This window comes from Acinonyx jubatus, chromosome B1, assembly GCF_027475565.1.
Source record: "Acinonyx jubatus isolate Ajub_Pintada_27869175 chromosome B1, VMU_Ajub_asm_v1.0, whole genome shotgun sequence".
NCBI lineage: Eukaryota > Metazoa > Chordata > Mammalia > Carnivora > Felidae > Acinonyx > Acinonyx jubatus.
The window spans coordinates 189,375,389-189,503,452 of NC_069382.1; the positions used below are offsets into that span (position 1 = coordinate 189,375,389).

The 128,064-nt window shown below is 43.0% G+C and overlaps 1 protein-coding gene across 1 annotated transcript; it reads left to right on the forward strand.

Moving 5' to 3' along the window:
• Window positions 1-51,310: 51,310 nt before the first annotated feature.
• TAPT1 (transmembrane anterior posterior transformation 1) lies at window positions 51,311-120,242 on the forward strand. Its single transcript, XM_027041227.2, has 14 exons — window positions 51,311-52,422; window positions 63,848-63,978; window positions 78,850-78,968; window positions 89,991-90,153; window positions 92,838-92,973; window positions 94,276-94,373; window positions 94,553-94,622; window positions 95,873-95,953; window positions 104,268-104,377; window positions 105,755-105,814; window positions 106,188-106,256; window positions 111,377-111,453; window positions 114,960-115,120; window positions 118,106-120,242. The coding sequence occupies exons 1-14, from the start codon at window positions 51,612-51,614 to the stop codon at window positions 118,321-118,323; spliced, it is 2,304 nt and encodes a 767-aa protein (XP_026897028.2). The 5' UTR covers window positions 51,311-51,611; the 3' UTR covers window positions 118,324-120,242.
• Window positions 120,243-128,064: the final 7,822 nt, after the last annotated feature.

The window sequence follows — 128,064 nt, forward strand, 5'->3', positions numbered from 1 at the left end:
AATCTAGAACTCACTGCTTATGCCAAGAACTTTCCAACAGTCAAGACCACTATAATCATAACTCATATTTGTATAACTTTTTACCAAAACATTTTCATATTCATTATGAAATTTACTCAATAAGACAACTCCATGAGGTGGGAATAGTTTTACCAATTTGGAGATAAGGAAACTGAGGCTCAGAGTAGTTATTCAAGATACAAGTAGAGAGAGTCAATCCTGACACCAGTTCTAGAACTCACTCCATTATTATTTGATAGCTGTCTCATGAAAATCACAGAATGAAGGGAATTTAGAGACAAGTGATGGAGGAAAACATGGCAACTTAAACAGATAGAGTTGAAGTGCATTTATGCATCCTACAAGAATGAGCTGGAAGCCTACTATGTTCCATTGTTGATCAGTGTTGGGATAAAAATGGTGAACAACACAAATGTGGTCTCTGCCCTCTATGAGCTTACTCTCTAGCAAAGAAGAGATGTAAATAAATCAGTATCGGGAATCACAAAGAGCATCTGAGATCTCCTCTTGCAATTCATTCAATTCGCAGGTAAAGAAAATGAGGTCCTGAGAGGTGACAAGACTTGTCCAAAATCTCACAGGCAGATTGCCAGAAATCCAGGACAGGAAGCCAAGGTTCTAAATTTCCAGTGTTATGGCTTCCCAATATATAAAAATCATTTTCGACATTATTATTGAATAATAGGCCAAAGAAAACAGGGAGATTTAGAATCAGAATTCTTATTTCATTTTTAACGTAGGTAAGGATCACCACGCACTCATTTCCATATTATTGTGGCTGCGGTCACTACAACAGCAGACTTGAGTAGCTGTGACAGAAAATATTGAGGCCTGCAACACCTAAAATACTTACCCTCTTGAACTTGAAAGAAACATTTGCCCATTCTTGTGGCAGTAGAAAGAACTCCAACCTGGAGTCAGAACATATTGAACTTAACGCCGTTTTTACTCTTTGCTAACAGTGTCCAGGAGATGGTCTAACTTTTCACCTGCCCACCATCTATCCCCTCCTTCTTCCAGTAAATCACCGAGGTAAAGTGTCCCCCTGACAAAGTTCTGTGACATGATAGCTGCATCACTTAGAAGGTGTTTAGCATCAAGGAGCTGAGAACTTCTTTAAATAATTAGGAAATATAGAACTAAACAGAACTGTGTTAAGTAAGAAGGAAATATACACAGAAACCCACAGACAGCCAAAGGTCTCTGCAATAGTACACTTGGAGACTCAGTGACATCATTCAGGGTCAGGGATCTTGGCACCTCTCCACTTTATAGATTTCAACCAATTCTTCATCCTAATGCTTATTCCCTTTGTGCTTAAAAGATGCAAACAATTTTTCCTGCAAGAGTCACATCCTCTGACTGAAACAGATTATCCAGAAGTGTTGAAAACAGTAAAGTGCCGTACACATAGTAGGTGTTATGTTGCTATGCTGCTATTTTGCGAACTCCCTAAAAAAAAAAATAAGAAATAATGGGAAAAAAAACAAAAGCAATGTCTTGATTTTTGAGTACTTGAGATATTCACTAATTTAGTCACTCATTAAGAAAATATTGTTGAGCACATGCTCTAGGTCAGATGCTGTGCTAAATGCTGGGATACAAGATTAAGACAAGGAGATTCTACAACAATTCATTAATAAAGTCACAGTCTGTGACTTTTGTATAAAGAGTTATTAGTTGGTCTCAAAGTTCCTCTAAAAATGTTTATAGCAGTGGTTGAAATTTGGAAACCCAAAGGTTACTTCTTGGGTTGTCCAGACAGTATTTTAAATTACTGGAGAATTCTACATTATAATCCAGATTTCTGCCTTTCACATGGGACATTTTTTTGGATTTGAGCAATGGTTCTTCCCTTAGGTGTGGAAGGGGCATGAGTCTTCCAGTTTCCAAATACTGTCATCGGTGCCTTTTGCTTTATATTTTGCCTGCTTTGCTTATTTACATTCCTTGTCTGGCTGTGAAGGGAGGTCACAGGCACTGGTGTGGACTCCGAGGTGCAGGAAAAAAAAAAAATTATTATGTCTAATGCCGGTCTTCTGCATCCAAATGGATACAAAACCTCACCCAAGTAGGATGAAGTTAAGTTCCCTAAATTTCTTCCAGTTTAAAGCAATGCCATTCCAGGTAAATAGCCCAAATTTCATAAGCCTGAACACTTGTGATTCATTCTGCTCATCACTAAAATTTAGCCATGAGGCTAGCTTAAGAAGAAAGAGAACAAGATGTAGGAAGATTAAAGGATCCGTACCTGCCATGTCTGGATTGGACATGAGAAAGGATGTCCCAAGAGACAGGAAGAGAGAGGAATAAAATATCCCCTCCCCATTCTGGTCCCAGCCAGTAAACAGCAGCCAAAGACACAGATGTGCCCTCACTTACCCTCCCTGGGCTCTGGCTGGGAGAGGAGAGGGTGCAGCCAAGAAATGAGAGAATAAGAAAAGAACACGGTGCACGCCACACTTACACTTGGGGCTCTGGAAAGCAATCACCTCCCGGAATGTCCCAGCAACACCGCTGAGAAAATATTCCCTGGGTACGTTTGGCACATGAGACACTGACCCAATACATCAGGAACAAAATCACATTCCCTCCTCTCATAAGGCTTATGTTCCAGTGGAGAGAGACAAATAGTAAATGTGATTCCTAAGTGAATTATATAGAACTGTCTTTAGTCGGGGTTTTGAAATATGACTCTGGCTGCTATGGGAGGAATGGACTCTAAGGGGGCCTAAGTGTTGACAACTACCATGGTAATTAAGGCAAAAGATGCCAGTGGCTCCAACAGAGTGTTGCAGTAATGTGGGGAGAAGTCATTGAATTTGGGAAACATTTCAAGATGGAGCCGGCATGAGTTCCTGTCCCACTGGACTTGGACATGGGAGAAAAATAGGAGAGTCATAGATGGCACCAGTGTCCTTGGCCATAGGCAACTGGAAGGTGGAGCTGACAGTGCCTGAGGTGGAAAAGATGCAAACAGAGACTATCTGGGTGGGGGGTGGGGGGGCAGATCAGGTGTCCATGTTAAGGACCGAAATGTTTGGTAGTCATCAAAGTCGAGATATCGAGGAGGAGCACAGGGGTAGATTTGATGCTACTGAGACAGAGAGGCCCTCAGTTTCCACGTGGAAAGAATGGGGTAAGAAGACACAGCAGGGAGCTGGGTTGAGAACTAATTGCCTGCCATGGATCCCCCGTGGCCAAAGGCTACATATGGACGTGACAGGGGCCCAAGAGTTCTATAGTGCAAATGAAAACTGAGACGAGGCCAAGTGGGCTGAGAAAAAGCGGTGGCCCCTGACCAGGCCACAGAGGAGAAGGCCAGGGGCCATAAGGACTGCAGACCTCACAGGCCCTGCATGCATGGCTACTCCCAGCAGCACAACACCCAGGGCAGAAACACCAATCCAAGGAGCATCCCCAACTTATTCCTCAGCGGAGCCCCTTGAGGATCCAGATGTGTTTGAGAGCCATGTTTCTTCCCAACTGCCCCCAAGATCGAATTCCTCCGTAAGATGAGAATTCTGAAGGAGAGAAGAGGCCTCATCTCGAACCTAGAGTGGAAGGTCTCCGGGTGCCTGGGCAACAGCTCTTTCCTATGGTACCCTAGGTTGGAGGTAGTATTTTACTTCCTTTTTTAAGGCAGAAAACTGAGGTTCAAAGAAACCAAGTGATACGTTTAAAGGCCACTAAGAAGCTCCAGATATACACTACAAGTACCAACTGAAATATCATGGAGAAGATGATTAGGTGTTAGAGCTGACCGCTGGGACATCTGGGATCTGGGCTTTCAGTCATCATCTAAGTGCTGCTCCATGGAGGTTCAAGCCGCATGCACTCTGGACTCAGCACGGGCTGGCCCTAGGAGCCCAAGGGCAGTGCTCAGAAAAGAGTCCCAAGCATAGGCGTTGGGAATAAAATGGTCTGAAATCAGGAGAGGGGCTCCCAGATGCAGTAAAATGGACCCAAGGGGATCTGGGCGGGACACAGTGTCCAGCGGGATTTATCTCTTGCCGATTTGTTTCTTTTAAATTGTGGTCAAAAACACATAACATAAAATTTGGCATCATACCCATTTTTAAGTGTATAACTCAGAGGTTCTGAGGCCCTTCGCACTGTCGTGCAAGCATCTCCATCATCCACCTGCAGACTTGCAAAATTAAAATTCTGTCCCCATTAAGCAGTAGCTGACTCCCCATTCACCTTCCCCCGGCACCCAAAACCCACCATTCTATGTTCTTCTGCCTCTGCGACTTTGGCTCCTCGACATGCCTCGCACAAGTGGAATCATATTCTAGTTGTCTTTTTGTGACTGGCTTACTTTGCTTGGCATTCTGTCCTAAATATTCCTTCCCGTTGCAGCCTGTGTCAGAAGGTCCTTCCGTCTTAAGGCTGAATGAGTCCCTCTTATGTACCTATCACATTCTGTTTGTCCATTCACCCACCGATGGACATTTGGGTTACTCTCACCTGTTGGCTATTGAGAATAGTGCTGTGATGAATATAGGTGTGCAAAGGGACTTATTTTGAACATAGGCTGTGCCAGGTATCATTATCTCATTTAGTTCTCCCAACCATCATGCACCATGGGGTGGCAGACTGCTAAGCATCCCCCAGCGTCCATTTCCCCCTTCTTCCTTAGTAGTAGAACCCTCTCTAGCTTTTTTAAAATTTTTATCATTTTTAAGGAGGTTCCACACCCAGCATAGAGCCCAATGCAGGGCTCGAACTCACAGCCTGGAGATCAAGACCTGAGCTGACATCAAGAGTCGATGCCAACCGACCAAGCCATCCAGGGGCCTCTAGTTTTAAATCAGCACAAAGCAAATGAGCAGAAAGTAAACGAGAGACAACAAAGGAAAGCTGCTGATGCTAAGCTCCCCTTGCAGCCGGAGGTAACTACCTCACCAAGTTCTCTCCAACGGCTGTGAAGAGAAGTGGTCCGTGCAGTTTCCAGGCAGGCTGTTCACAGCCGGGGGTGCACCCTTACCTTCTCTTTCCTACAGGCTGGAATGTGGATGTGGTGGCGGCCTATCTTGGATCTTGTGAACAAGAATACCCTCCTGCCCCCACCCAGAGACAGGGAATAAGGTAGAGAGAGTGTGAGCTTCTGACTTAGGCTGCTTGTGTGGGGCGTGGCATCCCTCTGTTTTACCTAAGACACAATTTTTTGAGGTCTTCGCTACAAGTGTCAAACCGTATGCCAACTAATACTGATAGATTGATTATTATTCTTGCCATTGCACAGATGAGGAAACTCGTGCTCAGACAGACAGAATGCCTTACATGCACTCATGGCCATGGATGGACCAGCCCTGCCTGGCTCCACGCCTGTGTTCTTCCCATCACGCCATCTTGCCTCAGATCATGTTTATGGGAGGTATATGCATAGGGGAGAGTGTGTGCCGTATAGGCGTGTATAAGAACATATACGAATTTAGATTGCGTTATTAAATTCCTATTTCTAAAAAAAAAATGAAAAGTTACAAATTAAATAATATTTTAATTGCACCAAAGGCACTTAGGATTCAAAGGTATTTTTTTTCAAAGATATTTTTTAAAAGAATTCTTTTATGAAGTGAAGGCCACATCCCCAGTTTTGTTCTGTTATTCAAGGTTGGGTTTTCCTATACTACATTTAGCTTACTTAACACAGATCACATGCACACACACACACACATGCACAAATGGATAAATATGTCTCAATTGCCTTAATAGCCTATGATATTTGCTTTCAGGCTTCATTTGTCATATTGGAGGAGGGAGAAATCTGGAAGAGGGGAGGAACAAGATGGGTAATTCACAAACTTTTAAATAAAATTTCCTTAGACGTATCATATTTGCAGTTTAAATTGTTTTTCTGTTGCATGAGTGGTTTAACCACCCCCCTCCAAAAAAAAAAAAAAAAAAAACATGAGAGGGAAGACAATGAAGCAAACTGAATCATTGGTTTACAACCTACAATGACCATGACTTTAGCTGGGAGTGTATGAGAGTACTTCCTTAATTCTGCCATCTGGCAAGGTTTTCCATGTGATTAATGAGAGACCATTGCACAACATTACCAGGAGGGAAACAATTCCAATTATGCATAAAGTGAAACCACAATTACTATGCAAATGATTTCAGTAATGTAATAGAATGGGATATCTGGTCATTACAGGGCAGACAATTCACAATGCTAATTGGGGTTAGTGTGTTTTGAGAAGGTAAATAATATTAACAGTAAAATAAATCCAAACTAATATTAGGTTTGATTTTGCCTATAATCAAGGGGCATGGTCTGGCTTCTGAAATTACATGTCTATTAAAAAGATAAACCACACTTGCTGTAGGCATTTTACTTCTCTCAGAAGTAAAATGACTTTGGGTTGAGACACTGGGAACAAGATGATACCGAGATGAGATTTAGCATTTGAGAGGGGGGTCAGCTGTTGAGGGTCTTTGGGCCAGAAGATCTGAATGGGAATAGACAAGCTTTCATTCTCAGAGTTGCCCAAATAGACCTGGGGCAAGAGGTGATGCTCAATCTGAAGAATGGGAAACTGCTGATGAGTCATCCACTTGAAACCTTTTTTCCCCCAGGCTCTTTTCTGTTACCCAAGTATAAGTCCTGCATCACCACCCACTTGTTCTGTTATGATCACTTTCAAATCAGTTTCTTCTGAGTCCCTCCTCCTCCCCATTCATGCTCACCTCTCCACCAAGCCATGCTATGGCAGCTCATGAGGTCCTTCCCTTCCACTGCTGAGTCCCACACATTTTACCTCTGGGGGAAGTACCCAAAGCCTCCTTCATCAAACTTTTCTCTCCCCATTCTGCACAGCCACCAGAAGGGCACAGAACCTGAGCTTGGATGATCAGAGTCATTCCCCCAAGACTCTTGCAAAATGGAGCCCGTTATCGCAGCCACAGTGCCCAAATTTTGAGCCCGTCCAGCAGCTTCCCCCGACCCTGCCTCCACAGCAAACACGCCATCTGTTTGTGGCTCCTCTCATCCTATTTTTGGGCCAGGTGTTTTAGCTTCACTCCCATTCCCTGATCCACATAGCGTCCTGCTAACAAATTCCCCTTCTAGATGACCCTAACCAGCCCTCGTTTCTGTGGATTTCCAAAAAGGAACCATAACTCATACGCTTCTCCTGAGAAATTTAAGCTAGATCTACTTGGCATTCAGTGGATGGGCATGAGAAGAAGGTCATGATCATCTTGTAAATTGGTGCTGTTTCTAGAGATTGCTTGTGGTCATTTGACATTTGGAAACATCCTGTGAGTACATGATATCATCAGAAGCAGTGGAAGCAGTGGTTGAGAACCAAGCTCTCAGCATAGACCATGTGGGTTTGAACCTCACTTCCTCCAGGAAGTGGAGCTTGTGTGGCCTTGGGCAAGTTGCTTACAAGGAAAATGGAGAGAGCAAGAATACATTCCTCCTAGGATTCCTGGGAGAATGAATGAGTTATACATGCGGATTTCCTAGAGCCGAGCCTGATACTGGCAAGCATTGGAAGCATGTAAAATGTGATTATTAAGATTTCCGAAAAATAGCCTATGAGGGCAGGCAAAATAAGATTTAAAGCATAATGACTCAATACACTTACTTGACATCTGTGTACAAGGATTTATGCCGCTTCCAAAGTAGTTCCCCTGGGGCTACTGATATCCCATGATACTGCCATTATTCAAGTTTGGGAGGAGTTGGAGGGGGGGGTTGGTTTTTGGTTTTATTTGCCGGTTCCAAAATTTCTTTTTTAGAACTTTGTTTACAGCTGCTGTACATAGATTGTAGTGCACTTTTTCCAGTTGGAAGGGGATTCAGTTACTAAATACCAGGAGAAAGTTACTATTAGAGCAGGTAGGCGGTGTGTGACCACTACTCCCAAGGTCGCCCAAGCCCTGCCAAAAACCGAAATTGTGAAAGTGAGGATACACACCTCTTTGCTCCCATGGGCCCTACTGGCTCAGGGAACCCAAGTCTTCTGGTAAAACTGCAAGCACTTGCTCGTCTGACAGTAAAGTCACTAATCCAGAACCTTAAGTGTCCTCGCTGCCCCTTATGGGGTCTCAGATGACCAGCAAGGAAGCCCGGGCCTGGGACATACTCCTGCCTCCCCTGCTCCTAGAAGGCACCAATCAGTACCTGCTTCTGCTGCTGCTACCTCTTGGTCCTTCACTCCTAGCCCTGTCCAAAACACTTATCAGGCTCTCCAGAGGTAGCCAGAGTTTGATGCATGTTAACTTGAACACTTCCCAAGAGTCAGATCCATGGGTCTAAAATTTGAGAGCTCACTGGCATCTTGGGAAATTTAATCCTCTACCCAGTTCTCAATTTGAAGATAATGCCCCTCTCAGTACTCCGAGTGAGACACTTGAGCTCCCAGCTGCCAAAAACAGCAGGAAATGAGTCCCCAGGTCTCCCCCCTGGACTCCAACACACACAGTGCTTCGCATTCAGGACTCCCCGGTGCCCACAGGTGTCTTGGGTCAGGTGTGGTAGTGGAGGATATAGTCAAGGCACTGGCGTCTTTCAATGCATGTTTGATTCAGAGAAACAGTGGTGGCCGACCGGAAGCTCACCCAGTCATGTTCTGATCCCAAGTGGTGGTCTAGTCGCCAAGTCCTGCAGAGGACACAAGCGGTTGGTATCATCTTCTAGGATAACTCATCTTGGTGGTGAGCAGCTGGCTCACCAGCGCTGCAGTCCCTGGGAAGGTTCCCCTGGCCAGTCTCTTAGAAGAACGCTCGCCTGGTTCCCTACAGCCTCAGGCACAAGTTGTCTCTGACAATAGCTGCCATCAGTGACAAGTATGGCTCACTGAATGAGAAGAGGCTTGGGAACAGAGTCATGGTTAAACCTCTCCGTGAAAGCCAGAGCCACTCAGAAGCGGGGCTATGGTTGGGGCTCTCCTATAGAAAGCACCTAACACCAGGCTAGTAAAAGGTGCCAAGTAGCTGCCATTCTGAGTTCTAAGTTGGGAGCCAGATGTTGGGAGCAATTATCTTTATCTCCATAAAGTACTTACTGAGGGAGGGTCACTTCAGCAGAATGAGCACCAACACCACCTCCAACCACACATTGATGTGAAAATAGGGTAAGGATGGGACAGAGCTTAATTTGGGGCTGCAGTAGGAGAACATTTAGATGTTGCAAAGTGCCAACCTACCATCCTTTCCTTTTAAGACAAGAGCAATGTCTCTAAGTAAGCATATTAGCTCCGGCACCCAAGGCAGTGTCTCTCATCCAGTAAGAGCTGAATAAATATTTGTTCAGGACCAATCCCTCTCCGTAAAAACAATTTCCAGGCCTTCAGTGAGAGATTCTAAGACATAGAAAGACATCTTCTTTCAGTCCTGCTAGTCCCAATCTACTTCTGAATTGAAACAGTGACAGTCATGATCCCTTTTCTCCTTCATTTTTTCCCCTAATTTTTTTCTAATCTTTTCAAGGAGATAAAATGTAGTTTAAAAACTAACAACACCAAATAGAACATAATTAAATGTCCAGTGAGCTCCGTGGAACACAAACGTGGCTGTGCCCAGAGGTAAACAAGAATATGTGGCCAGGGTGGTTCTCCATCCATTTTCACTGTACCCAACCTAAAAAGGCCCATCTCAAACAAGACCAATGCCAAGCCTTTCCCTACACCTCTTCATCCCCAAATCTACCTCTTATCTGTCTCATCAAATCTCCATGGTACAGTTTGGTTTAGTTGTTTTGGGTTTGTTTGTTTGTTTGTTTGTTTGTTTTCTGCTTTAGCTTTGGGTTTTTTAAACAACATAAAAAAATAAAAGCAGTATAGAAATGTATAGAGTAAAAACTAAAAATTCCCTCAGCCCTCAAGGACTGTTTGTGTTTCTCTTATAGGATTTCTTTGCTTTCCCTTTTTACTGTAATTTTTTTAAAAATTTGACTTCCCTCCCACAAGTTCATGGAAGGAAATTAATGCATCTTATTCACTTTTGATCTACTTCAGAACTGGTAAAATTTGAGATTGAGTAGAACCTTAAAGCATGGATAGGTTTTAACAGGTAGGGAGGATAGGGAAAGCTATTTGAAACTGGCATGCTATCTGACACTTAGGAGAAAAGGTATGTTTGTGAAATGAATGAATGAATGAATGAATGAGAGATTTATCCTCTGTGGTAACCAAGTAATGGATTGAGATAAATTCAGGATCAATAAAATTTATGAATAAAAATTTTCCTAAACAATGTAAGAGGAGAGGGGTGCCTGGGTGGCTCAGTTGGTTGAGATTCCGACTTTGGCTCAGGTCATGATCTCACGGTCCGTGAGTCTGAGCCCCACGCCGGGCTCTGGGCTGACGGCTCAGAGCCTGGAGCCTGCTTCAGATTCTGTGTCTCCCTCTCTCTCTGACCCTCCCCTGTTCATGCTCTGTCTCTCTCTGTCTCAAAAATAAATAAACATTAAAAAAATTTTTTTTAATGTAAGAAGAGAGGAAGGAAAAGAAAAAAATAAAACAAATAGTCTTAGTGATCATGTTTTCAGCAATGTTGCTAAATTTAAGCTGGTATAAATTAACAATTTTTGTTTCCCAGTTTTTGACACTTTCTCCTTCCTTAATTCCTAAATACATGCTGAATTACATGTATTAAAATTTTATTTCAAAATTTTAAAGTATATATTCTTATAGAAGTTTGGAATTTCTCTTTTTCTCCTTGTTTTGGTTTTGAAGGGATACCAGCCTCGTAAAATGAATTTAAGAGCTTTCTTTCTTTCTCTATTACTGGAACAGTCTGTATAGGTAAAACTTCCTTCATGATGTGATAGACTGAGTCTTGAAAATTGTCTGATCCATGGGAGTGAGGGAGCATGCGTGTGTGTGTGTGTGTGTGTGTTTATTTTTGAAACTTGATTCAATTTCTTTGATGTTAATAGGACTCTGCAGATTTTCTATGTCCTCTTGGGTCATTTCTCAAGCTTAAAGAACTTTATTGGCATGAAGCTGTTCATGATATTCTCCTATACTCTCTTTGTATCTTTGTTTGTAATCCCTTCTGTATCTGCAGTCATGATTCCTTTTTCCTCTTAACAGCAATTATCATTTACCACTGATATTAATGCCAATCAATATTGCTGGAAGTTTATTCTGTTAGTTTTTTCAAAGAAGTTGTTTTAGTTAATGTTTATTGGTTGTCTATAATTTTTTGTTTCATATTTAATTATTTTCTGTTCTTATCTTTAATATTACCCTTTTCTCTTGTTTTGGGTTTATTCTGCCACTTGTTTTCTAGCTTTATTTGTAATTTTTAAATCTTTTTTTTGTCAAATAAATGTATTAACTCCATAAATGTAAAGTATTACAATCACTAAACCCCATTATCCCTTATTTGTACTGTTTTTCTAAATATTTTGTAATATTTATTACAATTTGGTCTTGTGATATACATTATTAGTTGATTACTGTGGTGTTTTTTTTCATTTTTAAAACTATGGGGACTGTCTATAGTATTGATTGCTAGTTTGATTGCCTTTTAGTAGAACAACATAGTCTATAGTGTATTTGTTTTCAGGTGTTTGCTAAGACTTTTTGTGGATTTATACATGTTTATTCTTTAATTAATCGGATCAGGGTGGTTTTATTATGCCTATTTTATTATATTGTCCAAACCTCCTAAATCCTTTAAAGATGCTGTCTGTCTTATTTATCAGATTCTAAAAAAGATATGTTAGACTCTCCAGGATTGGTAAGAATATTCCCATTTCTCCCTGAAATTCTCTCAGTGTTGGTTTAAATATTTTGAAAATAAAGCTGGTAGATGCAGACGAGTTCAGACCTATTTTAGTTTCCCAGAGAATTGCTTAATTTATTGTTCGGTGATGACTTTATCTCTTACAATGATTTTATTGCCGTGAAAAAGCTAATATTAATTATTAATGTATTTTAAGACAATATTAATAATTCAGAATTACTAATGACTAGGCTCATATTGATATTGCTATGACTACTTTTTAAAAAAAATTTTAGCTTGTATAGAAGAGTGTTACAGGAGCCAAGGAGGGTGGTTTGGGCTCACCCCCGTTCAAGCCAGCTGCCAGCCCATGAGCTCAGCATCCCCCTGCTTAGGCCACCCACTCTGGTGAGGGACAGTGGATGCATGCCCTATAATTGCAGTCATTTCTCTTCTTCCCTGCATGCCCAGGTGGAGACAAGGGCAGGGCCCACAGGCTGGGTGGATAAGACATTGCTAATAAACACACCTTCATTGGCTAAAGACCATTCCAGACACTGCAAGAGCCGAGGGTCCTTCTTCTGACCAGGGTCAGCATTCCATCTCTTCCCCATCCCAGCTCAGCCTTATCAAGGACAAGGAGCACGTCCTAGTGTCCAGGATGCTTGATGGCCATCAAGGCACTTCAACCTCAGCTCAGCTCAGTCTGGAAGAAAGCCTGAGACCAGGGGAAACCACGGCACCCATTTGGGTGTATATTTACGCTATAAAGTGAGGGAGGTACATTTTTTAAAAGTCTGAGGTCATTTCTAGTTGAGGAAAATGCTTATTGCAATAGGTGACCTGCTCTTCGTACGGGGAATTTCAAATCCGAATTATGCTGAGAAATTAACTTATAATTATGCTGAGAAATTAAACAAACAAATCCTCAGAACTGAACACAAGAAGGTTGCAGTGAAGGGAAATGATGGCAGGGGGATGGATATTAGGAAATTCTAAGGTGGAGCTTGGCAGAGCAGGAACACTTTTCTTCAAACACTCAAAGCAATGACGACATTTTTTTCCCCAGAAAATTCCCCTTTTTTCTGAACTTCCACCTCTCTGGCAAATGAAACATAGCAATTTTCAAGACAAAGCAAGCTCTGTGTAAGTATAAAACATTTTAAAATATACAACATGCTTTCGAATTTTATTTTAGTCCTCCAAAAATCTAACAAAGTAACTCTTCATCTGTTTAAAAAAAAGACTGAAAGATATGTGTTATATAGACCCTCTATTTGTAGGAAATCTTTCCTATACCAGCTTTATAAAACTTAGGAGAATCCTAATACTTAACCAGAATTCAGGTGCAGAAAACACAAAATCTGAAATCACCAGCGCAGCCCCCTGGCTATTCCACTAGGGGGCAGCATATAATAACGAATAATGGTACTACAAGGGCATGAAGCGAAAAGCTACTTTCATAACAAATGTCAGTTCCACAAAGACTCTGAAAGAATATAAAAGAACTTGAGTAACTTTCAGCTTAACTTTAGAGTACTGTGGATCTATTAGAGGCGTTATTTTACTCCACACATTCACACTTTCTACTTTAAGTACAAACTCTTGAGACTGAAGTATGATATGGGTAGAAGGGTTGGATTCTCTGACACATCTTTTCTTCATTTACATTTAAACTAAAGGAAATGAAAACTGATCTCCTAGCCAAGACAGCTTTCAACAGATACCAAGAATCAGTTGGGGTGCCTGAGTGGCTCAGTCGGTTAAGCGTCCGACTTCAGCTCAGGTCATGATCTCCCCGTCCGTGAGTTTGAGCCCTGCGTGGGGCTCTGTGCTGACAGCTCGGAGCCTGGAGCCTGTTTCCGATTCTGTGTCTCCCTCTCTCTCTGCCCCATCCCCGTTCATGCTCTGTCTCTCTCTGTCTCAAAAATAAATAAAAACGTTAAAAGAAGAATTTAAAGACTCAGCTATAATAAAGCCTTTCTCAAAGTCAGATCTTGAATTTTATTTGGCAATTAATGATCTAGAAAAGGAACTCAAGATTTCAGGGAAACATACCAATCCAACTGAGAAGTTTAAGGCCAAGGGTCATTCTACAAATTCAGGGCATGAACATGTTTTGCTCGGCCTGAAGTGTGTGTGTGTGTGTGTGTGTGTGTGTGTTTTAAGAACAGTCCGTATTCAAATTCACACTCTTTCATACAAAACTCCAGATCCCTGGGTTATCTGGAGCATACAGAAGATCCGCCAACACTGAATCCATATTTTCACACGCAACAAGAGGCTGGAATCAAACGGTGGCTGCTCCTTTTTGACCAAGCAAGAGCCCTTAAGTTTTTCTCATTTCCTCTGGCTCTATTATCTATTTCCTAGCTATATTTTTTTAATGTTTATTTATTTTTGAGAGAGACGGAGAGAGACAGAGTGCAGGTGCAGGAAGAGTAGAGAGAGAGGGAGACACAGAGTCTGAGGCAGGCTCCAAGCTCTGAGCTGTCAGCACAGAGCTCAGCGTGGGGCTCGAACTCGTGAACTGCAAGATTCGTGACCTGAGCTGAAGTCGGAAGCTTAACCGACTGAGCCGCCCGGGTGCCCCAGCTATATTTGCTTTCTATTGTTATGTAACAAATCGCCACAAACTTAGAAGCTTAAAACAACACCCACGCGTTAGCTCACAGTCCCGTGGATCAGAAATCCAGGCCTGCATTTTCTGCCCAGGGGCTTGCAAAGCCAACATCGGTGTGTTGGCCAGACTGCAACCCCATCTGGAACTTAGAATCCTCTTCCAAGCCTATGGTTGTGGCAGAATTCGGTTCTTTGTGGTTGTGGGCCTGAGCTCCCCATTTCCTTCCTGGTTCTCAGCAATTCCTATCAGCTGCCTGCGTCCCTCACCATGTGATCGCCTCCCTCTTCAAAGCCAGCAAGGGAGAACCTACCACGCACTAAATCCCATTCAGGCCTCCAATCTCTCTGCAGAAGTAGCCCGGTCCCCTTTAAGAACTCAGCTAGTTAGTTCAGGCCCACCCAGTTTACTCTCCCTTTCCGAAAGTCAGTGTGCTAGAGGACATAACCTAGTCATAAGAGTGATGTCCTCCCTCAATCACAGTTCCAGAGATTGTACAGAGATTATAATGGAACATGCCACTGTGGCATCAGGCAGATCTCAGAATCCAATTTACTGCACTTGGCTAAGAGTCAGTTTGTCATTTATTGTGAAACATACACTCTTCCTTTTAGAATGGAATAGAATTCTAATGGAATAGAATTAGAATGGAACTAATTCTATGCAAACATTTCTATTAAATGATAAGAAAGAGAAAATGATGAGTGGAAAGGCCACATAGTTCCACAAAAAAACCAAGGAAAAGATTCTTACGTGTTTCTAATGAAAATAAAAAGGACAATTTGTAGACTGAGGCCTCGTGTTTCTTTTACGGTACCATCTGGTTGCTTTGGGGGTTTCCGTCTGGGACCTCTAATTTAAAGCATCTCCTGACATCCATCGCCACTAAAACCCTCTGAGTCCCTCTCAAAACACACCCCATGGGACTCTTGGCCCCTCACTCCTACTTCTCCCTTTCCTCTTGACGTTGGTGTCTTAAATCTCCCGGGTTCGCCAAGACGGAGAGTTTCCCTATTCCAGTGCTTCTCAAACCATCTTCCGGCAAAGGAACTTTCTTCCCCCAACCCACCACAGACTGATGCTTTTGTAAATCGAAATAATGCAGTGAAAACAGAATGCGCTTACTGCTTATGTTCTTGGATGTTCGAGCAATAGTAGATTGATATTAAAGTTTCTAAACTTTATCTCACTAAAGGCTGGTAAGCCACGGCTCATGGACAGCTACCACTCCACTGACCACACAAAGCTCACGATGAACTTTCATCAAAGAAATTTTCAGTGCAAATCCTGTGTGGTATCTAATTACATATATTGCTATGGCTGTGATAACTAACTTTTCTTGTGGAATTATTATGTGCCTCTGTCAAGTATTTTTCTAGTACTTTATTCACATTATCTCCTTTGATCCTCAAAATCTGCTGATGAGTGAATTCTGTTATTTTATAGGTATGCAAACCAGGCACAGATAATGTAAATGACTTGGCCGCATTCGCACAGTCTGTTCTCAAATACCATGCTCTGTGGCCACTCAAGTAGCCACAAGGGTTGTTAGAAATTGTACCAGAAACTAGGGCTCAAACTACAACTCCTCTGTCTCCTAGATACATGCCATGGGTCAAATTATTTAACTTCTCTAAGGTCCAATGTCTTCATTGAAATGCAGTATTATAATCTGCGGCTCACTGGGAGAAAATAGGGAGAGATGGTTACACGATATAATTTGTATTAGTACTTTACAAATTGTAAAATTCTCTTCCAGCATTAATTATACACACACATCAATTTTTTTTAAGGTGATATTGGCATAGTCTCTAACCAACGTCCTTCAAAAAGCCTCTTTCAAATATGCTGTACTGGTGAGGGGAAGAAAACCCACTCTTCCATACAGAAACAATTGAATACTGGGAACAGAGTTGATGGAAATATTATATTTATATTATATTTATATATATTATATAATATATTATATATGCATATATACATAATATATATATACACATACATGTACGAGAGACATAAGAATATTTTGTATCTATAAATATATATAATTATAAATATATTTTTACATGTAAGTAAATATAATATACATAATAAATATGAATATATAATAAATAAAATATATATGACATATGGATTCAACACAAATAGCAAAGAATCGTCAGTCCCTCCACCTTACAAATGCTTCACATTTTAATCTTTTGTTCTCAGTTTTGTTCATCTGTTTATCTTCCTGACACCCTCATGGCTGCACTAGTCCAAACGTACCAATATAGCTTTCATAAATACATAGATACCAATCATCTGATTTACATAAAAATGCTGTCAGGCATAAGCTTAGCATAGCAGACACTGGGACTTAAAAGCCGATTGCCATAAAATACTAAGTGCAGGGAACATCTCCTATTTATTTTCACCAGATGAACAAGGACCTGGAGAAGGTGGAAAGCATAGGGCCAAGCGTGGAAGCGGGGAAACTGGCCTTGGGAAAAATCCAGGAAACCAATTCACAGAAATAGGGAGGAAGAAGGGCTAAAAAGAGAGGTGTTTTGAAGGGGGTGCTGCAGAACTGGCCTATTGTCCCTGCAGAGCAGGAGGTCAAAGGGACAGGGCGGGGTTGGGGCTTAAGGGGAGAGAAAAAACTTTGCAGTGGGCCATGGTGAGGGATTGGAAACTAGCTCACCGTGGAATGGCAGTCAGTCCTGAGTCGGCTCAGGGCCAGCTGTGGGGAGAAGTCATCAGTTCCTGATGTTTCCAATGAGTCTTGAGGCAAGACCTGTCTCCTCTGAGAGTCTTGGTTCTGCTCTCCACCTTTCATATGCAGGCATACTTGCATTGGGAAGATGTGTATCTTACACACACATTATAGATCTGCAGGTGGTGAGGATTAGGAATTGTTACTTTGTGTTACTCTGTGCCTCTAACTCTTCTCCTCTCTAGTTTAGCATCTCAACCTGCAGCTGCTCCTCAACTAACACTCATTCTGCCATCTTGGCAGCTTTCTCTTGGAAATAAGATAACTCACGACGAGAACTGGTACATCTTCATGTTACCTTGTGGGATGGTTAAGTTTATGTCATCTTGGCTGGGCTACAGTGCCCAGATATTTGGTCAAACATTATTCTTGATGTTTCTGGGAGGTGTTTTGGGGGGAAAGTTTAACATTTACATCAGCGGACTCTGGGTAAAGCAGTTTGCTCTCCATAATGTGGGTGGGCCGCATCCAAGCAGTTGAAGGCCTGAATAGAAAAGGACTGACTTCACCCATGCAAGAAGGAATTCTGTCAGAAGAATGCCCTTGGATTCTAACTGCAACTCTTCACTGGGTCTTCGGACTGCTGGCCCACCCCATCAGACTTGGGGCTTGCCAAGCCTCCGTAATTACATGAGCCAATCCTTAAAATATATCTATAGATACATGATTAGATAGACATGCAGTTAGATATGAAGATTAGAGACATACAAATGATAGAGATAGAGACAGACACATCATGTCGGTCCTATTTCTTCAGAGAATCCTGGCTAATACACTTTATGAAAAGTGTTTTCACATAAGCTACCCAGCAGGTGCATTATGAAAGTTATTTGTGCCAATCAGCTTATACGGGCTTTTCAAAATTCTTTCACGTGAAAAGGGATACAAACTTTTGTGATCCCTTCTCCATTTCTCTTTGCTAATTTTCAAATGCCAAAGCCCACAGCAGCTACTGAATGCTCATATCTGGTATGAGTTACACAGAGGTAGGCTAAGCCTCAATTCATTAGTAGCACTTGTAAAAAAAGAAACAAACACACCATAATTAACGACCACGAGCTTGTTTACTCCCCAACTTCCCCTCTGATCTTCGAATAAGCTGCTTTTCTTCAAATAATGCAGGGTTTCTAACCTATCAGTTATAAATATTATTACAAAGTGGATTTGAAATTCAGCAGCACATCTAGAGAGAATGATGAGGATTCTGTTGGAATAAAGATGACTAATGATGTATTATCAAGAGCAGCAGCAGCTAAGGCTCGTGCAATTGGCAACTCACCCACGTAGTTCCAAAAACAGACCGCCTCGTTGAGATCCATGATGTAATACTAGCAGCCTTCTGATGGAGAACTCTCTGGGTCTTCTCTTTGACCCAATTCACTGACAAAGCTTTACTTTCAGGCAAACAATCCTGAGTTAGGATGAGAAGTAAATGGAGAACAGCATAGCTAAGCTGTATTCTCTCTCCTTTCGAATCTACTTTATGGAGGGCTTAGTTTGGGGGACAGAGCTGCCTCAGATCATAGGCACCAACACAGTCAACCCAGATTCTGAAACCACAAAATTGCTTGTCCTTGCTGGAAAACACCTGCTACCCTATGCAACCCCCCCCAGCCCCATACCATCTCTTCCTCTCCCCTAGTCCCTGCTTGGGACTGCGCCAAGACCTTCCCACAGTTTCTAAGCCAAAAGATCATGCTTGGCAGAGTGGAGGTCCTCGGAAGCCCATTTTGGAGCCATCGCTGGCATGTCTTCTGATTGGCCAGTATCCATGCGGTACTGATCTGTAAACATGTGGCGTATCATACCTGGCTGGTAGGGAATGTTTTGAACATTCTTTTTATTTTTTTTCCCCCATACAAAGGTTTTTAACTAACGTATATTGGCTCCTGTTATTCCAAGCACCACGATCAATCTTCTCTCTCTCTCTCTCTCTCTCACACACACACACACACACACACACATCCTTTACTCCTCATGACAACCTTGTGATGTAGGTGGTACCATAATAATCCCCCCACCCCCCTCAAAATCATATTAATATTAGCTAACATTCTTTGTGCTGGATGACAGGCCCTATGCTGGGCACTTTACATGGATTCGCTAATTTAATCTATAACGATGTCATGAGATACAGGCTTTTCTTTTTTATCCCCAATATCTAGATGAGTCAACTAGCACCAAAAAAATTAAGTAACATCCTCAACACTAAAGAGCCGCTAGGAACTGAGCAAGAGCACTCACCAAGGTTTTCCCACCCACTGCATTCTCCGTTCTTGCCTTACAAGTTGATATTGGCAGAAGCATTGAGTAACAGGGCTACCGCAATTTCTAAATGGCTTAAAAGCAGATTAAGCTCTCGCTTTCAGCTTTAGCATCGGCAACTTCTACATTTCACAGCAGAAAGGTTAGCATTCCAACAGCTAACTGATCTCTAGGTGAAACTGTGCTCCTGTTGCTCATTGGCAATTCTAATCTCCAAAGGATGGGCATTTTACCATAGTGACTCTTTCTGTGTTTTTATTATACGTCGTATTTAAGGTGAAAAAAAAACTGTGGCTTTGACTTCCTGGGGCTATCGCAGAGCAGAGGAGTTGCTGGAGATTTTCTCTGATTCCTGCCCCCACCCCACTTTTCCCTACTCCTATCCAGAGGGGAATGCTTCACCACAAGCTCTGGGACAGGGCCTATGCCTATTTCATTGGATCCCCAGCCACGAATCTAGTGCCTAGAACATGAGAAAATAGAAAACGTTGTTTTAATACAGGAATAAGTACGGATGATAGGGATGCCTGGGTGGCTCCGTGGGTTAAGTGTCTGAATTTTGATTTTGGCTTAGGTCACGATCTCACAGTTCATGAGGTTGAGCCCTGTGTTGGGCTTTGTGCTAGCAGCACAGAGATTCTCTCTAATCTCTGGTGCTTGAGATTCTCTCTCTCTCTCCCTCTCTCTCTCTCTCTCCCCCTCCCCCTGCCCTCTCTCTCTCTCTCAAAATAAATAAACTTAAAACATTTTAAATAACATCAATGTCTCCAAAAGAGGGTGTGCCTTCAGTCATGACAATTATCGTACTTCCCACAATATATTTTCTAAGTCCCTTGGGTTAAAAAGTCACCATATCCAGTACACGACATCTGACACCTGGTTCTCTCTTCATTCTTTCATTTCAACAAGCATTTACTGAAATAATCATTCATTTATCTAACAAGTGTTTGTTGAGCACCTGTTATACACTAGGCAACGTGCTCAATTCTGGGAATACAGTGACACATGAGAAGGTAAGCAAGGTCAATTACTCAGGCAGCATATGTTCTAGTTGGGGGAAGGAGGTGGAAATGAATGCATTCAGAAAACAACTCCGAAAGTAATACGCAATATACTTATCAATTGTATGAAGGGCTATGAAAAATAAAATAAATGAGGGGAAGAGATGGAGAAACTAGGAGTAGCAATGAGAAGATGGCCTTGGGCTATCTAAAGGATGAAGATTATGTCACCATGCAAAATGGTGGGAAAGAGCATTGTGGGCAGAGAGAAGCGTATGTACAGGTGCTTGGGCTCTTGAGAAACAGAAAGGAGGCTGATACTGCTCCAGTACAGTGAGAAATGGGGAGGGGCAGGAAGGAGAAGGCAGACCTTGCAAGATTTCATGGTACTGAGTTTGCCTTTTATTCTCAGAGAAATGAAAGGCCAATGGAGGGGAATGAAAAGAATTTTATGTCTACTGCAGAGAGGACTGAAGAGGGAAAAATAAAGAGAGGGAAGTGAAGGTGCCTTAGCAGTAGAAATGGAAAGAGGTTGATGGGTTCAAGGCCAGCATGAACTGGGTGTATTGGATAAGGACAATCTGGCCTAAGCAACTGAGATAGGAAAGAGTGGAATAGGAACAGGTTACAATCAAGAAGTTTTGCTTTGTACATATGAGCTTTCCTTTGCCTATTAAAGACCCAGATGGGGCTATCAAGTAAGGAGTTGGATATACAAGACTTGAGTTCCAGGGAGAGACAGAGATTAAAGCTGGAAGTAATAAATTTGGGTATCGCCAATAGATAGATGGTATTGAAACCAAAGTGATATGTACAAGGATTTGGCTCTTTAAACACCAGTTACAAACTATGCTAATCCCATGATCCTGAGCAAACACACGACTTCTTCATGCCTCCATTTCTCATCTGTAAAACAGAAATGAAAGTGCCACTCTTAGGGGCATTGTGAAGATGAATAAAATAATCCATGTTCCCTCCTTAGTCCTGGATAAGCACTCCATGAGTGTTGATGTAATTTTTCTCCCACAACTGACTTCACACTTGCTCTTGGTATGACTGCGTTAGGAAAACTCAAGTCTGAGTGCCTTCAATGGGGTCACTTGGACATGCTTGCTCTACCAAATTCTAGTAGTCTTGGTCAGTGCCCTTGCTGCCCTTAATCTTCATCTGCAATCTCAGGCAGCTTTGCCCACCCCCACATGTTCATAATTCTTTAGGCAATAAGAAGGCATCAGTCTCGGGGGTGAGGTGTCCATATTCCCTCCTGGCAGACATTCCCCTTGTTTAGGTTTGCTTTGAGGACCATCCTAACTTGGCTTTAGGAATAAGCCCTCCTCTCTTCCCCCAGAGTTGGGAAGATCAGAGAAATGCCATGATGCTCTTACATCCGTGAATCCCATTTAAAGCATCTTCTCAAGCTTTTCCCTACATAGTTGAAGGTGGTTAACAGAACTGATAGTCAGAGGACCCGTTTGTTCATTTCAAAGTCCCCCACAAATGTGTCCAACGTTGCTCTTTATAATGAATTTGTCATACAGTGTAACTAGTTTTGGTCATCAGCCAAAATTCCAACAGAAAACATCCCATTTCTCATCATTTATACTTTATTTTTAGTTTTTTCTTAGTATCGGATTTATTAGCTCATTATGACCTCCAGGCAAATAAATACTGGCCTGAAAGTCCAAGAAAGATTTAGGAAGAATAACAGTATATATATTATTGTCTCTTCTTTTCTTACGCTTGTGATACTGGTTACAAATCTGCATAAGACATTATAAATATCTGTACTACAGAGCAGTTCATAGAAAGGGTCATCTGGGTGATGTTTGATTTTAAAGAAGGGTGGTAATTAGTTGCTCCTTCTCCTCAGAGTTCAGAACTAATTAAGAAATGGAGTCCTATGCATGGAGACCCAAACATAAGCCTTATCATTCAGAAAGAATGGCTCCCCAACTCCCCCCCCCACCCCACCCAATTCGGCAAGGCAAGATGACAGCCTGTCTTCAGAACCCTACCATATGCAGTCAGGGGCCAGAACTGCACTCCTGTCATTGGCCAGCAGAGCCCTGAGAGGCAAACACGTGGCCTCTTTTGAAGGCAGGGACACACAATCACAGATGCTTGTACAAGCAGACATCGGACTCCCCTGCCTTCCGAATCAGGATGGTAAGAGAGGAGAGAGATACCACAGCGTTCCTTGTGTCTTTTCCTTTCCTTCCTTCCTTTTTCCTTTCGTGAAGGAAAGGTAGGATGAGGGATAAGAAGGGCCCTTCAGTAGGCAAATGAAAGAGCTAAATGCTGTGCACATGCAGAGAGTAGAGAAAGATCACCTGGAAGTGGAGACACCCAAGGAGGACGTCATGATGTTCGTTTGCTCTGGGGCCACAAGGTGTGCATTTTTCAGGGGAAGGGGTACAGGCAGCGTTCCCGTCAGAGGCAGAGCATGAGTGAAGACAGGGGGGCACAGGCAGGGGTGCTTAGGGAAAGTAGGTGGCCTAGACTGACATGAAAACCAAGGCTTCGATGGGGACCGGAGGCAGCCAGTGAAGAGGCCATCTGGAGCCAGGTTGGAGAGGATCTTGGTTACAGGCCAAGGAGTTTGTATTTTATTTGGTCAGGAATTGGAAAGCAGTCAAAGTTTTTGAGTAAGAGAGGAACATAATTATAGCAATGCTTTAAGAAGATTAAGTGGGCAGCAGGGTTCAGAATGTATTATCTAGAGAGCATTTGGAAGCAGGAAGATCAGTCAGAGGCTCCTGTATAGGTTGGAAGTGGAAGGAACGCTAATTCGTATCATCACAGTGTGATGGGAAGGCAAATGGCTTGCGTCGTGCTTTAGAGTTTACAGTTCTTGTTGCATTAATTACCTCATGTGATGTGGTAGCTGCGAAAAGTAAGTAACTCAAGGATAGACATACCCTGAGTTATCAATAACTGTTAATTGAATAAGAGCAAGGGACACTCGAAAGGACTCGGTGACTATAAACAGGAAGGAAGGCAAGTGGGCATTCAAGATGACCCACAGCCCTCAAGAACTAGGATAAGTGAATTGATTGTCAAATATTTATTGAGCTTCTACTACAATGCCAGGAATCGTTCCAGATGCTGGGCTATAACAAAGAGCCTGATAGACAAATCGTTTATCCTCAGGGAGCTTATGTACTAGGGGAAAGAAATCATCAATAGATATGTAAAGAAACATAAAATTAAAATACCTGGGAGGAAAGGGATGAACATCAGAGTAAGTGAATTCAGGGTAAGGCAGGTGCTTTTTAAGATAATGCTATCAGAGAAGTCCTTTTTCTGGAAGCGACTTCTGAGCAAAGACCAGACGGGAGGGAGTCAGAGATCCACACAAAGTTCTGAGGGAAGAGTATTTGAGGCAGTGAGAATGGCAAAGGGAAATCCTCAAAGCAGGCAATGGTCTGGCATGTTCAAGAAGCACCCAGGAGGCCTGTGCAGGCAAAGCAGAGTCCACAAGGTGGGGGTGGTAGGAAATGAGTCTATCATAATAGAGTGATAAATGACAAATGAGGGGTAGGTCAAATCCTAAAGGGTTTTGTAAGCCAGGCTAAGGACCTCTGGCCATGGTGGAGAGTCATTTGTAGAGGGGCAAGTGTGAACATGCCGATGATTGACGATCATCGGACTAATGTGATATTGTTAGAGAAGATGAAAAACAGCCAGAATCTGTTTACGGTAGGTAAGACAAGGCTTATAAGATTCTTTATTGGATTTGATCTGGAGTGGAAGAAAAAAAAAATTAAGAATGCTTCCAAGGTTTTTGCCTTGAGCAGTTTGATAAATAGCTGTGTCCCTACTGAGATAGGGAATCATGGACAAAGGAAACAGGAGCTTTGCTTAGAGCCTTTGTCTGTGATAAACCCAGAGACGTTGCAAAGATATAATTCTGGAGTTAGGAGGAGGGGTCAGGGTTAGAGATATACATTTGAGAGGGCTTTGCCGTCATCAAAAATACAAAAGCCAGGAGGGAGAAACTGGTTCTTACGCTTACCCAGTACTTACTAAGTACTTAGTATGTGTGAAGCACTTTTTCGGGCCCTAATGGGTGCGGATACCAAAGTCATCGTTCTCCTCTTCAGAGGGCTTACCATTTACAAGCAAGGAAACAACCAAATACACCGTGGTGGGAAGAGTTCTATAGCAGCAGCTTCCAGGGGGTACTGTGGGAGATTGGTGGTGGGCCACTGGATCCAACAATTCAAGCAAGTTTTCCTAAAGAAGGTGACACTCAGAGAAGTTTTGAGGGTTGCAGAAGGGTTGTCTGGGGAGAAAAAATCAGACTGGGGGAGAAGGGCATCTCAGGTGGGTGGAGCATAGTTGATAGCATAGAGATGTGTGGGAGCACAACACGTCTGTGCAACAACATTTATGTAGGTAGGACCAGAAAAGAGGGGGCTTGTGGGAGAGTGGCAGGAGATGAGACTGGAAAGGTAGGCAGGGACAGGTCTTGAAGACCCCTTTAGGCCATGTTAAGGGGGCTGTTTAGATGAGAAGAGGACAAGTTCTGTTTTGGAGATGCCAAGCTTGAAATGCTAATGGTGTGTGTCTAGAGGGTAACAGAAAACAGAAGATGGGAACTCCAGGGAAGGTCAGGGCCAGATTCATATTCTTATGTCTATTTATGTAAAACAGAGATATGGATATAGATAGATATAGGCACAGATATGGATATAGATACCTACAAAATCTCAGAGTCTCCTTCATGGGGGTTATCATTGAAGCCATAAATGCAGATTCAATAGTCATGAAATAGAAAATGCAGAGAAAGAGGGGTGTCTGGGTGGCTCAGTTGGTTGAGCATCCAACTCAGCTCAGGTCATGATTTCACAGTTTCTGAGCTCGAAGCCCACATGGGAGTCTCTGCTCTCAGGGCAGAGCCCACTTTGGATCCTCCGTTCCCCTCTCTCGCTCTCTGCATCTCACTGCTCATGCTCCCTCTCTCTCAAAAATAAATATTTTTTTTTTAAATGAAGAAAAAGGAAAAGCAGGAGAAGAAAAGTTGTAGGTAAAACCCACAGTTTGAGGACTGGAAGAGGAGGAGGTGTGAGGATGGAAGTTAGGACAAGAAAGGTCAGGGACGTTTCAGAACTGGAAGAACACATTGTCATGGTAGCCAAGGAAAGGGGGAAGGTTCCTGAAGGTTCCCTGCGGTTCGCAGTGTCACACGCGGAGCAAGGTTAAGGAGGGTGAAATTGGAGGGAAGGTCTTCAAACGAGGTGGCCAAATGGTCCCTTGGTGACCTTTGGGAGAATACATAGAAGGCTGGGGGTAAAACTTGGCAGCAGGGGTTTAGGGTGACTAGGATCCCAGCAAGAATGAAGGCAGAAAAGGCGGACTTGCAAACCGCTGTTCCCAAGCTTGTCCTATTTTTATGCCTGGCATCTGCCTTTTGTACTCAACCTTCACTTGACCCTTTTCTCCTGGCTCTCTGTCCTGTCTCTGTTATTCTCACTGTCAACTGTCCCAATGTGACGGCACCTCTTGCCAGAGGCAGTTCTAGCGTTCGGCCATCCGGCAAGCCATGACCTGAATCATCAAATATACTTTATCAGGTAAGGAAATGGGTCAAAGGTTACCTTGATGAAAGACATGCTGTCATAGATTCTGTAAAACCAACAGAATTTCTCTTCCCTTTTTGTTTGCTTGTTTGTTCTGAGCGGGTGATGGATGTTGTCCACTGATTTTTCTGAATCTATTGGAATGACTGTGTGATTTTTTCCCTTTATTTGCTCAATTTAAATTTTTGATTTTTATTTACTTAAAAAATTTTAAATTGAGGTAGAATTAACCTATAACCTTATATTAATGTCAGGTGTACAACACAATGGTTCCATATTTGTGTATATTGTGAAATGAGTACAAAAAGTCTACTTAAGGGGAGCATGGGTAGTTGAGTCGGTTAAGCGTCAGACTTGGGCTCAGGTCATGATCTCGCAGTCCGTGAGTTCAAGCCCCATGTCAGGCTCTGTGCTGACAACTGCGAGCCTGGTGCCTTCTTCAGATTCTCTCTCTCTCTCTCTCTCTCTCTCTCTCTCTCTCTGTCCCCCTCCTGCTCCCGCTCTGTCTCTCTCTCTCTCTCTCAAAAACAATACACATTAAAAACTATTTTAAGTCTAGCTGGCATTCATCACTATATATAGTTACCAATATATTTTTTTCTTGTAATGAAGACTTTTAAGATCTACTCTTTTAGCAATTTTCAAATACGAACAGTATTATTAACTATAGTCACCATGCTGAACTAGAAATCTGTACCTTTTGACCCCTTTTTCCCACCCCCTACTCCGGCCTCTAGCAACCACACCATGCTCTCTGTATCTATGAGCTTGGGTTTTTGTTGGTGTTGTTTATTTCTGCCTATAAATGAGATCATACTGTATTTGTCTTTCTCTGTCTTCCTCATTTTACTCAGTATAATGCCCTTAAGGTCTGTTCATGTTTTTGCAAATGGCAAGATTTCATTCTTTTTTATGATTGGATATATTCCAGTGTGTGTGTGTGTGTGTGTGTGTGTGTGCATGTGTGCGTGCATATCGCCCCATTTTTTATCCATTTATCCACTGATAGACATGTAGGTTGTTTCCATATCTTGGCTATTGTAAATAATGCTAACATGAACATGAAGTGAGTTTATCTTTTCAAATTAGTGTTTTCATTTTCTTTGGATAAATACTCACAAGTGGAATTGCTGGAACATATCACAGTTCTATTTTTAATTCTTTGAGAAACCTCCATACCATTTTCCACAAGTACATGGCTGCACAAATTTACATAGCCACAGCCATGCATAAGGCTGCCCTGTCTCCACATCCTCAACAGCTCTTGTGATCTCTTCTCTTCTTGATAGCCATTTCGCATGCGTGAGGTGACATCTCATGGTTTTGATTTGCATTTCCCTGATGATGAGTGATGTTGAGCATCTTATCATGTACCTGTTGGTCATCTGTATGCCTTCTTTGAAAAAAATGTCCATTCAGATCCTCTTCCCATTTTTCAATTGAATTGTTTGGTTTTTGCTATTGAATTGTATGATTTTTTTAAAAAATATATTTTTGATATTGACCCCTTATCATATATATGATATTTGCAAATATTTTCTTCCATTCAGTAGGTTACCTTTTCATTTTGTTGATGACCTCCTTTGTTGTGCAGAAGCTTTTTAGTTGGATGTTTATTTTTGCTTTCATTGCCTTTGTTTTTGGAGTCAGAGCCAAAAAATCGTCACCAAGACTGATGGCAAGGAGCTTACCACCTGTGTGTTCTTCTAAGTTTTATGGTTTCAGGACTTAATTCATGTCTTTAAGCCACTTTGAGTTTTTGTGTGTAGTATAGGACCGTAGTCTAGTTTCATTCCTTTGCATGTGTTTGTTCACTTTTCCCAACGCCATTTATTAAAGAGATTGTTCTTTCTCCATTGTATATTCTTGGCTCCAGAATCTCTTTAAGGACACTTTCTACTAGGAAGAATGCCACCTATCTATTAACAATAGTTACCCACCCAAGTCCTGGCCAGTAGGAAGCTGTGGGAGAGGATGCTTTTGAATTTTTGTGATATACACCATTATATTATTTTAGGTTATTATCGTTGTCGTTTTCCAACAAAGTTTGTTGGTTTTCTAATTTAAACATTTTTTTTTAAAGACATACCCTTCATTCTTCTAATCTGCAGAGGTACTACTTGGCTAAGATCATCTATACTTTCTTTATGTTTTCCTCCCAACAATCTTTGGCAGCCAGCATTAACTGAATGGAAATGTTGGCAAACTCTCGAGTCAGACATTTGTTCCCTTTAATGTCACGACCATATCTAGATAATTGTTCTCCTACATCAATTGATACCTAGCTTTTAACGTAATTGGATTTTTGCATATCCAAACGCCACTTATGCAAATTAAAACAATGACTCCATTCAATAAACTGGAAATGATAACCATAGTCATTATGAAAGTAAGTGGAGCTAATCAAAGCCCCATCTTCATCATTTTCTTTTTAGAGACCGACAACTGAAACAAATGATCAGGAAGGGAATAATTGGCCATTTATTCCAATCCATGCTTTTCCTAATAATAATAAAGAGCATAAATAGCAAACAAATTAGGCACTGGTCCCCCTGAGCCAATCAATTACCAAGTCATGATAGCTTTACCTCTTCTGGCTGGAATCTTTTCCTTTTATCACTGGTTCACCCAGGCCCTGTTCTTTTGCTCTGAAACATGTCAACAGCCTCCCAAACTCTATTCTTGCTTTTCTTAAGTATGTCCTCCACATCGGTCACTGAAATGAGCTCTCTCATACAAAAACCAAGCCATTGTCTTGCTTAAAACTCTTCGGTGGCCCTTAGAGCAACATGGAATGTTTCAGCTCATTGTCACAGCACGCAAGATCAGTGGTTTCTACCTGTGGATGTTCCGAATTCAGTTTCGCAGTATGCCAGATTGAGCTTTTTTGCTTTTGACTTGGGGTTATTGTGTGGAACTCAGATCACTGCCAGACCCCACTTTCTCTGTGACGCATTCCCCTTTGGGAAAACTTAGTGTCCTCTTTTGTCACTGTACCCGGGTGAGGATGACCACAGTCCACTGTGGCAGGTTTACCTAATTTTAACCCCGGTTGAAGAGGTTGTTGACTTCCTTTCTTCCCATCCAGTGGGCTTTTAGGATCCTATGCAGATACATCCGTTCTCTTCCCAAACCTCTATGAACTAAGAAGGGTTTTGCAGCATTTTTTGTTAAAGTTTATTGTATACCATTTTCCAAAGTCAAGACATGCCTCAGCCCTTATATTTGTATGATGGGATGCAGCTCCATATGGCTTTCAACGTTCACTCTTAAATAAAAAGTTCTACCACACCAGGCACCCTATCACACGCATATAATCGGATTTGTGTACAACTCAACTCACTATAGATAGAAGCACACGCATATGTATGTTAAGTATATCTCTGCTCAAAATAATATTTTTCTGGAAATACTTTCAAATAATATTATTACTGTGTTCTGGGTGGCCTAACAGATCATTTCCTAACTAACATTAGAGCCTTCTATGACTTTAGCCGGAACCCAAATGACTGAACCCCTACAAGTGACTGTCCATTATTTCTTCTGCACCAGACTTCTAAAAGAAAAAAGGAGAGAAGCTGCTAATTACAGACTTGTCGGAGACTATTTTAAGGAGCTGTTGAAACAGCTTCTGAATCTATAGGCCTCAACCACACATGCACACATAAAAATACAATATCTAGTTCTTGAGGTCTAAAGACTCCACTTGGCTCATGTAGGCCCTTTCACCAGGTGTAACCCTCCTCTTGCAAGATCTTACTCAGGCATCTAGAAAATGGTGACTGCGGAGATAGGAATTTCCACTGAAGACCAGATGAAGAACACCTTAGAAACATAATGCTGGCCCTTCTGATGGCTGTAAAAATATCTATAGGACCCACAGATATCCAGTCAACTAACAAGCTAGGGTCTTTGAAAAACTCTTAAATATATAAAATTACAAAGTTGGGGGGGCGCCTGGGTGGCTCAGTCTGTTAAGCGTCCAACTTCAGCTCAGGTCACGATCTCGCAGTCCGTGAGTTCGAGCCCCGCGTCAGGCTCTGGGCTGATGGCTCAGAGCCTGGAGCCTGCTTCCAATTCTGTGTCTCCCTCTCTCTCTGCCCCTCCCCCATTCATGCTCTGTCTTTCTCTGTCTCAAAAATAAATAAACATTAAAAAATAAAATAATAATAAAATAAAAGTACAAAGTTGGTACATGTATGTCTTCAAGTCCCCCAGCTTTCTAGGGCCATTCATTCTTAAAAGGAACTTACTTAAGGACGTTAGGCAGCTCTAGAACCTCTAGGAGGACCAAAGAGTCACGTTTGGAGCCATCTAAGGACAATGCTCCCCGTTACACAAGGAGTCCCGCCCATTTGGCTTGAGATTACTGGGAGGGATTATTAAAGCCTTGTGTCTTTCTTCACATTATAGTTCTTTTTTTTTCTTTTTCAAATAATAAGAACTTTATAGCCCAACACTCACCCCATTGTTGTCTAGCTTTCAGGGAGGGCAGAGCTCAAGTCAGAGCTTCCTGTAGTAACTCCCCACTCCCCTTTTGGAATAGCCTTATTTATGTGGAGTAAACTTTACAAAACCAGGTGGAAATCCCAAGTAAGGTGGACAAATGAGGCAGAAAGCGTAACACGCAGCCTCAGTCAATTGCTGCCAGGTCAAGGTACAAACATAGAATAGGTCTGGCCTTTTAAATAGTCCCTGGATTATCAAAAGTGAATGTCTGCTGCTTTACTTGTGTCTTCTGAGGTCATCGTTTCCTTAAATATCCTAATAACATTGTCTGGGCCCCAGTACCATATACTTTAGGAAACTCTGCGGCCATCTTCCCCTGACACAGGCACACACATACAGGCACCACGTGCACACGCTTTTCCCATCCCTGCGTCACTCTCCCCAAGGTACCCCAGGGAGCTTGCTTCTAGTGCTCAGCGCAACCTCTGACTTACCCCTTTCCCCGCTCCTCTGCTCTAAGATTGTTGGTGTTATGGATGCTATGGGTGCTCAATCAAAAGGGAGATACTTCATCCAGGAGATTAAGTTTCTCCCATCCCCCCTTCAGAGAAGGGGACAATGACTCACAGACACAAGTTTTAGAAAACCACAACTCTTGCCTCAAGTGGGGACCGGCTCTATGGTGCAATTCACGCTCCGGAGCATCCCTGTGGAATCGGCCCCAAGTTAGTCCTTGATGAAGCCATACCCCTGCCAGGCTTTCTTCTCTCATCCCTCTCTCCTGAGGACTCAATACCTCCATACATTCCCTACATCACGTTCATGGCAATTCCTGTCTCAGGTTCTGCTTCTGGGCAACCCGGCCTGACACAGTTGTGTTCAGTAGATTTTTTCCTGAAGGTGGATGATGATCCAACATAAAACAGCAATGTTTAGATTTGAATTCAGTACCACGTTGGTAAAACAAGGACTACCAGAGTGGACAACCATAGGGCATGCCCCCCTCTTCTCTGTGTAGGACAATAGGATGATATCATATCTCTTTTGTAGTTTGAGGGGCTTTTATTCTGTCCTCTCTTAACTGCTTCCTGGGGAAGGAAATGAGCACTCAACGAAAGGGACAGAAAATCGTTGGTGCAGGGCCCTCCCAGAGTTTGACAGTTGCATTATTTTAAATGTTTCTAAAAGCTTTTTTTTTTTTATTTTTTTTAACATGTATTCATTTTTGAGAGAGAGAGAGAGAGAGACAGAGCATGAGCAAGACAGGGGTAGGGAGAGAGGGAGACATGGAATCTGAAGTAGGCTCCAGGCTCTGAGCTGTCAGCACAGAGCCCAGTGTGGGGTTCGAACTCTCATAAACAGTGAGATCATGACCTGCGCCAAAGTCAGATGCTTAACTGACTGAGCCACCCAGGCGCCACTCTAAAAGCTCTTGAAGTAAAGACAAAACACAGGAATGAGATCATCAGACCCTTGAAAATCTGCCCTTCCCCAAACTCATTTCTCCCATTTTCTTTCCCAGCCACTTCTATCCACAAAGTAAAGAACCTTTCCCTCAATTCGTTTAGGGACCATGGCAAGTGTTGCAAAGTGGAATGTGTGAAGCTGTGAGGGAAGGCATGTTAAAAACAACAACAACGACGACGACAGCAAAATGCTGAGTGAATTTGAAGATCAAATTGGCTTTATTCAACAATTCACAAATCACGCAGCATCCCCTCTAGCAAATAAAAAGGAACTCTGAGGAAGTGTACAAAATGGAAAGCTTTTATAGGTAGATGGGGGTAGAAAAGGAAGTTTTAGTAGAGTGGACTATTTCGGCCAGGCTTCTTTTGGGGGAAGGGCGGGGGTCTATCATACAGATCACCTCACTAGGGCTGACCAGATAATTCCAGGTTGACTGGGTAAACATCACATTCCCGGGAGAAGCTGAAACTGCAAATTGGGGAGGTATTAAGTCTTGGTTTGTTGACGTTGGGCTTAGCCTAAGTAACTCCTTTTGGGGCCTGTTGTCTCTTTTTCTTTCTTTCTTTCTTTTTTAAGTTTATTTATTTATTTTTGAGAGACAGACAGGGAGAGAGAGAGAGAGAGAGGGAGAGAGAAAGGATCCCAAGTAGGCTCCACACTGTCAGCACAGAGCCCAACGTGGGGCTGGATCCCTTGAACCATGAGATCATGACCTGAGTGGAAATCAAGAGTCAGAGGCTGAACCGACTGAGTCATCACGTGCCCCTGTCTCTTTCTTTAATGGGTATACAGGGATCTGGTCATGAGGAAATCCTGTGAGAACTGAGATACACAGGATGGGGTGATTTCCTCCTTCATGGGGCACCGGTGGTGTGGTGTGAACACGCACATTTCGAGGGCAGCTGGGTTAAGTTGGTGGGATGTATAAATTGCCCCGGGGCCCATAGACAAGGAAGCAACCAACATTACTTGAAGAGGAGGAGGGAGAGGTCAGAAGCATTTTTACAGAGTATATGACATCTGCTCTGTGCCTGGAAGGATGAGGTGGATTACCAAGGAGGAAAGGAGCAAGAGGGAAATCCCAGCAAGAGAGCCCACAAGGTACAGAGATGTGAACGCAGATGGCGGTGCTGGGACCGGCTGAGCACAGAGTCCTGCAGAGACATGGCAGGAGACGACCCTGGGCAGAACCAGCTTGCGAGGGTCCAAAGCATCCTGGAAATTGTTCCCTGGAAATTGTGGGTGGTGCCTTGCTCATATATGTTATAGAGGCCAATCTGCCTAGCATGTTGGAGATAGAGAGAAATTGAGAAAGAGAAATGAGAAGGTAGTGAAACCAGTTAGGAGGCTTTTGAAATGTCTCTAGAGCTTATTGGGTATTTATGACATGCTAGGCACTGTTCCAAGCATTTTCCACATTTGATTTCACTTAATCCTCGCCATGACTGAATGTGACAAATGCTGTTGTGCACAAATAACAGGGGGAAAGTGAAGCACAGGGGGGTTAAGTGAGTTGCCAGGGGGTTAACGCTAGTGAATACAGAGCGATGAATTAAACCCAAGGAGTCTGACTCCAGAGTCCAAAGACCTTTCTGCTCCACTCGGCTGAAATTGTCCAGGCAAGACCCATGGAAAAACTGTCCTAGAGCAACAGAGGATGGAAGAGCTGGGGACAGAACAAGAATGTCTGCAGGGTGAATACAGGTGAGGCAAAGAAGTAAATACAAATAACTGACGTTTCTAGTTTTCAGTGAACCAAGGAAAGGGGATCGGAATTCACACGAGAAGGAGCAACAGCTTCGGGGGTGAAAATACTATCATTGCATGAGGCGTGCTACATTTGAAAAGCTTGGGAGACATTGCGGTGAACCCCTGGGAAATGTGTGATATACTCCCAGTCTCTCCTTCCTCTGTCCGAAGATACCCTCTCCATCTTCCACGACTGGACATCATCACACTTGCTCTGTCCTCTGCTCTGTCAAAATGTCTTCGAAAGGAAGTGCCCGCTAGAGGTGTGCAATATTGTGATTGTATAAGAAAAAATGTATTTGTTCTTCATCCTGGTTCCTGGCGGAGTTCCCAAAACCCTTGGAATTTCCTAAGGGTTGGGAATATTAAAGGTGCCTTTATATGTAAAAGAGGTGTCTTTGGAAAGTAGCTAAGGATGGGAGCTGGCTGGGAGGGGAACAGACCATATAATTAGAGGGTTGGAACTTACAGTCCCATCCTCTGACTTCCAGGGAGGGGAGAGGGGCTAAAGGTTGAGTCAGTCGCGAATGGCCAATGGTTTAATCAACAATGTCTATGTAACTAAGCCTCCATAAAAACCCGAAGGGACAGGGTTCAGAGAGCTTTGAGGTTGGGGAGCTAGAAGGCTTCCATGTGTCACTGTACCAGGCCCCAAACTCTACAGGAACAGACGCTCCTTTGTTAATGACTTTGTCCTACGTATCCCTTCATCTGGCTATTGATTTGAAACCTTTAATAGCCTTTTCATAAATTGGTAGATTAGTGAATAAACTGCTTTCCTAGGCTCTGTGAACTGCCTAGCAATTTAGTCAAACCCAAAGAGGAAGTCTTGGGAACCTCTGATTTATAGCCAGTCAGCCAGAAGCACAGGTGACAGCCCGGACTTACAACTGGCATCTGAAGTGGGGACAGCCCTGTGGGACTGAGTCCTTAACCTATGGAATCTGATTCCATCTCTGGGTAGACAGCGTCAGAATTGAGGTGATTTGTAGAACACCCAGCTGGTGTCAGAAGTTTGCTTGATATGCGGTGGGGGGGAGCCCACACATTGGAATTGACACCCCCAAATCCTAAGATGCCATTTACACACTGAGGTCAGCACGTGCTCTCCTACGGGTGGCTCTGAATGAAAGGCTTACCTCCGTCAAAGGAATCAGGAACAATCAAGAGAATATGCTGGAGAGAAGGCTTCCTGGTATCTTGAGACTCTACCCTGCTTACGTGGACAAGTCAACCCTACCTACCAAGACAAACCTAAATGGCCACACAGATCAGGGTCTCCCATTAAGTAAGCCAATGGCTGTAGACCAACAGGGGTATTTCTTGGAGACCTCTCATGGGGCACAAAAGCATAAGGAATAGGGAACACTTTGGAATGTCAGTTAACTCCCTAAAGGACATCCAGGACTTCTTTCAAAAATATTCTTGGAGCTCCTGGGTGGCTCAGTTGCTTAAGCGTCCGACTTCGGCTCAGGTCATGATCTCAGGGTTTGTGAGTTGGAGCCCCACATCGGGCTCTCTGCTGTCATGCAGAGTCTCCTTCAATCTTCTGCCTCTCTCTCTCTCTCTGCCCCTCTTCTTCTCTCTCTCTCTCTTTCACTCTCTCTCAAAAACAAACATTTAAAAACATATTCTTATTCAGGGGACTATCTTTTTAAAAACTCAAGCATCTCTTTCCCTCTCTTTTCATGTCTCCCTCTCACCTCCTCCTGCCTTCCACCTCTACTCCTATTTTTCTTTTTTATTAAGAGAAAGTTAGTGACAGATACAGAAGACTATGCATTGTGCCATTATTTATCATAGCAGGTTAGAAATAATCCAAACGTTCATCAATAGAGGACTTAAAAACTATGACATGTTCCCACGATTCTGTATATTGAGCCTTAAAGAAAAATGAAGTTCCCTATCTACCTATCTGTGGATAGAAAGATAAATTGTTATGCACAAAAAGCAAGGTCCAAACTGCTAAGTCATATGCCACCTTTCATATATATATTCTTACATTCACAAAAAGAGACGCTGGAAGAATAAAGCAGAAGCAAAATTAATTCCCTGTAGACAGCTGAAGCAAACAGGGTGGAGGGTATAAGGCGGAAACTAGAGTGCCCTGTGTCTAACTACACGATTTTGACTTTGGAGTCACATAAATGTGACAAATACTCAAAAGGCAAAATTAAATGTAAAGGAAAAAAAAGCAATGAAAATACTTCATGCAGAAATTAGGACTATTTTACAGAAGCGATTCCCATGGAGAAGTCAAACCGTGGCGTTGGGCCCCCTGAATAGATTCCCAAAGTAGGGGAACCCATGAGTGCCTGGTCAGGCCTCTGCCTGGCTTTCCTAGCATCGGTGTCGGACGAGAGTGAAGGACTGTGGCAGAAAGACGATGGGGAATGGACAGAGAAAGACAGTATGGCTCAGGAAGAGAACGGCCAAGACGAAGGGACAAGAGGACAGGAAGGGAGGAACAGCAGAGACAAGATAGCACTTCCCCAAACCATCTCTCCACCAGTTTGCAAACTCTCCCTCAGTCTTGCCTGAAATCTTTCTCACTCACCGCTACTTTTTTTTAAGTTAAAAATACTTTTTTCTAAATATTTAGAGAAGACTCTCTATTAGCAGTTACCCTGTGGGCCAGGGTGCTGTTTTATGACACTAATAGGTGACTTTCCTCTCCCGGTGAGTTCCTCCTTCTCTCCCAGCTCCCTGCTGGACTGAAGCAGGAGGCAGCTGTGGGTTCACTGCCTCGGGGAGCAGATGTGGAGGGTAGAAGATAAGGGCCTGCCTGGCTAACGTTCACTGCCCCACCCCCCACCCTAGGAACCCGTGAGGAAGAAGGGGGAAATGACATCTGGGGTTCTGAGAACACGATCTATGATTCCAGGCAGGGAGGGAAACACTCGCGCCAGAAATGGTTACATGGGGCACCTCCGCGGTTCAGTCGGTTAAGCGTCTGGCTTTGGCTCAGGTTGCAATCTCACAGTTTGTGAGTTGGAGCCCTACATCAGACTGTCAGCGCAGAGAGCCCACTGCGGATCCTCTGTCCCCCTCTCTCTCTGCCCCTCCCCCACTCATGCTCTCTCTCTTTCAAAAGTAAACATTAGAAAAAAAAAGAAGAAATGGTTATAGGCCCAGAAGCCTCTGGGCAGAGGGCTCCAGGGGCAGCCGAGCCAGAGTCCTGTGCTCCAGGCAAGACAGGGAAACACGGCGAGACCCATTAGATATAAAGTATTGTGCACAGGGAACTTTGGGGACTGGAAACAAAGATTAAATGGGTCCCCACCCATTGTTTGGTAGGCCGCAAGATCCAGGAACTGTGACATGTGTCAGAGAGAAAGTGCAGAAAAACCCCGGACGGAGTGAGGGTTTCCTCCCCTTTTCTTTCTCCAACGCTCTGTTCTAATGTGAGTGTAAAGTTCGTATTAAATTGGTTTAGAGATGATTTTACTGTAGTGTTCATTACACATCTCCATCCGGGGGATGAAATGTGTGCCCAAGACCTCTGATTTTTTTCTCCACCTCATCAGACATGCTTAGACCCCCAGGGGAATAGCAGCTTGGTGCACAGAAACCAAAGCAGGGTGTCTCTGGCTTTCTCAGGGCTCCCCCAGCCCCTTGCTGTCCTGCCTCGGTGTCCCATCCACATGCAGAGTGCCAAGTGCTCGGACCCGGAGGCAGTGGCATGTCAGTTGGGGTCAGGAAACGGCAAAGTACGCAAAGGCAGAAGCTTGGAGAACTTGTCAGGGAGAGATGCAGATTGATCCCTCAGTCCACCTTTATTTTATTCATGTGCCCACAACTAAATTCCACAGAGGTCAAACACACTTCACTCTGGAACAGCCAACAGGATTGTCCTGCACTTTATCCCGAAGGTTAACATCGACAATAACGGGAGAACAGGGACAGGGTGAAAGGGGATACTAGCTAAAAATATTCAAAGAGAATGCCCTTTCTTTGGAGTCCTGCAAGTTCAAGAGCGGATCTTGGTCATGACCTATGGAGACAGGTTTTCTTTATGGGAATCACCATCTTGGAACCTATCCACCTTCATAAATAAAGTTAACCTTTGGAACTGTGTGAACTGGCACATGAAATAATTACATTGGGATTAGAAGCCCACACTTCATATGTTCAATTGACCTCATAAAATTGTTATAGACTTAAAAAAAAAATAAAGTTAAGGCAACCTCCCAGTCGCTGCTTACCTAGATGAACTGGTTCTTTCCCTTGCCCGTCTGTCACACGATATTGCAACAAAGATTTGCTCACCTGTCAGGACATGAGCTCTGAGAGCACAGAGACATTGTCCCTTCATGGTTTAACTGCCACGGCTTACCACCGTGCCTGGTGCTGTTAAGTGCCCAACAATTATGAAGTGAAGAGACAGATGAATGGCTAGGTGGGCGCTCCTAGATGGACAGATGGCATGTGCCTTGGCAACTGCCCCATTATGTGGGAGGCAACCCAGGTTTTGCCGTAACTTGTGCAGTCCCACGACAAATGGAAGGAGCAGGGAACGGACGGGGTCATGGCAAAGTGGTGTTGTTTTCTGTTTTATCTGCCCTGTGAGTGGTGGATCTGAGTAGATGTGGTAAAATGCCCAGCTCACAACTGTCTAGCGAGGATATTGCAGCATTATCTGATGCCGTGGGCAGGATGTGGCGAGAGGGCATTTTCAAAGCGGTAACTTTCAAGGGTCAGGGCAGGTGGTAGTATCGTGGGTTTAAGGACAATACTTAAGATCCCCTCGACTGAGGTGTGTGAGTGCCGAGCAAATGGTAATAGTTCAGGGTAGAGTTCTGAGTCCAGTCAGGATTCAGGATTATTTGGGAGACACCAAACTAGGAGCCCAGTTGGATGGGCTGATTTATGATGGTTATGTCTTCTGGGGCACATGGCTGCTGATGCCTCACTGGATATGGAGCTTTAAGGCAGCAAGACTGATGTCAGATCCCACCCCCAGACAGCAGGACAGTTCCAATGCACTCTTTTGGGGATCCCGTTCCAATTCTCATGTACGTTCATCCTCTCCCTCCAACAATCAGTGCATAACCATGTTCAAGGCTCTCTCCTACTAAAAGGAAATAAATAAACTAGTTAATGAATAAACATACTTACCTTCTTACAGCCAACAATGGCTGTACAATGGTCTCCGTTCTTCAGTTCCTTTTCACTCCTCTGACGAATATATCCAGCTGGGTATTTCTTTCTCCACTCCTGAGATGGCTCTCACTGAGCACAGTGATGATGCTGCTAAATCCGAAGGACGCGTTTCAGTACGGGTCCTACATGACCTCTGCAGCATCCATCATCACCCACCATTCCGTTCCTTGACCTGGCTTCCGTGATAATGCCTCCTGCGGGCTTCTTCCTACCTCCTGCCCCTCCCTCATTTTCTCCTCTTCTAGCCATTTCTTCCCCAAATGTTGGTGCTCCTCTTAATGTTCCCGGGTGCTCTTCTCTCACGGGCTACACACACTCTTGTGAGGTATCACCTCTTCCCTTGGCCTCAACACCCAGACGAAAATGACTCTCAAATTTATTTTTGATCCCAGGTTTCTCTCCACACTCCCCCTAGCTGTCCAGAAATATCCTGTGCCCTGGATACCTCCCCTTGGCTATCCACGGGCTGAAGCGTGCCATTTCTATTCTGTCATTTTGAGTCAATTTGATCTTAAGCCCCAAAATGAAACTGACAAGGGCCAAAATGATACACAGTAAAATTGGTTATAGATAAAAAGCTTACCTGAGAATCACATATTGCTGGTAAATCTGAAAACCGCAAAATTTACTTCGGGAAAATACTGGACTTGCTAAAAAAAAAAAAAAAAGTAAACTATAGCCGAGAAGAGCAAACCCAGCAAATGGTAAAAATTATTATTGCTCACAAATTAATGAACAATTATAAATATTTTATAAAAGCTTACGTGTGTAAAAAAGAAAAGGAAAAACATTCCATGCACCTGGATAGGAAGAACAAATATTGTTAAAATGTCGATACTACCCAAAGCAATCTACATATTCAATGCAATCCCTATCAAAATAACACCAGCATTGTTCACAGAGCTAGAACAAATAATCCTAAAATTTGTATGGAACCAGAAAAGACCCCGAATAGCCAAAGCAGTCTTGAAAAAGAAAACCAAAGCAAGAGGCCTCACAATCCCAGACTTCAAGCTGTGCTACAAAGCTGTAATCATCAAGACAGTATGGCACAAGAACAGACACTCAGATCAATGGAACAGAATAGAGCACCCATAAGTGGACCCACAAACGTATGGCCAACTAATCTCTGACAAAGCAGGAAAGAATATCCAATGGAATAAAGACAGTCTCTTCAGCAAGTGGTGCTGGGAAAACTGGACAGCGACATGCAGAAGAATGAACCTGGACCACTTTCTTACACCATACACAAAAAATCAAAATGGATGAAAGACCTAAATGTAAGACAGGAAACCATCAAGAGCCTCGAGGAGAGAGCAGGCAAAAACCTCTTTGACCTTGGCTGCAGCAGCTTCTTACTCAACACGTCTCCAGAGGCAAGGGAAACAAGAGCAAAAATGAAATATTGGGACCTCCTCAAAATAAAAACCTTCTGCACAGCGAAGGAAACAATTAGCAAAACTAAAAGGCAATCGATGGAATGGGAGAAGATACTTGCATACGATATATCAGATAAAGGGTTAGTATCCAAAAATCTGTAAAGAACTTATCAAACTCAACACCCAAAAAACAAAGAATCCAGTGAAGAAATGGGAAACAGACATGGATAGACACTTCTCCAAAGAAGACTCCAGATGGCCAACCGACACATGAAAAGATGCTCAACATCGCTCATCGTCAGGGAAATACAAATCAAAACCACAATGAGATACCACCTGACACCTGTCAGAATGGCTGACATTAACAACTCAGGCAACAACAGATGTTGGCGAGAATGTAGAGAAAGAGGATCTCTTTTGCACTGCTGGTGGGAATGCAAACTGGTACAGCCACACTAGAAAACAGTATGGAGGTTCCTCAAAAAACTAAAACTAGAACTATCCTACGACCCAGCAATTGCACTACTAGGTAATTCATCCAAGGGATACAGGTATGCTGTTTCAAAGGGGCACATGCACCCCAATGTTTATAGCAGCACTATCAACAATAGCCAAAGTATGAAAAGAGCCCAAATGTCCATCAATGGATGGATGAATGGATAAAGAAGATACACACACACACATACACACACACACACAATGGCGTATTACTCGGCAATCAAAATGAATGAAATCTTGCCATTTGCAACTATGTGGATGGAACTAGAGGGTATTATGCTAAGCGAAATTAGTCAGAGAAAGACAAATATCATATGACCTCACTTGTATGAGGACTTAAGATACAAAACAGATGAACATGAGGGAAGGAAGCAAAAATAATATAAAAACAGGGAGGGGGACAAAACGTAAGAGACTCTTAAAATGGAGAACAGACAGAGGGTTACTGGAGGGGTTGTGGGAGGGGGGGTGAGCTAAATGGGCAAGGGGCATTAAGGAATCTACTTCGAAAATCATTGTGGCACTATATGCTAACTAATTTGGATGTAAATTTAAAAAATAAATTTAAAAAAGCTTGCATGTGTAAAATTTGACACGGTAAAAATACTAGAAATAAAAGAAAACCTATCACGGAAAAGCTATAATCTGTACAAATTTCACAAAGAGCAAGAAAAAGAAGGTGAAAAATCAATAAACTTCCTTGTAAAATGTACACAAGTAAGATTTTACCCTCATGGTAAAATAAAAATCAAAGTGGAAAAAAATGGGAACAGTTTAAATATGATATAATGGACCAAGGAATTAAATTGCCTTAATGGAATTCACTCTGGAATAAATCTTTGCCACAAAATTCATCAGTGTTGATATCATCCTAACATAGATGTTTATGCTCAAGAATAAAAAACCAGCAGCGTCAGAAATAGATAGGAGCTCATAATGATGAAGTCAAAATGGGTACTCAAAGTCCAATTTCCAGACTGGAGTCGCTTTCCCTTCCCCATACGCCCCCCATCAGTTCTCTTGTTTTCTCTCCCTTTCTTACCACCTGTCTCCCACCACATCTGACCACATCCTGCCTCTTCTGGCTCCTAAACGTCTCCCAACATACTCTCACCTCCCTATCCCCCCTCTAATTCCTGCAGTGGAGGCCATCTTCACAGCTAGGCAACAGCCTCTTAAGGGGTCATGTCAATTGCCTTGACCATCTCAAACCTCACCACACACTACCAAGGAAGGAGGTCTTTCTGGAAGGCAAATCTGATTAGACGTTCTTTGCAGTTTCTCTGCCAGGTGCCTGGCTTGCAAGGCTCCTCATGGTATTTATGTCTCCAGCCTCAACCCCTCAGCCACTACTATATTGCACCACTCTCTGGCGCAGACCCAACACGCCTGTTTCCCCTTTCGCCCCCAATCTTGCTACCTTCACCACAACCCCTAGAACCCCTGTGCTAGTGAATTTCTATTCATCCTTTAAGAATTAAATTTCAATCGTCTGTTTTCGTGTCTGTCTCTCCCACTAAATTATAAAGTTCTCAGGGCAGGATCATGCCTTATTCATCACTATATTCTTAGTACCAAGTACAGTGGCTCACGTCTGATAGGATCTCTCTATGCATCTGCTAGAGTGATGGATGGATCTTATTTAATCTTCACGACAATCCTGCATGGCAGGCATTACTCTCCTTATTTAAAGAAGCTCAAAGTTAAATAGCTTGTCCAAGTTCCTATAGCAAGAAAGAAGCAGTCAAGATTTAACCTAGGGCTTTAGCTATCAAGTGCATGTTCTTTTTATTCCACAATGCAGTGCTTTTTAATTGTATGCAACCAAAATAGAGATATGGGGACACAGTTCCTACACACACAGCATTGAGTCAATAGGAGAGAATAATGCATTGAAAAGATCACTGGAACACAGCGTGTCCATGCCATTTTAGACACATGGGCTTTTTATGTATATAAAGAAAAAGAGAATGGCCGTGGGGAAGGGGAGACTAGGAAAGACTGTGAGAGGGCATCAGAACCAGGGTTTAAAGGATGAGTCAGAGCTTAACTGGCAAAGCTGGGAAGTGATTTCTCGGCAGACGTAGAAAATGAGTTCAGTTTTCTTCTACATCAGTTGCTGCATCGAATAAGCTTAAGAAATTAATATTCTCTCTGCGTGTAGTGTAGATGACAAAGCTGTTAATGCCAATATTTCAACGTTTCAAAACACACTGAAGTGATTGAATGTATAAGAGTCTCAGTGCCAGTGAGGTGATTTCTCAGAAGTACCGAGCAGGATGCTGTGTCTCTTCTGGGCTCTGCCAGAGTCCTCAGGCAGGCCATTATGAACGTATTTCTCCATGTCTTATACCTCATCAACCTATTCTGCTGTGTTCCAAGTGCTAATTAAAATTGTACGCTGCCTGCCAAAGTAAAAGCGCTTACATTAAAATAATAAATGTCTAAATTAAATGGCTCAAAACAGAGTCTGATTCCAAGTTGACATACAGTTCTTACTCCATAATAGTTGGGGAAGGGAGGAGAAGAATTAGACTCAAGACATAAGATTTAATGAAGAGTGCATTCTTTGTGACCTTTATAATTATTCAAACAACCTACAATTTAAAGTCTATGAAAAGTAGCTTCCAAGCCCTCATCCCATTTTATCCCTTCAATACACTGAAATGACTTAATCTGGAATTTTGAGGTGAAATGTGATAGTCTCTATGGGAAGAATACATTCCTTATCATTATAATGTATCTGTAATTCTTTGTAAAAAGAAAATAGGTTCCTTTGCCTGATAGCCAAATATTTATTTATTTACTTACTTATTTATAGCAAGCGGGGGGAGGAGCAGAGAGAGGGAGAGAGAGAGAGAGAATCTTAAGCAGGTTCCATGCCCATCATGGAGCTTGACACGGGGCTCAATCTCACGACCGTGAGATCGTGACCTGAGCCGAAATCAAGAGCCAGACGCTTAATCGAATGAGCTACCCAGGTGCCCCAGCCAAACAAATTTTTAAAAAATGTTTGCTCTACAAGTATCACACAAAGATAAATTTTCAGGACAAAAAAGTTGTTTGTGGTATTTCTTAACTAGATGTTGGAGTTGGGACTTGGAGAAGAAGACTTAATGCATGGTAAATGCTCCCCAGGCTCGGACTAACATTCCGACAACAATTATGAGTAGCACAAGCAAATCTCAGTACATCTGAGGCTCCAAAAAGATTTGAGTTAATCTTCAACTTGGGAAGAAGGCCCAGAGGTGTTGTTATCAACCTGCTAATCCCCTATCGCCTCATTCCCCTTCAACCATCCTTGCCTGTTCTTTTGTCTATTCAGTGCCCTGCCTCCCCCACCATTTGTTCCCCAGGATTTAGCCCCGGAAATTGAATCAACCTAGAAGTTCCATTCAAACACTAGGCCTCCCTCTTCCCTCTGTATATGCTCTTCCATTGGTCTGTAAGGCCCTTTTGTTACCTCCCTCAGCCCCATCTCCCACTTGGCAAACACATCTTCCAAGACCCATTTGTTGCCACTGCTTTCTAAGCTCTCCCGGCTCTCCGCAAAGCAGGATGACTCGGTCGCTTCTTTGGACTACCATGGCATTTCAATCGTCTACTGTGGTCCTTATTACCCTACAACATCATTACTTGTGCACAGGAAACACATCTCATTTATCTTTGCTACTCTAGGGCTTTGCACATCCCTGGCCCATAAAAAATATTCAACAAATGTTGGTTGGATAAGCAATAATCAAGTGTGTTGATTAAAGGTTAAGCGATTTAGGGTGAACATTACAATTTAGCACGGGTGCTTGAGTTCCTCAGAAGAAAAATATTACAAATTAAGCCAACATTTAACTTCAGCTTAAAATAACGAGGTACCTAAAATCTTATCATCTTAGACCTGAAAGGGAACTTCGACACCATCTAGCCCACCCTCTGCTATATGGATCAAAAGACTGAGACCTGGATCTCATCCCAGGTTTCATGCTAGTGAGCAGCAGCACAGAATCCTAACTCAGGGCTCTGGACTCCCAAGTTAGTAGTTTTCTCCTGTTTACTCTGCTGTTTCCATTGAAAGACCTTTGCGAGTCTTTAGTTGAGAATTTAGTTGAGACTAAATTCTAGGGCCTAGTCTCAAACAAAAGTTTTACCTACTTTGGTACAGACACACACACACACACACACACACACACACACACACACACACACACCAGATTATTTTGAGAAAACCATCCGTTAGCTAGAAACAAATGTTTGCATGGGTGAATCCACCTGTGTGTTTCTATAGGCCCCTGAAGGATTAACGGACACTGCCTATCTGAAAATTCGGTTTAAAAAATTTTAGGCTCCAAAGAAAAATCCTTGTTGATATGTCACTTTAAAAACTATACCTTTAATACAAAGAAATTTATTTGCTTTGCTGGGTGAAGCCACTTATACTCTATATATAAAACAGAACACTGTCTATAAAACATCAGTGAAAAGATCATATCATACCAATCAGACTTTCTCTGTAAAACATTATTAAAATGTTAGAGGTAAACAAAAGTAGAATATTTACAGTGAACATTAAGTTGCCCAAAGTCAATGGCATCGGTTTATTTTTGTACCTTTAATTACTTAATACGAGATTGATTTTATTGTCTGCATTAGGATAAACCAGAAACTGTGAAAGAGCCTACAAACCTTGTAAAAACAAAATCAAATTGCATGAAACTCAATATTGTTTAGAAAAAGGGTATCTAACCACATCGTATCATAAATTCCAGCATCATGAACATTAAAATTGATTATTTCAAAATGGTTCACAGCACCAGAAGTGAATTTTTATTTATACAATTGGTATTACGACATACTTAAGTATATGGATGAAAGATCAGAGTGAAAATAAAGAGATGACAAATAATGATCAGTTTTCTTAGCAATCAAATATTTATGTATGAATTATACATGCCAGATTTTTAACTGCAGCATATATATCTGTCATCAGCGGGCATATGCTTACGAGAATGTGAATTAATGTTAGTGTCAGCTTAGGCAAAAGATAATTAGGAAGACAGACCTGTCCCAAGAAAATAATCGTTGCTAAGGCCACAATACATGTTTTCTTTTTATTGCTATTTTGAAAAATTAGCCACATAACTGCTCTCCTTCATGAAACTGTACACTAAGTTATAAGAGGTAAAAGTTGTTCATTATTTGAAATTGATGCCTAATTAGAAAATGTGAGAAACAACAGAAGGATTTTACCCATAAACATAAACTCAGAACATTGAAAATCCAAGGCCTTGAACTCAGATAAACACATTTCTAAAATTTGGAAAACAGAAACCCTAAAAGGAGACTTTTCTGAGAGTCTGAAAATCTACTATGCATTTGTAATACATTTTGGTAACAAAGACAAAAAAGAAGGATAAATACTTAGGTTTGTGTACGAAGAGACAAAATAGATGTTTATAAAACCCAGAAAGTCCATTTACTTTTAACTATCTTAGAAACAAAAATAAGGGAATAGAAAAAAAAATATTAAGATGGAAACAGTGATGAATGAGCAGAATGAGAGCAAATCGCAAGGGTGGGATCACAGCCTAAAAGAACTTAATGGGCATGGAAGTAAAGAGAAAAATTACTCTGTTATCTTGATCCATGAGAATTAAAAATGTATCCTAAACATCTTGTAAAATCCTCTGATTACCAATGACTATTTGATAAGTGGCCAAAAGAAGCAATAAATAACTCACCACCAGGGAACAATGAAAACAAGACCTTAAAAATTCTGAAAGGCAAAATCCAAAAGGGCTAGCCAACATGAACTCAATGCTAAAATCCCCTGTGTTGGGTGAATTCTGAAGTTAAAGGCTTTGCTAGATGGAATTATAAAGAAGGATTTTGACAGTTATCAAAAAATTTACTGGAAAGTCTGAGTTCACTCTGCAGATTCTCGTTAATTAGCTAACTGAATGATTAAAACCATTCTAACATGGCATGTCTGTTTTTTTATGGGTATAATGAAAAGTGAACAATGTTCTTTCTCTTCAAAGAGAGAAATCTGGAATGGAAAGCTTGCTAAGTCATCACCGTGGTCCCTTTCACTAGTACTTTGCAATTTTCCAGAAATTTAAAATCTAAACCTTTTATCTAATCATGAACAAAATGCCCTATTGCCTAATAAATACGGATTTGTGTTCATATGCTTTGATTACATAAACATAACCTACTTTAGGTTGTCAGAACAGAGCATTTTTAATGGCATATCCCTTTTAACAAAATACACTTTTCAGTAGGGTCTGAAACAAATGGTTTCAGTCCTATATTCTCGTGCCACAGAAATGCTTTGAGAAATAAGATTTGGCTCATGACTATTCTGGTTAACTTGTAACAGGTACATTGGAATCAGAGGTACATTATTCAATTTGTGCTATATCTACCAGAAACAAACTGCACTGGTATCCTTTAGAAATGCATGGAATAAAGCCCAGACAGGATAAAACTTAACGAGTATCAGTCCAAAAGTGACTGCCGAAGATAGAAAATATTAGTACTCAAACTCGGAGATACAATAAACTCACATTAGTTTGCTGCAAGGTTTGCTCTGGGCCCAGCACTATATTTTATTTCTTTAGAACATCAGTTGCAAAGCTGTCCCAATTTTTAAAAAAAATACCAACTCTTACTTTTCCCTTTGAAGACAAAATGATGAATTAAATTCAGCAACACATTTTACAAATTCGACAGGTGGCATTTATGGTTTAGAAAAAGCCACGCATTACTGAAGTAAATTTTTGACTAAGAAATACAGAATTAAAACTGCAGATCTGTCCAGTGCTTGAAGCTATATTCCCAAAAGTAACTGTACAACAGTAATCATCTCAAATACCATTTCAGTTGCTCTTAAATGCCACCTTAGAGCAGTGTTCTCAGACTTAGGTATGCCTGGGTACAATATGGGAAAGTTGTTTAAAATGCATAAACCCTGGGGCTCCTGGGTGGCTCAGTCGGTTGAGCGACTGGCTTCGGCTTAGGTCATGATCTCGCGGTCTGTGGGTTCGAGCCCCAAGTCGGGCTCTGTGCTCCCAGCACAGAGCCTGGAGCCTGCTTCGGATTCTGTGTCTCCCTCTCTCCCTGCTCCTCCCCCACTCATGTTCTGTCTCTCTCTGTCTCAGAAATAAAATAGAATAGAATAGAATAGAATAAAATAAAATAAAATAAAATAAAATAAAATAAAATAAAATAAAATAAAATAAAATTAAATTAAATGCATAAACCCTGAGGCCTATGGTGAGGCCTGGAAAGGTCACCAAGGGCCCATCAGTTCTCATAAAGGGATGAAGAACCAACGCATAGATCAGAAAGGAGGTACTTTAAAGACTTACATGTCTTTGATGCTTTGGCAATAAAGTTACCACATTTTAATACCCTGCATGCAGACTTTAGACCAAATTACAAAGTCATTCTGTAAATAAGGATTTCATACTTTTCTACACATCTTCATCACATAGGCATAGCGAGCTATTTTTAACCTGAGTCCGAGAATCTGAAAAAGGGTTTGCAAGGATTTTATCCCCAAATTTTGGAAGAGGCCATGAGGGTAATCTAGTCCAATGTGTTATAGGGAGAAAAGGAAAATGAAGCATAGAGTGGTCACATGTGTTACCTTAGGTCAAAAGACTCTTTAACTGGAGTCAGAGAGCGTCCAGGCCTTCTCTTGATTTAGAGTCCTCACAGGTCATTAAAGTATTTGAAGTTTGGGCGCCTGGGTGGCTCAGTCAGTTGAGTGTCCAACTTCAGCTCAGGTCATGATCTCACAGTCTGTGAGTTCAAGCCCCACGTTGGGCTCTGTGCTGACAGCTCAGAGCCTGGAGCCTGCTTCGGATTCTGTGTCTACCTTTCTCTCTGCCCCTCCCCTGCTCATGCTCTGTCTCTGTCTCCCTCAAAAATAAATAAACATTAAAAAAATTAAAAAAAATAAAGTATTTGATGTTTTTGTTACTCAGGAAAAGTATACAGAACGAATTTCAAACATATTTTAGCAGCACATATATAAAGTGCCATTGAGATAAAATGCTTTGTAGTTGAAAAGTAAAACCTACTATAAGTTTAAATGAAAGGAAACATTCAAAATTATCTGTAAAGGAGAAAGAAAAGTAGAAATAGTATTTTTTTTCAGCTTCTATTGTAGAATAGGTATTGCCCATTTACCAATGAAAAGGCACAGAGAACCAGTTTATAGACTTCATGGCAGTTTTCAGGAGCTTGAATCCATGATTCATGCACAATGAATTCAATTTATTTTGTTTAGCCATAAAATCACAACTGTTAAATCTTTAATTACTAAAATATGAAGTTATGCAATTTATTTTTTTAAACTGTGTATACTTCTTTCCAAATTTCCATTATTTTAAAAAATGATATTTTGTGCTTTGCTATTTTCAAAATACAATAGCCACATGATAGACATTACAATTAGAAGGTACAAGAATACACAATTAAAAATACATGCAACAATTTTACAAACTCTTAATTAAATTTATATCATCAAAGTTGTTACACATGTATATTAAAATGTAACTTTGAATATAGGATTCCCTTTCTTAAGAAAGGTTTTTCAGCTTGAGTTTTTCTCTCTTCTGCTGTTTACATATAAGATTCTTCCCAACTTCTTGTTCTTACTCTTCACTTTCCTCTATTAAAACTATTTCCCATCAATAATGTTATTTCTTACATCAGCAGCTAGGACAGTGACATACTAATAGCACACCAGCTCACTCTTCGTTGAACTAAGTTAAATTGCTGTAGCTGACTGTCATCCAAATCGTTTTTCTTTTAAAATTTTTTTTAATGTTTAATTAATTTTGTAAGAGAGAGAGAGAAAGAGAGAGAGAGAGACTGTGAGCAGGAGAGGGGCAGAGAGAGAGGGAGACACAGAATCCGAAGCAGGTTTCAGGCTCCGTGCTTTCAGCACAGAGCCGGACACGGGGCTCGAACTCACAAACCGTGAGATCATGACCTGAGCCGAAGTCGGACCCTCAACCGACTGAGCCACCCAGGCACCCCAAAATCGTTTTTCTCTTACAGTTTAACTCAGAATGCCATCTGACGTCTCTTTAATGGTGAGAGTTGTCATGTTTTTGAAACATTCCTATTGTTTCCTAATGGTGCTATTATAAATCTAGGCCTGTATCTTTTTACACCTGATATAAAAAACGTTGTTTCTGAACTCCTAATTATTTTCCAGAGACCTGGTGCTTCAATGCTGTGTAACTATTTCTTACCAAGACTTAGAATATGTATTTGAAAACACCCTTTCCTGGATTCTGAATCAGTTGCAGTAAGTTGAATTAACCCAAAGAAAACGAGTTTTTGTATGCAATAAGGTATTTGATTGTCTAATGACCAAAACCTATACAAGGGAAGAATAGTGTGAAATGAAAGTTTTATACTGTTTAAAAATGTTTTTCTAGTATGACTTCATAACGGGTTTGAAATTGGGCAGTTTCACAAAGCATTAAATAAAATAACCAGCTCCAGGGAAGACCCAGCTGATGAGAAGCTGCAAGTCTCTGTTTTCCCGTCTTCACTTTGCTCCTCAGCATGTGTCACCTTCATACCTAGTCTGGACACAGCGCTCCTTTCCTCCTTGCTGACTATTTTAAATGATAGGCACAGACTTTGGAACAGTGTTTTTCCTCCGGCCTGATACAGAAAATGAGAGAAATCCATCCCTACAACTGGCTGCCTTAGAAAACAGGAGTTCAGATTCCTTCCCTTCCAGCTCCTGTTGAGTTAAAGGCAGGGGCAATACGCCACTAATTGTGGTGAGGTGATAAATGAGAGCTGACACAAACAAGCAATACAAGTCTACCTCCTTCTTGACGATCAGTAAACAATGGAATAGGGATGGTCTTACACTATGAAAGATCAGAGAATGATAGAATTTAAGCTATAAGGAATCTTAGAGGGCGTAACATTTTCGTTACCTTTTGATTTTCAAAATGACTCTGAAGTTTTGACCAGACCGTTTGTTTTTGATTAAGGCTCAGCCTTGACGAAGTGTAACACAACAGAATTTCATGAAAATGGTCACAGCAATATTTAGAATTGTGTACCTGTGAACTGTTCTATGAAAAAGGGTAAGGATGTTCCAAAGGCATTGGTTCCTCCTTTTCCGAGGCCAAGCAGGGTCAGGTGCCAGCTCGGAGCCTTTTTAGTCCATCTTGTTCCCTCATCTGGGCTCTTACCCTGCTGTCAGACTGACAGGTGGCTGCTCTCGGCATGCTGCCCCAGACCGTACACTGTTAAATTTGCTCAGAGTCCGGAACCAGGTCCTCGCTAGTGACAACAGGACCCTCAAGGTTCTCTGATGAATCAACATGAGCCCGATTTTGCTCTATTCATACCTGTTTATAGCTGGCTGTCAAGTTTAGATCTAGGGAAAATTCCAGACAGCTTAATGTTAGGGGAAGAATCACAGTTTTCCTTGTGCTAATCAAAAGGGCAACAGACACAGGTCAGTTCTGAAGTTGGCAAATCGACTCGCCACAGTCACCCTAAATGGAGCACGCAGCAACCACGTGGGAGGCAGGTGGCAAAGGCCCTCCCTAGGTCCCTTCACGGAGCATCTTCACTTGCACCATTCCTGAGCCTGGTGGTCTTGACGCCGCGCTCGGTGCGGAGTCACACCCCAGAGCGGCAAAGGACGGTGCGTTTAAGCAAAGTGGACGCCCAGGTGACGGAGCAAGGGCACCGCGGCGGCCAAAAGCCGTACCCCAACCCTCATCCCGAAAAACAGTGCAGTACGCCCGCGGGCGCTTGAAACGCACCGGGCTCCTCGGGCTTCCCCTCCGCGCCCCCACCTGTAGGTCAGCAACCCCGAGCTCCTTCTTGCTCGAGTGTTTTGGAAAGTGTCAACAGAAACCCAGAGGCCAGACAATGTGACGGGAGATCATAAATACGCAGAGGAGCTGGAGCCCAAAGAGCGGACGTATGGAGCCAGGGCTCGCGGGGGTCGGGGATCTGGAGCCGGGCCCTCGCTGCCGCGGCCGCGCAGGCGGTGCCAAGACCGGGCAGGCGGCGCCGGCGCACTCCGGTCACCGAGGCTGCAAAAGGGGCCCCGGGCGGGCGGCCGCACACCTCGCAGACGGCGGGCAGCAGTCGCAGAGACCGCCGCCCCGGGGCTCCTCCGCCGACCCTCCGTCCGCCGCCGCGCTCGGCCCGCTGCCGCCGGGCGCCCGACCCGAGCCTCGGAGGCGGCCGCTGTCCCCGGCCGCGCGGCCCGGCTGCATGGAGCCTGGCGCGGGGTCCCGGACGGCCGAGCCCACCGCGGCGCGAGAAGCCACCGCGCGCCACGCCGAGGGCAGGAAGAAGATGGCGGCGGCGGTGGCGGCGGCGACGGCGGCGGCGGCCTCCCACGCGCCGCTGACGCCAATGGCGCGCGCCGGCCGGCGAGCCGCGGATGGCGGCGGCGGTGGCGGCGGCGGCGGCGGCGGCCCGGGCTCCGGCGAGGGGCGGGGCGAGGCCGGGAGGGGGCCGGCCGGAGGCGGAGGCCGGACCGGAGGCTGGAGGGAAGCGGCGGGGACAGTTTGTTGTGCTCGGAACATGGCGGGCGTCGGCGATGCGGCCGCCCCGGGAGAAGGCGGCGGTGGCGGCGCGGACGGCCCGCAGCGGGACGGCCGCGGCGAGGCGGAGCAGCCCGGAGGCGGCGGCGGCCACGGGCCCCCGCCGGCGCCTCAGCACACGGAGACGCTGGGCTTCTACGAGAGCGACCGGCGGCGGGAGCGGCGCCGCAGCCGCGCAGGTGAGGCGGCCGGGCGGGCGGCGCTAGGCCGCGGCTAGGGCTCCGAGGGCGGCGCGGGGGTGGGGGTGGGGGTGTCGTGCGACCCCGGGTCCTTGTCCCGCGGCCGCCGCTGCCTCCGGGGCCGCCCGGGCTGCGGGCGCGCGAGCCGCAGCGGCTGCCGGGGCTCCGGGGCTCCGCGGCCGCTGACAGCTCGTCGGGCGGGGTCCGCGCGCGCGGCACCGGGGTCTCCGCGGCACACGCCCGGCCAGGTGTGGCCGAGAGACCGCGCTGCGGCCCGGGAAGTTCTGTCCCGGGGGCCTTGGCCGCTTTTGCAAGGTCTTTCAGAAAGACCCCCGGGGTATCCTCACGCCCAGTTCTCGTTGGAGAGCGTCTCCCACGTCTCAGGGAGCTCAAAACTGAGAAGCTCAAGGCTGATTTCTTCATCATTTTCCTGCCAAGGTGACTTTTTCGTTGTGTATTTTAAGCGAACTTGAGCCATAGAAACCTGTTAACTTGCCCTCCAAATATGAGTTCCTCAGCCACAGCTAGCAATGTGGTAGTGACCAATGACCGTGAAGTTCAGCACTTTTCCCCGGAACAGAAATATTTAGCTGTCTTCAAAATGTTACCTGTGAACTTTTCCCAAATCGAAACTTAAGCCTCTTAAAAAAAAAAAAAAAAAAATGACTCTATAGGAAAAGATGCCCTTGTAAATCCTACTTTGAACGACCAGTTTCAAGCATATTGTTATAATATTTTGTAAGCTGTAGGATTCTTTTTTTTAATTTTAAATTGCATTTGTATTCATATCGTAGTTGTATATTAGGCTTAAAACAAAAAGATTTTGAGGTATATGTTTCACTGAATACAGTGATCACAACATTTAAATTTTTTTGTAGTTTTTAAGTTTTGAACAGCAACTGAATCATAACTCCATTGAATTTCTTCCCCCCAAATTGCTTCTCATGGGCAGTAGGGGCTGCATTAGCCATCATTTCCTGCAATTCCTGCAAATAAATGTTCAGTCTTCAGGCTTACTGCATCACTGACTGTATTTGGATATTGAAAATGTAGGAATACTCAAATATCAGAAGGCTGATCAGGTGAGATCCTGTTTGATTTGTTAATTCTCTGAACTAGACGTAGGTTAGGTTTTGAAGAGATCCGTGTCTTTGAAAAATGAAGTACGGACTGTGCCTTGTTCAGTCTTTTTTAATTAACCACTTAAAAATTCTCCACTGTGTTTGGTTTAGTTGTCAGTTAAATACTTGCTTTCAAGAGTATTTGCTTTCTGAATTGGCAGGCTCTAAGTAAGACAAAGTATTAAGTCTCAGCTATCTGTTTACTGACTTAGACTTGAACCTTAAAGACACTCTGGTGCCAATGGCAGCGAGTGTGGCCAGGTTTCACTACAATGTCTTTGAAATATTTCGGAGTTTCAGGCAAGCCAATATTATGAAAGCCTTTTTTGGTATTGTTTGCATACACGGAAAATGAAGTAGTCGGGAGCCTTTTGATGAGCACAGATGTATTAGGCTCTTGGAATAACCCCTAACATCCCTTCCTTAGCCCTTCCCAAGACGGGTCTGAATACCTGGTACCATGAACTTCCAGAGACTTCACACCCGACACATGTATTCTTCATCGGCATGAGTTTCTGAGCATGGCTTACTTAACACGTTGGAAGCTGGACTTTTAACCCATAGTTGCAGAAAGTCTATCTGAGAGACACATCCAGCTTTAGCTGTGGGGGTAGTCCTCCTTGTCCCCCTAATTCCATCAGTCTTGTTGTGAAGGGAGATAGACAGTGGAAACCCGTGGGGATCAAGACTTAGTTAAGAATCCCAGGAATATTTCAACAGGGGTCACCAGCTAGCGTTGTACCCTGTGGACCCCTTATTTTTTCCCCCAGGTGTCTGTCCCTTCTCTGCCAGTCATACAGCTCTTGCCCTGCTGGTGTCCACCCTCTGAGTCGGATGCCCCTTTGTTTGGAGCCACTCTCTGGACATTAGCACACTTACAGCCATTCTTAAACAGCCAGGCTGCGAAGTGGCTTCTGCTTCACCTGGCTTTTCTAGCATCGCCCTTTTCTGCTGCTCTGTAACCTTTCCCTGTGTCTCCTCTAGAACTTAGAGAACTGTTCCCCAGGGGCTGGTCTGGGCCAGAGGGCCTTTGAGCGGCACCACTTGGTGTCATGTGGGAAACGTTTCTCCCTGAATCAAATGTCTTCGATGTCTTGCTGCTTGCCCTTAAGGTGTTCCTCATCCATTGGAAAAAAATTGTTGAGTGTAGTTGACACACAAGGTTGCATTCGTTTCAGGTGGACGGCATAGTGATTCAAAATCTATAGGTTATGCTGTGCTGGCCGCAAGTATAGCTGCTGTCTGTCACCATATCCTTTTTTGTTTTGTGTTTTTGTTTTTGTTTTTTAATTCTGATTCTGCCTCTGATCCTCTAGTCCTCCTCCCCAGTGGAGGGCAATCTTTGTTTTGCCTTTTGAAAGGCACAATCTTAGTGTCCTGGTGGCCCAACCGTCAGTCCCAAAATTCTTTTTATTATTTTCCCAAGGAATTTAGAGCCCTTACAATGTTTGTTGGCCTGTCCTAACAGCCTAGGATTTCCTGAATGAATACAGACGAGGTGCTTATCCACACTCTCCCCGTCCAAGTAAAATAATTCCAAACCTAGTGTTTGAGGTTAATATTTTTGCTTTATACCTGTCTTGGTTCACATATCTTTAGAAAATATATACGAATATTAGTTTGTGTATGAGCAATTATTTGTACCACATACAGGTATCTACATCAAGTGTAAGCTTTTTTTTTTTTTTCCCTCATTTCAAACTCTTCGAATCACTTGATTTTCTGAATGCCTTCATTGACTTATACGTGGTGTGGCAGTGGGTTGAAACTTTTCTTTGGTCCTAGAACTTCTACCTTAATGTAGCGTGCAAGGGATATGCCACTCACCATACCTGTTCTCTGTCTGTCTCTCAAACGTGCATCGTATGTTCCCCTATTGCCTTATGTGGTCACTGTTCTTAGACTCCGGGTATAGTGTGGAGCTGCAGATTCATCTCTTTTGTCTTTTGTTCCTACTCTTAAAAATACTACCAACTTCTATTGTCCTTTCTGATATAAGCTCAGATAATAAGTACATGTTACCATAGTTTTGTACTCATTCCCCACTTGACTCATCCGTAAAAGTTTTTTTTTTTTAAGTTTATTTACTTTGAGAGAGAGAGGAGAGAGAGAATCCCAAGCAGGCTCCCCATTATCAGCACAGAGCCCAATGTGGAGTTCAATCTTACGAACTGCGAGATCATGACCTGAGCCAAAACCAAGGGTCGGATGCTTAGCCGACAGAGCCACCCAGGTGCTCTCATCTGTAAAAGTTCTAAGCGGGAGAGTTTGTGTATAAGCCATGTTCCCATTTAGGAATCTAGGTCCAGCAAGTCAACTTTGGACTAAGAATTAGGCAATCTGTTCTTGGCTGGCTTCGGCTGTTGAATTGCTTTGTAGACTCTGTGCTTGCTTAGACCGTTTGCCTAATTCTTTGGCTCTGTGTCATGACTCCACTACTAAATAGTTTAGTATCTGCAGTACCTAAGTTGGCTCTAGTGCCCGTGGAGACTTAACAGTAGAAGACTTGATGTAAAATAAGCCTCACCTACTGGTGAGGAGGAAACAGTACCTATATAGTGCAGGTGCTGGAATATGCACAGGGATGGGTGTTGTCTGGAAAACAGAAGAGCTTCAAGCAAGGTTATGGTTGAATAGTATCGTGTCTGATTTCAACAGTGCCATGGGGCCCATGTTTGTCCTTTTGTTCAAATGGTGACTCTCCACTTCTAGAGCTCACACTTGTTATCCATCTGTTTTGCTGTTTTTCTCTTTCTTTTGCCCATTTTAGACCTCTTGCTTTCCCTCCATGAGGGAATGAGCAGAGGCAGGAAGAAAGCCTAAACCCAGAAAGGCCAGCTGAACTCCTTTTCACAGTTCCCACAGAGGCCTTCGAGTGGGACAAAGGTTTTAACTGTTCATATTTTTTACGCCCTATTATTTGTGTAAATTATTACAAATAATTTATTTTTATTAAAATATCTTTTCATGGGATGCCCGAGTGGCTTAGTGGGTTAAGTGTCAGACTCTTGATTCCGGCTCGGGTCATGATCTCACAGTTGTGATACTGAGTCCCACACTGGGCTCCCAGCTGAGCGTGGGGCCTGCTTGGGATTCTCTCCCTCCCTCCCTCTCGGCCCCTCCCCTCCCCCACTCTCGTGTGTGCACACTCACACTCTCTCTCAAAATAAAGAAACATTAAAAAAATACATAAATACCTTTTCATTTAACCGGACCTCATCTTCCACGGATGATTAAAGGCGGTTATTCTGATATTATACTCTAGGCAATTAATTTCTCATTTACAAAAGGAAGTATTAATAACTGTAAAACTGGGAAGTAACTTGGAGTAACCACAACCCTGAGATAGGTAAGATAAAATTAGCTTCTTCACTCTGGCAAGCTACTCCTCTGCTTTTAAAACTCTCACTTGCTTTATTTAACTAGTACGTGTCAACTAAACAAGCAGTGAAAAATTACTCATTTTGGTCTTTGACCAGTTCAGTATCCTCACTTTTTAAACTGTTTAATTTCATCCTAGTTTACCCTCCAAAATGCAGCCCTGGCTGCTTATTTGTGGCCGGGTTTGAGGAATGTTTGCATGAAACAGGTCTTTGGAAAGACAGTAGTATTGACTGTCAGATTAATGACATTCCGATCCCATTTTTAGTCCTTAACCCTGTAACCTTGTGACCTTTTTTCTCTGTGTCCCTATTTTCCATCTATAAATGTATAAATTTATGAGAATTCTACCTATTCTTAACGTTCCTAAATGAGACTATTTATAAGTAGTATGAGGGCCTTAAAAACTGGAATGATACTTTTACTACTATTTGACTTAGGAAGACAGAATTGCTGTTGTATTGATTTCTAGTTGGCCTTGTACAAAGATGTACCTCTGTATTTGTGTAATAAAATTACCTATAATGTTTTCACATAACCTTGGAAAAGTTTATTACGGTTTTACATTATTTAAGACTGTGGAGATTTGTATGTTTTGTAGTATTTTCCTAACAGTTAACCAATATTACTTTCCAATTTTTTAGGGGTCAGTGCTATTTTAAGAAAGATATATTTGGACATATTACTTAACATATAAATATATTTATGATTACTCATTACTTTTAATTAATACTTTTGTATCTTGGGTTCTTATTTCTAAAACAAGCTATCTCAGAAAATAATTAAACATAGTCATCTTTGAGGGATGAGGAGAGCAATTTATACTATACTTTTCCTCAATTTAAGATAACTGGATGGGGGTGCCTGGGTGGCTCAGTCAATTAAGCGTCTGACTTCTGCTCAGGTCATGAGCTCACGGTCTGTGAGTTCGAGCCCTGCATTGGGCTCTGTGCTGACAGTTCAGAGCCTGGAGCCTGCTTCGGATTCTGTGTCTCCCTCTCTCTCTGCCCCTCCCCAGCTCGCTCAAAAATAAACATTAATTTTTTTTTTTTTTTTTTTTTAAGTACTGGATCACAGGGGCACCTGGGTGTCTCAGTCGGTTAAGCTCAGGTCATGATCTTGAGGTTTGCAGTTCCTGAGTTCAAGCCCCACCTCGAACTCTGTGCTGACAGCTCAAAGCCTGGAGCTTGCTTCACATTCTGTGTCTCCCTCTCTCTCTGCCCCTCCCCAACTCACACTCTGTCTGTCTCTGCCTTTCAAAAGTAAATAAACGCAATAAAAAAAAAAATACTGATCACAGAACATTTCTGTGGTGAAAGATGAATATTGATTAAAAATACTCTGGAGGAACTGATTTGCATTTATGATGGGTATTATTCTCCTTATATGAAATATTCATATATTTCAAGTGGCAAAACTTAGTTTTCCAATGTAGAAGCGGTTGTTTATATTATATGCTGACATGTCTTCTTGGTGAGAACTGGGTAAATGAACTAAAATTGGTTGCCATCTAAAAAGTTAAGTCACTGTTCAGAAAATAAACATTTGGATTATTTTATTTTGGAAAATAATTTGCTCTTAAACTATAAAGACAGATGTTTGGCATAACGAACGAGAGCGACGTTGGCTAAGAAGGAATGAAATGCCACCACAGTATGGAAAAAGTTAAGGTATACTTAGAATTCTTGAGGGGTGGCACCCACAGGTGAAACAAGAGGCTTCTTAAGGAATTAGCCAGGCAGCTCTGCCCACTCGAACGGGACAAGTAAGCTCAGGCAAATCTGTAGAATGCTAGAGAACAATATTTAAAAGAGCAAGAAGAAAAACAGCGAAACGCAGCTATACTTGGGAACAGAAGACTAGGGAGCATCCTGCTGAGTATGTCTATGGCTACGGAAAGGCGGGAGCAGACTCACAAAACCAGGAGCCTAACGTAATTGCCCAGCTGCAGGCCAGCATAAGCCTCTTCTCCTTCAGTAGGAATCAAAGGGCTCTTTCTGGCCAGCTGAAGCCAGGTTAGGGTGAGGTTATCTTGTGTGATTGTCAGGTGGATGCTAATTGTGCTGTAAGGGAGAGAGCACGTTGGACTTGGAGGTCAGAGATCTAGATTCTATTCCCTATTTGCCTCTTACCCTTTCAGTGACTTTGGACAAGTCTCTTAACTTCCGCGACCCTCCGTTTCTTCATTTGTAAAACATGAACATTATCTGCTCTCTGTAGCTCTCAGGCTTGTTGTGAGAATTTTATGAAGTACCGTGTGCAAGACCTTTGCAAACTGCCTCTTGGCAGATCGGAAGGATCCTAATCCCTTAAGCCGAGCCAGTTTATGAGCAGTGAGGGAGAAGGTAAGACAAAGCTTCCAGAATATTTCACCCCATGAAGCTTGGTTCCTTTGTTAATATTGCTTTAACGCATCTTTAAAAACCATTCCCTAGGCCATCAGTAATTGTAAGCGGACACTTCCTTTAGATTCAGGACTCACTAGGGGCTAGACATCGGGAAGATCAGGGTACACGGTGCCTGCTTCCAAACAGCTCGTGAGCTGGTTAGGGAGCCGACCAGTTAACAGTGTAACATCGTAGAGGTGAACCCAGGGTGCTGTATGTGCAGACAGAAAAAGGAGAGAATGGACGGCTCCCAGTTTTCCAGAAACTACATACACACTTGAGACAATGATAGGCAGAATAATCTAGTGCCCCAAAGCCCACGCTGTGGCGATAGACTGCTTGATTTTGAATTCTGGCTTCCTGTGTGATCTTGGAGACCTCCTTACCCTCTCTGTCCCTTGGTTTCTTCATCTGCAAAATGGATGCAACAGTAGACTATGCTCCATAGTTTTGAGAGCTGTGCACTAAAAACATGTTTTTATCATTTGATTTTTTTTAAGTGCATTGTGGAATTTAAATTAGTGTTTAAAATTCCTGCATTTCTAGAAGTAGAATCCTGACACACCACTGTTTTATATTTAGAATATAGTTAAGACACTTTTGGGTTTATATTATATGACTTGTTTACAAAAAATTAGTTATTAGGTTATATAGTTCATTGAATATGTTTATTTGCCGCATTGCCCTTTATCCATGAAAACAAGCTTGCAGAAGTAGCATCAGTAAACGCTAGGGAACCCCAAACCAGAACTGAGTAATACCTCTCAGGTCTTTCAGTAAGAAGGAGCTCGAGACCTCGTGTCCTGCTTCGCACTGTCACGTGCTTTCATGCAAACCCTGACTGGACCCCTTGGCCGTCCTGTGTGGACGACGCAGGTAGCAGATGTTGTAAAACTGCTGCAGGCCTCGGTTTTCTCTTCTGTGAAACTACATCTATGACTTGAGCAGGGTCACAGGACTAACATGTGATAGAGAGGATGCTGGAACCCCCTTCTTCTGATCGCCAATCCCTGCTTTTCTCACGGATCCGAACAAAACTCTTATTATGGTAAAACTCGGTCATCTGCAGTCATCAGGGAAGACGCCACTGCGGAGGATAATTTTCTCAGTAAACAGGGTACAGCTGTCTCAATCTTTTAATTTGCTGTTTTAAATGTAAGATTCTGTAATGACCTGTTTCTGTATTTCCTTACCACGGCCGACATGCCGGCAGGCTGCCCAGCTGCCCTCCCTGCCCCTGCTGTGGATGATGCGAGATCCTTGCCAGACCCCAGACCCCAGGGCACATGCTGGCTGTGCCCGCCGCCATGGCACCCCGTCCTTTGGGGTAGAGGTTCCGATACCTGGTGGGTGACCTTTGACAGTCACTTAGACACGCACACGGCATAGAGGCTCCTTATCTTTGGTTCTGCTGCGTCCAGCGGGGTACTGGGGCCTGTCACCCTTCTTCTGCTCACCCTCCCAGTCTCAGAAAATTCTTTCCAGTCATGGGCTGTTTTCTTGAGAATCTGGTGTTCTCTGCCTTTGCCACTTCTGTTTCTGATTCTGTTTTTGTCCTCTCTCTGCCACCCTCCTTTGCGTGATTTTGCCCCCTCCTCCTCCGATCCACGCCTGCTGAGCACCTCTCGTGTGTGTCCAGTCCGGCACGGGGGATGCAAGGTGAGGGAGGGACCTGGGCAAGAAAGTGCACAGTGTGGCACGGGAAGCGCAGGAAAGGGTGCGAACTGAGGGGGGAGAGGCTGCCTTGTGTTCAGGTACCTGGAGCCGTCCCCACGGAGAGGGCGTCTGTGCCTCTGTGCACTTGCCTGTGGGACACTGGAAGGGAATCTTCGCCAGCCCACCTCTCATTTTCGAGAAAGGAGAAGCAGCCTAGTAACTAGGGACCCAGAGATTCAGGGGAGGTGGGTGTGAGGCACAACTGAAAACAGCTGGGGGCCACATCCTAAGGGAGCTGTGTCACCACTCCTCAGGTGTAGGACGCGACCCACAGGGCCTGGCTGCCAGGGGTTAGGACCCAAGGGAGCCAAGACTGGAGGGAGGGCGCCAGTCAGGAAGCTTGTGCGGGAACTGGAGGGGGAGAGGAGGACCAGAGGAAGGTGACACAGAGAGAGGGGAAAGTTCGTAAATGTTCCAGGGGAGGAATCAGTGGGACCTGGAGGGGGGACGGCTGGCCCCCAGCTTGTAACGTACGAGTGTGTCACTGGTGGTGCGGGAACTAGAGTCAGGGCTGCAGGGGAGGGCGGGCTGAGCTGAGCGGGGAGATCCTGAGCTCTGTTTGCAGATTAAAGTGGTGGGGGTGGGCGGAGAGTGGTTCCAGGTGCAGTTGACCGGGAGGCAGCTGGGAATCAGATGTGGTGACTTTAGGACTCAGGTGGTGGTTTTAACCTTGGACTGTGCAAGGAGAGTATATATAGGGAATAAAGGAGCGAAGAGAGGGTGATTGAGGGCATGTCAGGGAATACAGCCTTGTATTACTGTTACTGTAGCTGGTGCTTTGTTAGGACACAGGGACTAGAACGCGGAACGGCAGACCTGTACGGGTCAGGAGGAGGACCAGCTGCCAAAGATGCCCAGGTCAGAAGAGTCGGGCGATCATAGAGAGGAGAACCTGTGTGGAGGGTGGCAGGTGGAATGGGGACAGGGATCCTGGGGCAGTGACCTCTGGGGCTCGCTGGTGTCAGAGGAAAGTCGTGTTAAGTTCAGTCTCTCCTGCCTTCCGAGAGGCCTGCTGCTTCTCAGTGTTTACACAAAAAGATTGATAGTTATGGTATGTTTATTGATAAGTATCAGCTAATCAAAACATCCTCTGCTCTCTCATTGGGAAACTGAACTGAGTAAGAGTATAAATTTTGTCTTTCACTGGTTTGACTGTTCTTGTGTGCGCTTCAGAAGGCTTTCTTTTTCTCCCCTTCAAACAGCCGATCTTGTTCTGGATGTACCCAGCCTACAACATATTGGAAAGTCCCTAATCAAAAGTTGTGCTCTACATGGATTTGGTGATACTAAGGCCTTCTGATCTGAACACCTGTTCATGTGTGAACAGTACTGTTCACCTCCGGTGTCCGTGGCTCATTGTACATGTACTGAAAGCATGAGGCTCGCAGCGCGTTTGATGACTTGGCCTGCCCTGCATGGGGCTGGAGTGGGTGGAAGTCTGCTTTTCTCTCCGTCTGTTTCAGTCCCCAGATACCTCGCATGGTATCACCACCTCTCCAGAGAGATGACGAATCTGGAATTTACAGAAGTGTGTGCACGCATGTGTATATCTTTGTGTGTAATATAACTTCTTTACGTGAACAGGCCATTGACCTGATGCTGAGAACTAGCCATCCATTCAGTCCTGGAGGAAGTAAGTTGTTTTAGGCCCACTGGGAAGACCCACTGCTTCTGGGTTTTCTCAGGGCTTTGCAGCGGTGTTTTTTGACTATATACTCTTCCCCATACCTCCAGACTTTGAATCCTAGCCCTCACAAAAGATGCATTTCCATAAGTCAGTACTCATAAATGAAATGCACATTCCCTCTCCATTGTTTTTTGGAGGGAACACCAATACTGTGGTAAAAGGACCACAAGGGCCAGTTCAGAGCAAAGAGGACAATTTGAAATCTTTGTTATCCTGACTTCCGGCAGAGGGCTTGGCCTCCTGGTGAGTAAGAATAGGAAGGTGATGTGAGTTGGGGTACTGAAAAGTCATTGAGGTGATGGGCTGTCAGGGAAGCGTAACATGTTGGAAGTGGTTGGAACCTTAGCTTCTCATCTCAAAGTCTCCAGGCACAGCCAAGAGGAAAGACTCCACCTCCTTTGGCCTTACTTTCACGTGAGACGGGATGACTCTGGGTGAATCTGTTCTGGAGGAACAGAGGGAACAGGTGGACCAATCAAAGAAAGGGAAGTCGTTCTGATCTGCTTGAGGTTCTACTTTGTATGACTTGCTGTGATTATTATCCTGTTAGTAAGCCTTCACCTAGGGGGAAACGGCATTATTTAGATACTTTTGCAGGATCTCCAGGGCTGAAGAAGAAGGAAGAAGGTGCACTGATATCAGTGTAGTTCCCCCGGGGATGGTTTTTGCACTGGATCAATGCCTGTTTAGGTGACTTGACTCCCTTATAGCATATGTAGAGTCATATATGTGTGTATGTGTGTGTATACATACATACATACGTATATATATGTATATAGTATTCATTTTATATATACTTGCTCTCGATTCATTTTACCTCCCTTCTGTCCATCAGTCCAGGTCCTATATCACCTATAAGACCCAGGACTGGGCTCTTACAGACACTTTTCTAACTATTCTGATTAACAGTAATCATATGTCTGTGGCGTTTTCTCTTTGTACCACACAGAGTAGCAATTGTCAACAATTTTTACTGATCGTTTGTATGTAGCTGTTCAGTTCTGGGCACAGAATTATAGATTTTTTTTATTCTCTTTTTGTTTTATATATGTGTTATCTGTGACCCCAGCTAGCATATAAGTTTCTTGATAAATACTGTTCTTTTTATTTTGTGTCATTTTCTTTTCCTGTAGAGCTTTCATTGTTGAGGTTCCTCAGTGCTGAACTAACAAGAGGGTACTTCCTTGAACATAATGAGGCCAAGTATACAGAAAGAAGAGAAAGAGTATACACTTGTATGCGAATACCAAGAGAATTGGAAAAGGTACTATTTTTTTTTTCTTTTACTAGACATCATTTTGAAAGTTATGTCAACTTGTTAATTATATGAAAATAAACCGTGAATACCTTGAGTTGAGTTTTTTAAATATCGGGAATAATGCGATCATAGGTAATTAAATATATTGGGGAGTAGGAATTCCCATGTAGGAAGAGGCTTTAAAACTTACATTTTTAGTGTAAGTAAGATTCAGTGTTTCTTTACTTTGCTACATATTAAACTTAACCATATTTCCACTTGTGTCCCATCCAGATCACTTCTGGGGAATTCATTTCCACCCACTCCTTAGCTCCCATCAGTTTTATTGTAGTAGGAGCAGCATTTTTCCCATTGGGCATGGGAAATTACTTAATTTCAGCCCTTTTAAAGGTTTCAGTTTCTCAGAAAGCCCTCATATTTAAAAACACATATGCCAGTCTCTTCAAAGAAAAAGACGATTCATTTCATCATTGCCACACAAAACCTCACATCCTGGGGTGGGCACAGCCACAACAGCACTGAATGCGTGCACACCGCCTTCCCTTGGTTGTGTCTCGAGTCCGTGAAGACCAGTCAGATGTGACAGGAAGGCCTCTCTTTTTCCTCTGTGTTGCTTCAGTTGGTAAGTCTGGGCACTTCCAAGATTTCTTGCTAGAAAGAAAGGATTAAGAAATAATTCAGCTTCAGCTTTATTGGAATACAGTTTCGTACTTTCATGGTAACGTAGAACTTACCAATGGTCTGATCACTTCCTTAGAATCATATTTTCTGGCGGAGTGGCTTTCAGAAGAGTTTTGTTGGTTAGCTTGACCAGAGTGTTCTATAATGGGGTGCGGTCGACGGTGAGAAGTGAGGACCCCGCTGGCTTGGCTGATGGTCTTTTATTTCTGACAGTCCATCAGTGTGGTAGAGGGAAGGGAGTCAGATGTCACGTGACAGTTTGAGAAGCGTTGCTTCACCTGGGTTCTTGGTGGCGCATGGCAGGCTGACGTTTTAGGGGGTTCTGTGTTCGGGCGGGGAGCAGTGGGAGCGAGCGCAGACCAGAGAGAGAGCAGTCGAGACAGTGAGACGGTTGTTGCCTGTGGTCGGGATCCTGATGCCCAGTTATGATAGTGTGGCTGCTTTTCCAGGGACTCATAGGGCCCGGTGGGTGAGACAGAGGAGGGTGGGGTGTGCTGTGCACCACTGCGTCCCCAGGGCAACGGCACCTTGATTTTGCACATTGGAATTTGTTTAAGATTTTGGCCAGGGATGGGGGGTAACGTTTCTTCTGCTTGCCAGTAATAATACTAGTAATTATTATTATTAAATGTAAACATATAAATATTATATTTATAATAATTATAATTGTAGGCATTATCATTATGTCTTTGTTTTCTGAGCTCACTTTTTCCTTCCAACGATAAGCCAAGGCAGGGGAGTGTGAGGACACCGCAGAGGCAGTTGGAGAGATGGTCAGCCTGTGCCTGTTTCCTCGTCCAGGACAGTGCGGCCGTGGTCAAGGTTTATCTACCTGGTCTCTTCGAGGGAAAGTTCTTCTTCCACCTGTCTGAATGGTTGTGAATTCCCATTTTTCTCTGGGGAGAGATTTGCCTGCAATCCGCAGCCAAACTGTAGACACGCCCAGGGGGTCGCTTCAAAGCAAGAAGTGTGTGTCTGACCCCTTTTATTACCTCTCCTGTAGAAGAAACGGTGAGCAGCAGTAACAGCCCTCATGATTATTAGTTCATCAGAGGCAGGTTCAATGCACACGTCCTTCTCTCTCCTTTACCAGCCCTGTTGAGATGCCAAGCAGTTTCTCAGTAGATTTCTCGTAGAAACTTGCAAGCATTTCACATTTCTTATTGTGACTGTTGTCTTCCAGGGCAAATGCCCGCAGGTCTTGGTAGGACTTCAGTATAAACCAGTGTTTTACACACCATGGTGCATGAAGGGACCACTGACGGGTTGGCTAACCCACGTGGTAGGTTGCAATCAATTAGGACTTGTTTCTAAAGAAAAGAATAGAAAAGCATCAGTGTCTGTTGCCTATAGGAGGGTATTTTCTCATGAAACTTTGGTTTTATTTGTGTGCACATAAGATGTGTAACGTCTGGAAAGTTGAATTAACACTGCTCATGCACGACTGTAGAAATTTTCTAGCCCTGTTTCCCATCACAGAGACTTTTGCTTGAGGCCTATTTAGGAAAATTTGATTTAGTCTCTTAGAACAACACTTCAGAAGCTTTATTGCCTCAGATGTACAAAAGGATGTGCGTTTTTCGGTTTAGAGAAGTTTCTTCTTAACATCTCAGAGTAAGTGAAACGTAGAGGGAAGCAGAATTCGATTTCAGTTTAATCATCGGCATAAATATCTCTTGTAACAGTGCGAGTTCCCTCTGGTGTCTCAGAGGCCTTTATTTTATGGGTAGGGTTTCACTTCAGGCTTTTATTACAAGAGTTGGGGGGGCTTTCTAGACATTCATGTCAATAAATTCATTGTCTGATATGTACTACCTAATATGTAATACCTTTCCCTAATACAGAACACTTCTGATAGTTAACACTTTATACATTTTTTTTTCTTGTGTTCTGGTAAATGCTGTGATATTTTCACCAACCTTTTCAGGATGAGAAACTTGATAATTAAAGAGCATTTTGCTTCTACAAGGGTTGCACATGCTATAAAACAATTAATGTTTATACTTTCAAGTCAAGAGAAAGGTCAACTCAATATCTCTTACTGAACCTTTTTACTTAACATAAAAAGAAAAATCCCAGAATTTTTGTGTAATCTTATCAGTGGATAAACCCATTACACTTGATATTCAGAAAAGGTGAATCGCTTATATATGTAAAATCGTATTTCTAGTGGTTGGCACTTTTTTCACATTTGAACTTCTCATTCTGATGTAAGGGGATAAAATTTTAGAGTGTTTCGTTCGCTTTGGGGAGCATTTCTTTTTTTTCTGCCACAAACTCCTTCCCCCTGTGCCCACACACCCCTTGGGTTCTTGTCCTGGTTCTGTTACCATAGGCACGTCTGTGTGGGGGCTGCGTTTTTCTCTTTATACAGTGGGGGACACTGAACTACACTTCGTCTGCATTCTGAACTGAGAGGCAGGATAGTGCAGTGGTCAAGGGCACGAACTCTAAAGCCAGCCTCCCTGGATTTGCATCTTGACTCCACCATTTATTAGCTGTGAGGCCAATTTACTTCTGTCCATTTGCCTCATTTTTCTCATCTGTATATTAATTGTGTGGTATCCCCTATGTAAGTGTTTTAAACTGGTTTACAGCCCTCACTTCAGCAAGTTGGGGAATGCCCTGCCTTAGGAGAACAAGAGACATTTTGAAAGTTTTCTTATCTTCAGGTTGCATTCCAACGGATGTCGCCTCACAGTAGGGGTTGCTGGTCTACTTGGGCCCCCTGTACGGTAGGGTGTATATAGATACCGGGAGATGTCTGGTGTCCATGGTTTCCCCATGTCCCACTCTGATCTTATATGATACTTTTAATCTTCCTACTTCATTTGCTGCTAAATTTGACTTTTCTGACCCAGCAAAGGGCATGATTTTCTGACTCTCTGCCTTCTTGGATTGCTGACCACAGGCAGAAGGAGCCTGTGGGAGAGAACTGTTTCCTTCCCTCTGTCTTTGTAACCAGGCTGTCTTAGAGTAAAGCATGTCTTTTTCATGAGGGATTTAGCTGATGGCCAAAAGAGGTAACACATCCCATCACCCTGACATTTTCTGTCAGGCCCTCTAGAGTCTGGCCTCAGCAGGCACATGACTGGAGTTTATGGTTAGGTCGGACCACACGGCTTTAACCAGAAGCCTTGTGAAATCAGGGCAGGGTCACCAGTTTCTTAGAAAATTCCTAGTGGGTAAGTGCTCACTGCTCCATAGCCCCCCCTTGACTTGGCCACTTACATCCCACCTCTGGCAGCTGTTTCTGTGTTAATAATAAAGCAGATAGGGGTGCCTGGGTGGCTCGGTCAGTTAAGCGTCCGACTTCGGCTCAGGTCATGATCTTGCTGTCCGTGAGTTCGAGCCCTGCATCGGGCTCTGTGCTGACAGCTCAGAGCCTGGAGCCTGTTTCAGATTCTGTGTCTCCCTCTCTCTGCCCCTCCCCTGTTCATGCTCTGTCTCTCTCTGTCTCAAAAATAAATAAATGTTAAAAAAAATTTTTTATAAAAATAATAAAGCAGATAGTGGATATCAAATAAGAATTGGGTGCCAGGCACTGTCCTAGGCACTTTAAGTGAATTAGCATTAAATCTCCCCCACAGCCACATGTGATACATGTTCTCATAAAGTCCCATTTTCTTCGTGTGGCCTGACATGGCGATCTTGGCTGGTGTCTGTGCTGCACTTGGACCCCCTGGGAGCAATTTATCCTGTACCACATACAAAATTAGCCCTGGGACAAGGATTCATCTGTGTGAATCCCAAACTGCAGGAACTAATAAGGAAATGCTCACGAAAGTATTCTTTAAGATTCCTTAATAATATTTAAATGCTAATTTAAAGAGATACAGGTCACTTGTTCACTGATTTATCGGTTTTCTCAGTGTGTTTTGAGTGCTGTGTTCAGGCACACTGACGGCAGAAGCACAGCCCTCCACCCCAGACCTGTGAAGGTAATGGCAAGGTGATGAGAAAAGGGGGTGGATTTTGCACGTGCATTTTAGGGCTGGGGGGTATGGGTGGGTATGTAGGAAGATCCAGAGGTGGGAAGTCATTAGGGACAGGAGGGATACTGGGAGGGTAGGCCGGACCCAGGAAACTGTGAGTGGGCAGACTCAGCAGTGGAAGCTAGCTTTGGGAGGGTTTCTCAGGAATACTTTTACCTATATGTGTGGTAGACCACCTAACAGAGGCTTGGACACATTTCAAAAAAACTTTTGAGGAGTCTGGAGGAAAGATCTCAAGGGCTCCAGCCGACTCATGAAGCCAGCCCGGGTCCTTTCTGTGTCTCCATTCTGCCATCGTTGGCAAATTGGCTTCTGGTCCTCGTGCTTGTTGCCTTTTAATAGACAGATGGCAGCCGCAGCCTCAGGCGTTGCCTCTGTATTACCCTCCGAAAGGAGAGGGGGGCGACAGGGCTTCCAAGGAAGGGAGAGGCGGATGGAGAACGGAGGCTGGGTTGGCCACCGGCCAGAGCTCTGCGGCTGAAAACCAGAGCGGTGTTCAACGTGGATTGGCAATGAGAGAAGCAAAAGGAGCCCCAGATCCACGTACATCATCTTCCTTCAGAGCCAAATAGATTGATTATTTGTGTTCCCTCTTAAGGAATGTAGTCCTTGTGTTGAATGCACGTCAGGTGTAGGTTGTGACGATTACAAAGTCTTTTACCAAAATTACTTCCTCCTGTGGCTACATACGTTTATGTGACTTTGCCTGTCATGAAAAGTAGAAGTAAAATAAAAGTGTATTTTTGACCATTCTTTGGTAATTCTATGCTTTTTGGAAGTCCTTTATTTCATTGTTACCATCCTTTGTACATTATAGTTATTTAATAACATTTTTTAAAAAAAAAATAGACCTCAACTGCTTGGTCTTGAATGGAACTACTTAGCTGTCTTAAAAATCTAGTCAATTCTTCTAGGCTTTAAATTTGTCAGCTGTGGGTACAGAATATTGTTGTTTTTCCACATAGGCTATTGCTGTGATTGAAAGTGAGAAAGAGTAGTGTCACGCAGGATAATTTGGGGTCAGAATTCAGTAATGTTAACTTTTCTTCTCAGATCTGCAGGTGACAGCCGAGTGGCCTGATCAAGGTGTTGAACCTCCTCTGACTTTGACTTTCTTTGTCAAAGATCAGGCGGTTGGACTAGGGCGTCCCGAGAGTCCGTGACTCTGAATGGGTTTGCATATGAGGAACAGAGGAAACAGGAGCGAAGGGAAAGATTCACAGAAAAGGAAATTTTACTAATCTAATGGAGGAACTTAGTTCTGCTTTTTGGAGGGTCCAGGGGTGTAACATTTAGAAAAAATAACACGTTGTTTTCAAAACTACGAACTTACTCAAAATATCACATAAAGCCTTTTCGTTGTTTCTCAGTGTGAGTGTTCAGAAACATTAAGAAAATGTCACAGCCATTTGTGTGATCTTTATGTCAACAGAATAGTCCTGGGGTTTCATGGTGAAACGAATAGAGAGTACTTACCCAGACCCATGTTTATGGCAGCGATTTCTTGGACATCCTGCTCAGTTTCTAATTTCATGGAAGTGTGTTTGGGGAATCACCCCACTAAGTTCTCCTCGTGATGCAGCTCTCGTTTGTGACACGACCTGACTCAGACGCCCCACCACGAGACTGCTAAGAAGCAGGAAAGCCGCGGGATCCACAGTTGTCAGAATCCAGCACCTCGGCAGCCTAGGCTGGTGCCCCTCTGGTTCAGTCTGAGGCTTGTTGCCCCTGATTGGGGTGGTGGTGACGGCAGTCCCTCACTCCTTCTGCAACGGTCTTACCTTTTTTGACTCTCTTTGAAGACAGCCAGCAGCCCCTCCAGAAGTGGGGCTCGGAGGCAGTGGGGGAGCACCAGGCATCCAGGGCCTCTCAGGCCCTGCTACCTATTGGGCATAGGGGACGCATCCGAGTGTTCTAGATAACCAGCCAAAGACTTCCCGCTTCTGCCCGGTTCACTGATGTAGTTAAAAGACAACTTGTGAAGTTGGCAGTGTGGGGCTCTGTTGATCTTTTCGAAACAGTAACTTATTTCTTCACATTGGCTTTAGAAACAATTTTAAATCTCTCCCTTCCTGTCTCTTTCCATTGGGTTGGATCAGGCCTTGTGATCTCTCATTGAGACTGTCATTCTCCTTACCTGTCCCCTCGGCTTCTCTCAGCCTGCTGCAACGCTGCTGATCCCTCCCTAAGAAAGTAGATTGGAGCCAGGATGTGGTACGGTGTTAGGACCAGCCGGCAGCAGCTGCTAAGACCTGTTCCTTAGCATGACTCTCCCTTGTGCGTTGCAGCCTTGTTTGTTTTTGCAGATGCCAAGTCATGGTCCCTGCCTCAAGGGCTGTTGTGAGGAGTAAACAAGTTAATGTGGGTCGAGGGCTTAGAATGTAACAATATTCAACGTGACTTAAAGAGGGGCAAGAAAATCCAAGACCTTTCCACGTATAGAGTCTTTTTACAAATGAAAACCTTCAGTTCATTTACCTCTTAAGAAATGTATTCCTCGTGTTAAAATATATGTCAGGTGTAGATTCTGATTATTATGAAGGCTTTCATCAAAATTACTTTGTTTTCCATGGTTACATATGTATATGTAATGCTGCTTGACATGAAGGTCCCAGGTGCACGGTGGTAATCCCATTGTCGGCCTTCCCCTGGAGTGCAGACTTCCCGGGGGGTGTGAATTTTTTAATTCAGGTGAATAAAAGTTATTATAGGGATGACCTTGAAGCAGTAATTGCTTTCAAAGTCAGTCATTTGTAAACTTTTTCAATTGACAACTCATTCTCCTAAGAATGATAATCCATTCTTCTCATCATGGATCCCTGCATGTGGGTTCGTTGAGAACTTCTGGAATGTAGGATAAAGGTATGTGCTCCTTAGTGATTACTGGAGATGGGTTCTGTCCCTCTTGTAGAGTGATTACATCCTGGCCATGCAGGCTCCTGCTCACACTGCACCCGGGCGTGCCCTTCTCTTTCTCCAAAATTCTGTTCCTTCCTGCCCTGCCTGCCAAAATCTAGTGCCCATCATGTCTCCCCTGTGGGAGATCCTTGCTGACTCTGTTCCTCCCTCCCCTGGGTGTACTTCCCCAACGCCACTCCCACACGTGCCCACCCTGCACAGACCTAATCTCTTTGCAGTGTTCCCAGAGCACATCATTCACCAGCACTTCCTACCTGGCCTGCGTCCGGCTCACTCGATTGTGAACTCCCTGAGGAGCGTGTCCTTCCTAATGACCTTCTATCCCCAGTGTAGAATTAAGCCAGATACGGTCTCCGCTCTTGCAGGAGGAGACCCAGAGCTCTATAAATTGTGAGACCAGGGAAGAAAAGGGAAACACCGCTTCCCATTTTCCTCGTTTCCAGCTAACAGTCCAGGCCCGCCACCCTCCACCTGCGGGTGCGGGTGCCGTGCGGTGGTCGTGGTGGAGGAGATGGTGTTCCGAATTGCCACAAGGTGGTTTGTGTCATTCAGAGAGGCGTATTCCAGAATGTGCTATTTTAGTGTTAGCCATAGAAGTTTATTTACTTCGCAATTTAAAAAGGAAGGCAGGAGAGTTTTGTCAAAAGGGGACAGATTCTAAAAAGGTTAAGAAACCGTGCTCCATTCTCCATGGAGATTGGCACTTCTATTTACTTCTTTTGAGGTGAGTATTTTTCAAACGATGAAGGGCAACAGTAGTAGGTTGAAAACGAACGTGGGAAGAGCTGGTTGTATAAGTTTTCACTAGCATGTGGCGGTGTGTTGACCAATACATAGTGTTACAGAATCTCTGCCATTTTGTAGTTTTCTTAACACTCAAGTTGAGATCTTAAAAACTCTGTTAAATCTTTTTTTTTTTTTTTTTTTTTTTTTAGGAAAATTTGTATAAGGCCAAATCCAGTAGCAAGGTTGAGTCTGGAAGGATGAGTAACAGGGGTCATTAATAGAAACAGTGCTTCCGTTTTCAAAGTTCCGTGTTCTGCAGATGGACTGAAGTCTGGCCCTGCCTCTCCTCACAGACCAGGCCAGCTCCCGAGTCTCAGCACAGAGCAGGGGGTGAGGGTGGTGGTTCTCGCCTCTCAGAACAGAGCGGGGCATGGACTGAGGCCCCGTGCATAGAACCCAGATGCACCGCACAGTACCGGGAGAAGGCTTCCGAAGTCCTTCCAGACAGGAGCTCCTGCAAGACAGAAAGGCCAGCTAACATTTCTGTCCATTGATTATGTCTACTTACAGGTTTTTTATGCTACAGATTTGTAAGAGCTACCTCATTAATCCAGCAGATTATTTCAAAATCTATTTCCATGTAAATTTTAATAAGTCTTTACTTTGAGAATGAATTTTAAGAGGTATTTTCAAATTGGGGCACCTGGGTGGCTCAGTCGGTTCAGTGTCTGACTCTTGGTTTCAGCTCAGGTCATGATCTCACGGTTCGTGAGTTCTAGCCCCACGTTGGGCTCCGCGCCGACAGCACGGAGCCTGCTTGGGATTCTCTCCTTCTCTCTCTCTGTCCTTCCCCTGCTTGCTCTGTCTGTCTGCCTCTCTCAAATTTAAGTAAGCTTTTTAAAAAAAAGATCTTTTCAAAGTGAATATCTGCAATTTGTCTCAGTGCTTTTCATTTATTTTTGTACAAAGAGCTTCCCAGCTTTCCCCAAAACTCTCTGCCAAACTACCTGTAGCCACTTTGAACTGTCTTCACTGCCCCTGTGTCTGTCCATGAAGGGAACTGAGTTCCAACCAGCCTATCCCTATAGGTACTTGTGTTTCAGAGAGTGCATTACCATCCTTCAGCGGGTTGGGAATTCAGGGAGACCAGTACTGCGTTATAAAAGGGAAGTAGAGGATATCAACCTGTATCTTATGGAATAAAAGTGAATCTTACTTTGGCAAAACTTTTCTTTTGGGCTTTTGCATTATATGAATACGTGTGTAGTGAATCATAACAGTGTTTCTACTGGTGGATCCTGGTCACAGTTTGGTTGCTCCTCTTTGAGCAATTTGCTCCCTTACAAGACTTGACTTTTTTTTTAAGACCGACCTTAAAATAGTGGTCATATATTTGATTCAGCTATCACAGTCTCTGCCACATGAGAGCTGTTCAATATTTGTTTGATTAAGAGGAAAGGAGGAATAACTCAAAGAATGTTAGCCCTGAGAATGTTTCACACAAGACCATGTATAGCGTTTTGTCTTCTTTCCCTGGGCAAATGCACAGAATGGAAAAGCAAAAGCCAAAAAAAAAACCAAAAAACAAAAAAATTCCAGTGTCTGATTTCTTCTCGGAATATTGTCATCATGCTTTGGTTCTTTGCCGTATTTTCATTTTCTGCTCTTTGTTATTTATGTAGTGGTCAGTATGAAGAGGTGATGTATTCATTCTAAGGGCTGCCCTGTAAAGGTGAGATGGGTATGAAATGAGATCCAAATCCACAAGACGGTAAAGCGTGCTGAGCCTGGGGTGGCGGTGCTGCAGAGGGTGAGGACGACGGAGAAATGGGTGAGCCCAGCGAGGGTCCAGTGCACAAGGCATAACTGCTAGCTGGTGGGACAGATTTGCACCCGGGCTGTAAAAAGAGGCACAGTCAGAAAGCCTTGTGCTGTTTAATTTCAGTTAGAACCTAGTGGGGTTTTTTTTTGTTGTTTTGTTTTGTTTTGAGTCTGCAAGTGGCATTTAAAGGAGGGCAGGAGGCTTTTGTGTTTCTCAAAAGGGAAACAGAGCGTGGTATATGGCACCGATTCCACTACAGTCATACCTTGGATATTTCGGAGGGATTTTCGTTAGGCGTTGCTTCAGACTGCTTGATCACTCTGGGTCCAAAGAGAGAGGAAATCGGAAGGGCCTATTTTACCAAGATGCCATGCAAAGTAACTGAAGGTGTGAAAGTACACATCATTCCCTTCCTAATATATACCACACCCACTGCTTTTAATTCTTAGTAACGTGTTTTCAAAGTTAGCTATAAATCTCAATACGTGAAATTTATTTGCCTTTTATAAGTTCGAGTCATTAAATGTCTTATTTGCATTTTTTAATGACACTAGGTAAGTTAGCAGAAGAAAAGTTAGCACCAAGAAAACCGTGTTAATCCGTAGGTCTAGTGAAAACAGGGTGTAAGTTCTTTTGGCTCTGCTCAAACTGCTTCGACCAGAGCGTGTAGGGCCTTGGGTCAGGACGACTCGGGCTTGAACGCCAGTTCTTTTACTCTGACCCGCAGCCTTGGGCGAGCATTCAGCTTCCAGAAGTGGGGTTTCCTCAAGTGGCCAGTAGGGATGGTAATAACTACCTCAAAGAGCTGTCAGGAGGATGAAGTAGCAGGCTCTTACCACTGTGGCTGGCCGGTGTGAGCACGGGTGACGTTGCTGTCCAGCCCCCTCAAACTCCGGAGTGGCCGCGTGAATTAGCTGAGAAATACCCATGCGGTGAGTGTCCCGCGGGGCTCCAGGCTCACGCTGCACCTCGCATGCTGGCTTTACCTCCTTCGAGGATGAATGGTTTTAGGATCACATCCTGTTTATTAGGAAGTTTTCTCGTAAGGAATTTAAAAGAATCTTTGCTCTCTGAGAAAGTGCAACCTCCAAACAGCAGGGACAGTAGTTGAGTCCACTCTCCCACATTTCCAAACCCTGAAAGGCATTTGTGTTGCTTTTCTTGTGCATTGTGTGTTCTCACTACAGGAGTACTTTCTCCCCACCCAGCTGAAATTTCCTTAGACCACAGCCACTTGCCCTCCTTCCATTTTTCTGTTGCAGTCTGTTCATGTCGACAGCTCCAGACAGTCCACGGTTAGCATGCTGTGTGACATTATTGCTTGCCCGCTTGGTTTGCTGGGCTGGTTTAAAATGCAAAGAGAGGGGCACCTGGGTGGCTCAGCCGGCTAAAGGTCCGACTTCAGCTCAGGTCACGATCTCGCAGTTCCTGGGTTCAAGCCCCACGTCAGGCTCTGTGCTGACAGCTCAGAGCCTGGACCCTGCTTCAGATTCTGTGTTCCCTCTCTGTCTGCCCCTCTTCTGCTTGTGCTCTCTCTCTCAAAAATAAATAAACATTAAAATATATAAACAAACAAAACAAAATAAAATCCAAAGAGAAAGGCCAGTAGACCTCTGATACTCTTGCTCACTGTGAACAATTGTGAATACTAATTCCTCTAAGCCAGAGAGAGGTGGCTGCACTTTTTTTATTTTTTAATTAGTTTTCTTTATTTTTGAGAGGCTGAGAGAGAGAGACAGAGTGCATGTGGGGGAGGGGCAGAGAGAGAGGGAGACATAGAATCTGAAGCAGGCTCCAGGCCCTGAGCTGTCAGCACAGACAGAGCCCGAGGCGGGGCCCGAGCTCACAGACCGTGAGATCAAGACCTGAGCCACCCAGGCGCCCCTAGGTGACTGCACTTTTATTCTTTAAGAGAAAGTTACAGTCTTCATAATTTCTTTCCTCCTCTGTGCCCTTGCTCTGCTTCCTCCCTCTGGAAACTTCTTCCCCCTCCCCTCGCCGCCCTGACTTCTGCCCAGTGTATCCTCTCCATGTGGCAGTAGCCCTCATCTTCTCACACGTCTTTAAGGGTCTCCCCTGGAGTGTTTCCTGCATCTCCCCAAGTTTGTTCCGCCATTCTCTCTCCAGGGCTCCCCTGTTCCTAGTAAACTTGGTTCTGTTGTAGCAGCAGTCTCTGTGGGTGTCTGTGTGCTAAAATTGAGTAAGTGTAGTGAGGGCAGAAATCGTATCCTGGTGTCACGCCTGGCGGGCTGAGCTCGTTATGTGGCCCATATTCACAGCTTAGTGGGTGTTGGATGAATGAGTAACGTGCTCCCCCCAGTGTAAGGTCACGAGAAAGACGACCACTTAGTCTCCTGCCCAGCGTGCCGTCTCCTGAGTTGCATGCACACCGAAATTACCTTCTGGGATATGCAGGCTTCTAGTAGTTTCTGCCTTTGGAGGGCAACCAACGGTCCACCAGGAAACAGAGAAAGGCTTCTTTGCGACGAGAGAGCAGTAAATAAGGGCCACGAGCTTTACGTGGACCGTGCTCAGTCTCCTACAACACTCCTTTGCACAAGGGGTGAAACAAGGAAGCAGATGCAGGTCAGTGCTGGCAGACAGGACACCTGATGGACCAGCTGCCACGGAGGGAACCCTGGAACGTGGTTCGCAGCACATGACTCGGTCCTCCCCTTGGTGTTCGTAGTGAGCCTACATTGTTTTAAAAAAACAGAACAGCTGTTAGGGTGTCTGTATTCTGATTAAGAAACCTTGTCCGTATATGTATATATTCTTTTGAGACATTTTGCAAAACATTAATGTGTCCTTTCTTCTTTTAAAGGTTTGCTAGGGCTTCTTTACGAGAGCACCACAGACCTGGGGGGGGGGGGGGGGCTTAAACAACAGGAATTTTATTTCCCCACAGTTCTAGAGGCTAGAAGTCGAGATCAGGGTGTGTGTCCGCAGGGTGCGTTTCTTCTGAGGCCTCTGTCCTTGGCTTACAAAATGATGTCTTCTCCCTGTGTATTTGTATCATCTTTCCTCTGTCTGTGTCTGTGTCCAGATTTCCGCATCTAATAAGGACACCAGTCATACCGGATCAGGACTCACTGTAATGACTTTATGTTAACTGAATTACCTCTTTAAATATAAAGAACCTACCTCCAAACATGGTCACCCTCTGAGGTCCTGGGCATTAGGCTTCAACATAGGCATTTGGGGAGGACACAGTTCTGCCCATAACATTGTGAATTTTAAACTACTTAATGTATTTACATAGGATAGTTCATTACCTCAGGTTTCATGGAGTGTTAACGTGTGAGGACATTGGGATCTCACCGTGCTTGTGTGTCAGACCCAGAAAGTCACCGCTCCTACAAGAGCAGAGTTTGGTCTCCTAGGTGTGGCTACTTCTCCAAGCCATCAAAAAACTCCACCTTCCTACAAAATATGTCATGCATTTAACAGGACAAATGCATAACATTACTAAAAAATAGGAAGGATGTGGCAAGGGAACAAGAAAGAGGAAGAGATGCAAACGTTAGCTACTCCTCCAATTAAGAATAATGCCTTCTAGGGCGCCTGGGTGGTTCAGTCAGTTGTGTCCGACTTCGGCTCAGGTCGTGATCTTGTGGTTCGTGAATTCGAGCCCCGTGTCGGGCTCCGTGCTGACAGCTCGGAGCCTGGAGCCTGCTTGGGATTCTGTGTCTCCCTCTCTCTCTCTGCCCCTCCCCCCACCTCGTGCTCTATCTCTGTCTCTCAAAATAAATAAATGTTAAAAAAAAAAAAAAAAAAGAATAGTGCCTTCTGGGACACCTGGGTGGCTCAGTCAGTTAAGCATCTGACTCTTGATCTAGGCTCAGGGCATGATCTTACAGTTCATGGGATCGAGCCCCACATGGGGCTCTATGCTGGCATCGAGGTGCCTGCTTGGGATTTTGTCTCCCCACCTCTGTGCCCCTCCCCCTCTTGTGCTGTTAGTCCCTCTCTCTCAAAATAAATTAAAAAAACTTAAAAATATAATGCCTTCTAAGTACAACAAATTTGAGTGCATGTGAAATTGTGTTAGAATTAGTAATCCCTTTACACATTTGTGACATAAAGACAGTATTTTAGGGGCACCTGGGTGGCTCAGTTGGTGAAGTGTCCTACTTCGGCTCAGGTCATAATCTCACAGTCCGTGAGTCTGAGCTGTCAGCATGGAGCCCACCTCGGATCCTGTGTCCCCACCCTCTCTCTGCCCCGCTCCCACTTGCACTCAATCTCCCTCAAAAATAAACATAAAAAAAAAAAAAAAGACAGTGTTTGGGCCCAGTATATGTCCTAGTCTTTCCCCATCCACGAAGCACTCTGATAAACAGGAGACAGCAAAATCAGAAAGAGTAAAGTTAAAGACTTTATCTGAAAGATTTTCAACAGTATCTTTAAAGTCTGAAGAGGTGCACGTCAGGCGTTTCATAGTCGTGGTCGGAGCAGATTGTCTTTTGAGTAATTGACTTCTCCAGGTGGTACACCAAAGGTTCTGTGGGGAGAACTACAAACTTGCACTTTGAAAAGGGATTCATCACTAAATGTGGCTCATGTACAATGATTAACTTGTTATTCGCATAGCTGAGTTATGAGTTCCGAATCTCCGACCGAGTTTACAAATTCCTCATTTGAAATTTTCATCTACAGTTGTTTGGAGAATATTTATGGTTTTTTTTTTTTGTTTTGTTTTGTTTTGTTTTCTTCTCTCCTTTTAAAATCCAGCTCATGGTTTTTGGAATCTTTCTGTGCCTGGATGCATTTCTGTATGTGTTCACCCTGCTTCCTTTAAGAGTTTTCCTGGCACTATTCAGGCTCTTCACTCTGCCTTGCTATGGCTTGAGGTAAGTTGAAGATCGTGAGCTATTTTAAATGTTTAAATTATTTTTGCTACTTATAAAGGTGGTATTTTACTACTTGTAGTTGTTAAAGTAAATAATCACTTGGATAGATTTTGCAGAATAGGGATAATTCATACAGTTTTCAGTTATACTTTGGCCCTTAATGCATTAACTAATTCTGTTTGTCTTATTAATGAATATTGTATAATGTGTTTATATAATATTTGTACTTTTTTCGTGCACGCTTTTTTTCCAAGTGGTTTTGAACTAGAAATTTGCTTCGGCTCGTGCAGTAATAATAACGCAGATGGCTACATAGGAGAGTGGGAAGGCCTGGGGGCTGAGAGCCAAGGACCTTGTGGCCACTGTTGCTACCTTGCCCAGTACCTTTGGGTTCTTGAAGTCCCTTGACTTCCTGGGCATCATTTATAGGGTGAGAACTGGGTTCTGGGCTGGCAGTTACCAGGATCTCCTCAGGAGCTCTTACTTCAGGGCTTCCTCATCCTCTCATTTAAGAATCACTGTCTTAGTGGCTGTGGAGCCTTAGTTGCTGACTCCTGTTGATTCTGCCTCCAATTTGTGAGAGGGGGGAACTCTCGGAGAGCATTGTCCTAGTGGGAAAGCGCAACCCAGCCCAACGTTGATTAATTGGTGAGATGTGGGGAACTAACTTCTCTGTTCTCTAAGCCTGTTTCCACATCACGGTAGAAAGGGGATGTTGAGAGCCCAGCATCTTTTACCACAAAGATTGGGAGGCATACAGAGAATACCCAGCATGATGCCTGGTTCATAGTAGATCAGAACAAATACTAGTTTCTTTCCTTTCTTCTTTACCAAAACTAGGAACAGTCAGATGAAAATGTTAAGCTTACATGGATCTTAATGCTTTATTGAGGTTAGAAGTTTGGGTTTTACAGATTTCTCTTTTTGTACAGATACACCAACATGTCTCCACTCTATGGAGTCGTTCTCTATAACATCATTTTACGGTTCTTAGCAGAGTTGCCCAAGTGACGTTTCTCACGTGGATCCCTTTTCTAAACACATTTCATTCTGAAAAAGTTTTAAGACACTGAAATGGACAATAATAATAAACTTCATTTAACTATAAATTAGGTAGTGATTCCATGATATATAAAAATATGATTAATAAAATTATCAGTAACTTAACCATGGAAGCTGAGGTACAAAATTAATGGTCGATATACAGAATTGTGTGTTGATTTTTTTTTTTTAATGTCTAAAGTCATGGAAGATTCTCTTTTAAAGTAGTAAATGGGCATATACTTCATACTTAGTAAGCACTGAATAACACATGTAGTCCGTTTAGAAATGAACCTTAATCAGTTCCAATAAGGAAGAAATCATTCCAGTATAAGTGGGAAGAACTTATTGGTCATGATGACCATGTTGTGGAAAGAGTAAAAATTCTTTGCCACATTACATGGAGTAAAACAATGATAAAAATTAAGATCGCATCACTGTTATATGTGATGCTTGACATTCTGTAACCCTACCTACCAGAACGAGAGAATTGTGTTACAAATGGAAGATTCTTTTTAGAAATTTGATCATCAGCTTTCAGAATTCAGGTTCATTCTTTACACCTTTGGGAGAATTTTTAATGCTTCATTCTTATTAGCAAACCTTTTTGAAGACATTTATAGCATGGTATTTTAACATCAGCAAAGCCTAATCTCATATAGCTTTTTTCCTTTTATCACTATCGGGGGCTCAGTAAAATTATGGTTATTTTAGTTTTCAGAAGACCAGAAAAAAGTATCTAATGAAACATTACTGAATATAAGTCTTCATATGGACCGCATAGCCAGGGTGGACACATAGAAATTCAGATAGAGCCACGTGAAGCTACCTGACATAAAATAACTAATGCCATGTAGAGATGTTCACGTCTACACTGTGAGCTGAATTAGCTTTTTAGTTTTTCTCTGATCAGCAATGAGGGAAGTTCGTGTTCCAGCCATCTTTAAGTGAATGGCTTTCAAAGACATAGTGTGTTCCGTATGGCCGTTGGCATGTGATGAGATAAAACAGTAGAGGGAAATACAACTTAAAGACTCTCTTCCTTCTAGAGTGGGTCCTTCCTCGGGTATGTTAGCACACAGTGGAGGTTCACGGAATGAGTGGCAGTGGAGATTTGTCAGTGTTTTCCCGAAGGCCTTTTTTAGGTTCTGTTTGAAGACCCATCTTGTTATTGTGCAGGCATCTAGAACTGTGTCATTTCTAGTGTTTCTTGTCACTTGGGGGAAGCAGGACACCAAAATAGCACGAGAGTAGTCTTTCAGTGTGTGTTCTGAAAACTAAAAGAGGTGTTGGCAGAGAGCTGGCACATTTTCGTTCCTCTCCTCCCGTTGGCTTTGTTGTGAGTGGCTGATAGTCCCTGGAGCCGACCTTTACTAGATATTTGAAGATTTTTCTTAGCACATAAAGTAGAGATGATTGCTTTTGTGTATTACTTTAAAATACTTCCAGTGTAAATTAATTTGAGTAACATTTCAAAATCAAATAAAAAGTGTTCTATTTTCAAGGTTTTAGAGCTAAAATGACACTAGAGGGCAGCGCGTTACCCTACATGCATGACTCCGTTAAGTTTCCCAGTGCAAACCCTTGCTATTTCTGCAATGTGGACCAACTAAAAAATTACATTTTATGCTCTCTCTAATAAATATTATATACATGTATACATATATATGTAACTAACGTGAAATGCAGTTAAAATTGTGTAATAGAACTTCAGCAACTTTCAGTGTTCTGTGTGAATGTAGGCCAGATTACACAGAATATGAAAATACTGCCTTACTGTCTTAGTACCTTAAGTATGCCTTATCCAAATTGAGTAGTTTGTACTTCCATTAGCGTGCATTCCAATTTATATTCTCTTGGAACAATTTAGAAAACAGTGCCTTTTGGGGCATTATTTTTAAAAGCACCAAAGTTGAAGTGTTTAAAACTTGAACTAGGATAAGAAAAGTACATTAACAAAGCTATTGTTAATATTATGCCTAAGACCTCTTTGATTTTTGAAGAATAGAAAAATACATTTGTTTTTACAGAATTACTATTTAGAAATAGCCAAATTCTGCTTTCTCATACGTTTTCTTCCAACATTCTCTACTTCCATTAAAGGTTGATTTGTCTTCACCAGTAGCTGTGTTATGTTCCAACTTTTTCAGCAAGCAAAAAGTGCTCTTTCCTTCAGTCTGACTTTATTTTTCAAAGGGATAAAAGGAAATTCAAAAGACCAATAAAGAATTCGATTGTGAGGTTTTTTTCTGTTCCCTTATTCTTATATTCCTATATGCCAGTCTCTTTTCTCTAAGAAAGTTGCTGTCTTCCTAGTCTCTTAGTTCTGTTGAATTCTTCCCCCACAAAGCGGGGAGAAGGATATTTGTCAGGGTAATCAGGATGCTGACATGAACACAGTGACTTTGTGGTCTCCAGTACTGTTTCCAGATCACGTCAGTAGTTGTGTAACGTTGTTGCCTTCTTTCCATATTGGAGATCAGTGTGTTTGCCTCCTCCGCTTGCAGAGCTTATCTCCGGCAGCGCTGTGAGATGCTTTTGAAAGCTGACAGCCTCCCGGATTTTCTGCTTTAGAAATTTACTCTTTGAACCGATTCCTAAATATTCTATAAACCTCCCATGGTTTTTGGTTTGGGTTTGCTTTTTGCCTCTACTGACATCTCAGTACACGAGGACTCTGCCCTTCACTCCGGCTGAGGGCCAGGGCCATTCTCCACGCCCTCAAGAAAACCCAGCCTTCATTGCGATGTCCCCACTGGCTGGCATTTTGCCAGCTTTGGACCCTGTTAAAACATTGTTCATTTTGAGAAGTTGGCAGGGTAATTATCTTGACTTGGTGGGTGTGTTTGTGTTGCCTACAAAGGAGACACTGCTTCCATAAAAAGTATAGTGATCTCAGGAATACTTATTTGACAACTTTTTGCTAATGAATTAACAATCTTGAAAATTTTTTGCCCCCAAATGTTTTGTTGGAGACTAAAATAAAAGAAAGACATCTGGATTATTTAAAAAAAATTTTTTTAATGTTTATATATTTTTGAGCGAGAGAGAAAGAGCACGAGCTGGGGAGGGGCAGAGAGAGAGGGAAACACAGAATCCCAAGCAGGCTCCAGGCTCTGAGCTGTCAGCACAGAGCCCAACGTGGGGCTCAAACTCCTGAATTGTGCATGAGATCGTGACCTGAGCCAAAGGCAGAAGGTTAACCGACTGAGCCACCCAGGTGCCCCAGACATCCAGATTATTTAAAAGCAGATTCCTAGGTTTCTTCCCTTTTGATTGATTGTGTGAACTATCTGTTTCTTGGAAGAATGGAAGTATTTCATTTTTTAGAAAAGTGGACTGCTCTATATTATGCAAAAGAGATATCAGACCTCATTTTTCCAAATTTACTTCTAGAGTAAATATAGAATAACCAATTGTGGAAGTGTTTTTAATTTACCTGACATTTTTGAGAACCCTCTTTCCTTCTCAAACTTGTGACTCCATTTTGTGTTTTAGAATTCTCCATAACATTTGAGCTAAAGTTGAGGGAGATGATAGAGAAAAACCATGCTCTCTGGTGCCAAGAACTGATTGGTATTTTTGAAAACTTTGCTAAACCATTTTAGACGGCAGTAAGTATAGAGTAGGCTTAGGTGATAAATGCCAGTGTGTTTTTCTTGTATTATCAGAGCTAATAAAATATGTGCAAGCAAATTTCCCGGCCTCACTTTGGTTTTAGACAGAACTCTTACTTGAGGTTTCATGGACTTTTTTGTTTTTAAGAGGCAATAGTGTCTTTTTCCTCGGGAGAGTTTATCCCCTAGGAAGGCATTCGTCTCTCAGAAGAATTAAGAATATCGAATGCTTGAGGGTTTCTTAAGCTGTTGGGTTTCCTCTATAAGCCTTACCTCCTTCAAGATAATTCACCCCAAATTCACTTCACAGACACACACGCGCGCGCGCACACACACACACACACACACACACACGACTTTTCTCTTCTTAGGCCTGAGCCTCAATTTTGCCCTGAATGGTTAATCTACCCCCTATAGCACATGGAGGGAGAGCTCTTGGTAGCTCTGTCTGGGGAAACAAGTATGTTTGTGATTTCCTCTTATCAGGGTTGATCTGCGTGGCTGATGTGTCGAGAGCAGTGTACTTGTTTAATTAGAGAGTCCTCTTAAATCGGGTTTGTTGTCCCGTCTCCTCACCATGGCACTCTGAGTAGTGTAGCGACATGACAACCTTCTCTCTCTCTTTCTCTCTCGTAAATCAGACCCAAGGGAGGAGCACTTTCACTTCCTTTATAGAATGGAATGTGGTGTCACAGGGACTCCTTGTGGTGAGTAAACCCTGATTTTTCCTTCTCTACTCTTGGCCAAATTGACATCAGTGCAAACGAATATTAATTATAACAGAAACGACAAAAACGGCATAGGCAGACGTAAACATTTGAAGATGGCCACCTGAAGAAAACATGGTTCCCTGTCCTTTATTGGTCCTAAAGCTCTGTCCACATTTTTGCAGGCTTTGACCATGATCTCACCCAACATAGAAAAATCACCAGTAAAATGATCTTTAATTACACTTGTTCAGACTTGACAGCAATACTTCCTCCTCGATGCCACAGCAGTCAGCTGAGCTGCTTAGCCACTTCCATCTAAACAGTTTGTATTTTGCATTATTCCAAATAGTGAACATAGCTTTATTAAACGAGTTGGGTTTTCTCCTAGGGGAGTTTGAAAGTATTTTGAAACCCAAGGAAAGACTTATAATCATTCAATTTCAGCATTTAGTCATTATTTTCCTACTGTATGTCAAGAGAATTTAAGATTTAAAATACTGTTTCCTAATTAAGGAAAATATCTTTTTTAAATAAAAGAAAAATTTTTAATGTTTATTTATTTTTGAGAGAGAGACACAGAACGTGAGCAGGGGAGGGGCAGAGAGAGAGAGAGGGAAACACAGAATCCGAAGCAGGCTCCAGGCTCTGAGCTGTCAGCACAGAGCCCGAAGTGAGGCTTGAACCCACGAACTGCGAGATCATGACCTGAACCAAAGTCGGAGGCTTAACCAACTGAGCCACCCAGGCGCCCCAAGGAAATTATCTTAATCGCAATACTGTGTTTGAATTTACTTCTAAATTATAAAGGGACTTCTTTTTTAAAAATGGGAACCATATAATATTTTACATTTTTTAAAAATTTTGCATTCTTTTAGTTATACTACAAACAGTTAAAGCGTTCAGAGAGAAAGAAAGAAAGATTCACTCTATGTATTTTATAATGAAATATCTCGTGCTGATAGCTCGACACCTTTCTACACCAATTTGAAAATCAACCAGGCAGGAATTATCCCATTTTTCTTGCTCATTTGTGTTACCTTTTCTTTTTTCTTGATCTTTCTGTATGCTACCAGTTTTTACTTTAGTCTCAGCACGTTCCCTTCTGCCATGGAGCAGAAGGAAGAAGCCTACCTAGAGCATCTTTGTCCACCACCTTGTTCGGTTCCCATGAATCTCTGAGCCCTTTGAAACAACGGTAGTGCTTCCATAGACAATTGCGCATGTCCAGTGGAAGCGTCCGAATGAGTAAAAGGTGAAATTTAGAAATGAGAAAATGTGGTTTCTGTATGAGTGGCTTGACATGAAAATTTTAAAAATATTTTAAGTTCTGTTGAGTATCTTGTTTAATGTTACTCGTCTTGCAGTAACTCACAACCAAGCCTATACTTTAGTGGGTTTTTCACTTTGTCGAACAGCTTCCTCCGCTTATTTATGTGTTCGTGTAGGATTTTTAGCATTTGCCAAATGAATAGCCAGTAACTACCACTTCACAGACATTTATAACGGAGAACATGAACCTGAAAGTATTGTTTGAAAGCCCATTCCAAGTTGATTGGCAAGGCTATGGATAAGCTGCTTTTGGAGTTGGAAATGCTTATCAGATAGTCGTCTAAAAATATCTTGATGGAGAAGGAAACCTATATTGGGACTGGTTCAAGTTCTTTTAATACTGTGAACTTATTTTGAGGTTAGGTCTTTGCTTACTCAGAGATGCTGTGATAGATAAAGATACCTTTTAAGATGCCACCTTAGAAATAATTTTAATTTTTGCAATTTTCCTTTTTTACTAACAGGGATATTTATCTGAAAATAAGAGTCTGTTTCTTAGGAGGTCTGTTACTTTTATTCTTTATTTAAATGATACTCCTTCATTTTGAAAATCAAAGTTCTCTCTGGAGCAACCACTTATGATACTAGCAGTGGATATTTTCACCAGAGCAGAGAGCACACAGAAAGCAGTGGGTCCGGTGAAATATGGTCCTGTTTTTTTTCTTTTGTTAGAAATAACAAAAATGATGGATATATTTGCCGTTTAGCACAAAATTTTTCCAAATGAGATGTCAGGACAGTGATAAGTAATATAGAATTAAATTATTATGCTGAAAGAGAAAGGGTACCATTTTGTTGATTTATAAGTTCTTTTAAAGAAAAGTCTAGAATGGTAATAGAGACTACCATGGTAGTAGAGAACACGCCTTCCGAAGCCAGACTGCCAAGGTTCAAATCCCTGCTCCTCCATTGCTTGACTAGTAACTGTCCAGCTGTGGGCACATTCTTGACTGTACTTTGCCTCATTTGTAAGACTGAGGTGGTGATAGTACCTTGCCCATAGGATTATTGTGAACACGGAAATGAGTATATTCCAAGTGCCTAGAACAGTGCCTGCCGCATAGTAACTGAACTGTCATATAAGGTGTTTCTACAACTTTTCTGTCGTTTTTACAACCTGGTTTAATCCTAGGCAAGATAAAGCTAAATTAAAGTTGTTTATGCTTAATTGTGAGTTATTATCATCTTTGTTCAAAATGTGTCATATTGTGTTATTTTGGGATATAGTTTTCCCATGTTTGGTAGCTCTGATTCCCGACAATGACTTGTAATTAGTGATAGTATTCCTTCATAGATATACCAACACATTGGTCCTTTGCTGTAAATGTGTATGAAGACACATAATTGGGTGGGTGGGTGTGTGTGTGTGTGTGTGTGTGTGTGTGTGTGTGTGTAAAAGCCCTTTGTCTCTTAAATAAAATTACTTTGGCTGAGATCACTTAACTAAGTAGATGTCAATCTATTACCGAAAGCTCTAAGTATAGTTTCCTTAGTTTAATTAGTAATCAAAATCACCTTGGTAATTAATGCACATTAATTAATACTGCCCTACTTTTGGTATCTATCATTTTCTTTAATTCATAAAACATGACCTATAGTTTCTAAATACAGAGACCCACGGCTCTTGGCGATTTGTGATATTCAGTGTATGCAGAGCCGCACCTGCGCTTCTGGGGAAGCGTTGGGAAGTGAACTCCATACCATTGCCGATTTGTCCCCTGGCTGTCGCAGGGGAGGCAGTCACACATAGGCCACCTGTTCAAACTCTCCTCTTCTCATTGCCTGAATTAAAAATATGTTTAGTTCCACCTCTCAACAAATGTAATGCCTCTTCTGTTTTTAATCTTGTGGAAGTAGTGGCAGGGAATTGCCTTGATAATCGAATAGGCCTTGACAGAGATCTGTGTTCTGGGCTGGGTGCTTGGGAGATGGGCCGCAATGAGAAACAGCCAGACTCCACATGGGAGAGAGGAACGGCACTGGAGAAAAGAGTCAGGGAGAGAGGGAAATAATGATAGATCTTCATCAGCTTTGTCCTTGAAGCAATTTTGCCCAAAACTTCAGCTGCTAAGAATAATTTCCCCTGGCATGTCAGTTTATAGCGCTGGTCTCAAGACCTACGGTCTGACACAGACACATTCTGACCTGTCTCCCCAGTTAGACTCCCTGCTTCAGTTCGGTGTCTTCCCATCTACTTGGAAACCTTTGTAGACCTAGTTCTCATAGAATTTGCCTCTTTTCAGGACTTTTGCAGTATCCCATGTTCTATGAACAGATCGAATTCATATCTGGCTGAAAACTACGTGTGGTGTGCATTACAGGAAATAAGAATGAGGTCCTGTATCAACTGCTCGTGGAGCTGATACCGCAAACCTCATTTGTAAGATGATGTTTCGCTGTTTGTGTAAAACAGCGTTTCAGGTAACAGTTGGGAAGGCTTGCAGATCCCTTGCTGATCTCTGCAAGACTCTGTGAAAGAAAAGAGCCCCTGATCCGAGTGGGGACAGTGGTTGGGAAAGAGCCTCAGAATAGGTCAGCAGGCAACACCGAATATACGGAGACCTTAGAAGGTAGAGGGCCAGCTGGAAAAGGAGCCGACCCCTTAGGCTGGTGCTAGAATGTTGTCACTGGGGCGGAAATGAAGAGATTCTGTAACTCCTGAAGAAAGTACTCAGGGCTTTTGTTGATGACACTGGGCAGAACAGCTGTGCGAACAGGAGGGGGAGCATTTCCTGTCGTGAGGAATTCGCCTGCGGACACAGAGCCGCTTCCGTTCCTGTCACGGGAATTTCATAGCCACTGAAAGAAATCTTAAATTTCCTCTCTTCTGTGTGTGTGTGTGTGTGCGTGTGTGTGTGTTTTCCCTTGTGATTTAGTGAGATGATTCCATGCACAATTTAGGTTTAGCTCTTTATGCTGTGATCTCAGAAGTGTAGGGAAGGAAACTTTTTCTTTTTTCCTTTCTAGACTCTTTGGCTGATCCAATAATTAACCTGCCATAAAACAGACTAACAGGAGAAAAATTTGATTTCATATGTACAGGAGCTTATAAAAATATTTGAGACTCAAAGAAGTGACCAAGCAGGAAGCTTTTATGCCTTTAAGACAAAGAAAGAGTAAATTTGTGAAGAATTAACAAGATCCAGGTGTTCGGGCTTGGGGTAGCAAGTTAATGAAGAAGTGACAAGGGTTGCTTATACAGCCTTCTCAGCAACGGATTTCTTATCTCTGGTGATCAGGATGCCTTCTATGTCACTCCGGGTGCAGGGAGGGTGCCATTCATGGAATTTATCTCCTGCTTTCAAGGGGACAGAAGAGGTCAGAGTGTCCTTGTATCAGCTGTTTCTTCAGTCACTTTAATTCAAAATAATATGCCACATTGGCATACTTGGGGGTGGATTGCCTTGAATCCCATGGGAAGTAAACAATGATTCTGCCCATATTAATTAGTAAAACAATTTGCAACTTGGGTCAAGCGAGTAAGAAAAAGATACGAGGGGAGAATTCACAGAAATGTAAATAACTTAAATATATAAAGAAATGCACTTTTCCATTGGGAAAAATCAGTGGCCACTACGCTAGATGCCATTTTTCAGCAGTGGGATTGGCAGAGATCCAGAAGTTGATCTATCCCTAGATTGATGCACTTGGGCTACAGGCTTCCTCATAAGCCACTAGTGGATATGAAAATCGGTACAGCCATCAGAGAGGGCAGTTCTGCTGCTTCTGTCCAGGGAACATGCCCTTCAAGTCCAATTTTAGGAGGTTATCCTGCAGGTATACGTTAATATGTGAGACATGACATGTACATGGCGTCACAGTTTGTGGTTGCAGAAAACTGGAAATTTGCCAGTGGTGTCCGGTAAATTACGGCACATCCACACAATGGACCATGACGCCATCATGGAAGTATGAACTCCTTGCGAAGAGACATGGAGAAGCCGCCTATGCTAGAAATAAAAAGTGCCGAGGGCTACCGTTGTACCGCAGGGGCTGAGCCAGCGGGCTGCAGGGCTTTGAGGTGAAAGTCTTGTGTCGAAATCATGGAAATCCATTGCTTCAAAGTACTTTATCAGCAGATGCCCGCCCTCTGCGTTTGCTTGTTAAGAGGGCCCACTTCTAATAGTAATTCTGGTTTCACATCTTTATATTTTGTACTCGACAGAAAACTTCACACTGCTGAATAGTCAGTAGAATTTGTTGGTTCTTAAAATATCAACGTAATTCTCATTTTTATTTTTGTATGCCAGTGCATGTTCAGTAAAGATTATTTTGAGAACACATAAAATAAAACTCATGTTTTTATTACTTCTTATGCATTTCAGGGACAGACGTTTGCTTCAGCCTGCTCAGGTGTGTGACATCCTGAAGGGTGTCATTTTGGTAATCTGCTATTTCATGATGCACTACGTTGACTACTCCATGATGTATCACCTGATAAGGGGGCAGTCAGTCATCAAGCTGTACATCATCTACAATATGCTCGAGGTGAGTTAGGGCACTCACACGGTCGGTCTAGCTTCCCAGACCGTGACAGGCTTGGGTGATGCACAGACTTGGGGCCTTCTGATATGGAATACTTGTCCGCCGACTCTAGTATTAGGACTGTTGTTGGCCTTGATGTTTATAGAGTCACTTAGAGACCTTGTTAAAAATACAGGTTCTGATTAAGTGGTTCTGGTCTGAGGCTGGAGAATCTCATCCTGGCGAGATGGTGCCCACTGCTGGTCCTGGGTCCCCAGGGTGTGTATTGTCCTCAGGTGGGAGAGAAGGGTGCCTGCTGCCTGGAGTTTAGTCAGAACCCCCATGAGAATATAAGTTGTCAGTTGTTAGGGAAATTTGTTTGCAAATTCATTGGAAACCCACGTATACTTTTCACTGGACCTTTAAAAATTATGGAAAAATGATAGGATTGTATGTGTTTGCTATAATAGATTTATATTTTATTTAATTTTTTTTTTAATTTTTTTTTCAACGTTTAGTTATTTTTGGGACAGAGAGAGACAGAGCATGAACGGGGGAGGGGCAGAGAGAGAGGGAGACACAGAATCGGAAACAGGCTCCAGGCTCTGAGCCATCAGCCCAGAGCCCGACGCGGGGCTCGAACTCACGGACCGTGAGATCGTGACCTGGCTGAAGTCGGACGCTCAACCGACTGTGCCACCCAGGCGCCCCAATAGATTTATATTTTAACGTGCTTTGGAAGCTTTTCATAGAGCAAGCAAACAGAAGTTTCCCAATTTCTCCAAGTACTTAATATTTTTAATACAATATATTTCACTTTAAAGCAGTCAACCTATGAAAATCTGCTTTCATACAAAAATAATTAGCTACACAAAGCAAAAAAAAAAAAAAAAAAAGGCTTTGCTTTAATAAATTCTTAAAATAGTAAGTAAGCTACCCTAGGTGATACAGTAAAACTTTTGAGATTCAAATGCATTTTCCTGTACTACTTCTCAGGGACACAAGTAAAGTCTCCTTACCTTTTAAGTGAGCCAAGAAAGGACTTTCCCTACTGAGTTGGGCAGATGGAGTGCTGTGGGGACTGCCGGCCTGTCTGCTCTGAGACTGCATTGCTGTGGTGGAGGAGGGTTCTCCGTATCGTCACGGAAGCCACGGACCTCTGGCCGGTCCTGGTTACTCCTCAATTCATTGACCAGCATGACTTAAAACCACACCCAGCTTCCTGATTCTAGGCTCATTGCCTGTGCTCTCGTTTCAGCCCCACCAAGCAGGATGCAGATGGTGGGAGTGGGTTTTTGAGGCAGAGTAGCCTCCCCACTCTCCCCTCCCTCTCACATACAGAAAAGCCCGGGCTCATCTCCTTCCTTCTGCCGCGTGAGTGGCTCTTCCTGCCAGTAGCCTACTAGTTCCCTTCCCTGCCTTCCCTCATAGGGGATTGTAGGTGCCGAGGGCTTCTACCTACCCCCAAACGTAATGCGCCCCCTAGTATACGAAGCCCTCTACGGGGAGGCCTCAGTACTATTATTCGCGAATAGGCCTTAAGGAAAAGGGTCCATAAATTGCTGATCAGAACGGCTGAAACACATACTCACTTTGCAGACTACGGTTGATGACGTGGCTTCAGCACAGTGGACAGGAGTCCAGACTCTCATCTAGAGATAAACCGTCTCTGACCGAACCCTGCTTCTCCACTTACTGCCTTGCTGTCCTGAACTTGGCTGCAGGTTGCCAAGTGTCTGTAACTCTTACTGTCTCACCAGTGAACCGCGGGTGCTAGTGGAATTAGGAACGTTCAGTGAGGCAGTACGTAGGGCTTAGCACGGTGCCACACATGCGTTGAGACTCCCTGAACGGTGGGTAGCTCTTATGTCTTCCTTTAGCAAATATTTAATCAACAATTTCTGCATGCCAGGCACTGCCTTTAGACTCTAAAAATCCAGAGGTGAGCAAAGCCTGTTCTCATGGAGCTTATATTCTGCAGGTGGAAAAAAGACCATAAATAAGAAGATACTAGGAAATGATAAATACCATGGTGAAAAAGAACAGAGTGATGGGTTAGAGACTGTGGGAGTCCAAGGCTGATGATCTGGGTGTGGCTGCACATGACAGCTGAAGCCTGAATGACCTATGCCCTCCTTTTTTTGTTTGTTTCTTTTGTTTTTAATTTCAGTGTGCTTCCGGTTATTTATCATACTATATTCATAGAGATCAGTCCCTGAAAATGTTTTTAGGATGCATATTATATACTATGTAATTAATCCAAAACAAGTTACAGCTACCATTGTTTACAAATATTATATTTTTCCAATTATATATTTGTCCTAAAGGATTTAAGTTCAGACCCTGAATCCGAATTTAGAGAATTAAAACTGGAGGACCCATGATTTTCCTGTGCCTCTCCCTTTTATCTTTGCCCCCATGTAAGACACTCCTTGTTATAAATATAGATAATGAGTCTAAGTGTACAAGAATTTGAGCACTCACTGTATGTGAGAGAATAAAGAAACACCCCTGCATAAATAAACAAAGATCTCTGTTCTTTTATAGCTTGCCTTCCAGCGGTATTTAAAAATCCCAACTCAGTTGGGATTGAGTTGCATCTTGAGTTATAGTAACATACTTCGGTGGAATATTAAGAAACACGTTGCAGAGAAAAAAAAAAAAAAAGAAAGAAAAGGAAACACCTTGCCAATAATTTTTCTCCTCAGGTAGCAGATCGTCTGTTTTCATCATTTGGACAAGATATATTAGATGCTCTCTACTGGACAGCAACAGAGCCTAAAGAAAGAAAAAGAGCCCATATCGGAGTGATTCCTCACTTTTTCATGGCCGTTCTCTATGTCTGTATCCTTTAAACTTACTGGAAATTTCAAGTCAGTGCATATTGTACATCATTTTATTTGGTTAGCTGCTTCTCAGATTTAAAGGGGGAGGAGTGTGTATCCTGAAGATTAGTGTGAAATGTCTGCTTTCTTTTGATAAATTGGCTGTAGTAGTGATTATAAATTAAAGAGACTTGTGTATGCTTGCTCCCTTTAACTGGGAAAAAACAGCTCTCGTCTCAGTGTAACTGATTATATGGAAGAACTTGAGAATGAAGGGTTTATATTTATACATACTTTATGTGATCTGTATAACTTTCATACCCACACTGGAATTGTGTGGAAGTTATCTTTAAGCCTGTGAATTCTTTGTTAAATCCTAGGGCTTAAAATGTATACGGCTCATCTAGAGGTAGAATTTGAAATTGGTTGAGAGGAATTTTGGAGGTTTTATCTCCTCTGTTCCCCACACCCCATCTTAAAGCTTTTCTTTTGAGGAGCAAAGGCTTTACTAGATAAACTTTGTGTGCGCGTGCGTGTTTACCCATACGTACATTTGTACACACTCGTGAGCAGCTGCACTTCAGTTCCACGTGGGGTCAGGGCTCCTTCACGGGAGTTGTACTGTCTCTGAAAGAGTGAGACTTGAAAGGATTGGATTAACACTTGGAAAATGAAGGGACTAAGTGGGAAGACTTCTGTAAGCATAAAAGTTTGTTCCAAGTATAGGAAGTAAAATAGCTACTCTTTTCATGTAAACGAACTAGTCCAAGCGTAATACAGATATCATGCCTGCAACTTGTGGATGTTTTCAAAAATGACATGTAAAGAATCTTCATTATTAGACATTTCTTATTATCTTACAGTCCCCATCCCCTGCAGAACTACAGAGGTGAGTTGCTTCCAGACTTTTACTTTGTGTGCTTTTCTGTTTAGAAGGCAAATTAGCTAAGTCTCTTTTCTCAGTATTTATCATAATTTATTCCATATATTTAACAAACTGTTTTCAAGGCCTGTTTGCCAGGCCTTGTGCCAAATACCAGAAATCCAGAAAGAACCAGACAACCATCTTCCAGGACTCAACGGTCCAAGTGAATGGATGAGCAGAGGCTCATTTCTGCTTTCGTTTCATATGGGTCCCGTACGTCTTACCTGTCAAATTCGTATCACCTATAGCTAATAAGAAAACAAAGCATGAACGCAAGACTGGATTTAGAAAGCACAACCATGCCCCCCTCCACATTGTTCACTTTCAAAACTGTATAGTTGTATCTATTGATATGACGTGAAAATGGGCTTTTTCCTTGATGTCACTCCCCACTAGTTTTGCATGCAATTCTCATCATGGTTCAAGCAACCACTCTCAACGTGGCTTTTAACTCACACAACAAGTCACTGCTCACCATCATGATGTCTAATAATGTAAGTATGAGGTTTCATTTTACATTTTTGAGGTCATACGGCACTTTAGTGGTAATATTCTGGGTGGGACAAAGTTATTTTTTTTCATGTTATCTACTCTCCAGGAAGTTTTATATGTAGCATGTCCATTTTTTCATCTATTATCATGATAAAAGTCACGTTTTTGTTTACTATTGCAGTTTGTTGAAATTAAAGGAAGTGTTTTCAAGAAGTTTGAAAAGAACAATCTTTTTCAAATGTCTAATAGCGGTACGTACTCTTGGCTTCTACAGGCAGCTGTATGCAGTATTGTTTCGCAGTTCATTCTGAAACTGGGGTGTCACATTGCCTCCAGGTTACGGTTTCCTATACTTAAGCTCTGCTTTCTCTTACTCCCTCAACACGTGCACCGAGTTTTCTATTCTCCAGGTTATTGTAATCTCAAGATGTTTAACATCGTAAAGGGTAAAGAATGGCATAGCACCTTACAATACTTTCAGAGTTCCCTCTTCATCCAGAAATTTCTTTGTAACAGATGATATTCCCTTTTATAGATGTGGAAACTAACACAGAAAGTAATTTGACTTCCCCAAGGTCACTCACACGGACGGTAAGAGCAGAGTTACGACGTAACCCTCAGATTGTCTCTCTGTTCTCAGCTTTTTCAGTTATGCCTTACTGCCTCCTTACTACCTTGAGAAGCCTGAAGGCACAATATCTATCCCTGGAATTATCTTTCATAGTTATGAAAATCAAAGGAGCATAGTGGCTTGGATCTCAAAGTATAGCCCAGGGAACCCTGGAGGGGTATTCCTGAGACCCTGGAAGAGAGTTCACAAGTCAAGACTGTCTCATCAAAATATGAATATGTGATTTATCTCTCACCACATTGACATTTTCACTTTGGTAAAAAATGGAGTTGAAAAAGCCCTAAGGAGATGCCACTGCACACACCCCAGAGTGGCTGCTCCTGTGGTGTGACAGTGCCGAATGTCGGCAGGACATGGAGTGATGGGCATTCTCAGGATGTGGTAGTGTGAGTGGAAGACGTTACGATTGCTCTGCAAAAACTTCTGGCAGTTTCTGATACATTGAAGTATTTGCCTGTTATGCAACTCAGCAGTGAGAACACATTTTCACAAAAGACTTGTACCAGAAATATGGCGGCTTTATTCATAGCAGCCAGAGACTGGAAACAACCCAAATGTCCATCAGCAAGAAAGCAGATAAACAAATGGTAGTTGAGCCATTCTGTGAAACCTTCCTCAGGTATTAAAAAGAAAAAAAACACTGATCTGTTCAACCATATACAAAACTGGAATTTCCATACTAGAATTAAGTCAGTGAAAGATATAAATGCCTTACCAATGTAGCATCATCTATATATAAAATAGTGTATTTATTTTACAGACATTTGTACATAATAATACTTTGATCACATTCCAACTAAAAGAAAATTATACATGCACTATATTACTATTATTTATATGCAGTGCAGTATTTATGTTAATTTTTTCCAGATATTAAGGAACGATTCACGAATTATGTGCTTTTGCTAATTGTGTGTCTACGAAACATGGAGCAGTTTTCTTGGAATCCAGGTATGTAACTCAACGAATATAGTGCCTTCGAATTTTACTCTTGAACCAAAAATCATTCTTTTAAGTGAAATAAGATGAATATTGCAGAGAGCTTCAAAAACATCAGCCTTCAACTCCTCGGGTATTGAAAATACCTGTTTCAGTAGGAGGGATTGAGTGTGTTCTCTGAGGTGTGCCAGGATGCCGCGTCACGGGAAGCAGTCTTCGGCCGGCATTCCCTGTGAACCTCACGGTGTCTCTAGAGCGGTGGACTCGGTGGTGGGCGGACCCTGCTGGGCACTGCAGCCTCTTTGTTTATTTATTTAACGTGCTGGCGTTATCTAAACATAGCTCTTTTCCATTTACAGGGTTCACCAGAAAAACTTTTGTTCTTTATTAACATTTGTCTCTTACTCGTTCACTGCCTATTGGCATTTTGAATAAGGATAAATTGAAGAAATATAATGTAAGGCAGTAAATTTGGTTACTTATACACCTTAAATCAGGGTTAACAGGAAGTTGTGAAAATTCTATGAATTTTGGGGATACCTGCGTATCTCGGTTGAGCATCCGACTCTTGATTTCGGCTCAGGTCATATCCCAGGGTTGTGGATGGAGCCTCATGTCAGGCTCTGCACTGGGTGTGGAGCCTGCCTAAAATTCTCACTCTCAGCGGGGAGTGGATAGAAGCCAGAGACAAAGGAGTGGTGCGCGATTGCTGATCGGGGAGAACAGACTTTCGATACTAGAGACTGGGTAGCTGGGTGACGCCATTTTCACCCATCTGCACATGCGCATACACACCTACAAGTGCCATGACATCCACCTCAGTAGGCTGAGGAGCGCCATCTACAGCGCCGTTACACTAAGCCCCACTCAACTGAGCCACCCTTGCTCTTCAGGAACACCATTAGTCTCTCCACCTGCTTAGTTTATGGACTATAAAGTGCTTCAGAGTTTGACTTCTAGGGGAAAATGTTGTAATTTCAGTCGTATTGCAGTCTGTTCGCTAATACTCAATTTACTTTTTTTCTTTTTTGTTGCTTCTTGAATACAGAGAGAGAAAAAATTTATTTTCAAGTTTTCAAAATATTTTTCTTTAATTTTTCTATATTTTTTATTATTTATAAATTTTTCAAATTCTATTTTACTTCCATCCATTTCATTTTATTCTGTTTCACTGTATGCATTTTTCAAATTTTCAAACGTTTTCCTTTTTTCTTTTTTTTTTTTTTGTTACCTTTTTTCTTTAATCTATCAAGCTCTTTTCAACAACCAGACCAAAACACACCTAGGATCTAGCATCATTTATTTGATTTTTTGTGTGTGTTGTTTTTAATTTTTTTTATTTTAATTTATTTTACCTTCTTAATTACTTTTCTTTCTCCAAAATGACAAAATGAAGGAATTCATCCTGAAAGAAATAGCAGGAAGAAACGACCACCAGGGACTTAATCAACACAGATATAAGCAAGATGTCTGAACCAGAATTTAGAATCACGATAATAAGAATACTAGCTGGGGTTGAAAATAGATAAGAATCCCTTTCTGTGGAGATAAAAGAAGTAAAACACAGTCAGGATGAAATAAAAAATGTTGTAATGAGCTGCAATCTTGAATGGATGCCGTGGCGACAAGGATGGATGAAGCAGAGCAGAGACTCAGCAATATAGAGGACAAATTTATGGAGAAAAATGAAGCAGAAAAAAAGAGGTAGACTAAGGCAAAAGAGCACAATTTAAGAATTAGAGAAATCAGTGACTCATTACAAAGGAACAACATCAGAATCATAGGGGTCCCAGAAGAGGAAGAGAGAGCAATAGGGGCAGAACGGTTATGTGAGCAAATCATAGTGGAAAACTTTACTAACCTGGGGAAAGACACAGACATCAAAACTCAGGAAGCACAGAGGACTCCCATTAGATTCAACAAAAACTGACCATCGATAAGGCATACCCTAATCAAATTCACAAAATACTCAGGCAGGGAGAGAATCATGAAAGCAGCAAGGGAAAAAAAGTCCTTATCATACAAGGGAAGACAGATCAGGTTTGCAGCAGACCTATCCACAGAAACGTGGCAGGCCAGAGAGGAGTGGCAGGATATATTCAAGGTGCTGAATCAGAAAAATCGGCCAAGAATTCTTTATCCAGCAAGGCTGTCTTTCAAAATAGAAGGAGAGATAAAAAGTTTCCCAGACAAACAAAAATTAAAGGAGTTTGTGACCACTGAACCGCCCTACCAGAAATTTTAAGGGGGACTCTGAGAGGAGAGGAGACGAAAAAAAGAGAGAAAGAAAGAAAAAAGACCAAAGGCAACAAAGACTAGAAAGGACCAATGAACTCTACCAGAAACTCCATTCTACAGGCAACATTATGGCAGTAAATTCATATCTTTCAGTACTCACTCTAAACGTCAGTAGACTAAATGCTCCAATCAAAAGACATAGGGTAACAGAATGGATAAGAAAACAAGATCCATCAATATGCTGTTTACAAGAGACCCACTTTAGACCTAAATACACCTTCAGATTGAAAATAAGGGGATGGAGAACCATCATGCTAATGGTCAACAAAAGAAAGCCGGAGCAGCCATAGTTATATGAGACAATCCAGACTTTAAAACAAAGACTGTATCAAGAGATGAAGGGCATTATATCATAACTAAGAGGTCTATCCACCAAGAAGACATAACAATTGTAAGCATTTATCCTTCAAATGTGAGAGCACCCAAATATATAAATCAAGTAATCACAAACATAAACTCATCGATAGTAATACCATAATAGTAGGGGACTTCAACACCCCACTCACAGTAATGGACAGATTTCTGAAAAGAAAATCAACAAGGAATCAATGGCTTTGAATGATACACTGGACCAGATGGACTTAACAAGATATATTGAGAACATTTCATCCTAAAGCAGCAGAATTCACATTCTTCTCCAGTGCACTTGGAACATTCTCCAGAATAGGTCACATTCTGGGGCACAAATCAGCCTTCAACAAGTACAAAAAGATCAAGATCGTACCGTGCATATTTTTAGACCACAATGCTATGAAACTTGAAATCAACCACAAGAAAAAATTTGGAAAGGTAACAAATATTTGTAGACTAAAAAACATCCTACTGAAGAATGAATGGGCTAACCAAGAAGTTAAAGAGGAAATTGAAAAGTACATGGAAGCCAATGAAAATGATAACACCACAGCCCAAAACCTCGGAGACACAGCAAAGGTGGTCATAAGAGGGAAGTATATGCAATCCAGGCCTTCCTAAAGAAGGAAGAAAGATCTCAGATACAAAACCTTACCTTACACCTTAAAGAACTGGAAAAGAAACAGCAATTAAAACCTGAAACCAGCAGAAGACAGGAAATAATAAAGATTAGAGCAGAAATCAGTGCTATCGAAACCAAACAAACAGTAGAACAGATCAAGGAAACCAGAATCTGGTTCTTGGAAAGAGTTAACAAAATTGACGAACCCCTAGCCAGTTTGATCAAAAAGAAAAAGCAAAGGACCCAAATAAATAAAATCAAGAATGAAAGAGGAGGGATCACAACCAACACAGCAGAAATACAAACAATAATAGAATATTATGAACAATTATATGCCAACAAAATGGGCAATCTGGAAGAAATGGACAAATTCGTAGAAACATACACTACCAAAACTGAAACAGGAAGAAATAGAAAATTTGAACAGACCCACAACCAGTAAAGAAATCAAATTAGTAATCAAAAATCTCCCAAAAGACAAGAGTCCAGGGCCACATGGTTTTCCAGGGGAATTCTACCAAACATTTTAGCAAGAGTTAGCACCTATTCTCTTGAAACTGTTCCAAAAAATAGAAATGGAAGGAAAACATCCAAACTCTTACTATGAAGCCAGCATTACCTTGATTTCAAAACCAGACAGAGACCCCACTAAAAAGGAGAACTACAGACCAATTTCCAGGATGAACATGGATGCAAAAATCCTCAACAAGATATTAGCCAGCCGGATCCAACAATACATTAAAAAATTATTCACCACGAGCAAGTGGGATTTATACCTGGGATGCAGGGCTGGTTCAATATCCACAAAACAATTAACATGATTCATCACATCAATAAAACAAAGGACAAGAACCACATGATACTCTCAATAGATGCAGAGAAAGCATTTGACGAAATACAGCATCCTTTCTTGATACATACCCTCAAGAAAGTAGAGATAGAAGAATCATACCTCGAGATCATAAAAGCCATATGTGAACGACCTAATGCTAAAATCATCCTCAATGGGGAAAAACTGTGAGCTTTCCCGCTAGGGTCAGGAACAAGACAGGGATGTCCACTCTTGCCACTGTTATTCGACATAGTATTGGAAGTCTTAGCCTCTGCAATCAGACAACACAAAGAAATAAAAGGCATTCAAATCGGCCAGGAGGAGGTCAAACTTTCACTCTTCGCAGATGACATGATACTCTCTATTGGAACACCCAAAAGATTCCACCAAAAACCTGCTAGAACTGATCCATGAATTCAGCAAAGTTGCAGGATATAAAATCAGTGCACAGAAGTCAGTTTCATTCCTATATACCAATAATGAAGCAACAGAAAGAGAAATCAAGGAATTGATCCCATTTACAATTGCACCAAAAACTATAAAATACCTAGGAATAAATCTAACCAAAGAGGTGAAAAATCTATTCTGAAATTATAGAAAGTTTATGAAAGAAATAAGTCACACACGCACACACCATGCTCCTGGATAGAAAGAACAAATATTGTTAAAATGTCAATACCACCCAAAGCAATCTACATATTCAATGCAATCCCTATCAAAATAACACCAGCATTCTTCACAGAACTAGAACAAACAGTCCTAAAATTTGTATGGAACCAGAAAAGACCCCAAATAACCAAAGCAAGCTTGGAAAAGAAAACCAGAGCAGGAGGCATCACAACCCGGACTTCAAGCTGTACTACAAAGTTGTAATCATCAAGACAGTATGGTACTGGCACAAAAACAGACATTCAGATCAATGGAACAGACTAGAGAACCAGAAATGGACCCACAAACATATGGCCAACTAATCTTTGACAAAGCAGGAAAGAATATCCAATGGAATAAAGACAGTGTCTTCAGCAAGTGGTTCTGGGAAAACTGGATAGCGACATGCAGAAGAATGAATCTGGACCACTTTCTTACACCATACCCAAAAATAAACTCAAAATGGATGAAAGACCTCAATGTAAGACAGGAAGCCATCAAGATCCTCGAGGAGAAAGCAGGCAAAAACCTCTTTGATCTTGGCCGCAGCAATTTCTTCCTCAACACATCTCCAGAGGCAAGGGAAACAAAAGCAAAAATGAACTATTGGGATCTCCTCAAAATAAAAAGCTTCTGCACAGCGAAGGAAATAATCAGGAAAAATAAAAGGCAACCGACGAAGTGGGAGAAGATATTTGCAAACGACATATCAGATAAAGGGCTAGTATCCAAACTCTTTAAAGAACTTATCAAACTCAACATCCAAAAAACAAATAATCCAGTGAAGAAATGGGTAAAAGACATGAATAGACACTTCTCCAAAGAAGACATCCAGATGGCCAACCGACACATGAAAAAATGCTCCACATCACTCATCATCAGGGAAAAACAAATCAAAACCACAGTGAGATACCACCTCACACCTGTCAGAGTGGCTAATATTTACAACTCAGGCAACAACAGATTTTTGCGAGGATGTGGAGAAAGAGGATCTCTTTTGCATTGTTGGTGGGAATGCAAACTGTTGCAGCCATTCTGGAAAACTGTGTGGAGGTCCCTCAAAAAATGAAAAATAGAACTACCCTACGACCCAGCAATTGCACTACTAGGTAATTCATCCAAGGGATACAGGTGTGCTGTTTCGAAGGGACACATGCACCCCCATGTTTATAGCAGCACTATCAACAATAGCCAAAGTATGGAAAGAGCTCAGATGTCCATCGATGGATGAATGGATAAAGAAGATGTGGTATACATAGACAATGAAGTATTAGCAATCAAAAAGAATGAAATCTTGCCATTTGCAACTACGTGTATGGAACTGGAGGGTATTATGCTAAGTGAAGCTAGAGAAAGACAAATATATGACTTCACTCATACGAGGACTTTAGGATACAAAACATGAACAGAAGGGAAGGGAAGCAAAAATAATATAAAAAACAGGGAGGGGGACAAAACATAAGAGACTCTTAAATATGGAGAACAAATAGAGCATTACTAGAGGCGTTGTGGGAGGGGGCAATGGGCTAAATGGGTAACAGGCATTAAAGAATCTATTCCTGAAATCGTTGTTGCACTATATGCCAACTATCCTGGATGTAAATTTAAAAAAATAAATTTAAAAAATTCTCCCTCACTCTCTCCCTCTGCTCCTTTCCCCCCACTAACATGCACCGTCTGTCTCTCTAAAATAAAATAACATTCTATGGATTTTCATCATCCATTCATAAAGCAGACATTTACATAAGGCTGGGCACTGTGGCCCGCATAGACAGTACTGAGATATGTGTAGGACTCTCAGGCTAATAGTGAAAATAGGTAGTTAAACACAGTCTGGTAATGCTGAAGTGAGCTTGGTGGGGAAACAATCATGTGCTCAGGTGTCTCAAGTAATTAAGAGTTTTTTTGTTTGTTTTTTTTATTTCTGACATTTTTATACAACCTTGTTCTTAAGGAACAAGCTTATTTTTTGCATTTTATTCATTACCTTCAATGCGATACACTTTCCAGGCTTTTAATAACTTCTTGTTAATTTATTTTGATTCATTGCTAGTCTAGTCTTCGGGCACCTATGAGAAACCAGAAACAGATGTTAAGTGAGATATATGATCTTGGAAATACATTTCCAGAAGTAATTTTCTTGTGGAAAGCATAAGATGAAATATATTTTACGGTGGCTTGCGTTCCTGTCTGAATAGATCCAAAGTCTGCCTGAGTTGTGGCAGCAAAGCCGTGCTCCACACACTGGGATTTTCTCTGTGTAGCTGCGTTCTTGGTTTACAACTACGGCAGCTAATATGGTGTCTGCATGAGGCTGGGTAGAGGGCATGTGTGGCTGGTCTCAGCAGAGCCCACATGGGATCAGCAGTCTTGAAGCAAGCTGTTGTGCCAAAGGACAGTAGTCCTAAGCCTGCTGACAGCTGGAGGTTTGAAGTCATATTCTCATTTGTCCTGGGACTTTCAGCAAATTGCTTGGGTCTTCTTTATTACTGCTATGGCGGTGTGATGAAAGGATCACTTAATGTTGGTGAGTCATCATTCCTTTACTCTCTCTTTAGTTTCTTTTTGTTTAATTTCTTTTCTTAAAAAATGCCATTTACGGAAGCTTCCTGTAAGCCTGCAAGATCATGAATAACATGAGAGTAATGCTAGCTGTTTTGTGTGCCAGGCACTTTGCGCTGTCCGTCTTTATTCTCATAGTGATGAAATACAGATGCTTTTTATTTTGTAGATTAGGAAACTGAAACTTAGGTCATGAAGAAACTTGCCAAAAGTCATGTAGCTAGTTAGTGGCAGAATTTGACGTGGAAAAAAGTTTCCTGATTCCCAAAACCTCAACGCAATGCCAGGCCCACTAAAACCGTCAGCTCGGATGGCCTGAGCTGTATTCTCTCCACCCTGCCCTCCAGTGCCCAGATCCCAAACTGCCTAGGACCTTGTTGACATTTCTAACCTTTTTCTTGCTCTGTCACACTCTCACATCCTTCTTCAGGGTCTTAGGAGGTTACTTGTTTGCATTTTTTTATCAGGTACTTGGTACTGAATTGACATTTTAACAAATAATGGTAAAGGTGCGCAAACTTGACAGATTGCATCTGTGGGATACTGAAATAACTGATCAAAATCTTTGAATCTTAGGGAGCAAAGAGAGGAAGATCGTTCCATTGACTCCAGCACATGTCCCAACTAGCTATTTACTAGCATACCAGGCAGCTATAGAATTAAAGGGTTTTATAACAAGCCTGCTCAATTAGTCGTCCTAGCAGCGTGTTAGCTGTGTGAAGGAATTCAGGGGCTCCACTCACCTCTGTGACCTGCCCCTGAAGGGCTTGGCACAGAGAAAATACAAAATAGGTTATCTATTGAGTGTATTATCCTTTAACTTGTTAAAATAGAGGTTTTTTGATAATTAATTGAATGCTAGTTTTGCCTCGGTTATCATTTATTGGCAGCATTATATTTGAGCCATGTGGAGATTGCAGATTTCTGTAGCTGCCTGTGTGATACTATTATGGTACATGATACCCCGTTCCTATGAAGAGATTCAACTGTCTCTTTTTCCCTGCACTTTCTAGATCACCTCTGGGTGTTGTTTCCAGATGTCTGTATGGTGATTGCATCAGAAACTGCTGTGGATATTGTAAAACATGCCTTTATCACCAAGTTCAATGACATTACTGCAGATGTATGTATTTTAATAAGCAATTCAGTGTTTAATGTTGACTGCTGCTGCTTAATATTATGAAGTTGTAAAATGACGAGTCCAGGTTTACTGCGTTTATAAAGATAAGAGTACTACTACTTTAAATTTAGAATTATAATTTTCAATTTCTGAAAATTATAGTACAGAAAGTACACTATTTCAATGTTGAACAGTCCTGTTCCATACTTTTGGGTGGGACTATAGTTCGGCCAATAGTTCAGGTCAGAGTAGAGTGTCACTGACTCAGAATCATTATAAACTGTTAATAGCATCATAATTTGTTTACTTAAACTTATACAAATCCCATTGTTTCTATTTAAGCATTAGACTATCAAAACTGTTCCCTCTGGCTAGGTTTTTTTTTAAGTATTTTATATTTAAAAATGGATTTTTTTTCTGTGATTATAGATTTCTGAAAAGTTCTAGAAAACAAGAGCCTTATACTTTTTGGTGAAAGCATTCGAGAGATTTGTTTTGTGTTTCAGCCAGCTGTTCTGTGGAGTTTCCAGAAATAGACATGTGCTGTAGGCTCAGGGTACAAAACCATGGGAGTTCCTAGCATCTTCCCCATTCCTGCCTCAGGCCCAAAATAAACATTAATTTCATCAGTTTCCTACATTTTATTTGGTTTATACTTTGTCTTGTTATAGTACTGTCTCAGAAGGTACTATTTCAGAAATCTAATGTGGTTGCAACTGCTACTATGTGATGATTTGATATATATTTAAATAAGATTTTGTATTCTTTTGTAAAGCAGTGATCGAGTCATTTCACTGTTTACTCTCTTGGCTTCCTCAGTACAGAATGGAATCGTCTTCTCAGCATCTGAAGTCAAAATTAATAAACTTGATTCAGTGCAGTTTTTAGTGAAATGACAGTTTACAGTCCCTTCATAACTTCTATGTTCTCTCAGTTTTATATCTTGCAGAGCATCCATTTTTTGAAGAAGGCATCATTATCGTTATATATAGACAGTCTATGTACATATATATATAGAGAGAGAGACAGTCAATAATTTTTTAAACTTTTCATTTAAAATGTCAAATTTATATATATATATATATTACACTACTTAAAATAGCCCCTCTTCCCCAAATTCTAAACTCTCAGTGTCATAATCATTGACTATTGCTCTTTGAAGGGAAATGTTTGAAAGGCTCGTAAACATAACAGATGGGGGAATTAGGACTATTTTACCCTTACTCTAGGAAGATAGAGAAACACTACCCAGATGTCTGCTTGGTGATCAGCACCTTTTTCCTGGTTAATTATTAAACATTTTCATCTACAAAGTCTGAATCTGTGCACATTGTATATTTGCACTATATTACTTAATATATCACTTTTATTTATCTTTAGGTCTACAGTGAATATAGAGCCAGCCTTGCTTTTGACCTTGTTAGCAGCCGACAGAAAAATGTGAGCATTATAACAGAGACATAGTCTGAAATTAACAGTGGTTTAATTTAGCATGGAATATTGGTTAAGGGAAAGGTCCATAAATTTCAACTTCCTCTTAATCTCTGTTCTCTACACTGTGTTTAGTAAAATAATAATAGTCCTTAATATTAAACAGGGTATGATTTCTGTAGTATTGTAATAGTTATACAACTTTGGATTTAAAACTTCTTATGAACATTTAGATAATGTTCACAGTATTTTACTCAGTTACTCAATAATAGGTGCCGGCTTCTGTTTTTGTGCATAGTCTTGCCTGTTGAGAACATTTGCTGTTGATGAGTGGAAGCGAACCTTTTAAATGCCGTAATCCTTCTCTGTTTTCTCTGTCCAGGCGTATACTGATTACAGTGACTCTGTGGCACGGAGGATGGGGTTCATTCCTCTCCCACTAGCTGTTTTAGTAAGTTCATACTTTTTTCCCTTTTTTTGTGATGAGAGAGCCATCATTACAGAATACTAATAAGTGGATTATCATTAAGTTTATTTCAGAAGGACATGATATAAAATGGGAAGGAAATTTTAAGTTGTGGCATTATGTTTTTGGATTTTGAACTGTCCAGTAGATAATTTTAACAAACCATTTTATGTAATGGCTTTGCTAGCAATGGGAGTACTCATTTTTACTTACTCATTTGGCAAAGATTTTTCTTTTTGAATGGAGATGCCTAGTGGTAGGCATTGGCATGGCCACTGTAGCATGTATTAGCGGAAGTATAAGAAGTCGATCCAACGTTTCTAAAAGGCAGTTTAACAGTATAATGCTTTGATGCAGCAATTCCAGTTCTAGGAATCTATCCTAAGAAAGTAGTTATAAAAGGCACATGATGGTTTATAGGCAAGATTATGCATTGCAGTGGCACTTATAGTAGTAAAATTTTGGAAAGAAATGAAATAGGTTCAATAAATTATGGTATGCTCAAATGAAGAAGTAGTCTTTATCCATTATAGTCATTACTTTTTAAAATTTTTCCAAAGTCCTTACAATGAAAATTTTTACTGTTATGCCCAGAAAATATCATATATATATATTTTTTTCTTTTTTTTAAGTAATAGCACTGAAATGTATTAGATCAATCCAAGATAATGTCACCAACCTTGAATAATTTAATGAATTGCTCAGAACAGCCTTGTAGAAAGTTACTAGCCACATCGGGCTGTAATAATATTAATTAAGAAGATTTTCTGGCTAAACCTGTATTTGATTATATTCCTTGTTGGCTACCTAGTCTCACATCAAAACAAATGCAACCATCTTTTTGCCAAAGGACATCTAGAATTCTCCTGTAGATGCAAAGTGTCATGGAAGTCAACTAAGAGATGTAAAAAGAGATGTAAGTGATACCAACTGTATTTTAGACCAGTTTGCCTGACCTTTTTTTAGAGGAAGGGAGATTGATAAATTTAATGTTATGTATATTTCATTGTAACTCTCCAGACAGCCACATCCCAAATGTTTTCAATTCTGTTAGTAACTTGTTTATTATATAATAATATAGTTTTATTTTGTTTGGGAAGAGAAACTCCTAGAATTTTGGAAAAACAGGATATTTTAAAGAGTAAAATTCTTTATAAGAGATTGATAAAATACTAAATTTTTCTACATGTGTTTCCTACAACTGGAATCATGATACATGTAGTATAAGGATAAACCTAGGTTGCCTGACTGATTTTTTTTTTTTCTTTTAAGGATTGGTTAAGTGATTGGATTTAAATGTGGCCCTTCTTTGCAAATAATAATTGACTATCTAATAACTTATTTGCCAGAAAACTCTATTCATAATTAATATAGATTTTTTTAATTTAGTATTTTTAAATTTTTCTCCAGCCTTTATTTTATTCCTTAAATGAGTTTTTATGATTGTTATACCGAAAGATTTAAGTTTAACTAATAATTGATCAATGAAATGCTTAGGGGGTTATTTTCAGACGGGGTTATGCTGTTATGCAGGAATCCAGAGGGTTTTCTCCTCCAGTGCTTTTCTCACAGAGCTCCAGAGTGAGCCAGTAGCTTTGGCAGATAGCTAGGAGCCTTGAGGAATATTCCAGGGCCTCAGCAATCCCACACATTCTTTAACTGAGGCCCACGAGTGACAAAATTTCTCTCTAAATGCTACCTTATGTCCTAAAATGCATTTGTGTCCAGGAGAAGTAAAAGAAATTATTTATTAAGGTCTTTTTTTTTTTTTGCAAGTAAATTTCTTTATTTATAGTAACTGCTTTTGAAGTCTCATTTAGGCATTGTGCGGCTTCATGCATATTATTTTTTTAATATGAAATTTTTTGTTAAATTGGTTTCCACACAACACCCAGTGCTCATCCCAACAGGTGCCCTCCTCCGTGCCCATCACCCACCCTCCCCTCCCTCCCACACCCCATCAACGCTCAGCTTGTTCTCAGTTTTTAAGAGTCTCTTATGGTTTGCCTCCCTCCCTTTTTTTTTCCCTTCCCCTCCCCCATGGGTTTCTGTTAAGTTTCTCAGGATCCACATAAGAGTGAAAACATATGGTATCTGTCTTTCACTGTATGACTTATTTCACTTAGCATAATACCCTCCAGTTCCATCCACGTTGCTACAAAAGGCCATAGTTCATTCTTTCTCATTGCCACGTAGTATTCCATTGTGTATATGAACCACAATTTCTTTATCCATTCATCAGCTGATGGACATTGAGGCTCTTTCCCTAATTTGGCTATTGTTGAAAGTGCTGCTATAAACATTGGGGTACGAGTGCCCCTATGCATCAGCACTCCTGTATCCCTTGGGTAAATTCCTAGCAGTGCTATTGCTGGGTCATCGGGTAGATCTATCTTTAATTTTTTGAGGAACCTCCACAGCGTTTTCCAGGGTGGCTGCACCAGTCTGCATTCCCACCAACAGTGCAAGAGGGTTCCCATTTCTCCGCATCCCCGCCAGCACCTATAGTCTCCTGATTTGTTCATTTTAGCCACTCTGACTGGCATGAGGTGATATCTCACTGTGGTTTTGATTTGTATTTCCCTGATGAGCGACGTTGAGCATCTTTTCGTGTGCCTGTTGGCCATCTGGATGTCTTCTTTAGAGAAGTGTCTATTCATGTTTTCTGCCCATTTCTTCACTGGATTATTTGTTTTTCGGGTGTGGAGTTTGGTGAGTTCTTTATAGATTTTGGATACTAGCCCTTTGATATGTCATTTGCAAATATCTTTTCCCATTCTGTCGGTTGCCTTTTAGTGTTGTTGATTGTTCCCTTTGCTGTGCAGAAGCTTTTTATCTTCATGAGGTCCCAATAGTTCACTTTTGCTTTTAATGCCCTTGCCTTTGGGATGTGTCAAGTAAGAAATTGCTGCGGCTGAGGTCAGAGAGGTTTTTTCCTGCTTTCTCCTCTAGGGTTTTGATGGTTTCCTGTTTCACATTCAGGTCCTTTTTCCATTTTGAGGGTTTTTTTTTGTGAATGGTGAAAGAAAGTGGTCTAGTTTCATCATTCTGCATGTTGCTGTCCAGTTCTCCCAGCACCATTTGTTAAAGAGACTGTCTTTTTTCCATTGGATATTCTTTCCTGCTTTGTCAAAGATTAGTTGGCCATACTTTTGTGGGTCCAGTTCTGGAGTCTCTATTCTATTCCATTGGTCTATGTGTCTGTTTTTGTGCCAATACCATGCTGTCTTGATGATTACAGCTTTGTAGTAGAGGCTAAAGTCTGGGATTGTGATAATATCACAATGGGGAAAAACTGAGAGCTTTCCCCTAAGATCAGGAACATGACAGGGATGTCCACTCTCACCACTGTTGTTTAACATAGTGTTGGAAGTTCTAGCATCAGAAATCAGACAACAAAAGGAAATCAAAGGCATCAAAATTGGCAAAGATGAAGTCAAGCTTTCACTTTTTGCAGATGACATACATGGAAAACCCGATACTCCACACCAAAAGTCTGCTAGAACTGTTATGTGAATTCAGCAAAGTCGCAGGATACAAAATCAATGTACAGAAATCAGTTGCATTCTTATACACTAACAATGAAGCAACAGAAAGACAAAGAAACTGATCCCATTCACAGTTGCACCAAGAAGCATAAAATACCTAGGAATAAACCTAACCGAACATGTAAAAGATCTGTATGCTGAAAACTATAGAAAGCTTATGAAGGAAATTGAAAAAGATGTGAAGAAATAGAAAAACATTCCATGCTCATGGACTGGAAGAATAAATATTGTTCAAATGTCAATACTGCCGAAAGCTATCTACACATTCAATGCAATCCCAATCACAATTGCACCAGCATTCTTCTTGAAGCTAGAACAAGTAATCCTAAAATTTGTATGGAACCACAAAAGACCCCAAACAGACAAAGTAATATTATGTTAAGGTCTTATGGAAATTAAACTTTAGACCTATGTATCTTAAAATTACCTAAGAATATATTAAATAAAAATGAAATTACTTAAGCCTTGAAGGGGGCAGATGGCTTGCCTTCCATATTCATGAGTCAAATCCTAGAGCCGTCTTAACTTGCATCCCAAGTGTGTGTCCAGGGGTCGTCTCCCCGTCACAGCCTGCATGAGAGATGGAGACTTCCATATCCGTTTTCTCCTAAGGGACCTTCACTGGGCATACTACAGTCCCTTCTGTCTGCACCCAGCTGTTGTTTTACTGAAAGCATTTGTAAATAGTGTTTAAACTGTGTCTTAGGATACTTAAGACGCTCTAGTAGACTTGATTTGATGATAACTTCACATTGTGGATATCAGTTATTTTCCCTGACTTTTCCATTTCCACGCAGCAGTCCCCCTAGACCCTGATATGCGGGTACATTATGAAGCCTAACCTGGAATGTGTAAATATTTTTTGGTGACAGATCCCACCAGATTCATTCTACACATTTCCAAGGACAGTGCTGTTCAGCCTATATTTCTCTGAGATAAGGAAGAAAATATGTGTTTAACCATAACTATCCAAAAGAGATAGAAAACGTCCATCCTTTATAATTAATTTTGTAATACTATTCAGGTTTTTTTTGGTAACAGTACAAAACTCCTAAGGCTCCCTTTTCTCTCTCCTCCCTGTAGGTCCCTTTGGGTTCCTAAAAAGAGTCCATGAAAGACAAAGCAAGAACAAGGGAAATGCCCACCAAGTGGTTCTAGCTCTGGTCGGGGGGATACATGCAGTAGGATGAACCCATTTGTATTTCCCAGAGTGACTTTTCATTTAAGGATCAGCTGATTTGCATCTCTGTGAGGTACAACTAAATGTGTCACTCATGAACCTGGATGTAGTGCCCGACTTGACACTCACCAGCAGCTGAATGTGGCATCTTAGGTTTGCCTGAACAGACCCAAATCAGCCGCAGGAGTTGTCACAGGCAGCCAGATTGTATAGGAATTGTCAAAGCTGGAACGACATACTTGGTTCAGACAGGGGCCACAGGGGTGCACCTAAAGTGTTAAAATCAGCGTGAACAGGTCTTTAAATATTAACTAATAACTCTGTGATTTGTGTGTTTTGTGTGTGTGTGTGTGTTGTTTTGGTTTGTTTCTCACTAGCTCATCAGAGTCGTCACAAGCTCCATTAAAGTGCAAGGAATCCTGTCGTATGCCTGCGTCATACTCTTCTATTTTGGGTAAGATTAACTGTTCTGGAACATGTTTTTTGGTTATACAGTAAAGTACAAATACAGGATGTAATGGACAGTAATATCAACCACCTCACACTGTAGCCATTCTCACTGTCCCGGGGTCCCCTTAGCAGCACCTGCCTCCAGGTGTGTCCGTGACTTGCTGAGTGAGACTCAGTTAAATGTGCTGCTATTCGGTACTAGTATGAACAGCACTTTAGATTTTATTTTAATCTTTAGCGAAAGGAGTCCGTTAAAGCTCTTTCTGCTTAGGATTTCAGTTGTACCCGTATTTCCTCTTACGATAAAATCTGCCATCACAGTCAGACATTCTCCTGCGTTTAAAAACACCTTTAACTCCGTTAATCCCTGGGGCTCCCCGCACCGTGGCTTTGCTCAGGTTCTAGGAGGCGGATGCCTCCGCGTGGTTGTCAGGCCTCTGTCCCCGCATTGTCCCAAGCCGTATCGTCAGCACCTTGATTCGTGGCTTTGCTCTGACACGAGGCACGTAAGAAACTGCGTTGAGGCGAGGGGTCCGGGGTCTGGATTTCCCCTCAGGTCCTGCCCCTTCTTCATACTGCAGGGACTGACTCCCAGAGTCTGAAGCTCAGGGGACCACACACCTCTCTCAGTTTTTTGACATTAAAACCCTGAGCTCCTCCTCTGGTCCAGATGCTCACACAGCCCTCCAGAGTTCTTGGCATTGTGCCTCATCCTCGAGTGGTGTTGCTGTCATTGCTCCCATGTTTGTTTAACAGAATATTCTTGTATTTTTCTTGTGACACAACCCAGGAAGTGAAGCATGTGTGCACTACACCTAAAAACCTTCGTTTAGTGACTGTTGTGTGTGCGTAATTCACCAAAGTGGACGCGCTTCAATCCAAATGACTGAAAAGTCACGACCTTCCCCCATGTTCCCCCCCCATCTTGTCACTGTTCCCCCCGATAGCCCAGAGAGGCATACCTGCTCACTGATCTTTCCCCTCGACTGATGTGTCCTGATTCGCCTTGGATCAGGGTAGTGCCCGGATGACCCTCTCCTCCTCCAAAATCTTTCCCAAACCACCTTGTCCGTGAAGCCTTCTTTATTCCTTAACTCCACCAAGCCCAGGACTCTCCCTTGAGTACAGACCAGTCAGAATTCAGTTGACCCTCCTAGCACACAGTGCTCTGTCCCCACCCCCACCCCCCCCAGTTTCAGCCTCTTTCCCTCCAGGCTTGCTATGGCCAAGCTGCAGAGGGAAGGCTCGCAGCCTCTGCCCTCCTCATCTGGGCAGCACGCCTCAGTCAGAGCCCTCTAGGCGCCAGGTACTGGTCCTGGGGTGGGACCAGTGCCCTGCCTTCATGGCACTGAAACTCTAGTGGAAAAATAGCAACCAGGAAAGCAAACCACCGTAAGACGACAGTTGGTGGTCGGCATCAGGAAGTACGAAAGAGCAGCGTGAGGAGATGCGGAATGAGGGACACGGCTGCCTGTGAGCAGGCGGGGGCCTCCCTGGTGAGCTGGTGTTTTTCAGTGGAGACCAGACAGAGGGAAAGAGAGCCGGAGTGAGGGAGAGAGCCGTGCAGGTGCCCGGGAGGATGGCAGACTCACAGAGGGGACGCGGGACAAGTCTAACAGGAGCAGCGGCCGGGAGTGTGGCGGTCCCGACAGGGCACTGAGCGGGGGGACCCGGCAGCCCCACTGGGCTTCCAGCTGAGGGAGGGACCCCGAAGGCTGCCAAGCAGAAGAGCGTGCCATACCCGGCTGCCACGTGGGGAATGGGCTGGAGCGTGCGTGGCAGGAGAAGCAGACCTTAGGCCCAAGGTGACCGTGGCTGCTGCCACTGAGGTGGTCGCGGCGGAGTGGTAATGATTTGTCCGCTGGCGTGTGTTTGTTTTGACAGTGGAGCCAGACAGGACTTGCCGAGCGGTGATGGGACGTGAGGTGTAAGGGAATAAAAGGAATCCGATGTGATTCCAGAGTTTGGGGCCCAGCAGTCAGGGTAGTAGAATTACTGTGACAAGGGAGCCTGTAAGAGATACACGGGGGTGTGATTTTGTTTTGTTTTCTTTTGTTTTTTTGGAGGGTTGGATCGGAATCAAGAATTCTGGCTTGGCTTTAGTAGGTTTGGAATCCGGTTAGACTTCCCCAAGGCAGTGTCAGGGAAGCGATGGAAGGTAGGAGTAAGGAGTTCCCGGCAAAGTTGGGCCTGGGGCTGAGCCGGGGGGTGTTCTGCACGTGTAAGTCCTCGGGGCCAAGGATCTGTGTGAGGCCCTCCCTCGTGGTGGCATTCTGAGCTCCTGGACTGGAGAGGCTGGGGACGGTGAAGGAAACCTGTCTGCCCCTTGCTCTGACCTCCTGCCAGGCCCCTTCTTGGCGTCACCCCCACTGACTTGCCCCTTCCTGTCATTGCCACGACCTCCCCTCAGCCATAAGAGACGGCAGCCGCCTCTTCACTCGCTGGCAGTGACGTCTGTGCTTCTTTGTCGTTTGAAGAACGTCACGTGAGCACATATCAGCGCGAAGAGCAGTTTTTCAGATTTTTTTTGTCAGATTTGTATCAAGTACCTGAAAATGCCATGCACATTTTTTGGCCCAGAAATTCCACTTCAATAATTATAGCTATCTAGGAATTTATCTTAAGGAAATACAGATTTCACCTATGTTTTCCTAATTAGAAACTTTTAAATAGAAACAAAATACTGGAAATAATCCAAATATCCAAAAGTTAAGGGCTTTTGGGGGCTTTGTTATATGATAACCTAAACAGTGATATTTTAAGGCCATTAAAATAATGTCACTGAGGAACATTAACTGGTAGGGAAAATATTCATAATAATAATAATGATATTATTGTTATGTAAAACAACACCAGCATCTAATGAAATAACATTGGTTGACATTTCGGTGTGCCAAGTACTGTTCTGAGCACTTAACTAGAATCATCTCTTACTACTGGGTAAGAAACTCACTCAGGTCCACACGGGTTCTAAGCAGCGCATCAGGTTTGAACTCAAGCGCTTGATGCCCAGAATCAGCTCAGCCTCCAACTCCATCCGCTTGTGCCTTGTAAAATAGGCCCAATTTCTGAACAGTGGGAAGGTACAAATTAGTATAAAGTCATAGCAAACACTACCAGGACATAATCTACCAAATGTCCCAGTGAGTAGCACTGGGGTATGGGATTTTAAGTTCTTTTTGGTTCATCTATCTGTATTTACTACACGTACTGGTTTTGCATAAGAGAGTAAATGCTAAATAACTCGGGACCAGGTAAAACTTGTAAGTGGTACAATTTTTCTCTTGTACTGAGGACTAAGGAATTTACCAAGAGTTTTCCCTTATGGGAAAACAGCCTCAGGAATTCGGGCTTTCACGGGAACCTCGTCCACCCCAGATGCGAGCCTCCGACCCCCAGGCCACGCTCCTACCCAGGCCCCACACCTCCTCGGCAGCTGTGGCGGGATATGGCGTTTGTGGTCATGGAGATGAATTCCAGCTGTGGTTGTTTCTTTCTTTCTGGTTCCAGGTTGATCTCCCTGAAAGTCCTTAATAGCATCGTGCTGTTGGGGAAGTCATGTCAGTATGTGAAGGAGGCCAAAATGGAAGAAAAGTTGTTCAATCCTCCTCCGGCCAGCACATCAGGCAAACCACCCCATAAGTCACAGAACAAATGTAAACCCTCTCAAGGTACGTTCTGTTCCTTTCATCACTGTGTGAATCGTTTTCTACAGAGTTAATGGTCTGAATTCTCCCTAGTGAAGAAATCCCTATTCAGTTGATGTTTGACATTGCTTTCAAGACTTGATTTCACTTTGCTGAGTTGTCTTCAATGTTTCTATTTTAGATCTCATCGCGGATACACCCCCATGCCGTGCTCTGAGTTTTTCCATGTGTTCATCATTCAGTAGATGATTTTTGAGCACCTGGTACATGACAGGCTCAGGGGATACATTGGTGGGGAAGACAGAACTGGTTCTGACTGGGAGACAGAGAGAGCCAAGGGGCGGTAGTGCTACAGAGAAAACTCCAGCGGGTCCACCAAGGGGAGTGTGAGCGGGAGTCAGGAGCTTCCCCAGCCAAGGAGACAGAGCCTTCCCGGGCTCAGTGCCAGCAGCCGGTGCGTGTGAGGGCCCGGGGCAGGAACCTGCCGGGCGTGTGGAGGGACAGCAAAGGCCAGGTGGCTGGAGTGGACCCCTGCCATGGGTGAGGGACTGGAGAAGGCATCGGAGAGGCCACCCTGCTGCCTGTTGTGAAGAGCGTGGCTTTTACTGTGGGGAAGGGGCCGTTCCAGGGTTTGGAGCAGAGGAGGGACGTGATCCAGCTGTGAGCTTTGTGGAAAGTAGACTCGGGAAGAGTGAGCCCAGAGGCGGAGGTCAGCAGGGAGACTGCTTGGCTCAGAGCCGGGGTGAGTGGTGTGAGCCAGGAAAGCTGGCCAGATTCTGGAAAGGTCTGGAAGAACACAGGATTTGCTGATGAGTTTTACAGTGTGGGAGAGAAGTGGAGGATTCCAGGGCTGCTGGCCTGGAATGTTTGGAGGAAGAAGCGGGGCCCTGCCGTCAGATTTGTCATTAGATGGCAGTTCCCGGTTCTCGTGGTACCTGTTCATAGGACTTTGCGTTCATTGACTTATCTTTAAATATCTTTAAATATACTGAGCCACCGTGTGTGGGTGATATGGGATCCTGGAGATACACAGGTAAATAAATCGTGCCGCAGGGCCTCACAGACAGAGGAGATGGTAAAAGTGGATAATCCAGACACGTGAGCGGGTTGGAGACAGGTGTGGAAGGGACAGGACGGGGTCCCTTCCTGGAGGTGGTGAAGCCTGGGCTGAGTTTCGAAGGATGAGAAGTGGCCCCAGGCGAAGATGGGTGGAGAGGGCACTTCAGAAACCTGCCGGCCTGAGCCGAGTCTAGAAGCCTGAAAAGCAGCCAGGAACTAGCAGCTCAGTATTCCGGGTACGACGTTTGCTGTGGGAAGGGGCCAAGTCCAGGCTGAACGGAGTGCCGTGCTCATGCGTGCTTTCTAGGGAGCCAGGAGGAAAGTGAAATCTTGTCCAACAACCGGAAAATAATGTTTGTCATAACAGAGAGCATGTAAATACTCTTCGTAACACGGGATTGCGTGTGTTTCGACCGGGTCAGTCATAGTGGCCAACACGCATTCTGTCCCGCTAGGCACCTTCCGCACATTGACAGATGAGTGTCGGTCATGCAGTCGGGAGTCCAGTCTGATGGGGGACGCAGGAGGTGAAACCTTTAAGTGCACACCTCAGTTCGAGGCCATTGGCTCCAGAGCCACGTACTAAGAAGTGCATTTGGGACGAGAGTGTGAGTGTCCATGTAGGGTGTTTTTGGAGATCAGGAGACCACAGGCCAGACAGACACTGTTGAGGAAGGTGTTGTAAGTCAGGTGGCTCAGGTTCAATTCAAGGATGAAAAGAGGGGCAGCTCTCAAAACAAGCGTCATGTTCGTCATGCTCTTAAAGAAGCAAAGGACAGCAGTGGGGGTGGGGGCAGCAGGGAGGGCAAGAAAATAGACTCCGTGTTCACGGTCGATCGTGGCGGTGGTTTGTACAGATGTATGCGTGTGTCCACACCCATCAGATTATTCATCTTAAGTATGTTCAGCTCACGTGCTGTCATTCTTACCTTGATGAAGCTGCTCTCCTAAGGACTGAATGTGTGATGCAGAGATCGGTGGCTGCAGGCCCTGCCCGAGCCGTCCCGCAAGCCGGGTTCCAGGACTCCTGTGACCCAGAGTACACATTTGGGTCTCGTCGGTCGGTCTGTTTCTCCCTGTTTTGGACTTCCCGCAGGTGAACTGCTGAGTCGAGCTAAATCTTACAGCACCTCATTTCACAAATTGCCCACTCTGTAATAAGAATTTACTTCTAATTGACAAGTGACAGGACTGTCTAATTTGAATTCTTCTTTGGGTCTTAATGGTGGCAAAATGTTTGATTTTTGTCCTGGGCAGGGGGGACAAAAAAAGGGCTGGTGCCGGTACCCAGGAGAGGTAGGATGTGTTAGAGTCGGCTTCTCCTTGACGTCTTGAGCGCAGGAGCCAGTGTTAACTGTTGAAGCAACAATCATATTAGGACCTGGTTATGCAGGGAGGGAGTTTGTTAGAGAGGAGTTCTGATACCAAAGTCAGGTGGTGGTATTATTTGTGTGATGCTATCCACATAATATCCCTCTGTGGAATTTTTTTTAATATGGAACTTATTGTCAAATTGATTTCCATACAACACCCAGTGCTCCTCCCAACAGGTGCCCTCCTCCGTGCCCATCACCCACTTTCCCTCCCCCCACCCCTCCATCAACCTTCAGTTTATTCTCAGTATTTAAGAGTCTCTTATGGTTTGCCTCCTTCCCTCTCTGTAACTTTTTTTTCCCCTCTTCTCCTCCCCGCCGGTCTTCTGTTGAGTTTCTCAGGATCCACATAATAGCCCTTCTGTAGAATTTTATTGAGCAAACAGAAATGGCATAGCCACTGAGTTTCATGATAAACCATGGCCGCTGACATGCCACATGCTATTCGGTTATCACTCGCTCTACCTAGAAGATGAATGGGGACACCTTTTCTCATTGCCACTCTGTTGGTATGCTTGTATTTATTATAAATTGAGGGGAAATCCTTTTCTAAACAACGGCATCTCTTTTTCCACAGAAGAAAACTTGTCTGCTTCGGTCACCAGCCAGCCTGTTCATCCGAAAGAAAACGTCATACCCTTACTTGTCACAAGCAGTTCTGATCAGTTTCTGACGACTCCAGATGGTGATGAGAAGGACATAACGCAGGAAAGCTCTGAATTAAAGCACAGATCCTCAAAGAAAGATTTGCTGGAGGTAGACAGGTTCACAATCTGTGGAAACCGAATCGACTGAGCTCTGCGGCCAAGTCCTGGGGCGGGAGACGCTCTGCTACTGGGCTGGACAGATGCAAAAACTGGCACTTAAATATTTATTTAAAAACTTAAATTATTAATGGAAAGCGAATCTTAATATCTTTCTTCCGGTGACGTGGTCTGGCTGAAGGTCAGGTCACAGAACAGCAGCGACCTCCAGCCTGGACTCTGGAACCTGACGGGTGAGGAGGAGCCCCCGGCTTGGCAGAGGGCAGTCACTTCCGGGCCTCACGGGGGCCACCTCCCAATCACTTTGCCGTATCCGTCCGCGCTTCCAGAACCTCGAATTCTCCCTCGAGGCCTCTTCCATACAAGGATACACCTGGAAAACTGTGAAGCTTCTGCCATGACATTACCTTTCCAGCTCATACTGTTTTCACAAACAGGTTTCAGACTTGACTTCATCTGCCAAAGCATTAAAAAAAAAAAAAAAAGATTAAAACTTAAGTCAAGATAAATGTTCTTACCACCAGAATAATCCTTGAAGATGTATCTGAATTAATCAGAATAAAAGGCTACCTAAAATAATTCATGGTGAATAGTAGCATTTTATAGGAAGAAACCCTAAGCCAGTTTGTTTATTTACAAAATATTCATTAATGAAAGTTATGCATCACAGAGAAAACGTTTCATGATTTTTCAGTTTACTCTTTAAAGCAAAATGTGAGCTGTGCGTTGTTCAGTTGCAATGGAGAGAATAGAAATACCCTTATGAAAAGGCACTTTTTATACTGAAAAAGCAGAGCAGTGTTAACTTTCATGTATAGTTAACCAGTTTCGCTTTAAAACTAATTGCTTCACAAATTGTTACAGTTAAAAGGATCGGATGTCGAGTGGGCTGCAGGATTGTCATTGTATAAAACCCGAAGGTTTTTAAGGTGTCCACTTGAACTGAGTTTTTAAAGTGACAGTTTTAAAGTAAATATTCTAAGCGGTTTGGGCAGCATCTTGCTTGGGCTTAAAAAACGCGTCAGTCTTTCTGACTGGAGTGTCCGTGGGTGTGCCCGAGCTGGGGGTGCCCATGGGCTCGGGGCCTGTGGGCCACTGTGTGGGGAGACCTTTGTGTCTGGACGCTGGGAACAGCAGCCAAAGGTGCTTCTTGGCTTTGTTTGAGATCAAGATTCCATTTCTGTTTAACTACTAGTTTGTGGCCTACAGCATAGGACAAGTTATTCCCCACCAGTTTTATCTCGAGGAACCTTTCTGCATTTTTATAAAAATTTTACAGCGTCTCATTTCAAAATGTCCAGATGTTCTACTGTTCACTATCATTTCCTTTGATGTTTTCATTTTGAAGTTCAGCTGTTGTGCTGATATTTCAAGCATGTGACCTGCAGAAAGTAATTTTAGGGGATTTCTCTATTTCCTGGGCGAAATATAAAGCAAGCTTTAACATTTGACTTCTTCATGAGAAATATGGAAGTGGATTTTAATGTTTTGCATCAGCTAAGGAAATCTGAAGGTTAATGTTCACATAGGGTAGAAAAGAAAGTCCTACTGAAATACTTCGGTGAAACCAGGATGTATTTTAAGTTAAAAATGAAAAGACTTTTGTATACGTTTCAATGAAGCCCCATTTTAGAATTATACTTTTTTTCTATCCCCTCTTCACCACCAAAAGGAACAGTGTCCATGTGAATGGAATAGTTTGGGGGGGAACTTTGCCAAATGTAGCCCTGATCCGTGCGAGAATATGATTTGGGTATATCCTTCCACTCAGCTTGAATTAGCCTGTTATTATTGTGCTGTCATTTTCGGAAGATTTCATTTCCTTTGCAGGATATATTGGGAGTTGGGAATGATGTTCATTTCTTCTGCTAAAATGGCATTCGATACTAATTTTATAAGTGCATCTTGTGTGAAACTCAATAAATTCAATTTTGTAATCTTTTTTAAAAAGGTCACTGAATTTATTTTAATAAGGTTTGTTGCTATATTTGCTGGCATAAATTTCCCACTCTGTAATAAGAATTTACTTCTAATTGACAAGTGACAGGACTGTCTAATTTGAATTCTTCTTTTGGTCTTAATGGTGGCAAAATGTTTGATTTTTATCCTGAAAAAAAAAAAAAAAGGATGGTACTTGATCATAGATTGTTTAATATCTCTCAGCCGATGAAGATACTTGCATTTTGCAGGTGTTTTGAATGTCACACAATGTGTTTTTCACATCTGGGAGTCAAGTTCAAGACAGTACTTCAGTTTGTTTTTTTTTAAATTAAGATACAACGTAGGTCACTCTAATGAGCTTTTCCTTTCGAACAGAAGTGGAACAACCAAGGGTCATTCAGGAGCTTGTCCAAATTTTCTTTGTGCCTTGCACCTCTGTCCTTTGGCTAGCATTTAGACCTCATACCCATTATCCATGTACTTGGAAGAAATGTCTTCTCATTAGATCCTCCAAAATGTTTCTGCTACCCCTGGTAACTCAGCAGAGGAGGCTATAGATTCACAAAATAATTTAAAATGACAACATTTTGATATGTTTCAGGTTCATTTATCTATTCTTTCAACAGAGATTTATCCACACCTTCTATGTGTCAGGGACTGTTCTAGATGCTGGGATCAGCCCTGAGCAAAGCTCTTGCTCTTCTAGGAAAGGGTGAGAGCAAACACGTCAGTGGAATAACGTCTGCTGGAGACACATGGCCTAGTGACCAGGGAGAGGATCTTTCAGGTTTATCTCAGGTCTAAAACAAATCTAGTTCGTTAACACTTCATGGCAGTCTGACTTGTTTTCCTATTGTATTCGTGTAAAGTAAGAGAATTATGTAGCGGTTTCACAGTACTTCTATAAAACAAGTAAGAAAATACTTTTTTTCTTTTTAATACTGAAGACTGCCAATTGTCCATCAGAATCTGTTCTGCTCCATGGACACAGAGTTACAGCTGGGCACATAGCTGGCGGCAGTTGGGGACTACAATCCCAAGTCCTTCTTGCTGTTACTTGGGGCCTAGTGGCGTTCTCACCAAGGGATGTAAGTCAAGGGATATGTGCCATTATGGACTCCCCTCCACCTTCTCTTCCCTTCCCACCGACTGGAACCCAGAGAAGGTGTGACTTTGCCCCAACCAAGCAGGTCAACACGGTGCCCACAGGACAGCAGAGCCACGGGAGGGACGGATTCCGGGCCCCTGAATGCCTCTGTGGAGCAGAGCCGCCTGTCCACTAGGAACACTCAGCTTAGACCGAGAAATAAATGCCTTTGTTCCTAAGCCACTGAATCCAGAAGGTCAATGTCACAGCCCAAATTAACACACTAAGCAATCTGGAAGGGTCTATTTAGAGATCTTTACACAAATGGAGTGAGGTCTAAGACCTCAAAAACACACACTTCTGAAAACACTCTGGATTCTCATATGTACTCTGTTGTTTGTAGGGAAAAGATAAAGATGACTACGTCCCCCTCATTCAGAGGTGGCTCTCCCAGCACCCTTGGCCATCTCGAACTCAACTTTAAATTTGCTCATCAATTGCGAAGTCCTGTTTGCTCATATACTCTACCGAACAGATATGCGTTGTCCCTTATCTCTCAGGAAACCGTGTACAGGAAGAGTAGATGATGAGGATAGTCTAACAGCACGGAGAAGTGGAGGCAAAGGAGTGAATATATCAAGAGAGCGGCAAAAATACGATCATCTGGGGCCAATTTGAGGCAAATGGTTCCGTGCAAGTGATTGCTCAAAATAGCCCTGTGTTCTGCTTCAGCATGATGTGTGTGGCATTCATGAGTGCCGGAGACATCTGGGACGGTTTCGCTTATGTCAAATCTGATCCGGTAGGAACGTCTACAGTTGAGGCGGAAGGGGTTAAAGAAATTGGCATTTGAAGGGAGTTTTTGTGATCTGAAAAGTCTGCGTATAGGGAACACCTGATATTCAGCAGTGGGCCTTGCTGTCCTAAATTTCAGTAAGAAACGATCATTAACACATATGCACAAGTCAGTAAGACTCATGTTTTGACGTCGTGTAGTAAGGTTACATTTGAAGTTGTTCGATATTTAATGAAAAGAAAAGGGGGGTAGGCATCCACACAACATATTTCACTGTCAGCTTGCAACTCTCTTTTTGGCAGTGGGAAGGTAAGGGTGGTGGGGGGAGGGGGGTCCTGGAGTGCATGAGGCACCTCTTAAAAAAGATTGGATCAGGAATTATAGAATGTCTAAGCTCTTGAAGGGTGGCTTGCCTGCAATTGTTTTTGAAACTGCCGCTATTTTTAATAAGCATATTCTCATTTCGTCTTAGATGTGTCTATGTAAGAATGTAAACACTGGGAAATTGCTGCAATGTCAAGGTTATTAACCAGATAAAGTGAGATAGAAGAAAAATGCATAAATATCTCGTAGGGCTTGATTTAACGTATTAATTGCACAGTCACTGTGGAAAGCACAGAAGTGGATAAGCGCTGATCACAGAGCTCATTGAAGGTCTAGTGGGCAGACAGATGGTTGAACTGACTTGGCAGTTACAGTCCCATGAGTCAAGTGCTACCATAAACATGGGGACTGGCTGCTGCAGAGCTTCTCATTCAGATGGGGTCCCGCTGGGGCCCTAGCGTCTATCTTGTATGGTTCCCGGCACGTGCAGGTGGCCAATAAACATTGGATGAATAAACATGGGACTCTTCGTGGAGAATGTGCACGGAGACTATCTTAAAAAGAGAGAAGGAATTAGATGGATAGGAAAGGAAGGGCAAGCCAGACACGGACGAAGGAGGAAAGCACACATGACAGCACAGGCTGCGTCCACTCACTGGGTGCATGTCTGAGTGCCTGTCGAGCGCCAACTGTCGCGCTCAGAATACGAGAAGGAATAGCTTTGCTCCAGGGGGCAGTTGGAGAAGGAGGCAGGGGCTCGATCTGGAGAACTTTGCCTTACAAAGAGTCTTGGACTTGATCCTGCAGGCAACGGGGCTTACTTGGGATCTTACACTGGATCGTGGGAATTCTCAGATGAGAGGATAAATGGGGAACAAAAAGCTACTTGTAAACCATAAAGAGTTAGGTAACCTGTCCAAGGTCACATGCGTAGCGCATATCAGAGCAGAAAGCCGAACCCCTTCCCGGAGAAGCCTGTGCCCTCTACCTCTGGGCTCTCTGCTGCTTGTGAGAGGAGAGAGAAGCAGAAACCATGAGACCCTTAAGGGGGCCACCACGGTCCTTCCTGCCAGAGGAACAGGACCTACAGGATGTAGGCTGTGGCGACCTTTGGGATGTTGGGTGTTTGCCCCTCCGGGAAGTTCAGGGAGAGCCAACCGACTGCGTGGGGTTGGAGTCAGAGGGTCGTTCCGTGACACTGCACACCTGCTTAGCTGTCGATCGGGCTTGATAACACGCACTCGGGGCGCCTGGGTGGCGCAGTCGGTTAAGCGGCCGACTTCGGCTCAGGTCACGATCTCGCGGTCCGTGAGTTCGAGCCCCGTGTCGGGCTCTGGGCTGATGGCTCAGAGCCTGGAGCCTGTTTCCGATTCTGTGTCTCCCTCTCTCTCTGCCCCTCCCCCGTTCATGCTCTGTCTCTCTCTGTCCCAAAAATAAATAAACGTTGATAACACGCACTCCTCAGGGTCGTTGGGAGGAACGAGAGGGCATCTGACACTCGGTTTGTAAATGATGCAGCACTGTGCGAATCGAAGCTGTTCACTGTCGTCACCCAAGTCCTCGTAGCCTAGATTATTGGCCCTCAAGGTGTGGTCCCCAACCTGCAGCATCCATCACCCGGGGACATGTTAGAAATGCAGATTCTTGGGGCGTCTGGGTGGCTCAGTCGGTTAAGCTTCGGCTCAGGTCACGATATCATGGTTCGTGAGTTCAAGCCTGGTGTCGGGTCCTGTGCTGACAGCTCAGAGCCCGGAGCCTGCTTCCGATTCTGTGTCTCCCTCTCTCTCTGCCCCTCCCCCGCTTGTGCTCTGTCTCCCTTTCTCTCTCAAAACTAAACATTAAAAAAAAAATGTTTTTAATAAAAGAAAGGGTGGGTTTGCTTTCTTGAAATTGGACAGTCCGGGAAGACCTCTGTGTCAGCTGCAGCCTGAACGAGAAGGAATGTCATGGAGGCAGACAGCCAGAAGTTCAAAGCTGCTGGCATGAGAGCAAGCAGCGTGTATTCTACCAGCAGAAGGAAGTTGGGCAGAGTCAGAGGCCACGGGGGGGTGGGGTCCAGGCGGTCCAAGCCCAGGGACAGAGTTAGGGTACTGCTGGTCCGAGGGCCAGGGAAGGAGTTAGGATATTGCTTTTCTCTGACCTTGTGGAGACTGGGTCGCAGAGCAGCTAACGAGCGGAATCAGGGAGACCGGTGATGGCACTGTTTTGAAGGGAGTTCACTGGGCTCAGGCCGGCCTGGAATCACCCCAGGGCCAGGCCCGGAGTCCCCCAGACTTACCTGGCCCTGTCTGCACCCGGGAAAGGCAAACCATTGGCGCCTCTGCAGGAACCTCTAAACCTCCACTGGCAATGCAGTCACAGAACAGAGGGCTCCAGCTAGACCTGATCCCCTCGTTTCTTCCACACAGACACAAAATCCACTTTTGTCTGACTTTCTCGTTGGATGGGCGTGGTGACGAGCAGCCTCCAGAGGTGCTGCTCTGTAGAAATAATTCCCCGGGGCAGGCCGGGCTGCTCCCTGGCCCTCGACAGAAACCACGTTTCCTGAAGATAGTGGAAGGAAGCAGCGAGGGCCCATGCTGAGTAGCAGGGAACTGGGCTCAGCCCTCCCGCCTTGGACCCAGGCAGGGAAGAAGCCGTTGGCAAGTGAAATAAAGCCATGCACTTTCAGATTCTGTCCATCTTTAATTGCAAAACACAGCAGGAAAGAACATGACTTTCCCTTGTGAGTATAATGGGTTTCTCCTGCACCCCTGATAAGTTGTCATCTAGCTGGGATGGGAAATACCTATAGTAAGAATCCCATTCTGCAGATGTGGAAACCGAGGCTACGAGGCTCCTTTCTCAAGTCACCCAGCTGGAGAGGAGCGGGACCGAGATTTAAAGCCCGGCCCCTGTGACGGCAGAATGTCAGCTTGTCACCGAGGCACGGAGCCCGACACACACACGATCTTTTTTCCTTGCATCCAGGAGTTCTCTAACAAAAGCATGCGTAGTTAACGAACTTTCCACCCCCTCTGACCTCGTTTGGTTCACCTTTCCCGGACTCTCATGATTCTAATGCTCCACAGATTGGCGCGGCTGAGTGTTATTTTTAGAATTTGGATTCTGAATGGACTGTTCTGGTTCTCCTTATTGGCGAATCACCTTTTTTCTCCCTACTGAATCATGACGAGGCATAACAGCGCGGATTTATGTGACGCCTGGCACTTTTCAAATAGTCTCTCCTTGGCTTCTTATTCACCCCTGCAAGGTGGGTACAATAGAGATCGAGATGTCCATGTGCCGACCAGGAAACCAGGGCCCTGAGTTTCCAGCTGCTTGGCTGTAGTGCCTGGTCCAGACAGGAGGACTCCCCACCCAACACGGGGCACAAGGTCACTCAACACATGGTCATAACACGCTTAGCACTGCAGGCCCCAGACTAAGGAGGGAGCATTGGGAGAGCATATCCTTCCTGGCTGGGACAGTGGCGAATGCCACACATTTGAAGCTTGTATTAGTTTTGATCCTCAAGTAATACGTGTTCATTGTTGGAAAATCAGAAAGCTGCTAAGAAAAAGGTGGGGGTGAAAGGAGGAGTTTCAGCATTTAATTTGATGCATATTCTTTCCAACTGTTCCTGCGACTATACACACAGGTACGGGTTTGTACACGTAAATATGTGTCAGTGACATTCCACGTGCTGATTTTCAGCACGCTTCATTTCCTTTACACGTGGTGGGAATTTTTCCGTGTCAACAGTGTACAATACTTTCAATGCGTGCATAGAATTCCATGTATGGCCATATGACAATTTATCTGATCAATTCCTTCTTGTTGTACATTTGTCTGGTTATTTCTTTGGGATACATTCCTAGAGCTGGAATTGGGCAAAGGCTCCAAACCACCTTTGATGTGTTGCTCCAAAATCACCTTCCAGAGACACAGAGTATATGAACACTCTCACCAGCCCTGGGCCGGGTGACTGTCCTCACCCTGGTCAATTTGATAAGTGGTTTAAAAAGGGGACCTAGTTTTATGAGTCTGATTAGATATTTTTAATATATTTATGAAATATTTTTCATTTTAGTGACATGCATATTTGTACCTTTAATATTTCTTCTCAGTGGTAGCTGGAAATAGGACAAAGAAATGGGGACCTGAGAACCTACTGATCGCCCTAGACCCGCGTTTTTCAACATTTTGGATAGATACCCATAGTAGGAAGACCCAAATAGGAAGGAGACCCATAATATATTTTACGTCAAAACCCAGTGGACACACACATATATACCTGAAATGTAAACTTTTACCAAACAATGCCTATCTTTACTCTGATTTTTTCAAATATTGTCTCTCTATATCTATTTTTTAACTTATTTAAATTCAAGTTAGTTAACATACAATGTAGTAATAGTTTCAAGAGTAGAATTTAGTGATTCCCCACTTAGATATGACACCCAGTGCTCATCCCAACAAGCGCCCTCCTTAATGCCCATCCCCCATTTAGCCCACCCTAAATGGGTTGGGGGGGGGGGAGCCCACCCCCACCCGCCTCCCCTCTAGCAACCCTCAGTTTGTTCTCTGTATTTAAAAGTCTCTTATGGTTTGCCTCCCTCTCTGTTTTTATCTTATTTTTCCTTCCCTTCCTCTGTGTTCATCTGTTGTGTTTCTTAAATTCCACATATGAGTGAAATCGTATGATATCTGTCTTTCTCTGACTGACTTATTTCATTTAGCAGAACACACCCTACTTCCATTGTTGCAAAGGGCAAGATTTCATTCTTTTTGGTCACTGAATCGTATTCCATTGTGTATATATATACCACATTTTCTTTATCCATTCACTAGTTGATGGGCATTAGGGCTCTTTCCATACTTTGGCTATTGTTGAAAGTGCTGCTATAAACATGGGGGTGCATGTGCCCCTTCAAAATAGCACACCTGTATCCCTTGGATAAATGCCTAGTAGTGCAATTGCTGGGTCGTAGGGTAGTTCTATTTATATTTTTTAAACGCTAGTCATTACATATTAAATTGAGTCCATAATCTTGCCATGGATTGTGTCCCATAGTTTGAAAACACTGGCTTAGACCCAACAGCGTCAGCTGCCTGAACATATTGGCCCTGATAAGAGGGAGGTAGACATCAAGCAGACATGTAACAGTCACCCTCAGACCTTAAAGGGTGGGCCGGGTATAGGCAGGTGAAGACTGGGAGAGCCCCGGTGACAGAGAGGAGGTCGGAGCAGGGAAAGTGTGCATGTGCCCGGCACCACGCCAGCTGAGCTCTGGGATGTGTGGAAGGAGGCTCGCTGGGAAAGTTGGTTGAGCCCTGCCTGCCACAGAGGACCTTGGCTGCCAGGCTCCAGGAGAGCCTCTTGAGGGAGTGACTTAGTGCGGGCGCCATGATCAACACCACAGACTGGAGTTCAGGAGGCTGCAAGTGTCGCCAGGCCCGATAACTGATGAGCACCCTCTTCCTGGTTTGCAGATGGCCGGCTTCTCGTGTCCTGGCATGGTGGAGCGCAGAGGGAAAGAAAGCAAGTTTTCTGCTGCCTGCTCATAAGGGAACTGTGATGGTCCATTTCACGCGTCAGCCTGGCTGGGCTCTGGGACCCAGGTAGCTGGGAAAGCATTATT

Bases quoted from the DNA above. Each gene is read 5' to 3' on its own strand.
- TAPT1 (XM_027041227.2), top strand. From the start codon at position 51,612: ATGGAGCCAGGGCTCGCGGGGGTCGGGGATCTGGAGCCGGGCCCTCGC. The intron at 63,979-78,849 runs GTACTATTTTTT...TTTAAAATCCAG, and splicing joins TACCAAGAGAATTGGAAAAG to CTCATGGTTTTTGGAATCTT. The intron at 94,374-94,552 runs GTAAGTATGAGG...TTACTATTGCAG, and splicing joins CCATCATGATGTCTAATAAT to TTTGTTGAAATTAAAGGAAG.